Source organism: Alnus glutinosa, chromosome 1 (genome assembly GCF_958979055.1).
Source record: "Alnus glutinosa chromosome 1, dhAlnGlut1.1, whole genome shotgun sequence".
Taxonomy (NCBI): domain Eukaryota; kingdom Viridiplantae; phylum Streptophyta; class Magnoliopsida; order Fagales; family Betulaceae; genus Alnus; species Alnus glutinosa.
In genome coordinates, this window is record NC_084886.1 from 4,799,537 (window position 1) to 4,939,585 (window position 140,049).

Here is a 140,049-nt window from a genome sequence, read left to right on the forward strand (position 1 = left end):
TTCCCACAAAAAAAAAAAAAAAAAAAATCAACAGGAGATAGGCAATAACTGAAATTAATTAAAGATTGCGACTGCTTCATTAATTATTACCTCTAACAAAGCAACCTCGGTGTAAAAATAAGAACAAAATATAGTCTCCGGATCCAAATACTTTCAATTAGACCCGAGAATAGCCCCGAGCTCATAACCCTATACAAGCTTCTAGAAATGACTTCAAGCCTTCAAGGAAAGGACGACAAAACGACCGTGACTCGGATCACCTAAGGTATAGCTTTTTATTCGTGGCCTTTGTGCTGTGTAGTAACAACAAACATGGTATTTGGTGTTAACGCTGTTTAAGTTTTAAGTAAACAACGGGACATTCTTTTTGAACACGTGCAATAAAAACGAATTCTATAAATCTCATTTTTAATTTTTAAATTTATGGGACCTATATTAACTCTTATAAATTTAATAATAAAATTAAAACTTAATTATACGGAAATGTATAAAAAATTGTAAGTAAACCAATACATGCCAAAACATGATAAGGATGCCAAATTTATTCTTCACCAAGTTTTTGAGTCACAACAAACAAGAAGGCCACTCCTAGCAAAAGGAACGACGCAAAGGGCATCAACTACTTCTGTGATCAACACGCAACTAAGTTGTTCACATAAACAAACATATTACTTAGGAGGAGCTCCTCTCATTTTGGCCATGAGAACCTTAGCAAACTCCATAAGCTTCTCGGTCTCCGGCATAACACCTTTAACAGCACCATCAGCACAAAACCTGTCAGCCCATTTCACCAGCCCAGGAGTCTTCGCTTCGTCGAGCAGCTTCACCCCATTCATCTTCTCTGTCGCCCTCAGCCACCCCAAGAAGCACCCGAAAGCAATATCCAGGAACCCAATTCGATCTCCACCAAAGAAAGCCTTCCCTTTGCTACACTTGTCAAAGGCTTCCTCCAACAGCGCAAGCCCTTCACCCACTTGCTCCACCAACGCCTTCCTGGCCTCCTCTCCTTGGGCAGCCGCAATGCCTCTCATTGTCGGAAAGAACTGCATCCATTTGGATTCCAATTTCATTGCCAGTGAAAATTTATATGCTCTACCAAACCCAACTCTGTTAATAATTACACCTTATATTTTAACATATAGATCTAATTTATAAATACATCACTTTTGGCAAGTGACTGATCAGAACAAAATAGTGGAGAAAGAATTTTTGATTTGTGATATAAAATAAAGATGATTTAAATAGAAAAGTGAAAAAATTTCGTATTGTAGTGAATTTTTTTATTTAAATAGTAATAAAAAATTCTTGAGTTGATATAAAAAGTGAAAAAATTAAAATATTTTGATATTTAATTGATTTTAGAAAATGTGAAAATAAAGTTTAAATTTTTTGTGTTGCTGGCCAATCAACGCCTAATTGTGAGTACTTGTGAGGAATAATGGTCATACCGACATAAAAAGTTCAAGCTAAACGGCAAAATTTAACTACTTTTCACCTACCCGAACCAGATCTTTAAGTAGCTAATAACAGAGATTTTTTTTTTTTTTTTTTTTTGGGCACAACAAATTAGGGAGGGGAAGTACTTTCTAATCAAAGAACTGAGTACCTTTTCGTCGACGTAGGCAGCCCAAAATCGGTGAATCGCACGATCATAAGGATCAGAAGGGAGGATGGAGGGACCGGAGGTCCAGACGTCGTCAATGTACTGAACAATGACGAGGGACTCGCAGATGGGCTTGTCAGCATGGATGAGAACCGGGATTTTCTTGTAGACAGGATTGGATTGGAGAAGAAGCTGGCTCTTAGACCCAAACGTCTCTTCAAGAAACTCATACTCAACAGCTTTGAGGTTAAGAGCAATCTGAGCCCTCATCACATATGGGCTTGGCCATGCACCCAGAAGCTTAACTTCACTTTTCGCCATGATCAATCACTTCTCTCTTCCAAAGTTGCCTTTCGCAAAACCTATTTAAGATGATCTGCTTCTGAGCGCGTGCGCGTGCGTGTGTGTGAATGTTAAATAGACAATGAAAAAAGTGCGCTGAGGACGAATGTGGGTGAAGAATGAAGATGGTACGTACAGGGATTAGGTGAGAATGAAAATCGGATGATGAATGAAAAGCTGACCAAATGTGTGTGACCATTGAAGGGTAGACGAGACGCGCAGTTTCTTGGTTGTTGACCGTTGGATTAAAGGAGAGCGTTGGGAGCTGGTGTGGCTGAAACCGCAACACGTTTAAACGCATTCACAGAATCCCAGGCCTCGAAGTTGGAAAGTCTTCACGATGCTGAGTTTTGGCCTTTCTCGGTAATAAGTGAGCCTTAATATTGGAGAGACGCCGGCCCTACTTATACTTGTTGTAAAATTCCTGACGCAATTTTTGTATAATTTTAACAATTTTTTTTTTTTTTTTTTTTTTTGTCAAATTAATACTTAGATCTGTCTTTTTATATGGATTTTAAATATTTAATGGTTAATTTTTAAAAAAATTGTTAGATTTGTACAAAAGATGTACAAAAATTGTAATTGTATTATATCTCTTTATATTATATAGGCAAAATTATCTAAAAGGGAAACAATAAAAACTAAATAGGGTGGGCACCCCAACAACAAAATCTAAACGGAAAAATGCAATACAAAAAAGAACATGAACAGTAGGCAATAAATCTAAAAAGGATTTGGGTTTGTCTCTCTAAGGGCTTCATAAGGCGGTATACAAAGGCAAATGACTCAGTTAGAAGCTCCGAGCAGTAAAAGCAACAACTACCATTAAGTGATTGTTGCAAGGACAGTATCGCCAAGAACCGAATATGATTCATCAAACAAGGAACCCAAAAAAAGCAGCAAAATGCAAACAAAGTTGTGAAAAAACAGTTCAATAAACTCGTAATAGGACACTGGCAAAAGGCGAGGCAGAGGTAGGCAATAATTGCTAGTGTGTGTAAGCCACTCGCCGACGATAGACGCCAGGATGAAACAGACCACCACGAAAGACCGGCGGAAGTGGGGAGTAATTTTTTAGTAATGCTCAATGTTATTTTTTGTATTCTTAAAAAAAAAAAATGATTGGCTTTTAAAATTATTATTGAATTTTAAAATTACAATTGAATCAAAATTTAATAGTGATTTATCACAAATTTAATGATAATTTTAAAAACCACATCATTTTTTAGGAACATAAGAAAGACATGTAGCATTATTCGTGTTAAGTATAAAAGAGAAATAGGAAAAACACTCAAGAATTCTAGAGAGAGAACATCCCGAGAGTTCTAGAGAGAGGAAAAGTGTGAGTTTTCGTTTCGCCGGGGGGTAGGCCTCACGCCTTCCCCTCATGGCGCTGTTTTCTTTTGTTTTTGGTCCCCTTGGCCATGTGAGCTAAGGTTTTGTTCCCCCTGGCAAGGTTCCAGTGGTGGTTGTCTTCTCTAAGCCTTTAGGGCTGTTGGAGTTTTGGTCCTCCCAGTGTTTTGTACCGGTGTTAGCTTTGTTTGTTCTGTTTTTTTCTTGGGCAAGCAGAGGATTTTAGTTTCTGGCTTGTGGTGAAAGGCGGGTGTTGGAGGATTTTCTAGTGGAGATGTTGTTCAAAGCTAGATCTTGTAAACTTGACTAGTTTTCCTTTAACAAGAACCCTCATGTTGCGGTCATCGGCTTTCTCCGGTCTCGATGGATGCTTGATGAGTTCGTGTGGTGCATTCCTGTTTGGTACGTGACTTGCACGCGCCGAGGGCTTTTCTTTCTTCTCTCGCGCATGTGAGCCACAGCTAGCTTTTCCGACTTCGGAAGGTGTTGATCTGGGATCTGGAAGGTCGATTGTTGTTGTGGGGGCTCTTGGAGAATGCACGTGCTTTACAAGCGCTGGTTCTGGCGGCTTTTTTCCGGAGCCTGTTTTATGAGTTTCTGCTTGTTTGTGTTGTTTGTATATTCTTCTCTTGATTCACAGTCTACCGTAATGGTAGCTGCTTTAAGCTAGTTTCCTAGCTTTGTGGGTAGAGAATCTTTTTCTCTAATCACTACGATGGCCTTCGGGCTTTGTTGTTCTTCGCCAACGGGCGTTTGCAGCTTCTGTATTGGTGCCTTGTTCTTTGTATTTGGCTTACTGTTTGTATTCCCCTTTTGGGGTGTTTTCTCAGTAATGAAGATGGCACAATGGTTCAAAAAAGTATAAAAGAGAAATGTTTGATTTCCATCTTTTACTTAACTCCATCCATATTTTTTGAAAAATGCTATTTTTTTTTTATTTTTTTATTTCTCACCTCTCTCCTATAAATCTCTTTTTTAAATTCGTGCGCCATTAAATTTGTAGGATCACATTATAGTTTTGTGTTTCTAATGTGTAATCTTTGAATTTTCAAAAGTGATAAGATGAATCATTCAAACCCCAAAGGGTTGGCTCAAGTAGTAAGGGTATTGGTCTTTGTGGTAGTCCTATGACGTCTAAAGTTCAAATCCATTTGAGTGCAAACAATTCCTTGGAGCCAGTCCACCGGTAAAACCGAAGTATTACCTGATTCATGTGGAGGGGGACGCTTTACACGGATCCAAGATTCACCTAACATGGAAAAGTACACGAAGTGATCCTGCCTTGGATTGGTTTCTTCTTCATATATATATATATATTTTTTTTTAAAAAAAACCCTTCATTTTATTCTTCACCAAAACATAATAAGGAGTTTTAGGGAATTCCTCGATTCGCACTTCATTTTATTCTTCAAGTTTTTCGGTCACCACATAAACAAAAAGGCCATTCCTAGCAAAAGGAAAAACACAGGCGCCATCAACTACTTGTGTGATCAACACGAAACTAAGTTGTTCACAGAAGTAAACTTACTACTTTTTATTTTTTGCTAGTGTATAAACTTATTACATAGGAGGAGCTCCTCTCATCTTGGCCATGAGAGCCATAGAAAACTCCACAAGCTTCTCGGGCTCCAGCATAACACCTTTAACAGAACCATCGGCACAAAACCTGTCAGCCCATTTCACCAGCCCAGGAGTCTTCGCTTTGTCGAGCAGCTTCAACCCACTCATCTTCTCTGTCGCCCTCAGCCACCCCAAGAAGCACCCGAAAGCAATATCCAGGAACCCAATTCCATCTCCACCAAAGAAGGCCTTCCCTTTGCTACACTTGCCAAAGGCTTCCTCCAACAGCACAAGCTCTTCATCCAATTGCTCCTGCAACGCCTTCCTGGCTTCCTCTCCTTGGGCAGCCGCAATGCCTCTCATAGTTGGGAAGAACTGCATCCATTTGAATTCCATTACGAGTAAAAAATGATATGCTCTACCAAACCCAAAAATATAATAATAAAGCTTAAATAGCTGAACTATGTCCCTTATCAAACCAATTAAAAAAGCTTCAAAACCAATTTTTCGGTTTTACGGTTACCCGGAGCCAGTTTTTTGGCCGGTTATAACCGGTCATGAATTATACCCCTATTCGTTATTCACAATTTTGAATACAATACAAAATAGTTGAATATAATACAAAAAATTACACACCCAAACGAGCCCGAAATTATCAAGGTGATGTCGGTTAGCTCACACAATTCAAATAATTATACCTTATATATATTAGAGTAATATTATAAAAAAAAAATTACTATTAAATTTTAATCTAATGATAATTTTAAAAGGACCATAGAAAATATACCATGTCAATCACAATTATTTACTAAAGGTCATTTGTATTATTTTTTACAATTCAATTGATTGTGATTTCAAGATCACACTCTCAAAATAAGTCGCGGCTCTCTCAAAAATAGCCAAAGGTCACAACTCCCTTAACGTAGCCAAAGGTTCACATCACACGGATAAATGTCAAGATTTAATTACTATTCACCTACCCCATTCTTTAAGTAGTTCATTTGGGTGTGAGATTTTTTATTATTATTATATTATGTTATTATTTATTATATTCAAAATTATGAATACTAAAAAAATTTATTTTTTGAAATCATATTTGGATAATTTTGACAATTTGAGACAAAATTAAAAATAATTAAATAGAATTTAAATAGAATTTGAATAGAATTTGAATTTAAAAAATCTACCCAAATATATTTTTAAAAAGGGTGGCATTTCTCATAAAAGAAACCAGTACCTTTTCGTCGATGTAGGCAGCCCAAAATCGGTGAGTAGCACGATCATAAGGATCAGAAGGGAGGATGGAAGGACCGGAGGTCCAGACGTCGTCAATGTATTGAACAATGACGAGGGACTCGCAGATGGGCTTGTCGGCATGGATGAGAGCCGGGATTTTCTTGTAGACGGGATTGGATCGGAGAAGAAGCTTGCTCTTAGGATCCAACGTCTCTTCAAGAAACTCATACTCAACAGCTTTGATGTTAAAGGCAATCCGAGCCCTCATCACAAATGGGCTTGTCCATGAACCCAGAAGCTTCACTTCACTTTTCGTCATGATCAATCACTTCTCTCTTCTTCCAAAGTTGCTAATCACAAAACCTATTTAAGGGAGAGCGTTGGGGACTTGTATGGCTGAAACTTCAACACAGGCACTTTTTTCTACTTGCAGTTAGAAAGCGCAGCTGACTGCTGACCACTTCCTTTGGTAGAAGTGAATAATATGAAATGGAAAAGAAATTAAGAGAAAATTAAGACAAATGTTTACGTGGTTTGATAGTGTACATGTTTACATCTATAAGAGTGCGATTATTTCAATAATAATTTAAGGTTATAATGTAACACATTTATAGCAAAATTCTATTATACGGACATATATGAAAAACTCCAAAATACTCTGTATTGTACCTTGTCGGCTATCATGATGTTCTGCCAATTGGCCACTATATATACTGGTACTCTCGTATTACTTCTATACCCAAGAGAATATAAGCCACTTGTTCAAACAAAAATGATCAATGAAATGGAGAAAAATCATTTCTTTATTCAATATATTCTTATAATTTTGTGACGTTACAGTTCAGTGCTCATAATTTAGGGTAAGCAATTGTAATTGAGTAATTTTTCTTGCACAACTTTTGTACAATTTTTGCACAACTCTAACTATTTTTTTTAATGATCAACCATTTGATTTGTTTTCCTACATGTGAGCCCTAAATATTAAGTGATTGATCTTAAAAAAAAAGTTATTATACTTGTATAAAAGTTGTGCATGAAACATTACTCATTGTAATTAACTCTTTAAAAAGTGTCCATTCCAATTAATACATTGTGTTAACGAATAAGTTCAATGTTTAAAGGAAGATCATGATCTAGAAAGTTCCACTCTAAATGCGTTTGAAAACAGCATTCGAAGTTTCTAACAAAAGCTATATAGTGTTATAATATTCTTAATTAAATGATTAAATTTATCATTTCCTGTCAAAATAAAATTTTGGGAGTGATAATAATATGGTATTAGAGTGGAGATTTTGAATTCAAAAATTGACCATAAAGTTTAATACATTTCTCGTTTCAGTTAAATATTCCACGTATTAGTTTTGAGAGTTTGGTTCGAAGCGGATTCTAATTAAAAGCGACACATAAAACTTTAACAGTGTTTGCTCGTGTAACGTTGTGTGTCTCTAATTCTTAAGATCTTCCATATATGTATGCATACATGTGGTTGAGTTGTTTAGTGTCATCACCACCGAAGATAGAAAAATTAGGTTTCCGAGGGGTCAAAATTAAAGGAAGAACATTGGCCACCATGCATGCACTGCTACTATTGGTGGCCTTTGTTAGTTTTGTTTGTTCTTCTTCTTTCGTTTTATCAACTTCCTGTTCTTAATGTTTGCTTTCTTTGAAGTTTGAAATATATACAGTGTCTTTTAACCCACTTGGAAGCCGTTTTCTAGCTTTTATTATTTTCTTAACCAGTTGGGTCCATTTGCTATATTTTGCGACTGTATTTGAGCAATCAAAAGTCTTATGGGCAATAGTAGTTATTCTGGATTAAAGCAGGCTAGGTAATAAATTGGTTTATTTTCATTTTATTAATCGTTCCTGTAATGTGCGCCACCCACTTTACACTAGGGAGTCAACTGAACTTTTGAATTGTTGCATAGTTTGGGTATCAGTTTCCATCTCACAGTGATAACTAATAAAGTTTGCATATCTTGTCCTCTTTAGGAGCTTTGAAAAGAAGGGCTGTTGTCTGTTCTCTGCTTCTTGTTTCTTGTTTCTTGTTCTTTGTATTTTTTTTTTTTTTTGGTCTTTGGAGGATGAAAGATTGTGTTGCTCTCCTCCTTTTGATTTATCACTTCCTTCTACTTCATTACCCTTCATCTTCACTTCCTTTATGCACCGATTTAAGTATACTCTCTCTCTCTCTCACACACACACACACACACAGTAGTTTGTACATATGATATCTGTTTTTGTGTTACCTCTGTGTTTGCTGAGCTCCCTTTCTTTGGTTTAAACTTGTGTAGGGGCACCTCTCATTCGAAAGACACCTCTGGTCTTTTGTCCTTACAATGGAAGTGTGTGCTGCGACTCATCCAAAGACCTGCAGCTGCAGAAGCAATTTCATGCAATGGATATATCTCATCCTGGCTGTGCTGCTCTTATGAAATCAATACTCTGTGCAGTACGTCCCCTTTTTTTTTTTTTGGATAATTGAGTAACTTTTATAGAACACAAACAAACACATTACAAGCAAACTTTAGCTACAGAGAAAGACAGACTCTAGAAACCCAACCTAACAAGCAGCAGGAAAAAACACTAAAACAACAGGGGAATTCCAACAACACTAGATAGCCAAACAAAACAAGCTAAACCAAAGTCTCCTTATCAATACCCCAAGAGCAACAAAGCTCAGCATTCCAAGGGGTAAACCAAAACTTGCCTTTTATCCAAAGCTTTGATTTGCTGCAAAATTCTCTTTTGTACGAGGATGACCAGCATGTCTGATTTCGTTTCTGTTTCTCCACAAGTTGTAAATTGTAGACCGAAAACCAAGTCTACAAATATATTAGCTTGTAAAGTTTTCTTCTTCCAATGATCCAAACCCCGCAGATATAACATCTTCCCATCTAATAGCAGGATTCAAATCACCACATTTTTGGATGACCGAAGTCCAAATTCTCTTACTCACTCCAAAAACAGGTGCTCTCTATCTTCGATCACACTTCTACAAAAAAGCACACTTCACCATGTTATAGTGACAGTTTCGTTTAAATTGTTCAAATTCACCATGGATTAATTGGTTATTGGTAGGGCAGTTTTCAGTACGGTACTGTGAGATGTTCTTCACGCTCCCACGATTATTGCAAAATAACTAGAACTTTGAGACCCTCTCAGGAGTCTCACTCCGATGTCTAAATTAGCTTCTGAGAGAAAAACATGTTCAATGCATAAAATAATTCGTTTGTCGTTTATACCTGAGTATAGGCCTATTTATAGGTAAAGAGGTGGAGTCAAACCTGAATTGGGTTTACTTCTCCTACTTAAACTAGGAGTGATTGGTATTTGATTTGGTATGAGAGTCTTATTCTCATTCAACTGTGAATTAAACTGTTAATCATATTCTTCAAAGAGTCCTTATTGGATCCGGATTGGGACTACTACCCCAATTCGACTTGGAATAGGATTATTCCCAAGAGTTATAAACTTCAAAAAACAGTAGCTTGATGTCATGAAATATTTTGTCTCCATGCTACTGCCATGGATGTAAATTATGCTCCAGTATGTATTTTACTATTTAATATATATATACACTATCGTTCCACATGCTTGCCTTTGTTTGGAATCTGAGTAGATAAACATGAATGTGCGCGCACAAACACTATAAGGCATAAGCACTGATTCGTTTGCAAAATCACTTGAACAATGACGCATGCACAATCATTTTCTTAGTATTCTAGTTGTCCTTGTCCGTGTCTAGAAGCTTTTGGACTTGTCCAGAATTATGCCTTTAAGAGATAGTGGAAATCAAGATATTGTAATAATCATGAGAAAGTTACGACGTTTTGGAGTTTTTATTATATGCAGACGTGTGATCAGTTCTCAGCTCAGCTATTTAAGGTTGAGTCGGGACCTCGAGCAGTTCCTGTTCTTTGCAACTCCCCTCTATTGGCGAACTCATCACTGTCAAACAAGGCAGCAAGTGGCTATTGCTCAACTGTCTGGGATGCATGCCAAAATGTATCTATATTGAAATCCCCTTTTGCCCCTTCACTACAAGGTGTGTTACAATATATGATCAGATTGTAATTTATTTAAGATTTGATTGTAATCTCCTACCTTTTGGATGTTAAACCATCATTAATCTCAAAAAGCTTAAGTTAATAGGAAGAGATGAATTTAATTATTTAATCAATACTTTAACATGAGACAAACTCTCTTTTAATAGATGATGCTCAAGACGTAGAATATTTAATTGAAATAAGGGGGTAAATAACAGAATCAAGGTTCAAACTCAGAACTTTTGACGATAATATTATGTTAAATTATTATTTATCTCAAAAACTTAAGCTAATAGAAAGAGACGAATTTAATCATTTAATCAATACTTTAACATTAGGGGTAATCAAATTTGATTGTACTCAAATCTGATTTAATATTATCTCTACCTACCATTTTGTATTCTCTTCACCTATCACAGTTTTCCTTTATTTGTATTGTGAATAATCAATAAATAAGAGCGTGATATAGCCCTTTTGGGCTCTTTCCTAGTGCGAGATTTTAATATCTTACACTGAACTACTCGTAAATCATTCTCTAATTTTTCTCTTTATTCCGCTTTTCTATTTAATTTTCCATTGTATTTTGAGTTTCTTCAAGGTGGAGGTGGGGTACCTGCAGTCGATTCTAGTTCTTCCAAGCTAAACGAACTCTGGCAGTCAAAAAGTGTTTTCTGTGATACATTTGGTGGTTCTGATCGTTATGGATCAATATGTTTCGATGGTGAACCAGTTTCACTTCAAAAGACTGAAACTGAACTGCTTCCGCCAAAGGGCATGTGCCTCGAGAAAATTGGCAATGGGTCTTATCTCAACATGGTTGCACATCCTGATGGGTCTAACCGGGCTTTCTTCTCTGAAAAATCAGGCAAAATTTGGTTGGCCACCATTCCAGATCAGCAAAGTTCAGGAGGTTCTTTGGAACTTGATGGGTCCAGTCCATTTTTAGATTTGACCGATAGAGTCTTCTCTGACAGTAGCTTTGGGATGATGGGCATGGCTTTTCATCCCAACTTCGCCAATAATGGTCGTTTTTTTGCTTCCTTCAACTGTGATAAGGTCAAGACCCCAGGATGTTCTGGAAGGTGTGCTTGTAATACAGATGTAAACTGTGATCCTTCAAAGGTAGGTCCTTTTAATGCTGCTCAGGCGCCGTGCCGGTATCATAAAGTTATTGCAGAGTTCACTGCTAATGGGAGCTCCTCAGAACCTTCCTCGGTAGACATCTATACATTTTCAGTTGTTGCATCTCAAACATGACAGTAGCTAACCTTGACAATTCCTCACAGGGACACAGTGCCAGCCCATTGGAGGTGAGAAGGATTTTTACACTAGGCCTTCCATTCGCCTTCAATCACGCCGGCCAGATTCTATTTGGACCTGCAGATGGATATTTATATGTTATGATGGGAGATGGAGGAAGAGGAGGTGACCCTTTTAATTTTTCCCAGAACAAGCAATCCTTGCTTGGAAAGATTCTAAGGCTTGACATTGATAACTTACCAAGTGAGTATCCGAGTTCTCATGCAGTTATCCTTTATCTATGGAGATTTGATAAGCTACCTTAACATGTTGCCATCTAATTGCAGGGGCAGATGAAATAGGTGGCCTCAATCTGTGGGGAAACTATTCTGTTCCTCGAGACAATCCTTCTTCTGAAGAGAAGGACTTGCAGCCTGAAATCTGGGCTCTAGGGTTAAGAAATCCTTGGCGCTGTAGCTTTGACTCACAAAGACCTCTGTACTTCATCTGTTCAGATACTGGACAGGTTCATAGGCTAGATTACTTTTAATTATCGCTTACTTTTTCCTTTGCGATTTTAATAACAGCAACAAAATACACTTAGTCATATATGTTTGATGCTTATTTCATCATAATCATAAAGGATCATTATGAAGAGGTAGATATAATCACCAAGGGTGGGAACTACGGGTGGAGTGTTTATGAAGGCCCCTTTCTCTACAACCCTGAGCAGTCTTCTGGAGGAAGTGCTCCTGCTAATTCTGTCCAACCAATCTTTCCTGTGTTGGGTTACAACCACTCAGATATAAACAAGAAGGAAGGGTCTGCAGCAATATCTGGCGGGTATTTTTATCGTTCCTCGATTGATCCATGCATGTTTGGAAGGTGAGAAAGCAGTACCCTTTCTGATTCCTACATCAAATTTTGCAAAAACAATTGCTAGCAATCTAAACTGTCATTGTATGTTCAGTTACCTGTATGCAGATTTGTACGGCAGTGCTCTTTGGGCAGCTGCTGAAATCCCTGAAGAGAGTGGAAATTTCACTACCACTAGGATTCCTTTCAGTTGTGCTCCTGACTCTCCAATCCATTGCAACTCCATAGCAGGAACTTCTCTACCAGATTTGGGTTACGTATACTCGTTTGGGGAGGATAACAGGAAAGATATTTTCATTTTAGCCAGCAGTGGTGTGTACAGGGTAGTTCGTCCAAGTCGCTGCAACTACACTTGCTCGAAGGAAAATGTCACTGCTGTTATCTTACCGAGTCCTCCTGCTCCTTCGGGTGGAAACCAGTTGACTAACTCGCAATGGGTGCTCTTTCTTTCTCTCTCTTTTCTAGGCATTATGTTGTAATCTGAAAATTATTTGAGAGTGCATGGATGGAGATATGGAGAACTTGTCCAGCAACCGAAGGGTGTCTCTGACAATAGGATCAATCTTCCATTCGCACAAGTGCCATTGGTTTAAGAGAGCCGAGATTACAAACAATGAATCTTCTTCCACTATTATGTGTTTTAGATCCAATTCTGAGGCTTTCTTTCGAGTTACAAGGGCAGCCTTTACTTCACCTACTAAAGGGTTGCCTGAGGAGATTTTCTCTGTCCTAGCAAAACAAAAGTTCCCACTAAAGGATCAACCAATGGCAACACAAATATGAAAAGAATCAAAATTTAATTTAATAAAATCCAAGGGAGAAAGTTTCTAGGGTTCTTGTTTTATGTTTCATTAGTCATGAATTGCCAAGCATTCAGGTGATCTCTTGTCACAGGTCTATTATGTGAAGTAACGTAACAATTTCGAGCAAGCAAAGTGGAGTGTAGTCCAGTTGAATTCTTCTAGAAGGGATTAAACGGTGTGTTTTGTGAGCCAACTAGAGCTTTGTCATTTTATTCATTTACTATGTCGTTTTAAGCTTTTCTTAGGGAGTGTCGTTTTAGTCTATGGGGCATGGGCCTGCATTTTGTAAGAGGATATATAAGTCTCAGTGGGAGATTAGGAGAGTATGGATTGAATTGTTAGCTTGTTCATTTGTGAACGATGGAGGCCCTTGGCTCCTTGAATTGCCAAGAACTTGGAGATTAGCCAATCTCGAATTGGCCCTATCGAATACAATTCTCTATTTCTATTCTCTCCTTTCTTGATTTCTTCCTTTTTTTCATTTTTCTTCACTGAATTACAGTAACAATTCAAGGCAACTGTTACATCTCTGTGGAGGTTTTTTTTTTTTTTTTTACACTTGGCCAGACAACTAGATAGAATCAATGGGAGGATGCCCTTGGACAACCTTATTTCGTAAAACCAGATTAGATCCATAGCTATAGCTACAAAAAGCTAAAAGGAGTGAGATTCAGAAGAATGCATGTTAAAGAAAGAATAGTCAAGAATTGCCCTTATCCAACTAGATATATTCTTCTTCTTCTTTTTAACTTTTTATTTTATTTTTATGTCGAGAAACCCCTTCAAGACAGGGCCACTTCGTATACCCACCCTTGTCAGGTAAACCTCGGATCCGTGTAAAGCGCCTTTTGCACACGGATCGAGTAATAATCCGGCTTCGCCTGCGGACTGGCCCCAAGCAATTGTTTGCACCCAAAGAGATTCGAACCTTAAACCTCATGAGATTATCACAAAGACCAATGCCCTTACCATTTGAGCCAACCCCTTGGGGTTAAGTAGATATATTCTTGTCGGTGAAATTCAAGGAGTCCATAGGCAAAGGGGATTCCCTCTTTAAGACTGCAAAAGTGAGAGAAATAAATGCTCATGAATTTTAGGCTTCAATAAGCAGACACAGAGAGGAATAAACTATTGATGAAACTCTCCAGAGGACCAAACTAGCCCAAAGTCCATTTACCGGAAGATTTCTCCAAGCAACTTTCCAGATCAACATATTGATGAAACTCTCATGCTAGGTCAGGCAGAGGCCCTCTATGCTTCCCCAATCCTACAGGAGTCCACTCTTTTTAACTGTAGTCTGGCTATCCTAGATCTATTTTCCAATCCAAAGTTTGTATATAATGATCCAAGGAAAAAAAATTCAAAGGCCATGCCCAGTACTTGATCACTGCATATGATAAGAAAAACATAATCCATGCTTTGAAACAAATAAAAAATACATAACCACTGGTCCACTGTGACAGAGGACCCCACATTAACTACTATCCTCTCGGTATAAATTCAGTAAAGGATCAAATACTCACAACTTTTAGACTGCTACTCCATTGCAGGTTGCCTCAACTTGCCAATTCTGGAGGTATGTCAAGTCTACAAACGGGGCCATGGTGAGATATCGTCGGAAAAGGATCATAATATACTCGAAAAGTAAAATCAAAATCAGTAAGAAGACAGGTTTACACACAAACGGTTAGACCTTGCAAAAACCGTGTCAACATAAAAACATATTTAGGACTTGCGTCACATAGAATAATAAAAACTTGAACACCCCACCTAGAAAAAAATTTGGATGAGGTACACAAAATGGAGTAGAAGGTTTCTACAAGACAAGATGCTTTGCAATGAAGTGCCAGATTTTGTACAGAGGTATTGGATATTCAAACAAAGGCATGGCTCATTGTGAGACCAAGTTAATGGTCATACTGTAATAAAGTGGTGTATCTTCAGTTGAGAAGAAGCTCCAGTCGATGAAACCTCTTTTGCAACTACCATAAAATTTTAAGGCACTCTTCCATAATTGGATATGTACAAGTCAGACGATCAGAAAATGAGGATCACATAAGTGATGCAAAAGACACTGATTTATGGTCAAATTGGCATTTCTAGTCCAACTCATCTGCTTTTGCTCTATAATTTGCCTTTGAATTGTCCATATTTTTTGTTTAAACGGGTAATGCCTAAAACCAGCTTCAACTTCTGTTCTTCGCTAAATGCCTTCGCAGCGGCTTTATCTAGTAACACCAGCTCCTACAACTTCACCAAGATTCCTGCATCCATTCAAGTGTGCTAAGATCAGGGGAAAGAATGACACTAAACAACAGTTTAAAAATGAAAAAGAAAGCCACATTCGAACATGAGATTAAGTGGGAGTGGGGCTGTATTTTGGCTACCTTTATTATTCTTTAGTGTGGTGAAAATCCATTAAAGGAAACCATCATTGGGAACAGCACATTGAGATAGTTTATCAGTTTTTATAATAAGTATATTCCACAATTGCTCAGCCAATCTACTCCCAAACCAAACTTATAGCTTGGGTGTCATAAATGTGTTGATCACCAGGGTAGTAGTAGGGATGGTAACCCTGTAAACAACCACATATCGAAAGATCATGTGATTAAGTGAAACACAATGCTTTGGTGGTGCAGATTATTCAAGTTGGATGAAAAATACGACAAATGAAAATATTAAGATTGACATCAATGTCAAGTCCGGTACAAAACTATTGGTAATATTGAAAGCACTCCATGTAATAATTGAATCAATGTTTAGAAAGCATTTAGACTAGAGATCCCATCTCTCACCTGTACTATCCCGGATTGTGAAGGCATTGTTTTAAATCCTTTATTGAGTGGAATGGCTTGTAAGGATGCTGTATGAGCATATGTTAAGTCCCCAATTGTGTACCGGATGGAACTGGACATTATAAATTAAGGAACTCTAATGGTAACTATGACTCTTTCTTGGTATAGTGCAATTATGGCTAATGCTTTCTTTGAGCCATTACAAATAATATCAAAGCCTACTTAGAAACGTCATACGACACTGGGGTACTACAATGCAACCCATGCCCAAATGAGGATGTCACATATTTGAGTTGAAGAAATCGTAATCTCTTGGATTATGAAAGACGTTTCGAATCCTACATTAGATTGGTGAATTGTAATAGTAGTGCATGTGCATGTGTTAAATCTCACATTAGTTGTATACTAGATGAAACAAGGCTTTTTAAATGATTTTAGTGAGCTACAATAATAACTATGACTAGTCCTTTTGGATACAACATAGATGCAACCACCAAAAAAATTGTCCTTTCACTTTTTTCTCATAATTCATATAGCATGGAGTTTTTTTTTTCCGCTTCATAAAGCATGATTTCCAACCGATTGAGCTACCCTTTGGGGTTATTTTTTTTTTTTTTAATTTTTTAATAAAACTCACCAACATGACACTTTTTGGGAGGTCAAAAGTGGTATGGAACTGATGGTGTTAGAGGATTTAGGACCTATTTTTGAGATAGGTTAGGATAAGCAATGTTGAAAATTAACTTATTTCGGCGTCTGTGAGTGGTGTTGTCCGATATTCTTCTCCGGTAAGGGACTTTCTCCGGCGAGTTTTCCTTAAGTCGAGTTCTTTTAGTGTGGACCAGAGCCTTTCGGTTGCTCTGCCTTCATTTGGTGGTGATGGGGCTGCTCCGTCTGGTGTGGATGGTTTTGCTCTGGAGGCCATGCGGGTCTCAACTCAGTTGGATGTTGGCTTGGGGGTGAGAATATGCTGGGCTTTTGTGTCCCGCCTGGTTGTTTGCCTGTGGTTGACCCTCTGTTGCTGACGGCACTATTCCAGTAAGCTCGTTGTTGCCAGGTATGTCTTTAGAGGTGGGTGAATCTTTGAAGGGGGGTGTTCTGGACGGGGCTAGTGTTGTAGAGAAGGGTGAGGTGGGGGTTGTAGGTTACCCCAAGGTTGTGCAAGATGCGAAGGTGTGTTATCACACTATGGGGATCTCTTGTGAGGGTGATTAGGTAAGGTTATTGGAGTTCTTGACTTTACTTGAAGAGGGATAGTGTCAAGAGGTTTCAATTTCTGCTTCCAAACCGAAAGGGAGAAGGGAGCTAAAAAATTTAGAGTTCTTGTTAAACTTTGATGCTAGGGGAGATTGTTCTAGCCGGGGTAAAGGCAAGAGTGCTCTTGTGATGTAATAGGGGCGTTTTTGCGGGTTTAGGGCTTCCGTTGTGGGTTTCTTGGTGTTTGTTATTTTTTTGGATTTCTGCAGGTGTTTTCTTTGTTCTTTTTGCTCATTCTGTATTGGTAGTTTTTGTATATACATCATGTATGCTCAGGGGCGCCTTAAGCTTTTTTAATGATTTTTTTTGCTTACCTATAAAAAAAATAAAAATAAAAATAAAAAGGCAATGTTGAAAATGGCAGCTGCTTCAAGGGAGCCATGATCTCCTAATTTTCATACAAGATGAAAATATGTTTTTCGAATGAAATATTGCCTGATGATACTATTCAAGAAACCTAGGGCTTTATAGAGAGATCCTTACAAGATGGTAAACGTTTACATAGAAAGCATCCTTGCAAATTACCTTGCCAAAAAGGAAATAATGGAAATACTATTCCCTAAATATCTGGTAAGAGATATTATTTTATTTGCGCCTAATATAGGTTAATAACAATCCTACCCCCTTATTAAAGACTCTTGTCCTCAAGAGTCATATTTGGAAATTGTTTCTGCAAGGCTTCTTCTTCCATAACATCTCCATCCTCATCCTCTTCGGTAGCCTCAATCTTAAACAAACGCTTGCACTTATGGCCAGAGCCATACTTCTCATTGCATTTAAAACATAAGCCTTTCATCTCTCTCCCACAATTCATTGGGTGCGAGTCGCTTGATCTGTAATTTGGAACTTGGAGTATCCCCCTTTTGATTGAAAAACTGTGCCCACTGTTTGATGAATTACTGAACTTGTGGGTGTTGCGGAAGTTTTGGTTTGCACCAAAATCTGGTGGTTGCCAAACGTCGATATGAGTGGATTTACGCAAGCCAGCGTTTCTGGCCTTGTACACACAAGCCGATTTGATTGTCTAAGATAGAGAATTAGGCCGGGCAGCAAGTACATCCGCCTTGATCAAATCCCATAGGCCGCGAACAAAACAGTTGCCTTGTTTCTCCTATGGCAGAGATCCCCCCTTGGCGAGTTGTTGCACCCTATCCTCCATGCCTAGGCTCTGATACCACTTTGGTATGGTTAGAGGATTTAAGACCTATTTTTGAGATAGGTTAGGGTAAGCAATGTTGAAAACGGTTGCTGCTTCGAGGCAATTGTGACCTCCTAATTTTCATACAAGATGAAAATATGTTTCTAGAATGAAACATTGTCTGATGATATTATTCAAGAAACCTAGGGTTTTATAGAGAAAGCCTTACAAGATGGTAAATGTTTACATGGAAAGTATCCTTGAAAATCACCTTGCCAAAAAGGAAATATTTGAAGTACTATTCCATAAATATCTCGTAAGAGATATTATCTTATGTGCACTCATATAGGTTGGTATCCTAATATCACATAAGATATATTATTTATTTGCACCTAACATAGGTTGATATCCTAATATCTCATAAGAGATATTATTTTATTTGTGCCTAATACAGGTAGATAACAAAGAGCTCTATTGCCATGCAATGGTATACACTATATACACATCAATCATAATTGAAATGGCATTTATATCAACTGCGTGATGTTGCCCAAGCCCTTTGTGCATTTAGAAATGCCTCAATTGAAAAAAAGATGGATGTATGAATAAGATGAACTTTAAAATGAAACGATTATTGTTTCGGCATTTGTACTTATATCATCTATGAAAGCAAACAAATAGCAATAGTTTAAAAGGCTGGGGAATCCTGTAGAAAAAATAACATTATGAACTCAAAAAACCTAGAATTTGTCTCTTCTTCTGTCACGTGGGGATCCAATTTTAAACTACCAACATGTGCATGATTGTTGTTTACTAAGTTTTTGTGTGTGAGCGCCGCCATTTGGAACTAGTCAGGTTGCCTAATATAGGATCTTTCCACCAAAGCCCAACTTGAAATAACAAATTCCAATACCAAAATTGCTTTGATAAAATTATAGGGATGACATCAATGTCATGATGTTCATGAATACATGACACCACAGCATTTAACAGTTACTAAGGATTGACTACTTGTGCATTATATGTGCTATATCTAAAAGTATTGAAGAAGCACAAATATAAAAATTACCATGATTCTGGGTAGATCAGGTTAGCATGTCATAGGATCCCACCTCGCAAGTTGATGCAAACCAAAATTGACAGCTTTTGTCCACAAGAATCAAATCAAAGTACCACCGACAAAATCCAGCTATGTTTTTTCATTCTCACCGTTATCCACTAGACATTTCTCGATAGCTTCATCACAAAGCCCAAGAGTGATTTCCATGTTCCCTTCTTCAAAGTTCATATCAATAAAAATGTTGTATATTTCTCTCTCTGCAGTCAACCCATGTTTTCTCATCTCTTCAAATAGTTCCCCAGCCTCCATAAATTTCTTCCTCTTATGAAAACCTCTGATAAGGGCATTGTAGGAACTAGCTGTGATATCAAATCCCTTCTCTACCATCTCTCTGTGCAAAAACCATGCCTCTTTCATATTCCTTGCTTTGCAATGCCCTTTTATTAAAATGTTATAGGTGTTGCTGTCAGCCATTACTCCTTGAGCACCCATCCTCTTATAAATCTCTGTTGTGGCACGCATATTATTTCTAATACAGTGCTGCTTCAAAATAAAATTATAGGTGGTGGCATTTGGCATTATACCCTTCTCCAACATCCATTTTAGTAGCCTCTCACCATCTTCCAGCATTCCTGACATACAAAATCCATTCATGAGCACATTGAATGTCACAACTGTAGGTTGGAGACCTCTATCCAGCATGTCCCGCAAGAGCTCATGTGCCTTAGCCATCTCCCCCATCTTACAATAAGCATCCATGAGAGTGGTAAAAGTAATTGTATCAGGATGGAACCCAGCCACCTCCATTTCTTTCATCAGATTTACAGCTTGCATTAGATTTCCAGCTTTACAAAGACCATTAATAATTGAGTTGTAAGTGCATACATTCAGTTGAAGGCCCTTTCCACACATCTCATGAAGAAGCTCATTTGCAGTGTCTACCTCGCCTCTTTTACAAAGGCCATCAGCAAGTGCAGTATAAGTGACAACATTTGGGGTAAGCCCTCTCTGAACCATCTGATTGTGAAGAGCAAAGGCCTCTTTCATCTCACCTGACTTGCAATAACCATCAATAAGTGCTGTGTAAGTAACTTCATCTGGTTCCAACCCTCTACTAGCCATTTCAAGAAAGAGCTTAACTGCTTCCATCATTTTTTCACTCTGACAAAACCCATGAATAATAGCAGTATACATTATATTATCAGGAACAATTTTCCTAGCCCGCATTTCATCAAACAGCCTATATGCAGCTGGAACATTCCCCAACTTACAGAAACCACTGACAAGAGTTGTATAGACCACATTATCTGGAAAAATCCCCTGGTTCATCATCTCCCTGAATACCTTCTCTGCTTCAACTACTCTACCAGTCTTACACAAAAGAAGTATTATGCTGTTGTAGGTATAAGGGTTTGGCTTCAATCCCTTTGTTTGCATTTCTTCTATCAGTTTCAACATCTTTTGTAGCTCCCCCACCTGACAATAACCGCTTATTACAGTACTATAACTAACTACATCAGGCATACAGCCCCTCAACTCCATTTGCATGAGTAAATTGTGGGCTTCTTTTATTTTCCCTAATTGAGAAAGAGAATGAATTATGATATTATATGATACAGTATTCCAGCAAACACCCACTTCAGGATATTCATTAAAAACCTTTATTGCTATCTCAGTCCCATCAGAATTTGATAGACGAGTAAGAAATAAATTACAAGAATCAACAGACATAACTACCCCATAATTCAACAATTTGTCAAAGAGTTTCCCCGCTTCATTGAACATCCCAGCTTCAACAAGGACTTGAAAGAAAATATCAAATACATATGGATTTGAACCCCAGTCCTTATAAGTGTATATCAACCTTTCAACAAAGTGAGAGTATGAAAGACCAATATCCAAATTGGGTTTTGCCCAAAAATCATAAATAAGAGCATGAGCCATTTTTAGATCCTTTGATGCCACAGCAATCTGAACAACAGCACAACGGACTTCTAGTGTTGGGTCTCTCCGTAGGCATGCCCATTCAAAAAAATCCAAAACCATTTTATAGTTGTTTTTAATGTTCATGAGAACCCAAATTAGGTGGTCAGGCCTGAACTTGGATTCATAAGGCTTTAGAATGCGGCGGAGAGGCTCAGAGCGGCGTAATTTTATTGCATTCGAGATCTGATGGACAAATTCTGAGTCTCTGATGGTAGGTTTTTTGGGGGAATAATCAGGAAAAGGTCTAGTATCAGTTGAGCCTAAGATGGAGTGTCCTTGGCTCAAACTTCTAAAACAGAAGAGAGGCAAATAATTTGAAGCAAAACCCAAGCGGGACTGATGAGAGATGAATCCAAAACAATGGGTTGACAAGGAGATGGAGCACCTTTTCATGTCTGTCTAAGAAACCCATCAATACAAGTTTTGAGGATCTCTTGTCGATATTGCAGTGGCTCTCCTCTGTGTAGAAGAACCACACCAAAGAGGCCTCCTCATCAGTACATCACCTGCATGAGTAGCAATCACTTGATACTATAATCTGGACAAATACATGTTATAACAGATACAGTGCATATAAGATACAGCAGAGATACGGCATGTTAGTCACCCTACCCCCAAATCTATTTTATTTTCCCGTTCATCATAATTATAACATGTTTAGATATAACTAGCAACTTTATTGACTGCAAAATTAATGAGCTTTTCAAATATTAATTCAATTAAATACAGATGGTAGTGTGCTTATTACTTAGGCAAAAATAAATGGCAAGAAATATTGAAATTTGCAATGATGGAACAAAGGTGACATCAACACACAACAAAATGGTCGTGCATATGGTTGTTTCTGTCCAAAAGAAGGAAAAATAATAAAAAGTCTGAAGTGTTCATTGCACTCTGTCTGCACGAAGGTAACAGAGTAAACTATCGCAAGGTGTTTTTTTAACAATATAGAACTATCTGTTCTGAAAGCTAGCAAGGCTTCGGAGAATCAACTTTTAGACATTTGACGCTATGTCAAAACTTAAAAGGTGATCAGTGATGCGTGAAAAATCTTAGTAAAACCTCAGAGGTAGTACTGTAATTCCTAACGTATACAAAACTAAGGGTATAGACTATCGAACTGACAACCGAGTCTTGAAATGCATTTCAGCGGGGAAAAAACATAGAACAACACATTATTAGTCCCAAACTACTAGGATTAGGCCCGAAGCTTAAAATTTCGCATAATAAGAAAATTCCAACTTTAAAGTTTATTTTTTCAGGCATATTATCTTAATCAGCTTTTGTAATGAGGTTAAAAGATTCCAAAAGCAAAATAATACTTCATTGAGTGTCCGATACGTATTGAAACTATTACTACCAATACTCACAAAAACAAATTGTGCCCATATGTAACCTGTTACTGAGCTCCATGAAAGTATGGTTCTCAGGCATTCTATCAAACACGGCTTAGGCAATCTCAAACAACTATACTATAAGAACCCGAGTTCCACAGTCTACTAGACGAGGAACCCCAAGGTTATGTTGCCCATTGAACTTGTTTCTTAACGTAGAAACTAATGCAAATAATCTAGAGAAAGCGAAACCCAGTGTAGAATGAAGAAGACAAGGGAAACCCATTGACTAGAAAGGCACACCAAAGCGATCGTACCTTGAAACCGAGAAGTGGCGGAGAGCTCAAGCTCAAGAGCTTCGAGATATACAGTATTTGCTTCTGCTTCAGGAGGATGACATGGAAATGGGCATGGGATACGCATTTGCCTTAGCAGGGGCTGTTCGGCTGCTTAGAATACTATGATTGTGAATTAGATGGGCGAGGGAAAATCTTGCCCCAGTGTAGGATATCCTAAAACGGGATAAGCAGATCTCTTTTATTTTAGGGAAAACTTCAATTGTGTTTGGTATTGCGATTTCGGCATTTCGCAGACAAAAAATATAATTTAAAACTAAATCACATAAAATGAATCGTTGAAAATTGTGTTTTTTAAAAATTGTGATTTAAAAACATAGAAAATCTGTATTTTCAAATCGCAAGCAATGAAATACTTTTTTGAAAACACACATGATGCAAAATGGGAAAAGAATAAATTGGTCATTTAGTTTTATTAAAATTATTAGTTTTATTTTAATTTAATTATGGGCTTGACCCAAAGTTTAAGTTATTTGTAATTTAATAATGGGTTTGGCTCAAAGTCAGTCATATTAGTTTAAGTTATTTGTAATTCAATAATGGGCTTGGCCCTCAATCACATTAGGGTTAGAGTTTTAGTCTATGAGCCTATTTAAACATAATATTCTATTGTAATAAACAGATTATGATTTATGAAAAAATACATTTGTTTCTTGGAGGCATGGTTCCTCTTCTTTTTTGGTGGTGAGACGCTGCCAAGGCCAGTGAGACGTTGGTCTATTCTTCCCTATTGTTAGTGATAAGTCTTAAATTATTCGATTCAAGACCCCTTAATTTGCATTTGTTAGACCTAGTTTGTGTTGTATATATAACGTTTTGTTGTAGTTTTATGTTATGTCTTATTTTCATGTCTTAGTTGAAATCTAGTTCAAAACACTTGAATTATACCTGAAAATATATCAAGGGCAATTTGGTCATTTTTAGATTTCAAGGTTGATCCTGAAAATATTAAAATCGTCCAAGACATTTTCGATCGATCGACTTTCAGTCGACCCAACTTCGATCGATCGATTCTCATAACGAAATATATTTGATCAATCGACTTCGCATTTTTCAGAAGGTCCAGATATTTCCAAATCTTTGTGTGATCCAAGTCAAAAGTTGAATTCTATGGACAGAAATGGACAACGACCAGCTCTGAATACTTGGCTAAAATTAACTCTTGTATTTTTTTGTAAATCCAATTTCCTATATATATGGAATTAGGATTAGGGGTGTGCAAAACCCACCCACACCTGCGAACCCGCCCCGCCCCGCACCAACCCGCTCCGTCAATAACGGATATAAGACATTTCTAAAAAAGTGCGGACCCTAAATATGCCAACCCGTGATTTATGGGGCGGGTTGCGGTATTAAATTTTTTCTCACCCGCACACCCGCCCCGCCCCGCAATCCCTTTATACTCGTACCATCAAATTTTTCCCAAAAAAATTATAAGAATCATGACTAGGGGTGTGCCTTTGATTTCATCAAATTTTCTCCAAAAAAATTATAAGAATCATGACTAGGGGTGTGTCTTTGATTTCATCAAATTTTCTCCAAAAAAATTATAAGAGTCACGAATTGCCCAAATTGTGTACCTTTGATTTCATTCAATTCTGCATTATTCATTTCATCTCTATTCTTATTTCATTCTTATATACACTTTCATCTCTACATTCTCACATACCCATTCAATCTACAATCACATAAAAGAATAAAAAAGTTTTTTACAGTTAAGTTTGTTGGTAATTCTGGTTCTTTCTTCTTGTTATTGTTTGCTGGTGAGGTTGATTCAATTGGGATTTTCAAATTTTAAATTGGGTTAACAAGATTGTGAATTATTTTTCTAGTTTTGGGCCCAGGAAAAAAAAATTTAAAAAAATATCCGAACCCGCATGAACCTGTCCCGATCCGCACTACCCAAGGCCCAGCCGGCTAACCATTCACTATGCGGATTGCGGATCTTGAGTTTCAAACCCGTTCACTGCGGGGCGGGTTGTGGAAAACATGCAAATCCAGCCCAATACGGCCCGCGCTCACCCCTAATTAGGATTTAGGTTTAATTATGCATCTTTTGGGGGTTTCAGATTTTCTCAGGCGTATCACTTAATTTCTTGTGTTTTTAGTTTCCTTTGATGCACGTTTTTTGGGCTTAATTCCAGAGAGCTTGTTTCATTTGCATTTCTTCTTTAAATTTCAAGTTATAGCTTAGGTTTTGTATTTCCTTTTCTTTCCTTTTGTAATCCGAATTTTACATAGTTTAATATAGTTGTTGTTCTTTGTTTTAAGCTTATTCTTTTATTGTTTTCCTTTGATTTCATGCTTAATTTAGTTTATTTAATGTCTAGCTAAACTCTACCTTAGGGTTTGATCAAAATCTCTTCCAAAATCATGGGATGCTCTTGATGTTCTTAGGGTTTTCTAAATGTGTTTGATGATTGTGAAGGGCTATAGGATTGAAAAACCCATGCTAAAAGGTTTTGTCTTCAAGATTCCAATCCATTTATTCATGAAAAATAGTTAAACTTGTCTATGAATTTGCTTAAATTTCTTGAGTAAAATCAACGTTCTTGAAAGAGAACGATGTATTTTGCAATGATACTATTTGACATAATGTGTGTTTACTTTTTAGAATCACCTTATAGGGTATGCTATGGAGCACCGGTCGTTTAACACATTTGGTAGTCTAAAATATTTTTCAATTATAGTGTAACTTTTACGTGAAATAGATCGGTGTGAAACTAGATATTTTATTATTGTGATATAATTAGGGTTTTCACGTATTATGTATGCTTATTAGGATGTTTTATAGAGTAGTAAGTTAGGGAGCATTAATCACTTCACACCTTTGGTAGTGTAAACATTTTTCAATTACAGATTAATCTTTACGTGGAGTTGTTTAATGTAAAACTAGGTGCTTTACATTACGTCTTAACTAAAGTATTTTCATGTCGAGGTCGTCGTAATGGTTGACACCCATTACGCGCTCATATCATGCATGTTAGGAAAATTCATATAAACTTTAAGCACATTGGTTGAGGATTAGATAAGATCATTACCCTAAGTTTACTTTAAATTTGTTTTCAGTTTCTTGTTTTTCTTCACTTTACTCGTTGTAGCTTCAAGTCTACAACTTCAAGTCTACAACTTTACTTTTGTTTCTATTTTTAAGTTAAATTAAATACATTCATTTGAGTATTCCGTTATGCAAAATAACCCCCCAATCTATGTGGTTCAATAACCCTTACTATAGTACAATTGACATGTACTATTGCGAAGTGGTTCAATATATAAATTTAAAATCCACGTACGGAGTTGTCTAGACTTGAGCGTACCAGTTAGTCTAGTGAGACTCCAGGTTAGAAAAAAAAAAAATTTCTTATAATTTATTAGCAGAATTTAAAACAGATAATAAATTATAAGAAAAACCTTTTGCTAACTTGGAATCTCACCAGACTAACAATGGGGAATAACAGACCAACGTCTCACTGGCCTTGGCAGAGTCTCACCACAAAAAAAGAAGAGGAACCATGCCTCCAAAAAACAAATGTCTTTTTTCATAAATCATAATCTCTTTATTACAATAGAGCATTATGCTTAAATAAGCTCATAGACTAAAACCCTAACCCTAACCCTAACCCTAATGTGATTGAGGGCCAAGCCTATTATTGAATTACAAATAACTTAAACTTTGGATCAAGCCCCATAATTAAATTTAAATAAAACTAAATGACCAATTTATTATTGTCCCATTCTGCATCAACACATTTTGAACCAAAGTGTGATTTTGCCAAAAGCTCAACTGCGTTTTTAAAAATCACATTTCAAATTGCACATTTTAAAAGTTATTATTTTTAGATCGCACTTTTTGAAATCGCAAATTCAAAGGGATTCTTAACCTCCTTGAACTTTCATCACTTTTGCAATCCCCCTAAATTTAAAAACTCTCAATTTACTATATCAAACTTTAAAAAATTTGCAATCTTACCCATCCGTTAAAATTTTCCGTTAAAGCCTAATGAATGGGTGATAAATTATCAAAATACAATCATTTTCTATATATATATATAGTTGGAACGCTATTATTGGTGCAGTTTTCGGTTTGGTGACATGTTACTTTTTGATACACTCTTCGATACGTACAAAACAATAAAAGACTTGTCGGCTCTGACTCTGATGTCTAAGTCAGATTTAATAGACAAATATTTGGGAGTATGAGAGCACTTGAATATCAGAGATCAGAGAGTTTTGATACTTGGGGTAGTGGCCTATTTATAAGCATGTAATTCTCGTACCTTTAGGAGTACTCTGATTATAGTTCAATTAAGATCCTAATCCCAAAGTGCTTGGGATTAGGTCTTTTCTCTTTAGAGAGTCCAATTTGGGTAGGACTACACTTTAGCTAAATCTGAATAGGTATCTTATCTCATATCTTGTGGGATAAGATCATCCTGGAAAATCCGGGATAGAGTCCATCTAGCATCTTCTCAAGAAGTTATGGATCAGGTGTATCCTATAAGTCCCAGCTGTAATATCGAGATAATAATCTCAGCATACTCTATCCATATCACTTCATGGTAGTCGGGAGAAATCCGTTCCCGGGACCACTGAATATAGACATTTCGTATGTTCTGCTTTGTCTGTAGGACAGTGATGTTCCGAGACCATGATGACCGATCGGGTTTTCATGGGCCTTGCTTAATTCGGGCCGGTTAAACCGACTAGGCCCACTAATTCAATCATTGGCTTGCTCGGGCTTTGAGGAATGATAATTTTCCCAACAACTATCAATTATTTGGGTTTGATCCTTTGTCCAACAAGCACAAGGTTCTCCTTGTCCAAGAGGTCATCGGCGGTAACATATTAAAGAGGCTTTTCTGGAACACCCTGTTTCACCTCAACAAAAATTTGATTTTCTGATTCTTTTTGGGGAGGCTTCTTTTGCTAATGGCGCAATTCATCGGCTTTATGATGCTCGCGAGATGAGACTAATTATGATGCTGAAAAAGATTATTGGACCTTTGATCCTTATGAATTTAGTCCTGGAGGAACTTGTCCGTCCGAGAAATGGATATTGTCTTTTGATATGGTGGAGGAGAAATGTAGAAGGATCCATCATCCTGATGATTCGTTCCCTGGATAATCTTGACGCACTAAAAGAAGGTAAACACAACATGCATATATATATATATATATATATATATATATATATATATATATATATATATATACTACCAGGTATATAACGTTTACTGCAATTGTTATTTGTGTGTTTGAATTTGCAAGAGATGGCTCTCAAGATTTTCGTCATGACCTCCTATCCACCTGTGTAAAAAAGATACCAAAAACTGGGGATAAACAAATAGTCGTACGTCTACACATTCGTATAAAAAGTTTTAGCGTCAAAACTTCCTGAGAGACAGAAAAATAAAGCTTAGTAATTAAAGCTATATAGGTTCCAACACATTATTATAAAAGGGCTCGGGGGATTGTTGCAACCACTCCCGATGGCTTCAAGGGTGGTTGGACCCCGCCAATGGCTTGGAAGTGTTCACAACCTCCCTTGATGGTTCATAGTGGTGTGGTTGTGAGAGCTAAAGGGGGCGGTTAATTGTGCCAAGGGGTGGTCCGGTCATCCCTTTAGTTAGTTTTTATTATATTTTTTGTTTTTTTGAAGCTTACGTGGCAAAATTCAGACCATTTATTTTGAAACAAATGTTTGAACTTTTAGAATTGCAGCCCAACAAACAATTCCTCAAAATTACAGGAAAGCTCCATCCTGAATCGACAACCTCACTACAGACAAGCTGTAAAGAAAGGCTGCTAAAACCAACAAATCGAAGCTAATCTGCCTCGCTCATTAAATCATGGATCAGATCATGTATCATTCACAAGCTTCGAACATGTAGAAATATAAAAGATTTCCTTGGTTCTGTGGAAGCATTTTCCCCAGTTAGCGAGCTTGAGTATCCCAATCAAACCGGCATTAATGCATGCATAAAATATTCAAGGCAGATCTGAGCTCCAGGTTCAGCTAATTGACCTGCTGACCTGCACTTCCAAATCTCTATTTATTTATTTTACTTATAAATTATCTGGGTAAGCGAGAGGTTCTGAATCTCGGAAACAAGAATTTGTACTTTCACCTTCTTTATATATTGACTTCAATTAAGACCCTTCTTGTTTCTTACGCCTACTACTTTACAAACTGTGATTTGATTATGCAATTCGTACCTTTTTATTTTCTTCTCTATGATATAATGCGGACAAAATGAATGATTATGACTTTAGATATTAACCATTATTGCGTTATTCAACCCTTATCTTTCTATTTCTGTTTCCCTTTTGCCTTCTTTAGAAAGGCTCAAGTGAGTGGTCACCATTCTATAAAAGCTTTCAAATGGTCCTTCCATGCCTGCGGTTAAAGTTGGTATATCTACTAATGTATATGAATTCAAGTGTTTTAAAAAATTTAAATAATATAAAATTATGTTCACCGTTAGATGTATTAATTTTAAATTCTGATGATGAAATTGATGGAGAGAATCCTTGTCCACATGTGACCTACTTGCTTGAATAGGTGGTCGGGCAATCTAAAATTTATTTGAGCAATTAGATCTTACATGATCTCTCTAACAATTTAAAGAGCAAATTGCTAAACATCTCAATCACATTACCCAAGAGATCTTGAATTTACATAGTTAAAAAGTATAAAGAGATGAAGGGATTGTAATTCTCTTAAATAATTTGCTCGAATTTTAGAGAATTCGTTCAAGTGAATGTGAGAGACTACTTATGAGACTCACTTGACCAAATAAGTGGTTTAACAGTCTAAATTTTATTTAATTAGATAAATCTTATTAAGTTCTTGTCTCTTATAATCCCGTGGGCGGATTCTCACAAATTCCTGATAGGAGAGGAAATCATATGAGAGAGATGGCTGAAAGCAAGGCATCTACTAATAGGGCAAAGCATAGCCATCCAACACCGAAAGTCAGATAGCCAATTGAATCCCCGTAAAGGAAAACCACAATCCACGCACCTTCCTCTCTGTTTCACTCCCCAGTAATCAACTTATTAGCTATATCTAGCTGCTCTCAGTTCTCATATCCTCTTCCTCTCTCTCTCTCTCTCTCTCTCTCTCTCTCTCTCCATAGTCCTAAGAATATGAACCTGAGCCATCCTTCCATGACATTTCTCTCCTTGGTTCCTCTCTTCTTGCTCCCCTCCTTAATCTCAGCCCAGACCTGCCAAAGAACATGCGGCAAACAAATCCTCAAATATCCATTTGGCAGTGATCCCGGTTGCGGCGACCCACGCTTCCAACAATACGTCGCTTGCAACCAACAAAGGCTCACTTTAACCACTCACACCGGCTCCTACCCTGTCAGCACCATAGACTACACACACCAAGTCATCTACATATCAGATCCTTCCATGTCAACCTGTTCCTGCACACAACCAAGCAAAGGCTTCGGCCTCGACTGGGATGCGCCCTTCACTTTTCACGACGACACCATCTTTGCCTTATTAGACTGTTCGACCACTTCCTCCCCTATATACACTTCGAATGGCCTAAATACTGAAGGAAACGGCTCCAAACCCCTTCTTTGCGCTAACGAGGGGACACCCATTTGCAGTTATTTATACTCTTGCCGGCCTATTAGCACCATCAACCTCCCAATCTCAACCTGCTGTATTTACGCTCCGATGGATCTTGGGCCGTCGTTTGAAATGGATTTAAAGAAGCTTCAGTGTACTTCATATTCTGGATTTTACAGCTTCAATGGCCAGGAAGCTAACCCCGAAAACTGGAACTATGGGATAGCACTCAAATATAAGTTCAACGTGAATAATGAATATCCAATCTCGTGTTCTCAATGCGAGAGAAGTTATGGAGTTTGTGGCTACACTGGAGCATACAATTCGTTTATCTGTAACTGTCCTAATGGGCTCAACATGTCAACGGATTGTTTCTTCACGGCACCCTATAACAATGGCTTGAGGCTTCTTCCATGGAAGAATGGTATGATCCCATTGTTTTTTTTTTCTTTTCTTTTCTCTTCCTTTTTGGTTCTTTTCACCTATTGTCTTTGAAGTTTGATGCTTAAAGTTCCAGTTATTAATTTTGACCTTGTTGCAGGGGCTGGGTTGATCTTTTTTTTGGCATGGTCATTAGTTTGGGTTTTGATGTAGCTTATGCATGGGATCCTCCGGCCAAATCAAGAATAAAAATTGTAATGCTGGGTTGTGGTCGACTTATTCGCTTAGAAAAATAGCCAATGAAATCCGGCATCTTCGGGTGGCAGACAAGTGTGCACATTCCACTAGTGGACAGTATTTTCATCTGATGTGTGTATATATACTGCGAAATTTAATGTTTAAATGTGCATGTTTATCCCTTGATGAAGTATGCAACACCTTTACCGCATTTGTTTACGCCAAATTTTTAAACACGAAAAGGATTAGAATAGGATAAATTAATCAATGCCATCTTATCATTAAATCATCACTGTTTAAGGCTTGCAGAAAGTTTAATTGTGGGGCATCAGCTGAAATGCATTTACAGTACAACTTGTAAAGTAGAGCTTTAAGCCCGGAGGGATTTCTAAAGAAATAAGATTAAGGAATGAGGTTCCTTCTTAGCACCATGTCCACTAAGAGAGAATCGCTTTCTTGATAATGGTTTTTTCTTTGTCACGAAAGCGACAGAGAACTTTATACCTACAGCACTTCCCTTGCATCTTTTTACCTTTACACAGAGAGAGAGAGAGAGAGAGAGAGAGAGAGAGAGAGAGAGTTCAAAGCAGAAACATTCATTTTATTCTGCTCCTCTAGTTTTACTAGATTACAAACGACAAACTGTTTATACATGTTTCTGAGTATAAGTAGCAACCTCGCTCCTCTAGAATTGGCCAGTCTTCAAAAGGATGAAAATGGGGAACAAAGATGAAATAATGAATCAATTTAGAATGAATATCCCCATTATATCTAACTTAACCCTGACTTGAGTATTTACAGAGGTATACTATAACTGCAAAATTTGTATGGCGAAAAATATCTTTCAAATTGTTTTCATTGATGTCATCTCATGTTGCAGCACTGGGGTTTTCCTTGATATTGCAATTTGCCCCACATGCATATCATTTGTCTTGGAGATTGGTAATGTGCAGTGTAATAATCTTCGATGCACCCAAACTGGCAGAACTTCAAGCTGTGCCGATACTCTACTGTTCTTGAGCTGTTGAACTGCTCCACCCACATTCCCATACTCACGTCTTCCATCTTGAACAACTGCACCATGTGGACATCCATCTAATCAATCACGTGTACATGCATACACACATTCGCATGCATATATACATTGAAAGAGAAAGAGAGAGAGAGAGAGAGAGAGAAGAGATTGGAGAGCAGAACAAAGCAACATACTCTTAATTTCTGCCTTTCAAACTCATATATGATAAACTGTGCTATGTCTGATGATACGATGTAACCCGGACCATTTGCATAGGGCGGATAATCTTCCTCTGGCCATTCCTGGCCCCAAAAGAAAAAGACATAACGGTGTAAGGTATGCAGTACTTTTGGGTGACAGAATATCATTTAAAACCCATATGTAGATAAGCGCAAGTCAGCTATTACCTAGAAATTCCAATGCAATGCCTATCAGGTAAATAACACATGCCAGGAAGATAACCATACAAACAGGGGAGGAACCAGCAATTGAAGTGGGGCGCCAAAACTATAAAAAGACTTTTTTTGGGGGGGAAACAATAAATTTTTGGAGGTCTACCTTTTAAAAAATATAATTTTTAAGAGAATTTTTAAAATTTTGGGGGTCTTCAAGTAATAACATGGGTCCGACCCTGCATACAAAGGAATGTTTGGGTGTCTAATACCTATAAACCAGAAGTAGGACCCCATTTCTAAAGCAGATATGATCTACACCCTATGGTTGCAACAAAATAAATCATCTTTAAATATATGGAAGAGAACTATATCATTCCAGTACAGAATATTGTCATCCAGCTGTGTGTGGTAAAGCAAATGAAAATAGAAATCAAACATAATTAGAAGTGGCATACACCACCTTCATTATATTAATTGATCACAAATCCTAACTACTGTATTCAATAAGACTAAATTTACTTATAAAAAAAAAATCCTAACTACTATGTGGTTAAAAAGGAAAATACGAATAAAAACCAATAAGCAGTGCTTATTTAAAGTCAGACAAAGACTTCAAAGTGGTAGATCAAGCAACCAAAAGAAAAAAAGCCAACGATCCCTCTAAGGATTAGAGAAGCCAGGTGGGGGAATTCATACCTCATATGTCACTGCCCATTTTCCATGACGAAGGGGCTTGTGGTGATAGTTCATATTTCCAATATAAAGGCTTCTGTCTTCATCAACTTTTCTTGCTTCCTTGATCACAGCATCCACCCTAATAAATGTGTCATCATCACACTTCATGATATACTTGGCAGCAACCGTGCGAACCTGTGGAGAGCCACATACATCGACAATATATAATGCCTAGCAAGAAATTAAAAAAGAAAAAGAACGGCCAACTTTGGGTCTTTTGCCAAGACTCACCCCATATTCGCAGATTGCTACAGTCTTCACCACAACAAGATCATAATTATCCAAGTAAGGAACTATAACTATATCACCAAAATACTCGGCTTCTTTCTTTAGCTCCAGATTTACTTCCTTTCTTCCATGCTGTCAAAATACAAATCTAAAAGCTGTAATAAATATCAAACATGAAGTTATGCATAAATGGCTTCTCACTAAAGAACACATCTCTGGCATCTTCACCTACCAGGGCTACAAAAAACCGAGCCACAGCATGAGAGGATTTAATTAACTTGTGCTGCATCCAAGACTTTCTAACAGCCATTCGCTCAGCAAAATGGTTGCCAGCAGAGAGGATGCCAATGAAAAGCTCCACGTGCCCATCTCGAAGAGGCGGGGCTTTCCATTTAGTAACCATCTCAAGATACATCTGAGGTCTGAAACTTGGGTGTGATGTGGGTAAGGAAGCAGCAAATACAGAATCCACATCAATATCCCCATTGACAGAAAGTCCAGTGGCATCCTCAAGAACAAATCCCTGTGAACATTACAAAATTTTTTAAGATGTCCTGCACTCATTACAATATGAGGGAGCACATATCACAAGGGTACTCACAGTGCGATAAGGAAAAGAGTTGACATGCCTCCCATCTGCATTGATATGGTAACCTTCCAAGCCAGCACTCACAGTTAGAACAAATAATTTGCCCTCTGCAAAAGGGTATGGCCAGTCTATAGACACTGTCTTTGTCCGCCCTATCAGCCTTTTCAACCACCATGTCGCTTTCCATTCTTCTGAGTGATTGTCATCATCTCGAATCCACTTCTCACATTTCACCTGCCCATCAACTTCATAAAATCCAGTGAATCAGCAAAGGTAAACAATGATGCCCCTTTCAACAGACAGGATTAATTAAATGAAAGTTAACTAAGAACTATATAAAGATGCAGAATTCTTCATTCAAGCTGTTTGAAAACCACCCAAAGCTTGTGACCAAGAGAAGAAACCAGGTGTTACTAAACAAAATCACATCATAGGGTGGGGCGGCAACTTCAGAAGAATCAAGTTTCTACATTCAGGTATAACGACCTAAATTTAAATCGCACTTTGCATCCCAAAAACATGGACATCATTGGCTACAAGCCTACAACAAAATAGAATCACATTAACAACAACTTGATACCATAATGCTAAACGTTATGCATCTACCAACCTAACCTGCATTTATATCCATGCACTCATTCTAGTAGCAATAAAACACAAACACAGAACAAAAAAAAAGGCCCCGCGCATTCTCTCAAGTTAAAAATCGGCACAAAAGCCGTTGAAATCAAATCTCTACCTACCAGTTTCTTCATCGGCCCTAGACTTCCACCCCTCGCACCTCAGCGCTGAGCCCCACTGCATCCTATAACACGTGTTCTGCTCGATAACGGGCTTCCCACTCCAATCCCCTTTCAACCTGGGGTTGAAATGCAGAATCTTAGGTGGGTCCTCCCCATCCACCGTCTTCAGCCCCTGCAACTCAATCATGAACTGCGACACCATCACCGACTCGTCTCCTTCCTTCAACAACGATATCTTCGGATCGTGCTCCGAGTGGGCCCACCGGGGCCTCCCCACCACCGTAATATGGGACCCCAGCGTCAGCCCGCACGGGATCACCAGCACCCGGTTCCTCCGGTCCCGGAATTCCGACCCGGATAGCGAAATCGAATGCGGGCACCGCTCGGACACGTTCTCCGGCTTGGTTTTCGGATTCAGCTCGATCTTCCCGGACTCTAGCTCTTCCCAGAGCTTCTTTCCCACCACCCAGGCGTGCTTTGCCGCCTTGTGAAGCTGCGAGAACTCGTCCTTACCGGCATTTCCATCGAACAGACTCTCGTTGAAGACCAAGCCCGAAACTTTACTGAGCTCGCGCATTCGCCGTTCAGGTGTCCGGTACGCCGGCACGTCTTCATCGGCCGGTTCCTCTCCTCTCTCCAGCGCCACGAGCCTCGGCAACGAGTCGCCAAGAAACCCGAACGCCCCGTCGTCCGGACCCGGCCCGGACCCAGCCCGGAACACCAGGGGGATCTCGAAGCTCATGAAGAGCATGTAAAGAAACACAACGCCTATCAGAAGTTGAACCAATCTGAGCCGACTCGGCGACGCGAAAGTTTCAAGCTTTGCCCGCTTCATTGTCCCCCAAGAACCCCAAAATGTCCCACTTGTTTTCAGGACAATGTGAATGGGTTTGAGAAGCACAGCAATGGCAATGGGTAATGGTCCTTTTCAAATCATGCCACCTTTTCTGTATCAAACCCTAACCCTAGATTGAAGGGATTAGTCACGAGAGTTCAGCCTGAAGGAGCTCAAATTCACATTATATAAACACACAAAAAATTAGTAAGAAAGTTGCCAAATAAAGGAAGGTAAAGCGAGCTTCTTTAGGGAAATTCAACAAATTTTGAAAATTCTCTTCCATAAAAGGAAACAAAAACAGAGACAATTGGACCATCGCTATTACGCTTAAATATTAGTTTAGTAAACGCCACATAACGCAACGACAGCGTTTCAAGCATTTTTACAAGTTAAGTCGCTGTCACGCTATGTTGCTGCTTGCTAGAGTATCTTATTATTATTGTCGTTAATTAATTATTTTATGGTTGTCGGGAAAAAAAAATTGAATCTTATTAAAAGAATAAAAGCAGAGGGGGACAAGTGGTCGTGGAGATCACTCTCCGATTTTATCCTTTCCTACAGGATATGTTGGATTTGTTTATGTTAAGGAATTAAGTTGGTGTGTTAAATTAATATTAAATGGGGAATGCTTTACAACTCGAATTCGCTGGTTGAGAGTTTGAATTTATATTTAAGGAGGAGTGAGACCGTTGGGGCCCTTGGGCTTGGGTGGGGGGCGTGATTTGAAGGGGACGGGGTTGGTGGTGGTGTATATTTAAAGTCGTGGCAGATGTCTTTTTCTTTAGATTTTTTCAAATTTAAATATTTGAACATTTCCTTGCTTAACTGGTAAGGCCATCTCCAGCAGTTGAAGTTAAAATAGCTACTCAAAAAGTGTCAATCTCTACTTTAACCACTGACTATCTTAAAAACACTCCAACAATAATCTCTATCCCACTCTTCATTTTCTTAAAATATTATTTTTTAATATTTTTCTTTATTTCTTTATTTCTTTTCGCTTCTCCCTCTCACTCTCCGGTCTCCCCCAACCCCAACCCATCTCCCCCAACCGGTCGATCTCTTCCATCCCCATCCCCAACAACCGGCCAACCCCATCAAACCACCCTTGCCCACCCACACCCAAGACCCATAACCGATCGATCTCTTCCGTCCCCATCCCAAACAATCGGCCAACCCCATCAAACCCACAACCAAACCACCCTTGCCCACCCACACCCAAGACCCATAACCGATCGATCTCTTCCGTCCCCATTCCAAACAATCGGCCAACCCCATCAAACCCACAATCAAACCCACAACCAAACCACCCTTGCCCACCCACACCCAAGACCCATAACCGATCGATCTCTTCCGTCCCCATCCCAAACAATCGGCCAACCCCATCAAACCCACAATCAAACCCACAACCAAACCACCCTTGCCCACCCACACCCAAGACCCATAACCGGTCGATGGTGGCTAGTGCAGTCAAAGGTCCCTTGTCGGTGGTGCGGTTACGAGCCAGAAAGCGAGCTGGTGAGTCCCCTCCACGGTCCCATTCGCGCCGATCGACTCGTCGACAGTGCCGAGTAAGCTGGAGAACGATTAGAACGCCTCGCCGGTGGAGAGGGCGAGGCTGAGAGAGGTCGGAGGTGCGTCCGGGGCGACGAAGCTATTGGCCTTTTCCTTGTCCACTGCTCGTTGGGGATGACGGAGAGACCGATGGAGAGGGACAGAGAGACAAAGAGGGATAGGGGGGAGAGAGAAAATATCAATAAAATAGTTTGACTTGTGTGAACAGTGAATAGGCAACTCTGCCTATTCACTGTTCAATGTTAGATGAAAATGGTTACTCTGGCTATTCTGCTGGAGAGCAAAAAAGAGCCAAAATAGTTAGATTTAACCATTTTGGTTAGAATAGCATGTCTGTTGGAGATGCCCTTAAGATATGGCAATTCAAATTCATGGATACGATTTGTGTTGGTCGAGTCATGGGTATATGAAGATAGTTAATTTTGATATGATTCGTTTAATTAAATTGATGCAATGATACAAGTGGCGTAACTCATTTAATAAACATAATTTTCAACAGCATCGTAGTTTCGTTCAATCAATCTTTGTCACTATCTACATTAATATTTGAGAAAGAATTATAAAATATCCAACGCTATAGTAAGTATGCCGATTAGCCCCCAAGTAAATTGTGCAGTACTGTCAATATTTTTATTAAAAAAAAAAACTTAATATTTACTTTTAGTATAGTCATTAAAATGTCAGTATTGATATCTTAATAAGAGTACATCAAATTCTAGACCTCAACAGAAGTATAAAAGCAATATTTAACTAAGATTTTCTAATATTAAAAGAACATTGCATTATGTAAGACTTATTGCATAGAAATATGGATAAACCACTGTAAATTCTCTGTTACAGGAATAGCAAGATTCTGATGTGGACTTAACAAGGCATCAATCCACTTAGAGATATGAAGTTTCCTAAGCACTTCAAACCTGATAGGCCAATAAGAACTTCTCCACAAAATTATGGCGTACAAACAATTAAGGAAATGTGAGAAATAGATTCTTGAGTTCCCTTATAGAAAGGGCACATCCAATAGTTTCATACTTTGATGCATTAAAGTTAATTACTTGTGCAAAAATTTAACTAACAATGGTTAATAAAAGTAGCAGGTTGAAAAAGAACCAAAAAGTATTATATATATAGCTTGACGAAGAAGATTCCCAAGAAGGAAATAATTCCCTTACGAAATCTGACTTTATAGTTGATTCACCTGGTAACCCCCAGTTAAGCACCTTAAGAAAACTCTTCAAGATAGATTGTAAAATACTTAACCAAGATATTAAGTCTAAAGCTAATCTTGAAAGAATAAAGATTTACCGAGAAAGCCTCAACTTCGAACAAAAGAAAGAAATCTTATCCTGTTGAAAATATGATAAAAATTATAACTAAATAAAAATTGGTAAAAGAAGATAACATTGGTGTCTCTTCAAGCCACCCTCCTCTTGAGTCCATAGTTATTAATCACCATACGTCAACAATTAAAGCCTTCCCTTTTAGGATTGCTTATGAGAATACTGATTTAAAAGAGGTTATTGAGCAAAATAATTACACCAACCAATACTTAAACTCTATAGGTAAACAATTGGATAAAATTGAAAAAAAAAAAATTATAATAAGTATATTAAGCAACAGAAGCCTTTAATTAAACTTCCATAGGTAAAACTTGGAAATAATCTAAAAGTTAACAAAAATGAGTCTGGTGAGAATATTGAATAAATGCTTAAAGAATTAGTCATAGCAAAACAAGAACAACACAGTACATCTAACATTGGCCGTTGCTACTATCCTTGATTCTTCTAATGATTCATCTGAAACAAAGACCATTTCAGAATCTAAATTTGATAACAACATTAAGCAAATTGAGAAAGCATTCACGGGTTTAGAGCCAAAAAGAATGCGTGAGTCCAAATTTCCTCCTACAAGCCTTACAAAAAATTGGTATCCTAAGCCAACCCTTCCGGATATTCAATTTGAGGAAATAAATTTTCAATGCCAGCTTTCAGTGTCTACAGATAAACTATATGAATTGAATATCGATGGTTTATCAGAACAACAGATTATGGATAAGTTGACACATATGACCATGGTCGCAAATAGCTACGCTACCAACCATGGTTTAAGCCAACCAAAAGTTGTTAACCTTTTGGTTTAAGGTTTCACAAGTACCTTACAAGCTTAGTGGGAAAAAATCCCACTGAAGAGTCAAAAGACAGCATAAAGTATGCTGTTAAAACCGACCCCGAAGGAAATCATATATTCAATGAAGCAATTGGATTAGGATTTTGATAACAGCTTAAAAGTGTTTATTTTCTATATTAAAATAAGTATTATCATATTTATTATAATTTAATTATTGCATTTTATATTTAATTGTGGAATATTGTTCAAATATTAATATTAAAATTAAATGATATATTAATGCAATAAATTGTGTTATGTAGGAATTACAAAAGAAATCAAAGAGTAAAAGCTAAGAGATGGGTCAAAAGAAGAAGTATATCCTATGCTCAAGATAGAGTCCAATATGTAATATAAGTAGAGGTGAAAGCAAACTGTTGGACCCACGAATTGGAAAAACATTATAATACTAATACATGACAAAATCAATAAGAAAAAAGTGTATTTGGCTTATAAAAAGAAGAAGCATAGTTTTATTTCAAGTGTAAAAAAGAGACATGGAACAAAGAGAAGACTGAAATTCTTAGAGTTGTACGAATCCCAAAAGAAGAATGACTCTTATCTTTATAAGAGAAGCAACACGGCAACAAACAAGGGATTCAAAAATTGCAGAAAAAGAGAATAAGACATTCAGCTCCAGATCGAAGAAGACAGCGACGACGGTTCAAGATTTGTTTTTATTTTCTTCTTAGTTATTTTATTTTGCTAGCATAATGTTTAGGATTTTAATGAGGAAATTTATTTACGTAATCATGTCTAACTAAATCTCAAGCTGAGGCCAGGGGTGAAACATTTAATAAGATTGTAGTATTTATTTTCCAAATCTTTTATAGATTTTAATGTATGATCTTTTTAATTGATTACATGATTTATTCATAGAAAAATGTTTTTATTCTGCAAAATTCCTTGATTCATTGTTAACTACGGGTACAATGAATGCTTTGAATTTCATGCGAATCAAGAGAAAATATTTTCTCTTGATATTCACTGATCTATTTTTCGATTGTCACATGAATTGTGAAATAAATATTATAATTTTGTTAAAAGTAAAACCCCAATGCCTTAGCAATTTCTTTTAATTGTTATTTCCGTTATATATTTTATTTGCATCATTCAACTAAATCATATGTCATGACTTTTTTCTTAATTTTTTTTTTTAGTGTTATTTGTTTCCCAAATCCCAGTGGTTCAACACTTGGACTTCTGAGAATTACTACGGGCTTGTTTGGTAAGTAATTGTGTTATGGAATATTTGTGTGTTGTAGAATAAGAAGTGATTGATGTGATATAAAATTTGAGAATGTTTTATAGAAAAGTGAAAAAGTTTTGTTTTGTAGTGGGTTTTTTTAATTTGAATAATAATAAAATATAATTGATGTGATATAAAAAGTGTAAAAAAGTTAGAATATTTTTGATTTGATATTTTTGAAAGAAGTGAAAAGAAATAGAGGGAGAATGACAATGGGTTGCCAAACTAGCCAATACTTTGCTATAACCTGTACTTGGGTTCTTACACTTAAGTTGTCAACAGATTTCCTTTAGGGTCAGTTTTAACAGCATACTTTATGTTGTATTTTGACTATTCAGTGATATGCTTTTCCCACCAAGCTTGCATTTCTTGAAAAGGTTTTGATAGAAATCAGCAATATAGTTTAGAGATCAAAGAAACCGTTAAAGCTGGATTTTTTCAAGGATTTCATTAGGAAACTTATAAGCGAATTTGATAACTCGGCTGATTGGACTTATTTTCGATTGGTGGATATTATATCCAAGAAATCGAATGTTTGTTTGAAACAACTTGATTTTAGTAGCGGAGACTACTAGACCATTAATCCTGATAACTTCTAAAAACGAATTCAAATATTTCCAGTGTTCTTCAATGGACTTAGAAAAGATAAGGACATCATCTATGTAAACTATGGAGTACTTACTTATGGGCCTGAGAATATCATCGTGATATTTTATAACTCATTATGAGCATTTTTTAAACCAAAGGTTATTACATTCGACTCATATTGCCCAAAAGGAGTAAAAAACGTTGTTTTATACTTGTCTTTTTCATGAATTTGGATTTGCCAAAATTCACTCTTCATGTCAAATTTAGAAAAAATAACAAATCCACTTAATCTATTGATTAGATATTTCTTGTTTGGGATTTGACACCGTATCCATTCAAAGACTTTGTTGATGAGCTTATAATTTGTTAGTTTTTAATTGGCTGTATTCTGTTGACAAAATCATTATTATGTAAGTCTGCTGCTTTAACAGGGATGTCGTATTTTTCATATTCCCCCAAACAATCAATTGGGTCAATCTCCCCCCTAAACTACGAAAAATGTTAATATTGTCCCCCCTAATGATAAAAATACCATTTATAGAATTAATAAAATTAAACAAAAAAATATATATATTTTTAAAAAATCTAAAATAACAAAAAGTTATACAAAAAAAAAACTAAAAAATAATAAATAAATAAAAAGGGTTTTTTTTTTTTAATTTTTAATTTTTAATTTTCCGAATTTATAAGGATATTTTTGTCTTTCTGAACAAAAATTTATGGTCATTTTTGTCTTTTTGTTGGTCTTATGGGGGATATTGACATGTTTTAATAGTTTGATGAGGGACATTGACACAATTGATAATTTGAGGTAGGGTGTACAAGCGGGGCGGTTATCAACCGGTAACCGGTAACCGGAAAACCGGATTTAACCACAACCGAATAACCGAGTACCCGATTGTGATTACCGGTTATAGCATGTTAAAAAATCGGTTAATAACCAAGTAACCGGTTTTTTTATTTATTATATATATATATATATATATATATATATTACAAAAAAAAAATATTAATAATATTAAACTTAATTCTAATTCTGACCTAGTCAACATTGCATGTTACTGTTACGACCAAAGAGAAGATTTCTCAATCCAGAAGGACACAGCTCCTGAAACCGAAGGGAGGGCCTATGCTCGAGAGTCGAGACGAAGGTCCTAGTTTACTGAAACTAGACTTTGCTCCAACCGGTGCCTCAATGAGGCAGACTTTAAAAAGTAGCCATAAAAGATGGAGGCCACGTACATATACTACTCGGCCAAGCATGCATGGGTCGTGTGATCTTAGTTGTTGCCCAATTGTCTGTGACACTAGAATCTGCTCTCAAGCCAGTGATATGTTCCTTGATCATCTTCAAAATCTCCAAGCTGTGAATGGACTCCAGCTCCTAGTCCTTTGAAGGCCATATCTCTAGTCTGCCATTATAAATGCATCCAGAGAGGCTAGAGAGCCTTGGAACCAAAGGGACTTTGATCTCAGAAAATTTATAAAAGATTAACATGAACATCACATCTTCTATTAGATAAAACCGATTATCCAGTTAATAACCGATTTTTAATAATCGGATAACCGACAATTGGTAAAAACCGCAACCAGTCTATCAGTTGCAGTTGCAATTATTAAAATGAAAATAACCGAGTGCCTCAATTGCGGTTACGGTTATGACCAAAAAATTGCAATCGATTGTACACCATTAGCTTGAAAAAATATTGGCAATTAAGTGATAGTTTGAAGAAAATATATATAATTTTCCCTTTATTTTATTTTCAAATCAACTCACTACTTCCGTTGAAAACTGATTGCGTGGCATTAATATCAGTTAAACGGTATGTCAAGTACTATACTTTCTTTCTTTTTTTTCTAATTTTATTCAAGAAAAAAGTACAAAGACATTAAAAAAAAAAAAAATGGTCCAAAATTGTATTGGAATCGTCGGACAACCATTTAGACAGATTTGGACCACCCCTAGGTGAGGGCCTGAAGGGGGTGGACAAGCCACCCAAGGTGGACTTTTGGGTGGGTTTAACTAATTCTTAGATTAGGGTAGTTCAATCATCCCTTAGGGGACCGGATTTTGTGGGCTCAACCAATATCCCTCCAACAACTACGTACAAGAGGGATTTAAGGCCTACTTTATTAAATTTTGATTCTTTGAATATAATAATAATAAAAAAAAAAAAGTGGGGCACATGTGACATGACAAACTGCTTTAACCTATCGTAATCAATTTTATCATTTTATGAAGAGATAAATCATAAACAGTATATCAAGTACTAAACATTAATTATATTCAAGAAAAAAGCACAAAGACATTGAAAAAAAGGTCCTAAATTTAATCGGAATCCTCTTACAACGACCATTTAAACATATTTGAACTTTGAACCACCCCTGAGTTTGGAGAATTTAATCGAAATCCTCTGACAACCATTTAGACATATTTGAACCTTGAACCACCCCTGAGTTTGGGGGGGAGGGGCGGGGGGGTGTGGACAAGCCACCTAAGGGGGACTTTGGAGTGGGTTTAACTAATTCTTACATTAAGGTAGTTCAATCATTCCTTAGTGGGATTTTGGGGGCTCAACCATCCCTAGCTCCAACAACTACAAGAGGGATTTAAGGACTCTTTTTAAAAATTTCTTGCATTTTTTAATTTGTTTCCTTAAATATAATAATTAATATGGAGCACATGTGAAATGACAAACTGCTTTAATATAAGGTCCTTCTCTCATTTTTCAACTTTTTAAAATTATGATTAAATATGTGCATGTGTATTTAAAAAAATAAGAGGATGGAAGAAAGACCCTTAAAAAAAAAAAAAAAGAATCATTTCTCTAAAAACAATTGGGGCATATATATATTTTAGTCACGCCAAACTCTGGAGAATAATTTCCCTAATAAAGGCCATGGGCTCACGGCTCCAAAACTTTTATTTAATTATTTAATTATTTTATTCCTCTTCCCTTCTCTTCGATCTTGATCGGGACTCCAAAACAAGAGTCCAAAGTTGTAAAGCTTTGGAATTTACTCCTAACATATATATTATGATGCCCGCCGATGATAGCAAGGTAAAAAAAAATGGATCGAAACCGATCGACTTTTGTCAAGCCAGACACAGGTGTACGTGCTTACAGCTTGCTTAATTGGGAAGGGACTCCACGAGCCCATTCTATTTTTTTTTTTAATTTTTTTTTGTTAACATATCCACAAGAAGAGAAAATGGGAATTTGAACTAACTAGCTAGCTAGTGACCTTCGATTTATGAGACGTAGTCTCCACCTAATTAAACTACCCCTTAGAAACACTGCACGAGCTCCTTACCCATGGCCGGGAGTGATTGACACATTAAAAATCTCATAATAATTAAGCTGTGCCCCACAGTTTAATTAGACACAAAATTATTTGTAATTTTCATTACATGATCATTATAATAAGATGAATAGCTAGTAAAGAAAAAGTCTTAATTAAGAGTCTCTTACTTAACTTATAAATAAAAGTACTGGACATAATTATAAATCATTTTTAGCTGCATGTATAGGCCGGTGCGTACAATTAAGAAAATGTTAAAGCATCTCCAGATGTTTTTTCGGTGTTCTCTTAGAATGACATAGATGTAATTAAAATATTATATCTATATCTTTTTGGATAAAAAAAAATATTTTTATACCATTTCTAGAACACCAGAATACCCTCTGACATTCCTCTGCAATTAATTGTACAAAACAAGATTCGGCGGAGTAAACAAAATGACGCTGTTCACTGATCAATTACGTACGCACCCTAAGCCTTGGATATTAATCCACATGCAATTAAGCCCTTTTAGAATTATCGATCGTCGGTTCCATGATTAGCATTGTATTCATAAACCAAACCTTTTTGTCCCTTTACCACCCTCCCTCATTGTTGATGCACGTCCACAATTTTTGTCTCTCATTCTTATAGCTAGTTCTTCTATATATATATATATATATATATATATATATATATATATATATACCCAAAAGCATAGGCAAGAAACTTCAAAAGAATCGATCTTTCAAGACTTCAAGTTACAGGCTCTTCGATCTTTAGCTTTAAACCCAGTCATGGCCAAAGCTAGCTTCCAAACCGTGGACAAATGCGAGTCAATAGGCCGAGAACAGCACACGGTGGTCGCTGACATGGATGGAACCTTGCTTAGAGGCCGCAGCTCTTTCCCTTACTTTGCACTTGTGGCCTTTGAGGTTGGCGGGGTTCTGAGGCTCCTGTTCTTGCTCTTAGCTTCTCCACTTGCCGCATTTTTCTATTACGTTGTCTCCGAATCAGCGGGGATCCAAATCCTCATCTTTGCGACCTTCGTCGGCATGAGAGTATCGGATATTGAGTCTGTGGCGCGTGCCGTGCTGCCAAAATTTTACTCTAGCGATCTCCACCAAGTGACATGGCGCGTCTTCTCTGCGTGTGGGCAACGGTGCGTCCTAACGGCAAACCCAAGAATAATGGTGGAGGCGTTTCTGAAAGATTTCTTGGGAGCTGATTCGGTTTTGGGCACTGAGATAGCAACTTACAAGGGTAGAGCCACCGGGTTTGTTCGCAAGCCTGGGGTGCTTGTAGGGAAGAACAAGGCAGATGCCCTTAAGAAAGCTTTTGGAGAAACTCAGCCCGATATTGGTCTTGGTGATAGGGAAACTGATGCTCCCTTTATGTCATTGTGCAAGGTTTGTGATTTTACATCCAAATTAAAATCAAACACTCTGCTCTGACAATTTTTTGCAATCATTAGTTAAAAATTAAACACTTTTTGCCCACAGGAGAAATTTTAAAGAACACCTTTTTCCCATAGTTTTCTTACAATTGGACTGAAACACGCAGGAAGGATACATAGTGCCGCCAAAGCCAGAGGTGCAGTCCGTGACTATTGACAAGCTCCCCAAGCCCATCATCTTCCACGACGGCCGCCTCGTCCAAAAGCCCACTCCCCTCATGGCACTGCTCATCATTCTCTGGATCCCCATAGGCTTCATCCTAGCCTGTTTGCGGATCGCGGCTGGAGCCCTCCTCCCCATGCCACTAGTCTACTACGCTTTCCGGGCACTCGGCGTCCGTGTCACCGTTAAAGGCACCCCTCCTCCCCCAGCCGAAAAGTCCACCGGCCAATCCGGCGTCCTCTTCGTTTGCTCCCACCGAACACTCCTTGACCCAATTTTCCTCTCCACCGCCCTCGGCCGCCCCATCCCTGCAGTCACCTACTCAGTCTCCCGGCTCTCTGAGGTCATCTCACCAATCAAGACAGTCCGACTCAGCCGCGACCGCCCCTCAGACGCGGCCATGATAAAGAAACTCTTGGTAGAAGGCGACCTGGCCATATGCCCAGAGGGAACAACTTGCCGCGAACCATTCCTGTTAAGGTTTTCGGCCTTGTTTGGCGAACTAACGGACCAACTTGTGCCGGTGGCCATGGTGAACCGGATGAGCATGTTTCACGGAACCACGGCTCGAGGGTGGAAAGGGATGGACCCGTTTTACTTCTTCATGAATCCTAGCCCGGCATATGAAGTAACGTTTTTGAACAAGTTGCCACTGGAGCTGACGTGTACTTCTGGGAAGGCTAGCCATGAAGTAGCAAATTATATACAAAGGGTGATTGCCGCCACTCTTTCGTATGAGTGCACCAGCTTTACCAGGAGAGATAAGTACCGGGCGCTCGCCGGAAACGATGGAACTGTGGCTGAGAAACCTTTGCTTAAGCCCAACAAAGTAATGGGGTGCTAAAATGTCGCTCCTGTACGTACGTGTGGATGCATACCTCTCATTTTTGTGCTGTTAATTTTGAATTAAAATTAACTGGTACGTAGATGAAAGGTCTGCATATAAGTTATATATATACGTAGAAGCTAAGCTAGGCATGCGAATTAATAACACTGCGTTAAAGTCTTTGTATTTGTTTGGTAAGTAATCCTTTGCTTTTGTATCTTCACGTCAAAAAATGGTTGAGCATGAGTAAGTATATTTTCACTAATTGTCTGGTTACGTACTTTCGCTATAAGGGAAAAATGATCGTCATTTCTTGTATTTTGCTCAAGTATATGAAAATAAATGGAAAAGGATCTAGAATAAATTTTTCAAAATTAAGAGAAAATCACGTGTTATGTTATTGGCCATTGGATCATGAAGGGTGTTTACTATATCCCACGTTGGATGCGTATTAGATTGATATATAATACTTGATAAATGATAGAGCTTATTCTAATGTTCTTATGAGGTCATTCTATGCTGATATGACACCTTATTTTTAATAAAAAAAAAAAAAACTACAACTTGATTTTTCTCTTATGTTTTTATTTAAAAAAACTAGGTGCTATGTTAGCGTAAAAGAACACTAGGAGGAGTTATAACATTCCTCATAATACTTTTTTGAGTTAAATACTCTATTAGTACCTAAGTTTTACGTGTTTTTAAATTTAGTACTTCAATTTTGTTTTGCATCTTATGTGGTACCTGAATTAGGGGTAAAAACTCATTTGGTATCTTTGTTAGATTTTTCGTCTAAATTTTAATGCCTCGTCATGTGTCAACCGCCGAGGTTGACATGTGGCACTGTATAAAAACTTTAAAAAATAATTAAAAAAAAAAAGAAAAAGAAAAAAAGAAAAAAAGAAAAATGAAAGAAGAAAGAAAGGGGGGTGGCCGGCCACCCCATTTTGGCCAAGGGGTGGCCGGTGACCCCTTGGCCGGTCTAGGATGGCCGAACCACCCCCATGACAGGAAAAAAAAAAAAAAAAATATTGATGGGTTTTGACCCATAGAGGTGGTTCTGCCACCCCCAAAGGCAAACCTTCATTTTTTTTTTTTGATGGGTTTTGGCACTTGGGGGTGGCAAAACCACCCCTTGTGGCCACAAGGGCGGTTCGGCCACCCCAAGGGCCAAAACCCATATTTTTTTTTTATTTTTTATTTTTTTCTGGTTCGGCCACCTCAGACAGGCCAAAGGGGTACGGTGGCTCAGCCACCTCTCTTCTTTTTTCTTTTTCTTTTTTTAATTATTTTTTAAAGATTTTCTTTTTTAATTTTTTTTATATAGTGCCACATGTCAACTTCAGCGGTTGACATGTGGAAGGGGGTGGCTCAGCCACCTTTCTTCTTTCTTCTTTTTCTTTTTTTAATTTTTTTAATTATTTTTTAAAGATTTTCTTTTTTAATTATTTTTTATATAGTGCCACATGTCAACTTCAGCGGTTGACACGTAGCGATACATTAAAATTTAGAAGAAAAATCTAATAGAGGTACCAAATGGGTTTTTAACCCTAATTCAGGTACCACTTATGATACAAAACAAAACTGATGTACTAAATTTAAAAACACATAAAACTCAAGTACCAATAGGGTATTTAACCCTACTTTTTTAAGTGTTATATAAATGTAAGGCTATGTGTTGAGTCCTACATTGGATGATATATATATATACACGGTCAATTCAAAGCGTGAAACAATGCCAAGCTAGTTAAGCCCAACCAGAGGCTAGTGAGCAAAAATTTGCATCCCTAGCAATTTTCATGTGCCAAACAAATGATTTTCATTTTTTCTTCTACTTCTTCTCAATTCTAGCATGAATAGCGTCTCTATCTTCTTCTTCTCTATATAACCTAACCACTCAATCAATGTTAGGAAACAAAATAGATTGATTTTGAAAGCTATATAACAATTCTTTTTCATAGCTATTGAGTACATTTGAGAAATTTTGGAACCACCATAGGGGCTTTGGCTACTCAAAACGTCACTAAAAGCTAGCCCAAAAGTCACTACTAAAAGCCTAATGGCATGCAGTTTAGTTAGACATGAAAATTCGTGGTTGCGTGTTGAATTATGAGTATAAGATTATATAGGTCAATTTTTAACCCAACATATTTAATTAAATAGGTCAACTCCTTCAACCTTAACCTACAAATTTCGTTGGGTTTGTGGGTCATATTTTTTACAGCCTTAAGTTTAGTAATGGCAGTGTAGGCACAATTGGTAAAGGTATGCCATTAACAACTTATGATCGTGGCTGAACTGAGTAGACAAGGATTGAAATGAAAAGTAGTCATTTTATGGTCAAGATTTTATTTTGTTTATATATAACTTTGTATATGATCTTGATTTTATTTTATTATATTTAACTTTATATATGATATCATGTTATTTAAATTTTTTAAATAACATGGTAACATATTGGCCTCATGTCAATATATATATATATATATATATATATATATATATACCACAAAAAGAAAAAACAATTAATTGCAAGTAAAAGCTAGCAGTGGTTAATCGATCGCCATTTGGACATAGTACAACTGTAATGAAATTGCCACTAATTCGTGCTCATTGTGGCCCTTAATTATAAGACCACAATTATAGAACTTCATTGTCTAGTTAATTGATAGTTTTATGTGATCGACTTCAACGGGTATATATTTCAATCGATTAAAAACTACGTCTTATGAAATAGAGGATGAAATAGAGGTCACTGACTTAATTTTCCCTTTCCCATTTCCCTCTCCTCCTCGTCTTGGTTGGTCATATAAAATAAAAATGAACATGATAGTGTACGTTATGTGCATATTTTATTTTTACACCTTTCATGTACATTATATTATATATTAATTATATATTTTCATATCGGTTAAATTACATAAGAGGGTTTGCAAATAAAGTTTTCCTATATATAATTAATAATTAATATACGTACCTGTAAAACGACCAAGCGAGTTCTACGTGTTTGTAGTGGCTGCTCATCATGTTTACCGCTTCTGTCTCCGATATCAAGGTACCTCTCATCTCCTCGATGCAATTTGTATTATCTCAAAAATGAAATCAGATATTTGTTTTGTTTGTTTTCTTGGGTTTACTTTCTTTTTCTCTGGTTTTTCGCTTTGATGAAAGCTCTCATATTCTGGGCTTAATCGTAGAGAAAGAATTCGAATGGACTCCTCCACACTTTCATCCCTTTCGAAAGGGTCATTTTCATCAAGCAGTGTAGGAGACTCGGCAGACCTCGAGGCAAATTTAACACTCAGCGATAGGCTTAAGGTCTTCAAGACCACTCACTTCGATCCCAATGCCTACGTCACCTCCAAATGCCAGACCATGAATGAAAAGGTTCCTCTCTCTCTCTCTCTCTCTCTCTCTCTCTCTCTCTCCCTATCTCTCTGCGTACGTAGCGACGGTTGTGTTAAACACTGATGAATGATAGGCCATATATATGCTTGAATTTGCAAGAATACTGATGAACTTTCATATACAATATATGAAACTTGGTGTTTGATATTTTGTATTCATTAAAAAGAAGAAAAGAAGAACGATTATCAATGAATATATATATAGAGAGAGAGTAATGTGGAAAATTATTATGTGAAAGCACACAAGGGTTAACAGTTTCGTCCATGGTTGACAGGAGATAAGGCACTTGTGCTCTTACCTTGTTGATCTGAAGAAGGCATCCGCCGAGGAAATGCGTAGAAGTGTTTATGCTAATTATGCAGCCTTCATCCGGTAAGCATCATTCTTCTAAGTATGTTAAACGAGTTTCAAAGTGATCGCGACATGTTTATGTTAATTCACCCCATCTTAAAAGCTTAAATGGATAGAAAAAGATGAATCTAATCGTTTAATTTATATTCTATACATATTGTTCTCTATAGGGATTTACTGGAAATCTCTTTGAACTTTGAGCTAGTGCCCAAGCCGCAAATATTAGACATGGAATTAAGAACATCAGGTTTTGTAATTGTTCAAGACATGGGTATCAATATCATTGCCATGCGCAACTTAATGGAACCTGGAATTGGTGCATATGAACACTCGATCTGTCTCCCATGCCACACTAGTAAGATTGAAAGGGTCTCGAATTAAATTCTTCATCTGAGAAAAAAGAAAACTAAGCAATAGAAGTATAAGAGAAACTAAGCAATAAGTGCCTCCCAAAATTAAACTTCTAAACAAATTAAATAGGAGTTTCCTAGCAATGTTATGAAATATTTAGCTATCTTGGCTTTTCAGTTCTTAGAAAGATGTCTCTATGTATAATAATCAGGATTTCTTTCTCAAAGTATCCACTATCCACATTCATTATTTGTGAACTATCTGTGTTGATTTCATTTGCAGCACATCAAGGGAGATTTCAAATCTTGAGGGTCAGCTCCTCTCGATGAGGAATCTTCTATCCACTCAGGCTGCTCTAGTTCATCGTTTAGTTGAAGGAGTTCGCATTGATTCCTTGCCCACTGGTCCTGAAGATTCAGCTGAAGAGGACATATTGTTCGAAAATAAGGAACTTTCCACAATAGAAAATTGGTTAGTAGAATTTTTGGACACCTTTGAAGTTCTATTGGCTGAGAGAAGAGTGGATGAAGCTTTGGCCGCCTTGGATGAAGGAGAAAGTATGGTAGAAGAAGCTAATGAGAGGCAAACATTGAGCCAGACCGCTCTCTTATCGCTCCAGACTGCCATCTCCGAACAGAGACAAAAACTAGCTGATCAGCTTGCAGAGATTACCCGCCAACCTTCTACTCGTGGTGTTGAGATTCGTTCGGCAGTTGTAGCTCTGAAAAAGCTAGGGGATGGTCCGCGTGCCCATGCGTTGCTACTTAATTCTCACCACCAGAAATTGCAGTGTAATATGCATAGTCTTCGCCCATTGAATGCTTCATCTGGAGCAGCATATACGGCTACACTCTCCCAGCTTGTCTTTTCCACCATTGCCCAAGCAGCAAGCGACTCGTTGGCAATTTTTGTTGAGGAGCCTGCCTATGCTTCTGAGCTTGTTACTTGGGCTGTCAGACAAACAGAAACTTTTGCTATTCTCCTTAAGAGGCATGTTCTAGCCTCCTCGGCAGCTGCCGGGGGCTTAAGAGTTGCTGCCGAGTGTGTTCATATATGCTTGGCTCACTGTTCCTTGTTGGAAGCTCGTGGATTGGCGCTTTCTCCTGTCCTATTGAGACTCCTTAGGCCCTGCGTTGAACAGGCGTTAAATGCCAACTTAAAAAGAATTGAACAGAGCAGTGCTGCTCTTGCCGCCGCAGATGATTGGTTGCTTACTTATCCGGTAGCTGGTTCACGAATGGGTTCAACTACATCTCTTAGTAGTATATCCCAGCCCAAGGTTTCAACCAGTGCCCACAGATTCAATTCGATGGTTCAGGTGATTATTATTATTATTTTTTTCTTTAGAATTTCTTTCCTTGTGATACTGAAATGTGGGTTAATGTCGAAAACAAATTTCAAACTCGTGACCTTGCTTTAATACCATGTTAATCACCGCTTATCCTTATCCCAAAAGTTTAACTTGATAAAAAATGATACATTTAATCATTTAAATTATATTCTACCACAAAGGTTTCTGCTTTCTTGTCTTACTAAACCTGGTTGCAACTACTAAATTGGATTAGAAAGTGAAGAATATTGAGTTTTGATTATAATGTGGGATGAATCATCTGCCATTTAGCTCCAATATTTTATTTTTTTCATTTGATATTGCTGATTAATTAAGCTTCACCATATATATGCACCAAACCGGAATCATGCAGGAATTTCTTGAGAATGTGGGACCCATTGAGAGCCTGCAGTTGGATGGTTCCACATTGGAAGGTGTTTTACAAGTGTTCAACTCCTATGTCAACTTGTTGATAAATGCATTACCAAGTTCAATGGACAATGAGGAGAACCTGGAAAGTTATGGGAACAAAATTGTCAGGATGGCAGAGACTGAAGCTCAACAGATAGCTTTGCTAGCTAATGCATCATTGTTAGCAGATGAGCTGCTCCCACGTGCTGCCATGAAGCTTTTGCCCGTGCAGCAGACTAGCAGAGTTGATGAGTTCCCTAGAAGAGCTTCAGACAGGCAAAGCCGTCTGTCGGAGCAAAGGGAATGGAAGAGACGGCTTCAACGCTTGGTTGACTGCCTGCGAGATAGCTTCTGCCGACATCATGCACTGGAGCTAATCTTCACAGAAGATGGCGACACTAGTCTCAATCCACAAATGTACATAAATATGGACGGTAATGCAGATGATCCTGAATGGTTTCCTTCTCCAATTTTTCAGGTAGTTTTCAGTCTAAAATAGATGTCTTCTATTTGTCAAGATCCTAGTGATTACCATTAACTATATATATATATATATATATATATATATATATATCTCCTTTCAGGTGCTTTTTACAAAACTCACGCAAATAGCAGGCATTGCAACAGATATGTTTGTGGGCAGGGAAAGATTTGCAACCGTTCTATTAATGAGACTCACAGAGGCTGTGATCCTGTGGCTTTCTGGAGACCAAACCTTTTGGGAAGAGATAGAGGAAGGGCCAAAGCCTTTAGGTCCTCTTGGCCTTCAGCAGGTATATATATTTTCACAATTAACTAGCTCCCTCTCCCCCACCAAAGAGAAACAATCCCTACTTATTATCTCTCACGTGTTAATTGGTTTGTCGCAAGCAATTGATCATATCTTATATATATATATATATATTTATTTTTGGTTTTTGCGCAGTTCTATTTGGATATGGAGTTTGTGATACTCTTTTCATCCCAAGGCCGTTACTTGTCTCGGAATCTGCATCAGGTTATCAAGAACATCATAGCTAGAGCTATAGATGCAGTTTCTGCTACTGGATTGGATCCTTACAGGTACATATAAACCAAGAAGGGAAATGCTAAAAATACTACTATAGTAGTGCATGAATCATTTCCCAACTAAGAATATATACATAAATGTTTCAAATACTTAATCAACAGTCTTGTAACCTAATTGTGACGTTCCACGGGACCTGAGTATGGAAACAAGGATGCATGTGTTTATATGTATATTAGCGCTCTTTTTAACATAACGTATTTTAAAGTCGTACTGGCCATGAACTTATTAGAACTTTACAGTTAAATATACTTATGCGAGAATAGTATCAAAATAGGTGACATCCTGAGAAGTTTGATTCGAGAGAGCAAAATATGAACAATATTGTATTTTTAAGAGTGTCTTTACACTAATATACAGTTAACCTCGTTTTCGCATGCATGCAGCACATTGCCAGAGGATGACTGGTTTGCTGAGGTTGCTCAAATAGCAATAAAAGTGTTGACAGGGCCGAAAGCCAACTTTGGCGGTGTGGATCGAGATGCGACCAGCCCCACAGCATCTATATCAGCAAAGTCTATATCGTCAGTCTTATCTCATGGAAGTAACTAGCTAGAGATCAGCCGTTCTTAAGGATGTGTATTGTGAATAAAAGAAGCTGCCTTTCTGCCTTGCAATTGATTAATCAGCTGCATGCCTATGATATATCTTTCAAACTTTCCTATAAACTTTACTGGCAACGCATGCATTTGATAGGCCTAAATAGAACCAAAATGATCATTTTTCTTACTGTCTGTGGGGTACTGTGGGGTTCACATTTCATAATTAAAGTGAAGTACTGGAAAAAGAATCCTAATTATTGCATATGCTGATCATGTTGTCTGTTGTTCTCCAAGATTGGCGTATTCGATCAGTAGAGAACAACTTGGCTAGGAACCCATAAAATTATTTGCTTAAGGCATGCTTGAATAAATTTTTGGATTTCTCCCGGTAGCATCCAATGCTAAATAACGTACATACAATAATTTTGATCCTTTTCTTGATTTAAAATAGCTGGTTAGGTTAAAATTTGACTCCGAAATCTTACCAAGAAAAAAAAAAAAATTCTCAAATATATTTAAAAAGTTACAATTGATTTGACCCTCAAACTACCTACCTAACCCTTTCATTTAGCTATTTCATTAAATCGGACGAAAAATGGGCCATGCATGTGGTTTGATGTAAAATATTATTCCTTAATACTCCTGTCATTTCTATGGAAAAACAACTATATGTTTAGATTAAAAGTCTGGCCACTGCCAAGGGTCTTATCCTAATGTGCATGGAAAGTGTGTGCATTAACAGCTTAAAAAACGCTGGTAACTGTAAGATCCTTCTTGAAATTCAAAACATAAACAGACCAGCTGGGCTGTCGTTGGTGCATCAACGACACACAGGAAGCCTCGGGTGTCTGAGGATGGAAGTCGTCAAACTGGCTTTTGATCAGGGAGAATTATCTAACGTGCAACGCTACTAGACTGCAATCCTATAAATTAGTATCAGATCACCACGTGATTTTGTTATTGCATTTTGTATTTCATTAGCTGGCATGCTGTGAGCGGACTGATTCGTAAGAAATAGAACCTTATATTGCACGTGCTGCATCACCCTCTACAAGCTTCTTGGAAAAGGCGCTTTGGATCCTCTCCAACGTTTACAGTAAATCCAAGAATTAGTTTAATCATTTTGAAACTACTGGGGGCAGAGATTTCTGCCATTTCTCTAGCCATAAACCAAGGACAACATGATTTAGACACAAATATGCTTTTCAGCGATACAAACTGTAAAGGAAAAAGAAGACGAAAAAGCAATAGAGAGATCTTGGACTAACTGGCCGGATCTTCTCTTTCTTTGCTTTAGTCCCTAAACTGATCGTCAAGTTTCCAAATTCAACTCATTTTTCTTAACTCTGTTGGAATCAGATGATTACCCTCGAGAAAATTTTGAAAAAAATGTATTCTAAGCTGCTATGGGTTGTGGTGGTTGTGTTCGTTATCACAACAGTTGTAGAGGGAAACAGAGGTATTGGTAATGGTGAAGGATGCCGCCCCAGTGACCTGAAAGGTCTAACCAGTTTCAAGGATGGTATTCAAATTGACACATCCGGCCGGCTAGCAAAGTGGGTCGGCCATAGCTGCTGCAAGTGGGAAGGCATTATCTGTGACAATACAACCGGTAGGGTGACGGAAATCCGCCTTCCAGGATTCATTTCCACACAAGACTTCTTACTCCAGTCCCAGATGAAAGGCCGGTTATCTCCTTCGATTACACTTCTCGCCTCACTTGAAGTCATTGATCTTGGTGGACTAACTGGTCTTGCCGGAAATATCCCACCGTCGATTGGTTACCGCCTCCCAAAGCTCCGAAAGCTTTACCTCTATGGCAACAATCTGACTGGTGCTGTACCAGAAAGCATTGGTAAGCTGTCAAAACTTGAAGAACTTGTCCTGAATGAAAATAGGTTATCTGGGTCGCTCCCTCCAAGCCTTGGAAGGCTCAGAAATCTGAGAGTACTGCTTCTATATTCAAACCAACTCTCTGGTATTATACCTGATTCGTTTACAAATTTGACAAATTTGATACATTTAGATCTTCACAGCAATTCACTGACTGGTCAAATCCCAGATAGAATTGGTCAGTTGCAGGTTTTGGAAGAGCTCGATCTTTCAAACAATTCCTTGAGTGGGAAAATTCCCAAGTCGCTAACTAATTTAACCGCCATTAGAGTTATGTACTTAGACACCAACCATCTTGAGGGAGCAATCCAATTTCCATCAAGTTCAGGTCAGATGCTTTCTCTTGGCTTTCTAAGGCTGCAAAACAACCGTCTAACTGGAAGGATACCGCTCAGCTTTGGATATCTGGTGTCCCTCCAAAGAGTTTCTCTAGCAAATAACAACCTTCGCGGACCAGTTCCCTCTACTTTGGGGAACTCAATAGCTTTGTCGGAGCTATATCTTGATGGCAATCGGTTATCTGGCCGGATACCAAAATCAATCGGTCAGCTTTCTCGGCTTATTGTCTTGAGTATTTCTCATAATTTGATCCTAGGACCATTGCCTCAAGAGATCTCATCCCTCCAAAATCTTCAAATACTTGATCTTTCATTCAACCGTTTGAACCTCTCCACTATCCCGCCGTGGCTGGCAGAACTGCCATCTCTTTCTCGGCTCTTCTTGGCAGGATGTGGAATCCAAGGAAAAATTCCGGAGTTCCTGCGAACGACTCCAATACAGGAGCTGGACTTATCGGCTAACCATCTCACCGGAAGCATTCCAGCATGGATTGGAAGCCTCACTCAGCTCTACTCATTAAATCTCTCTAAGAACTCACTTGTGTCAAATATCCCCGACTCAGTTACAAGCTTACATGATTTGGGTGTGCTTGATCTCCATTCAAACAAGTTGACAGGCACCATAAATCAGGTTTTCCAGATAGGACAGAGGTTTTCTGATGGATCACTGACATACATCGATCTTTCTGATAACAGCTTCTCAGGTGGAATTGAGCAAATCGGTGGTAATGGAGCACAACTTGGGATTCAGTTTCTTAACATATCCCATAACTTTTTGGAAGGCGGATTACCAACTAGTATAGGGGGATTGAAATCAATGAGAAGTTTGGATTTGAGCTACAATAAGTTAGGCTTCAACTTGCCAGAGGCTCTAGGAGATCTAAGCTTGTTAGAAACGCTGAAGCTGCAGAAAAACCACTTCTCTGGTAATATACCAAATGGGTTTTTGAAGTTGAGAAAGCTTAAGGAACTGGACTTGTCACATAATCTACTGGTGGGGGAAATTCCTCTGGGTAAGCCTCTAAGTGACTTTCCGGAGAGCTCCTACTCTGGAAACAATGGATTATGTGGGAAGCCTCTTACTCCTTGTAAGCTCTGAGGTTTGATTATGATTCTTAAATATGTTTTCAGTTAGGGCCATGCATCAATTATAATGCCAGTAAATTTAAAGATATGAGAGGGCATACTTTCACCATTTGCAAAAATTGTATGGAGTGCGTGCATAGGCTTCTGATTCATGTTGTTGTTGCCTTTAAATATTATTGGAGACGACGAGATATTATACAAGTGCCCAAGAAACGCAACAGGAATTTCTTTGAAATTAGCTTTCATTAATTATTAACTATAAGCCTTACATTGTTTAAGCACTCGGTAGTAATTTTAAAGGGGTTCTTGACGAAGCCCCAGTTGATGGTATTTCTTGTAGTCAATTCCGTTTAGCCGTATACAACATAAGATCTGCTCTGGCAACTCTTCAGCTTTGTTCGCCTGTTTTAGAATCAATAGATAAAGCTTAGATGAGAATAACGCATTATAAAAATAAAAATCTTTTTCCAGGGGAGAAAAAAATCCATGATAGAGAGAAAACAAAAAACAAAAAAAGAAACAAAACTTGCCTGAATTGTGAGGCCAACATCCAAGATGCAGAACTTTAGTCTCTCTAGGAATGCTTCAAACCCTTTCCTTGAGATATAGCTGAATCTGTGCATATCCAAATCAATCTCCCAGTAATTTACTCCCTATAACCAAAGTAGGAAAACAGTGTCAGTATTCTTAGTCTTTCGTCATCCAATGTCGTTCGAATCTTCTCAAATAGATTTGCAAAGAAAACTTTGCCACAGAAAACAAATAGAATAGTTTAAGTTCTTGTGTGGAAGAACAAAGACTGACATAACTTGCACATTTGACTCATTTTAATTACTACGTAAAACATGACGGATGCAACCTTACCAAGTAGAACTCGTGTTGAGGACGTGAAAGAACAGGTTTCTCATTGTAAGCCTGCATAAGCTTCCGCTCTGCCGCACTCAAATGAAGATCTTCCACATTTACAACACGGCCCAATATCTTCAGCCTTTCCCGAAAGGGTGCAATTGTATCTACAGGAAAACCTTTGACCTTTTCAACTTCGTCGTCCATTAACCTCTGTTCCAAAAAGCATGGATGTGAAACAATGAGATCATAGATAATCAGAAAGAATCGAAAATTACGTCCGATTTTCATTATAAGCTCTTAAAATCTTATCAAACACAAAAACAGAGAAGATATGCTGTCTGACAGAAAAGCACCACAACAAAATTGCAGCGTGCCTTAAATTAACAGCGTACAATATGAAAATTGAGAACATCATTCTATAAGAAGATTGCATGGGTGTGAAAATGATAGAGCTTATCTTATCATCATAAGAAGCAATAAGCCTAGAGTGCAGAGTTACAAATGCTCCAATTTTTTATTTTTTACATAATATTTGCTCCATCTTACTCTGATACTTTCTTGAAAATTGGATGGAAGCTCCTTAGAGTAACTTTCAGAAAGCTTAAAGTACAAAACAAAACTCATTCCTTCACCATCAGCTTCACCTTGAAAAAGTGCGGTAGGGTACAATGGAATCTGTAAAATCCACAAGGGCCAGTATCAGAGTACATGAAAAGACCAAATAAGAAACTTGAAAAAGGAAAAAGGAAAATCTTCTCCTCATGTAAATATTCAGTTACAAACTTCAACTGGTATTTAAAAGGTTTCAAAGACTCTTGCCTGGGTGAGGCTCAAGGAAATGCAACTTTAGAAACTAAAATATAAACATTAAGCTTTCAAGAGAGGAAAAAAATTTAATAAAACAAGCAAGATGTATTTTCCGTAGGCCACTATGGGCCTCGCATTGGATGGGTCTAAGGCTGGAATACTGCTTAGCAGAAAGAGGGGAAGAGTTTAAAATTTTGCTCTACAATAGTGAAATTGTTTTTTAGAAATTCAAAATTCTTAATTTTTTTTCAACAATTTAGTCAACAAAGATTGAAAACAAATAATCCGGTCGCCTGATTCTTGAAAATGCAAGCTAGATTGCCTGAAAAGTGCCAAAACTGGGGAAGGTTATATCCAAAACAGGGGTCAAGATTCCAAGGAGCTTTAACAACATTTTCACCCTCTAACTGCTAAAAAGAATAGAAAGAGACATGCCGGCTTGCTCACACAAAACAGAGAGCCATCAAAAGCAGAAAGAATGCATACCTGGACATTTACAACAAGGATAGGTGGGAGGTTTCCAGTAGGATTAGGATTAATAACAGGGAGTTCCACTAAACGAGCTATATGATCTATTTTCCTCTGAGATAAGAATACATCAACACCAAAGGGAGAATATGCAGTATAATTGGGAGCAAAATCCTTCTTCTTGTCCCTGTCACGCAAAAGACCAAATTCTAAGTGAACAGTTTTAACATGAAGAGAGCTCCATTAGTAAGAGATCCAACTAATATAAGTTCCATTGCAAGGCTTTATGAACTTTACATGTAAGTGCATGCTTGAGTTAGTACAATCAGTATTTTCATATTTAGACATATGTATGCAATTTATTTGTCCACATACTTAAATATATGAAGCAGTTAATCAGAGTCTTACCTAAAATAATTCACCCCCCGAACTTTGAAAGTATTTGGCTCAATATGTGACCAACAATCGAGCATTTTCTTTTCTATTGGACAAAACGGTACCTGGGAACCTGCTATTGGTCTTTGCAGAAGCTTTTTTGAGGAAACTGAAATCATACACAGAAATAACAAGATGAAGTGATTAGTTACAATGTTTGTACTTCTTTATAAAGGGCTCAAAATGCTACAATGTTTGTGTGTGTGTGTGTGTGCGCGCGCGCGCGCACGCGTGCATGTATTTATGTATGTATAAATAAGCACTACCGATATCAATATGATTTATTTAGAGAAAGAAGGATTTGGAATAACAAATCTATTTAATAAAACAAAATTGTTAAAGCAACTATGATAAACTCTCTATATATGATCTCCCAATGTAAAGATGGATTTTCTGTGGCCTATATGTTTGCATCCAAATGAAATTAATATGTCAAAAGTTGAAACTCTCGATACTCACATAGAGTGCCATTAGCATTCTCTTCTCTCCATTTGAAGGAAAGTTTTGAGGTAACCTTTCTTCTTGAACTTGGGGGACTAGGGCTAGATGATCTTCTCTTTTCAACGGAGGGAACAGCGGATTGAAGACAAGGTAAACAGTTGCTTGGAAGAATCCCACAGTTATCTAACATTCCTTCCTCCTTGCCAAGACTTCCATCAACAGACGAGGAGATTTCGTCAAGGAACACAGGTTGGTTTGCTTCATTTATAGGTCCATCACATCTGGGCTGTGAATCAAAATCATCTGAATTTATCAAGGCCTGAAAATTTTGTGTTTTAGAAACCTCACAACCAGAGTTGCCTTCAGAACTCCCAGATGACAAACCCCCTGGTTTCTGGATATGACTTGTGGAAGAAGTATGATGGTTATTGACATTAAAGTCTCCATGATTGACATCTCTCAGAGATGAAATACTTGATTTGGATGTACCTTCAAAGCCATTCAGAGATAACAAGTCTGCAGATATCATAAGAAAAAGATAAGCATATCTCATCTCTCAGAAAGAGAAGAAGGAAAAGAAACTTCATATGTAAAACTGACTCTAAATATCTACAAAATCGTACCATCTGGAACACTTTGGTAATCTTCATCACAGTCAGACTCAAATTTCGCTACTGGATCAAACCATGCATCTTCAATACTTCCTGCCGTTGCCACTACATTGAAAAGAATCAGGGGAACGATATAAGAAAATTTGCAGCTACATGTAAATAGACAATGAGATACATAATAACATAACATAGCAAAGCTTATGCTGGAAAAAATGGCAAAAGTTTCCGAACAGAGAAAACAGAAGAATAAGAAAGCAAATAAACTACAACAAAAATTCCAAAGTTACACCATGCATTGAAAGAAAGAAACCAAATGTTATTTTCTTCCTGGGCAATAAAAAAAAAAGGATTGTCCACCAATCTCTCCCAAGTGGCTGATGAAGTAGATTTGTTGCCGCAGTCAATGACCATTATATATAGTCTATCAGCTGCAGTTAAACAATCTAATAAACAAGCACATGATCAATTGTCCATCAAAAGAATAAAAAGTAAATCAAGTGCCATATCACGGGTGTTCATGTAACCATTTTTCAGTAGCCAATGGAATGTTAGCTAAAAGTAAGGAAAACTCATAAGATAGATTTCTAAAAGACTACAAGTAAAGAATGATCATGATATAGATTTCTAAGGGACAATAACCTATCTAAAGAAGTGTCAAAAGAAAAAAGAAAAATATTTGATGGAAAAGAGAAGTGATTTGAGGCTCAGATCCTGAACTGTCATTGTGTGTAATTTGCTTTAAGCTTCTTCAGTGGCAAAACTTGTGTCATTAATTGCAAATGTTTTTCTTGATGGCTCATTCTTTACCTTTGAAAACCTAATCACAGCAAGCAACGCCAACGTGTTAAGTCAATGAGAAGGTCCAATTTTCTAAATCATAATTCTCATGTTACATCCTCACTGCAAAACATTTACATCCTTAGTTGCTTAGTTTAGCAGGCCCCCAACATTGACAGCTTTATTTCGATAAGTAGGAATCAGTTTAGGTATTTAGTTAATAGGGCATTCACTCCTATGACTGTCCTGTCTAAATATACAAAATATCAAAAGTTCCTTGGCTACTTCCCCAAAACTATTGTAACATTTCAAAAATTCAATGCCACAGCCTCTTAGACAGGCTAACCATATCGCTTTTTGATCCGAGCATGTTCAAATTCAAGCCCAAAAAGGCAGTTGCAGAAACCATCTCTCAAAACAAAGATCAAATTGCAGGGTTTTTTACTTTTAACCTCTAAAAAGACCATTTCTGGTTCTTCCTTTTGATCCATGGACCCTTAAACCGTATTGCTTTTGATTCAACCACAGTGAACTTCAGATCTAAAAAGCCAGTTGGCAAAGCCCGAAGCCATATGATATCAAATTATAGGCACTTCATACTTAATACCCTATGAAAACGACAATTTTCAGGTGCTTTGAACATCCACTAGTCCTCAGATGAACCCTCAAAAGCCCCCATTGAATTCACTAGTTATCAAGGTACATTTGCTAGAAATCAGACTTCACGCAAGAATCTAGGGCAAAGTGATCTACCTTCCAGCTATCAAGAACAATCAAAATCATAATATTGCCATCTGGATCAAAGTTCAATTTAAAATTTAGTCTAACCTTCTCCTAATCAACCACATTCTCTTTAATTATCAAATTAAACAGAAAGCAACTAGAATTATCCGCAACTTCTGAGCTTACCGACAATTTGTATGTAAAGAAAATGCAGATAGCCAGGATCATGGCAAGATATATATATATATATCAAACCCCCAGACAAAGAATATCTTAGTTTGCATAAAGCTGAAGCTAGCAAAAGATACTAATTAATAATTTACGTGTACTTTACCCCATTATCCTATCCTCACACAACGCAATAATTGACCTACTTTTGCAAAGAAATGCCACTTTTGAAACCAGAATCTCCCCGTAACTCAAGCGTCCAGTTGATGCTAACCGATAAACTGCCTCACAAAATTTCCAAAACCCGTCTTCCGGCAATCCAAAACCTGCCTTCTAATCCAAACCATAAAAGCAATCAACAGAAACACTCCAACACCAAAACCCATCTAACAAATCCATCCAAAACACAAACCCAGAATTAAATTCAACAAAAATAATAATAATAATAATTACTCTACATCTTTTTCACAATCTCCATTGAAGATCATGCTAAGGGGAGAGAGAGAGAGAGAGAGAGAGAGAGAGAAACCAACCGTGGAAATTGAGGTTGGCGGAGGACCGATCAGATGGTGCAGACCTATCAAACTTGTCCTGTGATCCCTCAGGCAACCGAGAAGGCACTCTCCGTTTGAGTTCGGCTCTCCTCCTCTTACGGGTCTTGTTCTTGGACGACCGGCTCAATCTCCCTCCCACGCACCCCTCAGGCGTGGACACGCACGCCCCCATATCTCCCTCTCAGATCAACCACCCCCCTGCAACCACCACCATTCTCTTGAAGACGAATTCTAGATAGAGAAAGGGACCGAGCGGTGAATTGAATTCTAGTGCGAGAGAGAGTCGAGCTTAAGCTACCGCGAACCCTTTTTTGTTGTAACATGCTTTTAAAGTCAATCAAATCAAATTGGGGGTGGGGACACGCTCTGTGACTGCACAGTTGGCTGTTGTTGAGGATTGGTGGGACCGGGGGAGGACTTGTCCAAGGGGGACCCGACCCCCGTGTGGGAATTGATTTGCCACGTGGCTAAAAACTGGTTCAGCCGACGTGTGGGACTCTGGCACCCAGTTCCGTGGCCTGGGCTTGGCTTGTCTGCTGCCTGATGCGTTTTTTGACGTTTCACACTCTTAACGTAAGAAGAAGAAAAGAAAAAAAAAAAAAAAAAAGTACAAAACAAAACTATCATGGGATCTCTCTCTCTCTCTCTCTCTCTCTCTCTCTCCTCTCTTTGTGTTCGTGTAACCTGTCCAAATGTACGTGTCAGAGGAAAAAGCTGTGGCACAAATACAATTGCGTCGACTACAAGGAGGTCGGCCAAAACTGTGATTACGAGGTTGAATCCCCACATACAAAAAAAGGAAAAGGAAAAAAATAATAATATAATAATTGAAGATTGTAATTGGTAGGTGAGAGGAGGTATGAATAATGAATGAATGAATGAGACGTAGCTAGCTTACGTGAAATGGGTAATGCTGGGGTAATTCCGGAAATTTTGCTTCACCATGCCATATTTGTAATTATAGCTTATCTAAAGGTTTGTTTGATAATAATTTTTAGCTTACCCAAAAAAAAAAAAAAAAAAAAAAGATAACAATTTTTAGCACATTTTTTTTTTCTTTTTAAAGTAAAAACATTAATAAATAAGTTACAATATAAAACACTTAGTAATGCTAAATAATAACCATCATTTCACCTTTATTTCATTGAGTTAATATAGCAGTGATCATCAGTCATTAATTTTTTTTTTAACAATGATTAATGTATGAGCTAATGGAGTGATGGTTACTGTCACACCAGTCCAGAGAATTGAAAGTGTAGTATGTATGATTACTACTCACAAACTACTTTTACCTTAATGTTATATCATAACCAAAAAGCAACAAGCACGCTTTAAAATATTTTAAGCATAGTTGGTTGGTTGACATGTTAATCCCAGCCGACCCTCGGGGGTTTTTTTTTTTTTTTTTTTTAACAATGATTAATTTAAGAGTTGGTTAGGATTATCACCTCAGTATTGTGAAATATTTGTGAAATAAAAATATAATTTCTAACAATTACTTATCATTTTCACTTCACTTTAAATTGAGATGTATAAGGAAAAATATATGATTGATTTAGTTTTTTTTCTTGAAAAAAAGAAAAAAAAGAAGTAAGCTGTGGTACCTATTACTAATTTTATTTTATTTTTTATTATTATTATTAAATGTTGGATGCATGCCAACTAATATCGTGGACTAAATAAAGTAGAAAAATATGTAACGTGCTAGAGTTAGCAAATGCCCTTTAATTCAATTGGTATGTGGGGTAAAGAAAGTGTGGAAATGACAGAAAACGTACAGAGACTAAAATAACACAAATTGGTCCAGAGGCGGGGAGGAAAGACAGGAACTGAAATTAAACACTCAATGCACGGGAGAGGTACTAGCAAGACACTCAATTGTGAGGGGACTACTCATGGTCGTCTATGGTGGCCTCAATTAACCGACTACTTATAGTCGTGTTGTGGCCTAATGCTCCGTATTCAGAAATTTAGCTTAAATTAACCCGTATTCTTTGGTGGTATCAGTTCGTCTGATAGGTCGAGCCATTTATTCGATCAATTGCTCTTAGAAATGCTTTGTCTCATTTGTTTTTACTTTGATAAAAAAAAAAATGGCACTCAAATGGACCCTTAAAGCCTAATGCCCCGGCACCTGCCTATGCAGCTTGAGAGATTAGAAGGAATATTTTCAAATATGCCAAAGATGGGGACGAAAATTGGTCAGAATAATCCAATTCACGCAACTTGCGAGAGTACAAATCATTGAAATCAAGGAATATTGTGAAACAAATCAATCCCGGTGTTTCAAATACGGGATAGATGAAGTTAAAATAGTCATCCATATTGCCCGCCCATTTGAATTGCCTACCAGTCAATTCGAACAAAAAAGTGACTTTTACGTAACATAACACTACTTTTTTTTCTTTTTTTTTTTTTTTTGAAAAATGCATGTTGTGATGGTGAAATAATTTTGAATATTTATGTTTTAAATTGTTTGTTAATTTTTTTTTTTTTTTTAAAAAAAAAAAGAAAACAAAAGTAAGAAGGAGATGGTTTCATGATTTGCTTGGTTTAATAGAGATGCAATTGCATAAACAAGTAGACCCACAGAAAATATTTTCCCGTGTGTGTACCACTGTACCTCACGAAAAACACTTACTAATTTTATATCGCATTAAACCCTTTTTCAAATCAAGATGGCAAAAAAAAAAAAAAAAAAGACTTTTTAAACGACTAACAAACACACCCTTACGAAGAAATATTTCGTTGAAACATTGAATATCAAAATGAGAAATAATCGTTGTACAACTCTTGCATGACACAACTCTCAGACTTTTAAACCTAATGGGAGAAGGAAAAAACTTAGAAATCTCCATTTGTTTTTGTCCTTCACAAACCTGTGTATATTTATTCAACATGTACACACTTGCCAAACTTTTTAGATTGATAATAAGCATACCTTCTTTTTTTTTCTTTTCTTTTTTAATTACATTAAAAAACAAAAGAGTGGGAAAAGGCTAGGGGAGGAAAGGGCACTTCCCACTACAGATAAGGAAGGAAGGCATAAGAGGAGAGATGGAAATGAAGCTATAAAATTTTCTGGTTACGGCCAATTTGCTGCATTGTGAACATATAATTTGCCGCAATATGGCCTAATGCTCTATCAAGCTTTTGTCTACGTACGAGCTATTGATTTGATATATATATATATATATATATATGAATTTAATCTAGGCTAGATCTAAATAAATGGTGACAGAACAATAACAATTCTTGAGCTAAACATGTAGTGGTAGGATTTGGATACTACTCTCCATATTAAATTTTATATATATATATATATATATATATATATATATATATATATATGTTGTCACCTTATTTAAATATTTTAAATGATAAAGTATCATATAGACAGTTAGATGCAACAAAATAAAATATGAACTAATAGGAATTTATTTAAAATGAATAGGATCTTATTCTGGAAATGTGGATCCAAATTAACTACCCTATACTTTGAGAGGCACCAATAAATATTGAAAACTTAATGAACAACAATAATAGATAATTTTTCCAACAAACTTTTAAATAATTCTAGATTTTAATACATTTTACATTTATGATGACTAAGTTTGTTGTTGTTGTGTGCTGATCAACTTAATTATTGTTTTTAGTTCAAAATGTGTAATTTACTTTCTGTTTAAAAAAAAAATTATGTCAACGCAGAGACATCATTTTGTTTGGCTATATCTAATATTGATAGTATTTCTGTCTGTAATGATCTAACTCTTTTGACACATGTAGGGTATACACCTTATGTTGATTTGTTATGTACCATTTTTAGATTTACGAAAGATTTTTTTCTTAAAAAGAAAAAGAAAAAAGAAAAAAGAAAAAGAAAAAGTCAAAAAAGTACAACTACAATGTAGAGTCAGAAAATCATCAATTCAGATCCAAAACGAAAAATGTATGCTGTGAATGGATGGTAACAGGCTAACAGCTATAACGAAATAATGCAAAGGCCTCTGAGATGGGACCCTCCCCCTGGGCCCCGTGGGCGGCACGCCCTTGAATGCCGCCACATCCACCACAAATGAGTCTTTTAAAGCAAGGGCTATGATTAAGGTGGGGTCCCTTTTCTTATTTTTTTTCTTTTTTTTTTAACAAAAAGCTTAAGCTTGAATCTTATAGTTAATGTCATAGGTAACATTAGTAGTTATAGAGTAGATGATTAATCACGGGACATCTCCGGCGCTAATCATAAACATTAGACAAGGGAAATATGCTTAGAAGAAAGTACCACCACCCACTTAAAAATAAATAAATAAAAAATCTTGAAAGTAACACCACCCACTTTGTACGAGAACATTAAATTTACTTCATTAATGCTCTGCAGCTCTGCAGTGAGCTATGAACAGAATTCTCTCGATTTCAAAAAAATATACTGTCATTTGGTTGCTTCATTATTCAAAAAAATTTAAAAAATATAATATTATTAAATGTAATAAAAATAAAATCTTGACCATCGGTTATGTTTGCATTTGGTTTATTTTATTTTATTTTTTGGTGCGTTTGAGATTGTAATTACGTAGACAATAAGTGCGATTTTAAACCAAATTATAGAATATAAATAGTTTGAAAACTACGTTTTTAAAATTTGAAATTTAAAAACGTAAAAAAATCTGTTTTTTCAAATCGCAGGTAATAATGTGTTTTTTTAAAAACGCAAAATTTTAAAGGTTAATTTGCGATTTTAAAGGTTAAACTGTGATTTTGCCAAACGCTTAACTGAATTTTTTAAAAATCACTTTTTAAAATTGCACTTTTTAAAATCACAAATTTAAACAGACCCTTAATGTTGTTATGCCTAGCTTTGACAAGCTAATGTTATTCTCTTTTATGGTTAAGATTTAATTTTTTATTTCATAAATAATATATAATATTATCTAAATTTTTTAAAAAACATACGAACGTATTAATACGGTGTCATTATCTATACGGTAGGCCTTAATCATAAAATATATATATTTTTTTTTTTGGATTATTCTAATCATAGTTGCGCTATTAAATGGACTCCTTCACTGCACTTAAAGAAGCCCTAAATATAATTAAGAGTAGGCAGAGCATTAAATGAATTAAGTACTGGAATATGAAAGTATGAAATTTATTGGAACAGCCACAAGTCAGAAAGTCAAAAGCTTTAGGTGATCTACATTCTACCCCACTGTGTGGATCTGGTATTTATTGATTTTTATTTTTATTTTTTTTGAAAAATGTAAAATCGGTGCGAGTAGTTTATTTGATTTATAATCAGTTTTTTGAGTTATTAAAATGATCTCAGAAGTTTTTTAGGTACGTCAAAAAAAAAAAAAAAAAAAAAAAAAACAAGTCACTTGTGCCAAGGGCTGGCTGATGAGCCATTTTTTTTTTTACTATAAAAAAACTCTTTAATTTTTTAATTTTATATATATAATTATTATTTTTTATTATGAATGACACGTTTCACCATTTTATTAACACTACATGGCACACGAGTTACCCCTTTTCTTGATTTTTGTTTTCTATTAATTTTTTTAAAAAAATATATCTAAATTTTTATATGTATATATATAATTATATTTTTTTTTATTATGAGTGACATGTATCGTCATTTTATTTGATTCTGACGTGGCACACTAACAGAATTTGTTAAGTGTTTTAATGAAATTTGACTGTAGATAGTGATTTTTTTTTTTTTTTTGGCATACTCCAAAAATCTCTAAATTTTTTATGACTCCATATGAAACTAATTGTAAATCAAATAAACTTTATTTTTTGGGTTTTTTGAGTTTTTTATTAGATGTAGACTCGATCAATCTTCTTACCTGCAATGTAATCACGATTAATATTCAAAGTAGTAGTAATGCTACACTTACTACTACTTTACAATTTGTTCATATGTTTCCATGCATGATCGAAGAATATTGATTTTTTTTAAGTGACTAATTTAGTTTTCAATTCATCACTGTTGGTACAGTTTCCGGTATGGTGTGAATCTGCACGTTCCTTTGATGTTCTTCACGCTTCTTAATAACTCTGCAAAATAACAAAACCTAGGGACCCTTCCGGGGGTCCCGCTCCGATGCCTAAGTTAGCTTCTGTGAGAGAAATAATGCTCTATGCATAAAAATTGAGACCTTGTTTATACCTGGGGTATGGGCCTATTTATAGGCATAGAGGTGGAGTCAAACCTGGATTAGGACTCCTGCTCCTTGTTGATCTAGAACTACTGTCCGAGTTCTAATTGGACTTCAATCCTTTACTAGACTTCTAATTGGATATCTTCTTAGACTTCCAATCTGATATCTTCTTAGACTTCTGATCTGATATCTGTTTGGACTTTATTAGACTTTTGAATCTCCTCTTTGGATCGGGTTGAGTGGGATTTATCCCCAACAGTTACCCCCCAATTCCCTTATCCAAAGCTTGCTTGAATAATGGGAATTCCATGTCTAAAGAAACCCGATCTTTGTCTCCTTCTGAAAACCTGCTAACCTGCAAAACCCGAGGGTTAAATCTTACCCCCCAATTACCTTCTTGTTTTTCCTTAGGGTTTTCTCCCTGTATCTTGAAAAACCTGCAAAACCCGAGGGTTAAATCCAACCCCCCGAGAAGTTTCTTCTTGCTCTCGGCTAGGACTAATCCGAGAGGCTCCTTCTCGGCTAGGACTGATCCGAGAAGTTTTTCTTGCTCTCGGCTAGGACTGATCCGAGAGGCTCCTTCTCGGCTAAGACTGATCCGAGAAGTTTTTTCTTGCTCTCGGCTAGGACTGATCCGAGACTCTCCTTCTCGGCTAGGACTGATCCGAGAAGTTTTTTCTTGCTCTCGGCTAGGACTGATCCGAGAGGCTCCTTCTCGGCTAGGACTGATCCGAGAAGTTTTTCTTGCTCTCGGCTAGAACTGATCCGAGAGGCTCCTTCTCGGCTAGGACTGATCCGAGAAGTTGTTCTTGCTCTCGGCTAGGACTGATCCGAGAGGCTCCTTCTCGGCTAGGACTGATCCGAGAAGTTTTTTCTTGCTCTCGGCTAGGACTGATCCGAGAGGCTCCTTCTCGGCTAGGACTGATCCGAGAAGTTTTTTCTTGCTCTCGGCTAGGACTAATCCGAGAGGCTCCTTCTCGGCTAGGACTGATCCGAGAAGTTGTTCTTGCTCTCGGCTAGGACTGATCCGAGAGGCTCCTTCTCGGCTAGGACTGATCCGAGAAGTTTTGGTCTCAGCTAGGACTGATCCGAGACGACCCCCCTTTCTTCTTGATCTCGGCTAGGACTGATCCGAGACGACCCCCCTTTCTTCTTGATCTCGGCTAGGACTGATCCGAGACTCTCGGCTAGGACTGATCCGAGAGTTTTTGCCTGCAAAAGAAACAACATCAACGGGTTCCTGGTCCCTAGACCGGGAACACTCCGATGCTTAAGTCAGCTTTATTCATTTATTCTGAAAATACTTATTCCCAAAATCTGGGGAATTTTCTGTCTAGTCTGAATTAAAAATAAAAGTCTAGTTCTTTGCAAATATAAATACTAAAAAATAAAAGCAAGCCTGAAATTCCTGAGAGTCCTTTTTATGGGATCACGGGCAGATACTGTTGTTGCCTCGGCTCTCTATGCCTAGGGCTTCTGCTTCCTCACGCTCATCCCTGTTCATCTCGGGATTGGGCTGTCTCTGCCTTATGCGTAACAATTCTGCATTTAAGTCTTCAATCTGGGCTTCCAACGCTGCTATGTGATCTTGATCTCCACCCCCCGGGGGAGGGTTCGGTGGAGGCTGCAAATTATTCTGAATAGCCGGTTCCTGTGGGGCCACGGGCTGTCGGTTGGTCTGGCTTCCGGAACGTGTGTTCATCACCATGCTGGATCTTCTTTTTCTTTTATGAGGAACGAATAATCGTTTCCCACAGACGGCGCCAAACTGTTGGTACAGTTTCCGGTATGGTGTGAATCTGCACGTTCCTTTGATGTTCTTCACGCTTCTTAATAACTCTGCAAAATAACAAAACCTAGGGACCCTTCCGGGGGTCCCGCTCCGATGCCTAAGTTAGCTTCTGTGAGAGAAATAATGCTCTATGCATAAAAATTGAGACCTTGTTTATACCTGGGGTATGGGCCTATTTATAGGCATAGAGGTGGAGTCAAACCTGGATTAGGACTCCTGCTCCTTGTTGATCTAGAACTGCTGTCCGAGTTCTAATTGGACTTCAATCCTTTACTAGACTTCTAATTGGATATCTTCTTAGACTTCCAATCTGATATCTTCTTAGACTTCTGATCTGATATCTTCTTAGACTTCTGATCTGATATCTGTTTGGACTTTATTAGACTTTTGAATCTCCTCTTTGGATCGGGTTGAGTGGGATTTATCCCCAACAATCACGTCAGTAAATTATTAAAGATCTGTTCGCGTCTATTATAAATAAAGATTTTTAATAATTTACTGTCTAAATTATTAAAGTAAATATAAAAAAAAAATATATATATATATATTTTATAGAATTCACCTATTTGGACATAATTATTTAAATGCATGAAAATGACGTATTTTCTCGACTTCCAACCACTGCATTGGACATTCCGCCATCATCTTGAGTGGTGAATGGTGTATTACTGTGCGGCCAAAAAGATAAGAAAGAAAAATGAAAAGAAAATAGATATTGTATTCACGTTGCGTATGAGCGTTAAATTGTCGGTTGGGAAATTGGGGGCTCCTGTGCCGTCCAGGTAAAGCTGCACAGCTACCCACCTCAAGCAGGCCCAGGACGGAACGGCAAACCAAAAATGGACACCCTTGCATCTTGGAGACGACACAAGGAGACAACAAAATCGCAGTTTTCTATGCCATCTGTGTCGGAAAGGCTCCACTCTGGGACACAATTTCACAGAGCACCGAAAGCGATGATGGCGATTAATTTTAGTGGAATTATTTATGCAATTTTTCAATATTTAATTGTAATTTCTAAATAAAATGAAAAACATCGAAGAAGAAGAAGAAGAAGAAGAAGAAGAGAAAAGAAATGAAAAGATTATGATCGAGGAATATCATCGATCTATATCAATAGGTCCCTGTCGAGATTGAATAATGCCTACAATTACAGATGCCGCAAAGAATGGTTCTCTCTCTCTCTCTCGGGCACCAAACACCAGGCCCACAAAAGAGTTGAGCATTTGTCTTCGTACGATGTGATCGTGGTAAGACGATTGATATTTTTTTTGCATCTTAAATCAACCTGTGACCGGTTTGATAATGATTCCCTTGGCTGGTCGCCAAGCAGACTTTGTGCTCATTGGTTGACTTTCTGACCGAATCTCTTCAAATGCATCCAAGCCGCTAATGTATTCAACCAAAGAAATTTTCAAGGAAAAAACTATAATATTCTCCAAACTTTAACGTGGTGGAATTGACACCAAATTACCGAACCCTTTTACTTAATCCCATTTGTTAGGAAACCCACCGTCAAAGACCCACTGCCTGGCCGTGGGGCCAGAATTTTTCTTAAATTTAAGGGCATAACTGTATTTTTTGAGAAATAATAAGAATATAATGGATATTTTACTCACTTTCTGTCAAATTTAACAGAAAATCTTAATGATTGGGCCGAGTGAAAGGGTTTGGTAGTTTAGATAGTTAATTGTAACTTTTTAACGTTTATAGGGGACATTGCGATTTTGATTTTTTTTTTTTATTTATTTTTTTTTTTGTGTAAATTTGAAGGGTACGTATAATTTTCCCAAATTCTAGTCTTATTAAGACGAAATTACAAAGTCCAGTCTAGCTGAACCCATCTGAGGTCCTCAGGCTGCGCATAAATTACGAACAACATATGGCTTGGCAGCCCATAAATAAAAATGGGCTTAATTCGTCATTACCCTAACTACAGAAACAGGATCCAATTTCCATCTATAATATGGATTTGGCACTTGAATCTAAAGAAAAATAATAAATTAATTAAAAATAATAATAAAAAAAAAATCTGGGTTAGGGCATGCCCCTCTATTTTATACTAATTTTTTTTTTACTGTACCAGTATTACAAGTCTACAAATCTAACATATTCATTTTATTGTTTTGTCTATCCACCTGGTTAAGCCAAATATGATTATATGAACGAAATAAAATATTGGTGAAATAGGTTTTGACCAAAAGGAATACTCAATCAACTCTATTGTTCTACGAGAAACATAAGAACACATTAAGAATTAAAATTGAGCAAGACTTATTTATAGTACCTTTTTATTCTATCAAGTTATAGTTACCAAAACAAACGGAGTACAAAGAATGTTAAGAATCACCAAATGATTAATTGTTGGAAGGACTAGAGAAAAATAAATGATCAGATATTGAAAAATAAGAATAGATTTTTTCTAAACTTTATTATAAGGAAAATTCAGAAGATAATCCAACGAATCACCCTCTTCAAATGGACTTTTGTAATTTGTCTATTTCCAACACACATTTCCTAACAACTTGAACAAACTTTAAAGGAAAATTCTATGAAAATAGACTATTTATATGTATTTTATTGATTGAAGTTATGCAAGTGATTAAAAGGGCAAAATTTACTACAAGCCTCCTAAGATAAAGCTCCTGGTTCCACTCCAGGCTATAATATTCCTGGAGTAGAACATATACAACTCTAGCAATTAGATGTATTCATCAGAATCTCTCATTGGGCTGAAGATTTAGTAAACAGAAGGCTCCTATTCACAATCCCAACGAATTTGATAGAAAAAGAAAAAGAAAAAGAAAAAAGAACCCAGCACGGACTTTTGGAGATCATTGTGCCAAGTGAAATTATCCATACACCACCGTACTCTTAAGGCCATTACCCAAGTACATTATCACACTCCTGCATTTTCAGAATATCTTCTTGTTACTTAACAGATATCCCAGACATAATTAAAAATGAAACTATGTTATAATAAGAAAACCTAACCTGGATCTTCTGAGGCTCTGCTTGCGTTGTTGAGCATTCAGAGTCCAAGTGGTGTACTGATCTTGTGCAATTATCCTACACATAAAACAAGATGTACAATTAGGCATCAGTTGCCATAGAACAGTTTTTCAAGTGTCAAATATTTCATCAAGTTAAAGTTTTCTTCAAGCAATTTGTTAAAGCAATTAAAATAACCGTGCATCAGTGCAACTTGACTATAAGATCAGTCATCTCCATACCTGACCATCATTGACGGAGATGCTTGGAACATTAGCTGCTGATTGAGACTCTGAACAACCTGACTGCGGAAGATAACAGGCAAAGTGCCTTTGAACCATTACAAAAAAGAGCCAGATTTGTGTTTTAACACAACCAAACAATTAAAATCTGAATTTGCAGCCTAGTAAAAAACTACCCACTTACCTCTGAGACACAGGAGTCATTGTTATTGTGCTCCGCTAAGGTGCCAGCAACTTTTTTGTGCTCCTCACATAGAAGTGAAGCTGCATCAAAGTATTTGGAAATACTAGGAATTCTACACAGATACATAAAAAGGAGAGGGAATGCATGTGTGCATGAATTTTCAATTGCACTTTCTTAAGTAATCTCAATTACTATTATGTATATAGCCACGTCCTATCCCATGGAAAGGTATATAATTTTTTTCCTTTGCATTGCGCTTGAATAAGAGTTCTTCATTTAAATTGACTAATCAATATTTCACTTATAGGACCAATTTCTAAGGGTCTTGAAGTGGCTTTTGATGTAGGTACTATTGCATATGAGTGCTGCCCCATTTGCAAAACGAGTTTCATAATCCACCAAATTGCATAACAGATTAATGTAGAAAGGGATACGAGATAGAGAGAATCACCCTGACCAACGCCTAGTTCTCCTAGATCGCCATGGGTCAGCAGTGAATTATTTCCTACTACAGTATCACAAGCGTAGGCTATCTTTCTAATATGATGATTCTCTTTAAGTTGCACATATGCCATATGTTTCAAAATCTATGACTAAACAACTGATATGAATATAATACAGAAGCCCTACAGAAATAAGAACAACAAGGAGAAGGCAGAATAAACCTGTATTTTCTGTACAGCCAGTCTCAGATGCCTTATTTGGATATTTTTCTATATTACTTTGAGGCACGTCTTCAGTCCTGATAAGCCAAAGATGACAAAATATTAAGAATAAGAACTAAGCATCAAAGAAAGACAAAAATCAAATGTGCATTGACCCAATTGTTTGGGTAAGAGGTGCAAGCTCACCTGTTGTGGACAACTAGAGGAATATTTCTATTTTACTCCGGTAGAGCATAATCAGTATCTTTGGAGAAAGCCTTAGAATTAAAATGTATGTACAGGCACCCACGCCCACACAAGGAATGAGAGAATCATACACACGATGTTAAAAAGGTTATCTTGGTGGTATATCATGTGTCATTTGTATCCTTGACATCCAATGTTGTGGTTCATAGAACAACTAGACCAGAATTACCTGATCCAAATGACCCAACATATACACTTACGTGTCTAGCTCCCTGACAGGAAGAAATATTATTGCTCTACAATGATTACTTAAGATTTCAAAATGAGACATGCTAATAAGTTTTAGTGCTCCATAACTTAAACATGAATGATGGCAATGAACATATGTATCCTACCCATTAACTTCCTTTCCCATAACAATATCACATCCTTCTTGGCAATCCAGTATCGATGAAAATACCCTTTTATCCTGTCATGAGAATCAAAGGTATTTCAAACAGAAGCAAATGATTGTGAAAGAAATAAGGTACTGTAACAACAAAGTAGAAGGAAAGTTAGAAGAGAGAAAAATAAAAATTATAAGGTACTCACAAGGAAACCAATGAGGAAGAGAATGACATAAGATTGCCAGAGGCATAACAAAGCACAGTACAAAAAATTTAACAGGTTAAACCATATTTCAGATTCCCATAGATCCACATGATTAGCACCAATAACAGTCACATTCAATTAGGTGGCTAGAATAATTTTAATACTACAGCCAAACAACTTAATATATCGCATGGACAAAGTGTTTAGGTAAAATTTGAATTCTACATACTATGTGGAACCATCATATTATTAAGTACTCCCCACATTACATGGCATATAATCTCTGTAAGGTAGTATAAGAGTCATCATGGCAATGGAATGTTTCTTAAAGAGTGAAAAAAACATAAAAGCTTCAAATCAAAAGCCTAGCATATTCCACGTTGAGATCAGACTCTTTTCTAACCTCTTCATTCATATTTGTAACAGTATCCTGAATCTTCTGTAAGATAATGCTTAAACACCCCACTTCACTATGCAATTCCTGATTATGGAGAAATTTAAAAGAAGTTTAGAAAACCAACAAGCACAGATGGGCAGAAATCAAATAAACAACAATCTACTATTCAAACCTCTTTCTCAGAAATAAAATTCTGTATGACCGCATCCTTTGCTGATAAGATTTTCTGGAGGTTTGACCAGTTAAAGATAAAACGCTCATAAAAGTATACCTTCAGCTGAAAGTGCATGTTAATTCTTTGGAGTCCAAAACACACATGATCTTCAATTTTTATATGGATATCTCTTCTATTTGATTTTGGTAATTGTTGCTACTTCTTGCTGCCTCCAGATGTGCTTCTAGCTCTAAAATGATTCTATCCTTTCTTCGCAACTCGTCCTCATCATTTTTCAGTTTTTGTTCAAGGTTAGAGATCTTTTCTGCATGAAATAGAGTAAATTCTAGTTCTAATAAATCATAAATGTACATACCGCTTTTGTTAAAAAAAATCAAGTGTTAGGCAAAACTATAATAAAGATAAGTAACAGGCTGCATCCAAATAATTGATGTGATATGCTCCAGAGTGGTATGATATTATTGTTTGTTTATTATAATAGAACAGCGTGAATTTACATAGGGCAGTACCACTTTCATACCAATATTACCTATTTCTGCACCATCCTTTCTCACATGGTGGGAACCGTTGGGGGAATGGATCCAGTATGGGAGCCAACTTGTGAGAAAGGGTGGTGCTGAATAGCATATTTTGGTTTGGAAATAGTAATTCCCTTTAATATAACACACATAGTTACATATATGCAGGAAAAAATAAATAAATAAACATAGTTAACTTATATATACACAAATATGTATATTTTGTAGTACAAATCGAAGAGCTAATTAAAGCAGGTGAATGAGAATTTGGCATTACCAACAAAAACTTTTTCAAATACAGAGACCTTATCCATTTTGCTCTTTAAGCCAGCAACTGAAAAGAAAAGACGAAGTTAAAAAGTAATCTGATAATGCAACTTTCATGAAAATATGAATCGGTCAATGTCGAAAATCTAAAAATGAGCTTACACATGGAATAAGTAATAGTTCAGAAAGCTACTTGCCTACTTCCTCTTTTTCACTCACAAGGCACTGCACATCATTGACAACTTGCTTGATAGAAAATGCCTCCTTTACTATTGAATCAAATAATAATAAATGAGATTTTATCTTCTCGGATAGGACAGTGAGCTTTCTATCTCTGGTTTCAATTGAACGTTTCATTTCACAAGTAGATTCCTGCACACAATTAAGACATCATAAAAAACATATACTACTCAAATACATTTCTTGATATGAAGAAATCTGAGGTTTGGATTCAACAACACAATTTACTATTGCATGATGATTTATTCATACATTAAGTATTAGTCTTTCAGTAGTATTTGTAGAACATTCTAGCTCTCGAATTTCGCAGAACAGGACCTTCATCCTTTCTTGATAAATGGGTAGTCACTAATACAATGAGATTCATGGAATTCTAGAATTATGTAAATCAAAGCATAAGGCTTAACAGATTACTTATCAATTTTCCAGGGAACTTGGAAATAAGATTAAATTCATGATTGCAAAGGTAAAATATGCAAAGGATGAAACACAAATAGCAGAGATGGTTTATTTGAAGATCAAAATTTAAAGACACGACAGGAATTATGCACTGCAGAGAAGAACTAGGTAATCAAAGTAAACCATCTCATGAAAGGGCATTCACCTAATACTTTTAGTGCCCAAATTCACATGTGCTTCATATATTCAGCAATGCCATTCACACCAGGGCCGGCTCGATATAATTTGGGGCCTAAGGCGATAATTTTAGACGAGGCCTTTTTACATGGGCCCTCTCAATGATGGTTATTTTTGTAGAGTTATGATTTTATTTCAACAAGCCTCTTTTAGTGGGCCCACTCTCTTTATTGGCTTCCTTGTAGTCCACATGTTTTTAGTTGAGTCTTCTAAATAGGAGAGAAAAAGCACTTTTTTTTTTGTTGGTATTAATTATTGTGTTCTTGAGCCTCTAACTATTTATTTTTCTATTGAAGTTAAAGAGTCTCTAAATAAGAGATCATGCTTCTTTTATTTTTTTCAAAACCATTCAGATTATGATTGGGCTTTTTTTTTTTCAAACAAACTTATCTTTGGGGCCTATTCCACTAGAAAAAAATCGTTTCAGATTAAGATTAAGCTTTTCTTTTTGTATTTTTCTTTTCTCAAACAAACCTATTTTTGGGGGCCTTAGACGACTGCCTAACTCGCCTTATGGACAAGCCGGCCCTGATTCACACGCTTGAGCTGTTTTACACCGAATTCATCATAAAGTCCATTGTTTATACACCAGTTAGCTGAAAAGGCAACGCCATGTTTAATCATAGCATCTTCAGATTTATTGCCACCTTCCTTTCTCTGGAATTCAGTATGTACCATGCCCACTATTTTACTAGCTTAGCCACCTTCACCCTCTCCTCCACAAAGTGATAATTAACAAAAGTAACAATCATTTGCGTTATAGAGATGATCGGAGAGTAAGAAACCTCATAAGCATTCACAAAACTTTCCCGCGATTGAAGTAGGCTTTGTATTGTTCCCTTCAGTTCTTTTTGCTTGTTCTCGAGTAAAGCATTGTCGTCTTGTAGGCAGTTCACCTGCGGCAACGCAGTTGAATTGATATCAAGTAACAAAAAGCAAACAACAACTTTCTATTTCTAACGAGCATTTCAACAAGCACATGGGCCGCAAATTCTATCCAGAAATTCACGAACGTTCCTCTCGAGTTTCTGCCGCAGTTCCTTGGACAAAGCTAACTCCGTTTGCAATTCCTGGAACTTTCTGCTGTGTTCTTCCTCGGTTTGCTTTTGCTTCTGCATCCAAACACCAAAAATCCTGGATTGAAAGGAAAACCTCCAACAGTTTTGAATTGAAAGCGAACTAATTCGAAGAAAGAAACCAGAATTAGAAGATGAAGTTGTTCGGTGGCCGAGCGTTCCTTTTCCTGAAAATTTAGACAATATATATTTTAATATAAATAATAAAACACACACACACACACACACTCAGAGATGTAGTGGATTAGTGGTGGAAAATCGTACTCTGAGCTCGTGAACTTCGGTGATTAGCGTTCGGAGCTGGAGCTTGAATTTAGACAATTCAAGCAAACCCATTTTTCCCTTCAAATATGGTTCAGATGCTCGTATTTCTTCTTCTTCTTGAAAATTGCTTCAGTTTCAACCTTTTAATTTTCTACTCAACCTCTTGGGACTTGGGAGGGGATTGCCAATACAAAGTTTTCAATGGGATGCACATTGTTATTTTTTATTTTTAAAAAGTAAAAAAGCAAAAACTGTTATCTCCCGCCATCTAAAGTGTTTGAACCCAATTGGCTACTATTTACCGAAAATACTATTCTTGCTTTTAGAAAAATATAAAGGGTAAACTACTAATTAATTGGTAATCTTCACTAAAAATTTTAATTTGGACAATGTCTCCCAAATTAAAAAAATTGTCAATGTTCCTATTTCCTTAATAAAATAAAATACTAAAAATCCAAAAAAAAAAAAAAAACTAAAACTAAAATAAATAAATACATAAAAACCAGGGGGGCAAATTTAAAAATTAAAATAAAAGTTAAAAAGTTTTCTCTCTTTTCTTTTTTTGTAAATTAATTTTTGTTTTTTGTTTTTTGTTTTCAAAGAAATTAAAAAATTTTCGTTTTTGTAAATTAATTTTTTTTCTTCTATTTTTGAATTTATAGAGGTATTTTTGTTTTATTGAACAAATTTTAAAGTAACTTTTGTCTTTTTACTGGCGTCGAGGGAGGGGGGACATTGACAACTTTTTAGTAGTTTGAATAAGACATTGTCTTAATTGAAAATTTGGGAAGAACATTGTTAATTATATGGTAATTTGAACTTTTCTTAAAAATAAAATATTTTTAAAACAAATATAAAAATATTATTTCAAAATCCTTTGGCCAGAATTGAAAGTGATTCAGTCATTCATGAAATTTTACATAATTGGTAATGACAAGTATCATCTTAAGCAAAGCCACCGTTACCATTACTTTTTGAATTGTACTTTATTATTGGAATATGAGCAGTAATTTGGTAAAATATTAATAAGCTAAATCATCACTTATTTTAAAAGTTTAATTTTTATAAAAAATAGTTTATTTAATTATTTAATTAATATTCAAACATTCTCCATCACGTAAGCCCAAATTCCCTTCTAATAAGCGCGTCAATATGTACAATATTTAATTGAAATGAAATATGAATAACAGACACAAAGTCCAAACAAATTTTTCTATTATTATGTTAAATTACCACTTATCTTAAAAGTTAATTTAAGCCGGTAAGAAATTATTGATTTAATTACTTGATTAATATTCTAAGATATACACAATGTATGTACAAGAACAACGATCCTTTAAGATAAAAATTGAATTATCAAAATATCATTAATGACTTTCTATGAAGGCCACTGTATATAGTCTGTAGCAATTGATGATGAAGATGAAGATTATTATTATTTAGCAAACTCTTAGATAGAAATCTATGATCATTTATAACACATATCATGTCACTTTAATATAACCCAGCCTCTGTCTGTCTGCCTGTCTGTCTCTCGTGCACAAATTAATAAGCAATGGGTTCAGCTCAAGCAAATTAATTAAGGAGCAAAGAAGAGCTAGAAATGAAGTCGAGCCCTTAGCCAAGAATTAAGATTGTATATATACTCCACACCCGTCATTGTCTTCAGGTCTCTACCTCTCTCCAAAAGCATGCACAGTTCAATTCAACTTGACATGCATGATATATCCAAAAATCATGATCAAATTATTAAGGAAAAAGTACACATAACCCCCTCAAATTACCACTCAATTGTCAATGTACCCCATAAACTATCAATTTTGTCAATGTCCCCCCCTAAACTACCAAAAAATGTCAATGTCCCCCTAAGACCAACAAAAAGACAAAAATGACCCTAATTTTTTTAAAATAAGACAAAACTGTCCTCCTAAATTCAAAAAAATTAAAACTAAAACCAAAAAACTTAAAAAATAATAATAATAAAAAATTAAATAAAAAACGAAAAAAAAAATTAAAAAAAGAACTAATTTTTTAATTTTTTTTTTTATAAAAAAAGTAAACAAAAAATAACTGAATTTTTTTAAAAAAAAAAATGAAAAAAAGAAAAACCAGTTTTTATTAAATTAAAAAACGAAAAAGAACAATTTTTTTTAAAGAAAAAAAACGAAATAACAAAAAATAACTGAAATTTATTTTATTTTTTAAAAAAATAAAACAAATGAAAAAAAACCAGTTTTTATTAAATTAAAAAACGAAAAAGAACATTTTTTTAAAAGAAAAAAAAAAGAAAAAACAAAAAATAACTGAAATTTATTTATTTATTTTTTAAAAAATAAAACAAATGAAAAAAAAAACCAGTTTTTATTAAATTAAAAAAAAACAGTTTTAATTTTTAATTTTTTTTTGGAATAATTTTTTGTTATTTTATATTTTATTAATAATTTTTTTTAGTTTTTATTTTATTTTAATAATTTTATGAAGGACATTTTTGTCATTAGGGGGACATTGACATTTTCTGGTAGTTTAAGGGGGGAGATTGACACAATTGGTAGTTTAGGGGGTACATTGACAATGATGTGGTAGTTTGAAGGAGTTATGTGTACTTTTCTCAATTATTAATTACAGTACCGAATAAATTCATGACTGCTTTCTCTTTTCATCTTGATATCTAAAGTACTATTCCTTAACTTTTTTAATCAAGTTTGACATGAAAAAAAACATGCAATAATATCATTGAATTAAGTTGATCAATAAGTGAAAGAATGAAAGTGAAGTAGCCTATTCAAAGTTGAAATTATTTATCAAACTATACATGTGTAACATTCATGTCTCACATTGGAAATATGATGAGTAGCCTACATAGAATGGATGGTTTATAAATATGCTAAGTCCAACGTTACTTAGTTATTAGGTGAAACTGAGCTTTATAAAGGATTCTCGAAAAGTTTCAAATTGATTAGTTCTTTTAGGGTGATTGTACAGTTGTGACTAGAATTTTTCCTTAGATCGTTACAACATAAGTCACGATCAAGCTGTCTATAACTTCTTATCTTAATATGTTCCTCAAAGCTGGTTGCATGCTGGCAAGAGTCTACCTACCTTATCTTGCAAACAGGATTCACAACTTTTTTTCAAAAAAGCCATAATTGAAGAATCTAGCTACAATTCTGATTGGTAAACCACACAATAGCTCCCACTGCTGTTCAAATTATTGGTTTTTGAGGGTCCATTTAGTGCAATCTGTTCCAATAGTCAAGAGTGGGCCATTTATCTCTGACCCTCAACCTAAAACTTAATTCCCCTCCACCTTGCCTTGCAGCTGTCAGCCTGTCTCAATTCATATCTATCTATACATATTGCATACCAGCAAGCAAGTGATCATTAAGAGCCATTCTAGATTTCTAGATAATCAAAGTTTATATTGATCCAAAATCTTCCAATTTCTCTGCTCATTCCACCAACTATATATAATATACGTATGAAGCGCATCTAACCATATACTGAATTTCTTGACGAAATTCATAGCTTAAGATCCTTGACGAGGGGATTGTTAGGAAATAAATACTACTTTCCAGACTCAGTGAGAAGCGAAAAATAATAAAGAAGAACAAGCAATCACATACACGTAGATTTGTGTAATTCACCAATACCAATTACGTCTAAAAGTTGCACCGAGATTTCATTATTTATTGAGAAACAATACAAGGAATCGCCAATGCAACACAAAATCCTAAAAAACATATGTGATTATAAATACGATCCTTAACCGAATCAAAACATCGAAATGAGTTAAAAAATAAAAAAATAAAATAAAAAATTCCAAGCCCAATTAAGCCCCCACTCCATGGACAAAGCCTAAGGAAAAACACCATTTACTCAAACAGCTAGGGACCCCAACACATTACACATGAACAGATGGGACTAGTAGTGAGGAGCCTAAGGATGCGCATATACAGCATAAACCCTCGCTTAGCAGATATGATGGAGCCGACATCTATAACCGTCATCCACTGTGCAATACGAACCAGAGATGCATGCCGTGTGCATCCTTTTCTTCTTTTCTTTGCTTGGCGCGTTAATTGATGGTGATGGTTGGAATTGTAGGGAGCAATTTATTATAAGTGAAGTTTGTTGCAACTGCAGTTACTCCACTGATTAGGTATTTTGTTAATTAAGAATGCTTGCTTGCTTTTGCCTTAAAACCTCGAATGAAGGCCAACAAAATCGATCCGGCCGACAGCATCCATCCCCCTCCGGCCAAAACAGATGAAATTCCGTGACTGAAGCAAATGGCATATGAATGTACAGGATGGCCGGTAGTCTAGTAGGCGTGTCGTTACATCTTAAAAGTAATTAATTTGGCACATGACACGTACGCATGATAGTACAGTTTTGTGAATTTGTGGATAGTTAATATCTTGATGCAACAGTGAAATTAATGCACAAAGTCGTGTATTTTGCACATGCATGTAGTTTTTTGAACAGAGATCTAGTCATGATGAACGGCGATGATCGATGTCAACGCAATCTTACCACATGCTGAATATATATCAAGCTAATTAGCTTCGATTCCTTTGGGTACGTACGTTGGACACATCGAATGTGACGAGATTTTTGGATGCCATTTTGAGAATGGAGTAGGCTACTCTTTCTAGCAATTAATCATATATGCCTAACTATATTTCTTAATTGAAATGGGCGGGCAGGCAATCTCTGATTCTCTATGCTAGCTTATTGCGTGTTTTTTTTTCTCACCCATCACTCTTTTTGCCAAATTTGCTACCACCAGCAATATCTAACTAAAGGAGTATCGTATCCATCGGTCAAAAAGTATTTGAAAAGTGGCTCACTTAATCAAATAATCAGATCGATACGCAATGAGCGATAGATTCTTTACGAGGTTTAGATAAAGAAGAATAAATCATTTATATATATATATATATATATCTAAGTCGATAGAAAAATATAAATTTAATCATTTAATTAATGCTTTAATATTCCCCATCATGTGTGTGTGGGCTTAAAGTACTCTCTTTTAATAGGCGGGGCTTAACACGTTGAATATTTAATTGAACTCAGGGCCTCTACTCTGATACCATGCATATTAAATCATCATTTTTTTTTTAAAAAAGTTTAAACTGGTAGGAAGAGGTAAATTTAATCATTTAATCAATATTTTAACAATTACCCCCATAGCATGTGGTCCTATGAATTCAATGGTGAATTTGTACATCTCTTATATAGATAGATACGGACAAATTAAAGATGCATGTGCAATAAAATTAAACCAAACATTTATCTTTGTGCATGGAATTATTATTTTGGAATTGTTGGGATCGCGTCACATGGGTTGGGGGATGTGGGGGTGACGAACATATAATTACTCTTTGAGAAATTTTATGAAGCTCCAATTGTGACAAAAGCCCTTTTGAAAATAGTAACACTGACGTGGATAAGGCTTTACCTAGTACGTTACGCACCTACACATCAAATGAATTATTCATTGAGACAAGTTACCTTTTTCTTTTTCTTTTTCTTTTTTAATTTAAGTCGTAGATCTGGAGATCATTGACAGGTTCAAGTTCGGTAATCTTAAGGACAATGATGAGATATGAAAAAGGGACTTCCACCAAACAAACAACTTCTGAGAATTTCAGAAGATGTACGCAACCCTTGTCTGATCACAATTCTCTCTTGCGACGTTGGTTGGGTTATATGCAGGCCAATGAATGAGCCGATCGAGATGAACAAAGGCAGTATTGTCGATCATATATATGCTATTCCTTACGACTTTAAATTTTCTGGCACGAGAGAATTCCATGCGTCTTTAACCATAGGTAAAGAAAATCTTTCCCTAGCGGGCCTACGTACAGTTTCCTCTTGTGGATCAGCAGACAAGCTAAGCACTATTCCTTGAAGCGTGCATGAAATGGGGACGCCTACCCGGTGCATTAATTCCTCCATTTGCATGTGGGGTTATCAATTCCGAGCCAGCGAGCCTTGTGTGGGCAATATTGAAATCGCTGTCAGTGGTTACTTTCTTGAAATTGTATACGCCAAACGGGTGATGACTTCCTGTGAAGATAGATTATCTTGGCGATCCGTCGGATATTGTGTTGGAATGCAAATTAAAGTGGGACAATTTTCAGTTGAGTTTTTAAACCTCTTTCTCAACCAGTTTAAATGATATCTATCTAAGCCTTCTTTAATTGGGAGCAGCTAATTAAGTTTAATAGTTTAATAGTTTAATTTAATGGATGTTAATTAGCTAGCCCGGCCTGTACCAAAAATGAGCAAAAATTAAAGGAGTCACATTCGGCTATAGTTCTATGCAAATTTGTATTAGCGGATCAAGATCCTCTTTGATCCCGTTTGGCTTTACAGTTTTACAAGTCAAAAAAAAATATGTTTTTAAACAAAATCACAAAAAAGTTTTCCGTTTTAAAATGTGTTTTTAAAAACAATTGTTTGAAAATGTGATTTTCTTTTTTTCCCATGTTTTTAAAGTGCTAGCAATGAGTGTGTTTTAAAAAATACACGATTTTAAAACCCAAACCGCATTTTTAAAGGCCAAGACCACAATTTTACCTGACATGACGCTTGAATATGTTTTTTAAAAATTACGTTTTCATTAATCATATTTTAAAATCATTATTTTTCAAGTGAAATTGAGAATATTCATTTAATGGCCATATTGAATTTAATAAATTTAATGGTATATATGTTGTCATATTGTAAATATGTTGATACGTTATTTAAAATTTTTAAAGGATGTGGCACCATCAAGGACGGAGGGAGGGTGGGGGGCTGGCAGGGGCCATGCCTCTCCCCCCAAATTTCCTAAAAAAAAAAATAATTAAAGGTGGGAAAAAAAATAATCTAAAAAATAAAAAAATATAAGGTAAAAATAAAAATTTAGCTTACTTAGCCCCTACCAATTTTTTTTTTTTTTTGCCATTGGCCCCTGTCCATAAGAACTTCTGGCTCCGTCCCTGGGCACCATATACATCATTAAATGTAACAAAACAAAATATAGACATTAAATGGGCAAAAGCATCATGGGTGTATATGAAGCTAACCAAGGTTACATTCAATGCCCTAAAAGATGCTAAATAAGAATTAAAAACATATCATTGCAATAAATATTTACTTTTTTTGAAAATTTAAGATATTGCCATATTTGGCATAAAATTGAGACCTCGATGTTAGGTAATTGTGAGATGGGTCCTCAAAGGGTAGCTCAATTCGCTGGAGATCACGCTTCATGAAGCGGAGGTCACTAGTTCGAATCCTCACTCTTCCCTCTTGCATAGACATGTCAAAAAAAAAAAAAAAAAAAAGGTAATTGTGAGATGGCTATTACGAAGCCCACGTGTTCGGATAAGTGTTCAAATAACCCAAAACTTGTTTTGACAAATGTGCTTTATAAATATCTCTTACAATTACTATCAATTCGATCAGATAATTATACATCAAGGGACTTTAACCATTTTGGATAAGGCTCATGTAAAGAAGTTCTTTGTTTTGCTTGAGTGGTAAAATGATGGGGAAAAGCTAGGTTTGTGGACAAGTATCAAGTTCAGATTGTTAAGCAGAACAAAACAAAAGAGGAGAGGGCACTTTGCATAAAGGAAGCACAAAAGTAGTTTTGAGGTGATATGATTCTTAGCACCATATACTACTTGCAACGTGGTTTGGAAGAATTTCATCACCCATAATTTGTTCATTATGTTGATTTTATTGATATTTACGCTTTAGAGTCTGACTCTGACAGTAAGGCTGGCATTCATAGATTACACGTACATATATATTGTCATTGACTTGCATCACCTAAGTTTTCGTGCATTCCAAGGACTCCTCTATTTAGTTATTTTTTAATCCAAAGGAACGATCAACGGACGACGATCATTGGAGCCATCAAGAGTAACACTCCCATAGCCCCATGTCATGAATTATGATGCCACAATCTGATTTTAAGCTTATGAGATGACGTCAAACCACTTGATCACCAAGTGGAACTAGCATTTTTGAGGAATTCTTGAATTCCAGACAATGGAGCTTACCACAAAATAAATCAATAACTAAAATCAAAGGATGTTTGGAGTGGAAATTAAGAGCATTTAACATTTTAAGGTTTTTTTTTTTTTTTTTTTTTTTTTTTTTTTTTTTTATCATTCTTATATGTACTTAAAATGCATGTAATTTTCACATGTATTTAAATTGATTTAACCAGGAAAAAATAGACATAAATTTTCTATAAACTGGTATCTCGAACTTAAAAGTATGTTGCTGGCTTTGCTCAATTCACCACTGTTGGACCAAAGAAGGGTTTGGTGGATTTCAACCGTTGAACTAATTGCCGCAGTTCCTCTGCCTATGCTATTGGTGAAAATGCTACTGTTAGAGATATAATCTTATATGTGTCGTATAAAATTTCTTATAAATTAATTTATAGAAATTTTTTTTGTCTATTTTTCCGCCGGTTAAATCAAAATAATTTGGAATCTTGTTAATCTAAGCACGTCAACAAGCCAAATAAACGGTGGGCCTGGCCTCCCCGCTTTTATGCAATGCGAGATTTGATTCTCAGGTGAGCCTATTATCCCTAATCAAATCCAAAAACCATGCGTCACTCAAAAACTTTACGATAAATAGACCGCTTACACATATATCTATCACAATCATAACAATCATTAATAACCTTTAACTAAATCAATCTTTTGTTAATCAACCACGCACCCTTTTATCCATTATTTTACATATATATATATATATATATATATTCAAAATATCGTGAAGCGAGAAAATAAAACCCCACCGGCTAAGTTTGTACATTGAATTTTGTACTTCACGCTAGCTAAGGTACGTGACCCCAGCTCTGAAGCCCAAATATCTCCCTGCCCTGCTAACGAGTACGCCTCCCGTGCCATCCCCACCGTTGAACCATCCCCACCGTTGAAAACGCAGAAGATGGAGTAGACGGGAGTTTAGATTGATCGGACGGTGGATAAGGGAGGCGCAGGTGCGCGTGAGGGAGAGAGAAGAAGAGCCTGGATTGAAAGGGCTGGACCTGGACTGGCGTCTGGACCCTCCGAGAAAACCTCACTGGAAGTGACTTTTGTTTGCTACTCCCGAGGTCTCTGTCTCTGAATAGCGAGTGGTGGTGGACATAGAAAGAGAAACACTGTGCGCACCAACCTCCACTGTCCAAGGAGATCACACACAGCTTCAAACCTCACCTTCGCTTTTCGTTCTAAATAAAACGCGCTCTCTTTCTCTAGGCTTCTTTTTCGAAGCTACTACTACTGCTTGAGAGGAAAAAAAAAGAAAAAAAACTTGTGTCTTTCTCTCTCGCTCGTAACTTGACTTATCAAAGCTTATAAATGTGTGAGAGACTCGAATCCGAATAGGGTTGTGCTGTGTTGTGCGTGAGAAATGGATCCGCCGGCTATGATGGACGAGGGATCGTTTACGAACGCGAATGTGCCGCCGTACAACCTGGCGGAGATCTGGCAGTTCCCGATGAATGGCGGCGAGGGCGTGGGGGAGTTTGGACGGGGATTGGGGCTGGGGAGCGCGCAGTTCGGGGACGTTAGCGGTGCGAATCAGGACGTTTCGGGGAGTGATCCAATGAGTTTGGACCTGAGAGCGAATCACGGCGGTGGTGGTAGAGGCGGTGCTAATGGCGGTGGTGCGAAGAAGCGGCGTGATTTGGATGACGAGTCCGCCAAGGGCGTCTCCACCAGCAATATTGGCAATGGCAATGGCGCGGTATGTGTTCGAAATTCATCAACTTTTCTTTATTAGCTTTCTTGGCTTTGCTAAATCTATGGACAAATCTAGAATTGATTGAATGAATTGAGAAATGGGTATCCGAGTGAAATAACTTGTAAATCATGTTTTAGTTCCTAATTTGATGGTCTGTATGTATAATACCACATGGAGTTCAGAGAATGAAAAAACCGAGTGTTTGTGGATGTTTAGCTTATATGATCGAGTTGGGATGGTTGTGATGATGGGTTTCTTTGTGCCAAAATTTGCATGCGCAGAGTGATTGCGACGGAAAGCGGCTCAAAACATCAGGATGTGGGGATGAGAATGTCGATTCAAAAGCTGAAGCAGAAGCCAATTCAGGCAAGCGTGTGGAAGAGAATCCTCAACCACCGCCGGAGCCGCCCAAGCAAGACTACATCCACGTACGAGCGAGAAGGGGTCAAGCTACTGACAGCCACAGTCTAGCGGAAAGAGTAATTTCTCACTTCAATCCCACTTGATACTGTTGCTTAATTTGGATTACTCGGGCTTTTAGATCCGGCCAGATACCTATGACGCAATCTACTCTTTATAATAGTATTTCTGTTACAATTGGAAATTGATGTAAGCATGTAACAGTGACTTGCATGAAAGCTACTGAATGAGTTTTACTGATTGGAGTCATTTGGTGGACAGGCTAGAAGAGAAAAGATAAGCGAGAGGATGAAAATTCTCCAGGATCTGGTCCCTGGCTGTAACAAGGTATGGCGTTTCTATTTCTGGAATTTATTCTTCTTCGATCTATTTATTTGTACGTGAAAAAATAAAATAACCGAATATAATTTTGAGTTTCGTTTTAAGTTTTTTAACATAGGATTAATTACTGTTTACCGAGTATGCTTTTGAATTCAGGTTATTGGCAAAGCGCTGGTTCTTGATGAAATAATTAATTACATCCAATCGCTACAGCATCAGGTTGAGGTATGATGAATCCGTTAACTAGTTTAATTAGCTTCTTGTTCTATTCTGTTTTTTTTTAATTGCTAACTAATGGTCGGTTTGGTTTAATAATTTTAAAACGTGCGGTTTGAAAAAATAACGATTTAAAATATAGTTAATGAAAACACGATTTTTAAGAACAGAGTTAGCATTTGGTAAAATTTTTGTTTGGTTTTTAAAAAATCACAATTTTTTCAAACGAGACATTTTTCATGTTTTTATTTAAAAAAGCACCTTTGACTTTTGAAATTAAATTATTGGGTGAAACAGACTCTAAATCTGAAGTTGAGCCTTATAAAGTCTACTGGATTTTTTCAGTTCTTGTCAATGAAGCTCGAAGCAGTTAATACAAGAGTGAGCCCTGGTATTGAAGTGTTTCCTTCTAAAGATGAAACTCATGTAAGTCCTCTGCTTAATACATTTATCTTTGAATGCTATTTTCTCTTTTATTGCTTTTGATTATTGAATTAAGCATTATGGCTCCTTTTTCTTTTACCCCTTGATTTCTACTACTATCTTTGCACAAAAAGAGTACAAATGTATACTGTAGATGAACAATACACCAAATACATCTACTTTAAATGGACATGTCGCTTTTTTCCCAAGTTTCTTATTTTTTTTGAAGGGATTTTTCCCAAATTCCTGACGGATTGTTTGCTTGCTGTTTCAAGGAAATGAATTTTTTTTCTAGATTTAATCTAGCAATTAGTTGACTGGAAACTACTGTATATGTCTGATAGCAATTAAAGAATTCTGGAATTTAATTAAGATTAGGGCATGCCTTTTAGGCTAGGAAAAATAAACTACAAAATACTTTTTTTTTTTCAAGAACTGTGACGATTTTAGCAAATTGATTTATTGTGTCGGTTTGGTTTACAGACATTTGATACTGCTGGCATGGTGTTTGGCTCACAAGCTACAAGGGAGTACACCCGTGGGTCATCACCAGAGTGGTTGCACATGCAGGTTGGTGGTGGTTTTGAGAGAACGTAGTCTATGAAGCCTTCGTTCATGCCCCAAAAGGGAAAAGAAAAAAAAAAAAATGAAGTCCTTAATTTGTAATAAAAGCATTAAGAGGCAATGCTTACTCCCCCTTCAGTGGTTGTCACTGAATATACCCCCAATATACTTCAACATGTTAAACTAAAAACAGACACATCAGGCATGGAGCTGTGGAATTGCTGTCTATAAGAGACTGCTTTTAAGTTACTATATGAACAACTCCATTTGTTTGTGTGTTGGAATATGAATTCTTTTGCTTCATATAGTTTGTAGCAGCCTTCAACGTTGTCTCTGTGCTAGCTAATATCCAATTGTAACCTCCTAGAGCGAGTGTTGTTCTTTGTGAATTAAAGAATGTCGCTTGTTGAGAAGCTGAAGCCTTTAATAAATTAAGCCAGTCTAGTGCTATTCATTTTGGAGGTCCTGACTGAGTTGACAACGGGCCTTTCTTTCTTTCTTGGTAAAAAAAGTCTTTCTGAATTTCTGCTGCACATTTTTTCTTTTTGATTTTGTCAGAGATATAGTATCAACTGATGCACTGTAAGCACTCCGGATGATAGGCATATAATTGATGTCTGGAAGTTGCACTATGAAACCTATATTCTTTATAAGTAAAATGACCTTTTAAGTATTGTGAAGAAATGGTTGTTGGGGATGGAGAATGAGTTTGGTGAAGCAAGCATGGCACTGTTTACAAATATAGAACAAAAGTAATGCTACCTTTCGCGTTTATTTATCATAAAAACCACTTAAAACACGTCATATCAGCTCATGTAAAATGAGTGTGAAGAATAACATTACTCGTGCAACAAACATGAGAAAGTCTCCCAAGGATTTAAACTAACAAAGGCCAAGGAAGAATTAAAAGTGGTGATGGATGCCTAAAAGCACGATTTGAATGTGTTACAAATATCTATCTCGTGCTGAAATGAAACAGCAAATTTATTTTCAGTTTGATTTTTAAATACTCGATTCTTAGTTGCATCTGTCTACGGATTGGGTAGACATTTCCACCCTTTTTTGGTCTCCCTTTCTCTATTTCCCTCAGTTGAATTGTTGAACACAATGGGATAAAGCAAAGCTTGACACCAACGGTAGGTTCTGCAATTGCCTAGTGCATCCTTGTTTAATTCATTAATTGGTACCGTCAGAACTGCAGCAATCAAACCAGTTAATCGCTCAGAAAAAAGAAAATCAAAATCAGTTAATAGGGCGAAGGGACGCAAACACAGATCAAAGAAAAAACCCTCCCGGAGATTCACAACGTCATATGTATTCAGTAGACAAGCCATGAACCATTTAATAACAAAGCAGTTTGACTCACTTCCTACTCAAATTTACATTTTCCTAGTTACATCTGCCCAACAACTCAAAGAGGCCAATAAAGTTAAATGTATTCTAGTAGTCATGTAGCATTTCGTGAAGAGAGGATCAAAAGGAGAGAAATAGAGAGGGAGAGAGGGAAAGCAAAGTGGCATTCTGTGAGGAAATTCTGGAAGAGAGCGCTCCGGGGCCAAGTTGTGAAGATTATGCAACAGGTTGTGTTGTTCCAAAGGAACTTCCCCCCCGGTTAAAACTGCTCCCACTTGATTGGAAATACGAAACGGCTGCCCATATCACGCGTAGGAGCAGGATCACCACAAACACAGAGCCTCCAAGAGTGCAGATCACCTGCAATCAATAATCAACATTATTTGTTGGCTCATTTTGCCTATTGTGATATGTCCATTAATCAGTCATTTCAGAATGCTAAAGACAGTAAGTCATTCGGGATGCTTTTGAATTGTGGATAATATGTTTTTTTTTTTTTGATAAGTTGTGGATAATATGTTTTAAAGTAAAACAAAAAAAAATCCAAAAAAGAAGAAGAAGAGAATGGTATTTGGTAAGTAAATGGGCCTATTAAATAGCTTGTTTGGTTTATAAAAAATGATATCTATATATCCAACAACTATGGCAATATTCAAAGATGGCTTTCAAATCCATGTTCACATGTGGTTTGCTCAAAATTGAACGTCAAACAGTTAACTATTAAAATTTAGTGAAGGCAGAGCGATACCTCAAGAAGTGCTTTAAGAATAGAAAGTGAACCCAGTAGTAGAATCCCATCAACTGCAAAAGACACCTGAATTCCCAATGAAAGATTATAAAATAAATTTAGCATTATTTGAAAGATCAGCAGCCAACTAGAACTTACAATTGACTTTTGCCAAGAGTTGCAACAATTTGCCCATATTAGCATGCAGAGATACAGATAATAATAAAGCACGTGCAGTTCATAACGTCTGAGCTTCCATAACAATAGGTTCTCTGCTTTTGCAAAGCATGGTATCCTGGCCTTTATGGTGTATGCTGCTCTTTGGAAATGCATATTCATATGAAGGGGTCTTTACAAATGGTGCATGATGAATGCTGGCCTCTATGGTGTATGCTGTTCATAAGCAGTTGCCACTTATAATGCCACTTACAAATGAGAGGAAACACCACTTTCAATGCAAATAACAACCAATCTTCTCCTGAATTTAGCACCAACCCTAGAACATTGGAATAGGAGTCTCCCCATTTCATTTGAAATGGAGAGTATATATCCATAGGATACTTCATAGTCAGATTTAAAATGGGTGCATCTAACGGTGTACATGATATTACATTATTTAAACTTTTAAAAAGACGTGGCAACATTGACACTATTTACACCGTTAAATGCATTAACTTTAAACCTTAACCATGAAATGGAGATGATTCTTGTCAAGGGGTTAGCATTTGTTTTCTTTTTATTAGTTAGGTACACACATCTAGCGGGTCTTCGGTCTACGACCTCACCCTTCACATCATTTTTATAGTGGGAGAAAGAGTCATTTGAGTTAGAGCTCATTGACATTTGGGATCAACATTCATGTCATGCCCTCTATGATATTATAGATTCACAGGCTTCTGATCTCTAAAATCTTGCTTGAACAGACCGACCCAAATTGCCTATGCCAATAAACATTGATATGGCAACCCGAGCCATATGCATCCATCACAGCTCGGTGCTTAATAGCACTACTGATTAGTGACTTCACCAAATAACCCAGAGACACACATCATGTACAATGAATTTAACATTCCCTCATGTCGACTCAACATTCCTCTTTTTCATGCATCAATTTGCGCAAAAATTCCTACATTGCAAACAGTGCGTGAAAAACTATTATTAGACATGACAAAAACGCCAGTAAAATTTTAGAAATCACTTCATCTGACAGGGTGTTAGACCGATCCAACATAACCGGCCGCGCCAATTCTACCAAGAGAATTCAAACGTGAGAAGTTTGTAACTCTAAAATGTTACACATGTAACACAAAACCCAGCACTCAATTGATTCTCAAACAACTATATCGTGCCCATTCGAGTGATTTTCTAAAAAACTGAGCACTTCCTACCCAGCAAAATTCATTGCTTTTATGCAGTCATTAAGGAATAGATGATAATTACCAGCTGGGGCGGTATTGCGGAAGGCAAAACAGAGCGCGAGGCCCTCTTGGCACGCTTGGAGACTTTCTTGAGCATGCTTTGCAGGAACCTGATCAACAAATCAACGCTGCTTTCTGTGTCTTCCTCGTCGCTCTCGTCCTCGACCACATCATCACCTTCAAAGAAATCCCCATCAATCTCCTCTGCTTCTTCGCCCGTTGAAGTGTTAAGCTGAGACCATACACCATCCTAACAGTCAACTCCAATTTCTAACTGCTGAGTGTCCGTGCGTGTGTCAGCGCGTGCTTGTTGGAGAGAGAGAGAGAGAGAGAGAGAGAGAGAAAGAGACCTGGCTTTGGCAAATGCTGATTATGGGCTTTATACGATGGGTGTGGTGGTGGTGAGGGAAGGAGAAAATTGCCGACGGTGAGAGCGAGGAGTGGAGGTGCGTGATGTTGATCAACGGGGATAACGTTGCTGCTCCTGCCATTATCGTTCGACTCGGATTACAAGCGGTACTACGAAGCTTTAGCATATTTCTTGGGCCGGGTTTTCGTCAGAACAAGCCCAAGTCCATTGAGTGGATCGATCAACCATTGTCTTTCCCTTCTTGAAAGTTGAAACCCATGGCCACATTTATGTTGAAGAAAAGAAAAAGAATATGCCAATTGATTATATAATTTTCTGAGATAAAATTAAATACTGCAATATTTTGTTAAGATTAGTAGGGATTAGCTTGTTTTAACATAATTTGGTAGGATTATCAATTGATCCGATCTATTCAAATAGATCTATATCCATGAAAATACCAAAAAGTTAAAAACCGTTTTCATGTTTTCGTAAATTGATGAGGCCAAATTATAAATATCTTTAGTTACGATATTGAATTACCATAAATAAAATTGATTTTATAGGTTACAAATAATGAAAATTTTATATTGTCAATATAAACAGTAAATTTCATATATTTTCATTGCTATCTCTTATATTATACCTCTTTAGTATTGAATATTTCAATTATTAAGAATTATTATGTATAAAAATAAGTTATTTTCTAGTTATCAATTAATATATTTTCGTCTTATCATAGTTTTCTTATTTATTTATTTATATTGAAATAATCGTCTTATCATAGTTTATCCTTCGTTCTTTTTTGGTATAATGTTCATAGTTAACCACAACTATAGGGCCAGTGTCTATAAAACTACTTTTTGAATTTTTTTTTTTGAAAAAGTACACATAACTTCCTCGAATTACCACTTTATTGTCAATGTACCCCATAAATTACCAATTGTGTCAATGTCCATCTCAAACTATCAAAAAATGTCAATGTCCCCTTAAGACCAATAAAAAGATAAAAATGATCCTAATTTTTTTTGAATAAGACAAAAATGTCCTTATAATTTTTTTTAAAAAAAAAACTAAAACTAAAACTAAAAAATTAAAAAAAAATTATTTTTTTAAAAAACAAATTCAAAAATTAAATAAAAAACAAATTTTTTTAAAAGAACGAAAAATAAGTTTTTTTTTTAATTTAAAAAAAGCAAACGAAAAAACAACTTAAGATTATAAAAACAGTTTTTAAAAGAAAAAGAACATTTTTTTTTTAAAAAAAAAGAAAAAATAAATGAAAATGACCTTTTTTTTAGAAAAAAAGAAAAACAAACCAAAAAAGAAAAAGAAAAAACAGTTTTTAATTTTTTTTATTTTTTTGGTATAAATTTTTGTCATTTATATTTTTTTAATAATTTTTTTAGTTTTTATTTTATTTTAATAATTTTATGAAGGGTATTTTTGCGATTTGGGGGACATTGACATTTTTTTGTAGTTTAAGGGAAGACGTTGACACAATTGGTAGTTTAAGGGGTACATTGACAATGAAGTGATAGTTTGAGAGGGTTACGTATACTTTTTCCATTTTTTTTTTTTTTCCGCAAATTTTGAATCTTAAAATCACCCCTTTAAGGGACCCAAAAAGTGTCACTGTACCCATTAACCCTTATATTGTTGTTAGAAAACAATTAATTTAAACTTTAAGAAAATTCTAGAAGAGAACAATTTAGGGCCGACATCATTTCAAATGTTTTAATTTTATCTACATTCCGTACAATAAAATTGTCTAATATAGACTCAGCTTTACTGTACTAAAAAATTTCAATATTCTGCCTACAAAAAGTATCCTAACTACTAATTAACTGCATAAGCATTATTATTGGTTGAGACGGTCCATCCAATAAACAGAAGGAAGGTACTATTCTCATATTCTGCAACTGTAACTAAAACAACTAAATGAAATGTTAGTTGTTATAACAACAGTACCTAACTAAATGAAATGTTAGTTGCTATAATGTTTGTTTGGCTGCCTGTATTAATTGCAAGGTATTTGAAATTTGAACGGCGTAGGACACAACTCCTCTCCCCGAAAGATCGGAGACTAATACCTAACGTGCGTGTGTACGTCGGCAACGGCCTCCAGTGGGCCTCCACACCGCCACGACCCGCTTCTCTCTGCACTATAATTTATACTTTATAGTGGTTGGTTAGCAACAAAAACGGAAGAGTCTCCATCAAAACGACGCCGTGGAAACGAAAAGTCCTACCTGGCGCCTCGGCGCCTCGTCCAACTCCACGCTCAACGCGGGCGTCTCTCTCACGCCAACACTTGTAAGCGCCGACACGTCATATTCGACAGGGTAAATTAAGGGCGAAGAAAGCAGTCACGCGTTTACTTTTGTTTGTCTAGAAGTAAAAAAAAAAAAAGCAAAAGAAGAAAAAGGCAGAGAAGGGGCAAAACTGAAAATAGAAGGGAAAAAAATGGAAATGGAGTGCGCATAATGCTCTGAGTTTCAACGGCCAATCGAGGGGAGGACAAGCAGCACACATATCGATCCGGATCGGAGGAAGATGAGTGGATGGGATAGGTTTAGGGCGTCGGGAGCGAGATTTGGTCTCAGTTCAACGATGAACGAGCGCACACACTCGTCCCGGACGGTCCGGCTCGGCCGGGTCACGCCCCAGGCGCCTACTCACCGCACCATATACTGCAACGATCGGGAGGCCAATCAGCCCGTCAGATTCAGGGTTTGTCAAGTGTTTTTTTTTTTTTGTTGCGTATACAATATATACACTCATGTGTTGTAATTTGTATGTGTGTTTGCGTGTCCATATTTCCGAATTCTGTTTTTTTTTTTTTTTTTTTTTTTTTTTTTTTCTGGTTTTCCCTTTGTTTGGTTGAAGAGAAACGGTGGGAAATGAAGGAAGATAGAAATTTTAGATTGTTGATTCTTCACAAGTATTTCCATCTTCAAACTGGATTTTGACAAAGAGGACTTGAATAGAAGTTCTTTTGAAGATATAGGAAAAACAGGTTTTACTAGATTATTTGAGTAAGGCAAAAGCACTAAATCCAATTCCTGTGATTGAAACTCTCTGTAGTCTCTCATTTTTGGCTTGAGAAATAACATACTATGTTCCGTAGGATTTAGCCTCTAATATTCTAAACTCAATCAATCCATACATAAACTACCTTGTGTGTCGAGGCTTCACTAGTGTTGCTAAACGGCCTGCCAACAGTGTCTCCTGATTAGAGGAGTACCGACAATGAATCAGGAAGTAATTTTGCGACTCAATTCCTGCCAACTGAAGCACACAGCCCTCTATGGCTTGTCCTCATTTTGAAATTCAGATGATATACATCAGGATCTTATTTGAAGCAGTTGCATATGCAAACAATGTCACTTTGGATGGGATAGCTTCTTTGTCAGAGTATTTTCAGCTATAACTGTTTCAATTCTGCAATTTACGAAGGCCAGTTGTGTGAGTCATGAGGCTCTGTCTATATTAAGCCATTGTACATGAGTTAAGCAAAAGAAAAAAGGAAAAAAAAAAAAAAAAAAACTCTGCTGTCTAATGCACTCGCAGACATATATTTGAATCTTGACATCAATTAATTCTTTACACAGATGAGGGTGTTTGCATATCTTGCAATAGGCAATTTCTAAACTTCTGTTGATGTTATATTATATGTGGCTTGTTTTTCCAATAAATATGAACTGATTTTGATTAGTATGGTTTTGTTTGTGTCAGGGGAATTCTATATCGACTACAAAGTACAATTTTTTTACTTTTATACCGAAAGGACTGTTTGAACAGGTAACTTACTTTCAAGCATCCTTGAAATAAAATGGGTAAATCTGGTCATATGGCTATGTTCATTTCTTACCTGGATGTTAGGTTTTGATTGAAGGTGGCTGTTAGGGGGTTGTAGTTTTTGAACGAATCCATGCATACAACTTGGGATTCAACCTAAGGTTGTTTTCCGAGAGCCCATCTATCAATGGGTTAGTTTGGTGTTCACAAGTGGAGTTGGATTCTGTTTCTTTGTTGTCTTGGAAATGGGGAATCACAATTATTTTTGAATTAATTTGATTTTCTGTTTCAGCTCAGATCTTCATCTTTTTTCTTTTGTAATTATATTCTGAAAATACTTATAAAAAAGTAATTATTTTCTGAAAGTAATAGAGATTATGCCTTTTACATACAAGACATTTAGACGTTCCCTTTCCTTTGTGGGATTGTATTATAATGTATTTTGGTGGGAAAATAATTCTAAAAGACCTACTACCCCTATATATATCAGCATCATATGTCGTTCAATGTGCATTTTAAATGTTTTTTTTATGCTGTTTCAATACTTTATATATGTCTGAGGAAATATTTATATTGTTTTGTTATTTGTTGGTGCATATTTCTCTTAGGGTTAGGCTCTTATCGCCTAGTGCAGGAATAACTAGTGTGTTAATCATGGTCCATTTTTTTGGGTGTTACTAATCATCAGTCCCAAAATCCCAAACTGTTAGGAAGTAGGCCCACAATGTAGGCCTGCCTGGCAATGCTGAACCAACTCTGGGCCTTCCATGTGCAAAACATAAGAAAAAAAACCGAATGGGGGTTACCAAGACTTGAACCAAAGACCTAATGTACCATATTAGTAATCATTACTCCCATAGGTGTAAGCTGTCTGGAAGTGAGACAACAATGTACTCAGATGGAAATGGAAATGGAAATGGAGTCAGATGAATTCTACAGTAATCTGGATTAGGCTAAATTAAACTTTGCTAGCTTACCTTTGTAATGATACAATGGTTCTCATGTTGAATGTTTGGAATTGGGTATAGGAATTTTAAAAAAATTATTGATATATGCTGATTGTGCAATGATTTATGCATATCACATTAATGGGTTAGGGTTAGTTCATTGCCATCTCCCATGATTTTTGTTTTGGTTATATTCCTGAGATTTTATTTTTTTCCCTGACACTGGACAGTTCAGACGAGTAGCTAACCTCTACTTTCTTACGATCTCAATTTTATCAGCGACAAAAATCAGGTATGTTAATTTAAACTTGTTTTGAACTTCTGCTCTGTTGGGCTTTGGTCCAAATATACCTACATTCAACTATTTCTAAAATAATCTTATATATTACGGGTTTTGATGTTTTTCATTTACTAGTTTTGATGTATTTGATGTCTATCCTTTTTTTTTATATCTCAGATAACATGTTTTATTGGAAAAGATATTCATAAAAAAAAAACATGTTTTATTGGCCTGTGACAGTTATCCATCTAGATTTTAACCTGCTCAACATAACTAAGATTTTTCCAATTATCCCAACTAATTGGGATTGATTCTATGAATCCTTAAATGAGCTGACCAATTAGATCCTGATATTAAAATTTAGTTTTACATTGTTTCTAGCTTACAATGTAACAGAATCGATAGATGGGCAAAAGTTTCTTTTCAGACTTGGGCTGCAGATGTTTTTGAAGCATGTAGCTCATCATTTCTGTAGTGGAAGATTTCACCTAATTTCAATATTTTGAAATTGCACTTCTGCAACATTTTTTAAATATTGCTTCTGGTGTCACTGAAAGCTGTTCTTCCTTACTGGCATGCATTACATTAAGTTTTGTGTAATGTTGATATATATAATGGTTAAAAGATACTCTTGGGCTATTGTAAATCTTGCTATAAAGTGTTTTCTAATATGTTTATGCACCTTTTATGTTTATTATCATACTACATGCATTATTTATTGCACCATCAATTACGGCAACGCGAAAGATCCCTCTAGGCATAGGAAAGGCAAGGCAAGGCAAGGCACACATGTTGTAGGCTTCTTGTGCCTTGGCGGGTAGTGGGTAGTCTTGTTCTTAGTTGGGTCCTTTTGTAGTTGTTTTTGGTTTTTTCGTTTTTTGGGGCCTTGGTGTTATGGGTTTTTGCGGGTTAGCTTTAGTTGTTCCTGTATATACTTTCTATATACTTAGGGGCACTTTACGCTTTCTTTAATAAAAGTTTTCTTCCTTATCAAAATTTTTTATTTTTATTTTTATTTATTTATTTTCATTGAGATTCATTCCCTCTCCATTTTCTTCTACAAGCCTTGCTTTTGGCTTTGCAATCCTCCTTTTGCATGGAAGTAATGATCAAATTAACCCTATATAACTGTGTTAGTGGTCATATTAGAGCTATCATATCAATGTCTGTTTTTTTTTTTTTTTTTTTTTTTTTTTTTTTTTTTTTTGTGTGTGAACCTGGATAACTGTATTATTTTGATCATGCAGTCCTGTGTCTCCGATAACAAATGTGGTCCCCTTAAGTCTGGTGCTCCTTGTCTCTCTTGTAAAAGAAGCTTTTGAGGATTGGGTAAGTAGTGCAGTTCTTTCTCATTGTGGCAGGCACTCTTATTCATTAATTAATTAATTAATTATTTTTTGGCTTTGGGTTTCTTCTATGACAAACTTTGTTATGTTTAATGCGTTAGCGTGGGGCTTATTATTCCATGAATTAGTTGGTATTTGTATTGGATTATAAATGAATAACAAATGCTTAATTTCTTTTTATTTTATTTTATTACAACAGAAGCGTTTTCAGAATGATATGGCAATAAATAACTATCTTATAGACGTCTTGCAAGATCAAAAGTGGGAGCCAATACCCTGGAAAAAATTGCAGGTTGGAGACATTGTCAGGGTGAGTATTCTGCACTTCAATGTTTTTGCAATGGGATGAATTTTGATGTTTTATATGTTTAGTATTGAGTTTTGATGCTTCCAGAAAACCCAGTATCTAAATATAGTATCTTTGAGATAAATTGTGCCAATTATGTTGTTTGTCATCCTTGCCAATTAATATTTTTTTAGTCAAATTTGTGGTAAGTCAAATGTAAACCTAGTGAGCTGCGCATCATTTCATGCTTGTTTTAATATTAAGTTGTACGGTGCTAATTTGGCAGACTCTTCACCCTTCTTTTTTTTTGGCTCAAGCAGACTCTTCACCTGTGGACATTTTGTCTCTTATTTTCTGCAACTATTTTGACTTTGGTTTTGGCATACAAAAAAACCATTTGCTATGTTTGTATATCTCATCTATTATCATGGGCATCGTATGTGTGTGCCCACTAGAATTTGTGGCACTTAAATCTGATTTGGGTTTTTGGCATATACGGTCAGAATGAATTTCCTTTTGCTTGGTAAGAGTTTACTGTTGTTATTATGTTACAGAATCTGTGGTTGGATGTAAGGGTGTTGTATGTTGATCAATGAAAGATGACTTTGTTTCAGCTTTAGGAGCTGGCCACTTGAGGGAAAGAGAGCTTCACTTAGTGGTTGCTTCCTAAGTAATCCAGTTCAGCTGAAGGCGCCTTTTTTTTTTTTTTTTTCTTAGCTTTAGGAGCTGGGCACTTGAGGGAAAGAGAGCTCCACTTAGTGGTTGCTTGGACTCCAGTTCTCACAAATTTACTTTTTGGACCATAAGAAATATTTCATGTCATGTTGATGTGTGTACATATTCTCTTGCTATGTAAATAGGAAGGAAAAATTCTTATAAAAAAAAAGTAGGAAGGAAAAATTGGTTAATTGTTACTCCCTTTTTGCTCTGGTTTCTGGTTTTCTTTAAGTTTATGTGGCTATTTAAAGTTAATGAAGACTTGAGTTAGGGAATAAAACAGTTTTCAATGTTTTATTCAAAAAGTTCTCTAGTAACTTATACATAGTATATGTTATCTTTAAGCTGCCTCTTTATGATGCCGAATTTTGCATCTTTCAGGTCAAGCAGGACGGATTCTTTCCTGCGGATGTGCTTTTTCTTGCTAGTACAAACCCAGATGGTGTCTGCTATATTGAGGTTTTCCAAATATTCTTTACTCTTATTATTGTTGTTATTGTTGTTGTTTTGTCTTTGTTGTTATTATTGTTATTCATGTTATTGTCATTATGATGATGGTGATGATTCTCTAGAAGAGTGAAGAGTGTTTGGTAATTGTGATTTAATATAAATAACTTTATCTTTTCTTTTTTTCCTCTATTTGTTTTTGTTTTTGGTTTCAGACTGCAAATTTGGATGGGGAAACAAATTTGAAAATTAGAAAGGCGTTGGAAAGGACCTGGGATTACTTGACTCCGGAGAAGGCATCTGAATTCAAAGGTTTAGCATTTTTGTTGCGCCACTTGTCTGTCTTAAGTGTTGTTGACCATGATCCTAGTGCTGTTGCAGTGTGCCATTTATCTACCATGCATTTAACAGAATGACTGTAACTTCTTAGCTGTGCTGAGAAATGTTTTTACAAGGGATGCAAATAAATCAATACATTTATTTAGGGGTGTAATTGAGCCGAGCCAAGCTTGGCCTGTTTAAGCTCCAGCTTGTTTTGAACTTGACCCCTCAAGCTTGAGAATTTTTTTTTGAGGTCAAGCTCAACTCGATCTCAGCAAAAAATTGCAAATGAGTCGAGCTTGAGCTTGACTAATTTTTTTGAGTAACGAAGAAGCTAGAAAGGGTTCCTTCTCCTCGCCGACCTTGAGGTTAGGGTCCTCACCGGCAGGTCCAGGTCGTCGTTCATCATCTCCTCCGCTGGCAGCATGTCAAAATCCTCCTAGGCGTAGAGCAGTAGATCTACAGCTTAATAGACGTAGATCTGCCATCCTCGGCAGCTCGTGCGGCTCACACGCAAGGAAGCAGTGAAGGGGTAGACAAGGAAGAGGTCGGCCGGGGTGAAGGAGGGGCGCGTGGGCCGAGGCTGTTTAATATATATAAACAAGTTTAATGAGCTGAATTGAGCTTATACGAGTTATGTTCATGAGCCTAATTTGAGTCGAGCCGAGCTTTTGCAAGTTCGGCTCATTTATAATTGAGCCTATTTTAGTTTTCAAACTCGACTCATTTATTTAATGATTTGAGCTTATTTGAGCCAAACCCGAGCTTGTTCGCGAGCGGCTCGGTTCGTTTATAGCCCTACATTTATTACTTAATTAAAAAAAAAAATGAATGACGACCAATTCTTTGCTTTTTGCAGGTGAAGTGCAGTGTGAGCAACCAAACAATTCATTATACACTTTCACTGGCAATCTTATAATTCAAAAGCAAACATTGGCTCTCAGTCCAAACCAAATTTTGTTGCGAGTATGATATGATTTTTCTTCCTCACAACATTTGCAGTTAATATTTGTTTGTTTTCAGCTTTATGTTTTAGTAGTGCAGTCTTTGCCATTAGATGTTTCCTTGTGTATACTTCCAGTGTACTTAAAGGGGCGCCTTACGCTTTTTATAAAATTTCATTTACTTATAAAAAAAAAACTATTTTCTAGGAATCTGATAAAATAACTTTTATATAAGAATGCTGTATGTTGCCCTCCAATATTCTGTTGATCTTCATGGTGTGAATGAAATGTTTTTGTTCCTAGTTTATGCTACATTCAGAATAATTTTACCAGTTTAAATATCATCACAGTGACTTGGTTTTATGTGTTAGTGAAGCGGCAAGAGTTTTGATCATTTGTTGCTGTATGGTCTTTCATATTTATTGTCTTTGGGATTTCACGTGTGATGCCAAGGGTTGTTGATGTGTACTTTTCCTGGAAAGGTTTAGCAGGAAGACAGGAATAGTTTCATTTGGAATGCAGCTCTTCTATGTCCTGTGTGCATTATTTGGGGAGAGAGAGAGAGGAACAATCATACATTTATGGTGTAGAGTTGCCTAATTTTGAGATTAAGTCGTTATTCATTCACCTTGTAGGCACCTTGTACAAGTGTTCGAACACTTGTGGCAACACTCACATTTCCTCTTTGGTTGGGTTTGTTGATTTTTTTTAAAATTAAAATTTGCAATTTTTGGAGATTTAGGCTTTGTATCTACATGAGTTGTTTCTTTCATAATAAAATTTTCATTCTTATAAAATGTAGAAGGCTCCCTTTTCTGATAGTCCTTGTAATCTTCTATTATTTGGTCAATGTTGATTTATCGCCATTGGTGAAACTTTTAGCTGGCTTTACTCATCAGCATTGGCAATCTGTTCTCAGGGGTGCAGTCTCAGGAATACGGAATACATTGTTGGAGCTGTTATTTTTACAGGACATGAAACAAAGGTTTGATATCATGAACTACACTGCTATATGCAACAACTATTTTCCTCTTTTACCACCACCTCTATGCTAAAAAGCATGGTCAGACATTAGAATTTGGGAAATCTTAAAGTAGGACATGGCCATGGCAAAGACACAATTATGTTTGCATGTGTATCTTCTCTTCGAGTGCGTGTTTGTCTGTTCTTCTTTTTAAGCAATTTGAATATTATAAAGTGTAGAATTCCTAATGTGTTCAATAAAAAAAAAGGGTTGTGGAAAAGGCGAAGCTTGTAATTAAGGTTCTCTCTTTGTCTGTCTTTATAGATTTACGCATACATACATGTATAGTCTAACAATGTTCTTGCGGTGGGATTTATAGAAGGATTTCTCTTTTCTACTCTTTGAATTTCATATTTTTAAGAGCCCTAGTTTGAAATATTTGACTAAAATAGGTAGTTTAAAAAATTAAAATTTTGCAAAACGATCTTTACTTGTCTTGTATGTATATTGAATTTGAAAAAAAAAATCTTACTTTTAGCATATTCAACATGTCAGACGTTTTGGAGCCATGTCCAATGCATGCCAATTTCTGACGTGTCTTAGACATGTTGAAGGCATGTCTAACCATGCCAACCTCTGACATCTATCATACATAGTGACCCCTCACCTTGAAGGGGTGTCTGCTTTTCATGTTCCATGTTGAGATCCGTAATTAATCTGCTGTCATGCTGATGCATCAACTTCCATTTTGTTGGCAAATGTTATTTTATGCATTGCAAGCCCTTACAATTTTTTTTAACTATCAGAAGATGGAAAAGAAAAATTCCTGGAAAGTCTTGTGATCCACTAACTTTATAAGTTTTTTTTTTTTTTTTTTTGGTATCTGCCCCATTGCTTCATTTATCTCTACTGTCTGTATTTTTTAGTTCATTTTAATGGACATTTGGATTTAATTGCAGGTTATGATGAATGCCATGAATGTTCCTTCCAAAAGAAGTACATTAGAGAGAAAACTTGACAAACTTATCCTAATGCTTTTTGGTGCGCTATTTACTATGTGCCTGATTGGAGCTATAGGCAGGTTTGACAATTAGGAAATTTGGTAGTCTGTTCCATATATGCCGAATGTTTGTAAATTTTTTTTAACTACTAAAAAAGATTTTCACATTACTTGGGAAGTTTTCCCATGTCATGATATTTCTGGCTTCTGGAAATTCTGCAGTGGTGTATTCATAGATCGCAAGTACTATTACTTAGCACTCTCAAAAAGTGTGGATGATCAGTTCAACCCGGACAACCGATTCTTGGTATTGTATGCTTGCTTCTGTGAGCGGAATGCTAGGGAATGAGCTAATGTTGTTTCGTTTTCCCTAATTTTTCTAAAGTTAATTCTACTTATCGGTTTTTCAGGTTGCTGTTCTTACAATGTTTACCCTGATTACTTTGTACTCAACAATTATCCCCATTTCTCTTTATGTGTCCATTGAGGTGGTTCCTTAGCCTATTGTAATCCTGTGTGTTAGCAATGCACATAAAGTGTTGTTGAAGGGTAACACTTTTTGTAATTTTGAAATTACTGCATCAGATGATCAAATTTATTCAGTGCACTCAATTTATCAACAAGGACTTACGCATGTACCATAGTGAAACCAACACCCCAGCACTGGCTCGGACTTCCAACTTGAATGAGGAACTTGGACAGGTAAATTGCTGCCATATTGACATTCTTGAGTAAGTTGCAACAGGTGTTATTTATTCTTGAGTAACTTGGACTTACGCATGTATCATCGTTGTTGTCCTGCTTATAAAAAAAATCATCGCTGTTGTCCTCATCATCGTCTGGAAGAGTTGCATTGCTGAAACCTCTGGTTGTGTGCTACTTTTGTTAATATACTTGATCAATCATGATTGTTGAAGGTGTGAGTTCTATTGTTATACTTAAAGAGTTCTATTGTTCTGAATTGCTGCTATAATCAGGTGGAATACATCTTTTCTGACAAAACTGGAACTTTAACAAGAAATTTGATGGAGTTCTTTAAGTGTTCAATTGGAGGAGAGGTGTATGGAACTGGTATCACTGAAATAGAGAAGGGAATAGCACTGCAAAACGGCTTAAAAGTAGAGGTATGCATAGCTGTCATTTTATGGAGACTCACATGATTACTGTTTGAACTGAAGACTGTCATTAAATTCATTATAGGAGCATAACTCAGCCAATCCAGTGCATGAGAAGGGTTTTAATTTTGATGATGCTAGGCTTATGCGAGGAGGTTGGAGAAATGAGCCTAACCCTGATATTTGCAAGGTAGGAATTTTATTTTAAGTGTGAACTGAATGCATTATTGTTTCCATATATACCTGAGTTAAAAATGACAATCAGATCTAGTTTATTGGCATGCTTATTATGAAGAGTATTTTTTTTTCCTGACTTAACTGTTTGTGGTTGTAGTAAGGTGGTGAGCTTATTTATCTTGATTGCCTCTCATAATGGCATATGTAAATTCTTATATATGTGCTCTATGTGTCTTTAAGAGTTTCTGGCAGTTGCTATGTGCAGGGGCGAAAGCCACAACCTTACATGCCTTAGTTGAAAAGAAAAAAATGGAATACATTCAGACTTTCCTAATACAGTACAGGATAATATTTTTTTTTACTTGTTTTGCTATTTAGGGCTCATTTGGAAATCGACTGAAGACAGTTTTCGAGAGGAGAAAACTTCGTTCTATTCAAAATAAATGGTCCTATTGGAAAGACTAAGGGTAGAATTGTCTTTATTTGGCTGTACCCTGAAAATAGAAATTCTTCTCATTCTTTTCCCCATCATTTTTCCCTCTGTGATGCTGCCTTCTCCTCCCTTTTCTTCTACTTCAACCATTACTTCATGACCGCCGGACCCCTATCACAACACTTCCAGCCACCCCTTGCCTGATCCTTTTTTTTTTTTTTTTAAACCAATGCCACAAAGAAGGGGAGAGGTGGTTGGCCGTTCAACACTGGACCTTGCCACCAAGCTTATGGAGAGAGAGAGAGCTTACAGTACCTGATTTGGTCGGTAGGCGATGGTTGCTTGCCATAGTTGGTAGATTCAGTTTAGGCTGAGCATTGACCCAGTCGGGTCAGTATTCAGCCCTTACCAATGGCTGAACTGATGGCCGTTAGTCATTATGGTGTGGCAAACTCAGGCTCCTACAAGGGCGGTTTTTTTTTGCATGGTCGGCGGCCCTAATCAAGATCCTTACTTTGGATAATTTCAGGAAGAGGCATGTTATTTTGGTGGATAGATGCTACATGTGCAAGTGAAATGGGGAATCAGTAGATCACATTCTTCTTCAATTGGATGTGGCTTATTCTCTATGGAGTGCTTTCTTTACTCTCTTTGGTATGTCTTGGGTTATGCTTAGGAGAGTCATTGACTTGTTTGCCTGTTGGTTGACATTTGGAAGTCCGAGGAGTGTTGTGATTTGGAAGATGACCTACCTTTTTTGGTGTGTTTGGAATGAAAGAAATAATAGGTGTTTTGAGGACTTGGAGAGGTCCTTGGAGGATATTTTAGCTTCGTTTTTTCATACTTTATATTTTTGGACCGTGGCTTTTGTGTCCCATTTCTCGCTTAGTTTTGGCGATTTTCTTGTTCATTTTTCGCTTTCTAGTTAGGTGCTTCCTCTTGTATACTTCCGGTGTACTTAGGGGCGCCTTACATTTTTAATAAGACTAGTTTATTACTTATAAAAAAAATATATAGTTTTGGCAATCGACTGACCAACCAAGGGGGTTTATCAACTGACTAATCCAAACAAGTGGCTTGGGTGGAGGAAGCATTGGACTGGTGGCTATAGCAATCGCTGGTCCATGGCTGCACACACGCGCGCACACACACATGGGAGGGAGGGAGGGGGGCAGTGGGTTTAGGGTAAAGGTTGTTTAAAAAAAATTATATTTAAAATGTAAAAGTAATATATAGTTAGATAGATGGTTGATAGATGGTTGACGGGAGTGGGTTTAGTGTAAAGGTTTTTTAAAAACATTATATTAAAAATGTAAAAGTAATATATAGTTAGATAGATGGTTGGCTCGTGTTGTCGGGAGGGAGGGAGGGAGTGGCTGTGGAATTAGGTCAGGTTTAGGGTAAAGGTTTTTAAAAAAATTTATATTAAAAATGTAAAAGTAATATATAGTTAGATAGACGGTTGGTTCGTGTTGTCAGGTTTACTGACACACCAAACCTGACCCCCTGCCCATTAGGATCGGAATTAAACATTTCTTACCTGATGAACCTGTGGGGGGGGAGGCGACCGAACCCATTGGTTCATGTGCGGAAGATGTATTAAGGCTTTAGGCTTTGGCTGCTAGTTTTTGTGTTAGGTTCTTTTTATTTGCTGGTTTGTATAGGTGCCATTTGCACTTGGTGGTTAGGTTTTGGGGCAGGTGTTTCTAGCTCCTGCCTTTGTGCTTGTGTTGTTTTTTTATTAATTCATTCTTATTCATTTAAAAAAAAAATAAAAAAAAATAGATTAGGTTTTATAGAAAAAAAAAGAAGGATTCAAGCTAGTTCCCCCATTAGCTCTCCCAAGAAAGAGGGCAATGGTTGTGATTTAATATGAAAAAAGGCCAGCACTCTTTATAAAATACTTGATCTGCTGTCAAGACCACAGTGTAATAACCAAGGTTTTTATTCCAGTCAGATTGGGGAGACATCTCCTTCACAGAGAATCATTAGAATCAGAATGACTGCAAGGGAAGTTAGAACAAAGAAAGCTACAGAGATCAATGAAATTTGGATTGCATGCAGAAAGAAAAGTATCCGCCTTTAAGGAAGCATTGGGTCGGTTGGCTTGAGCCGACCTGATGCTTAGCCCTAGATCTGGTGGGTGGGTGTGTGCAAAAGAAGGTGTTGGCCAGTTGGAGAAGCATAGAAGGGAGGAGGAAGAGGTTTTGGACACCAGTAAGAAGAAGGTTCAGGCCAATCCTATGGCATTAGGAAAAAATAACATAAGCCATTTGCGACAGTTAAGGATTGGATGGCAAACCTCTGATTGTGTGGATACTTGGTTAAAATTATCCTCCATCTGCGGTGGTCCTTTTGACATAGTTCTCTGCATGTTTCTATGTTTTTCCTACTCTGCTTGTTCTCTGTTTGCATAAACATCAAATTTAAGTTTTTTTCTTTTGCCACTATGCTTGTTTTTTTTTTCACAAAATTGTTCTTAGAACCTGCAAAACTAAACATGTTGTCTGGCTGAAAAAAACACATTTTCTTTTCTTGAGAACAGAATCTTAACGGGGTCTTTGGAGATGCGGTTATCATTAACTTTAATTTAGAGTTGTGACTTTACTTTTCAGAATATTTGATGGAATCATATAATTTTTGGCTATTGATGGAACTATCCCTAAATTTGTCTTAAAAAATGAGTAACTGAAACTACTTTTCGATAAATTTTGGTCTTTATCATATTATATCTACATGGATAGGAAAGTCTGTACATAAGTATGTAAGTATAAAGTTCTCTCAATGAATTACTAATATGATGAAATACCTTTGTCCAAAATTTGTGCTAAATTGGCATAACGGTTTACTTCGCATTTTCTGAGGGTTCACAGACTTTCGGGTTTTCTTTTTCTTTCTTTTTCTTTTTGGCATAAAAATTTATGGCAGTGAAAGTTTATTGTTGTTTTGTTTTGGGTGGCTATTAAAATGCTGCTTATTATATAACTTGTAATATTTGTGATTTTCCTTTTATCTTTTTGTTTTTGGATGGGTTAATGTTTATTGTTACTCTATTATAATAGTAAAGAAGGAATATGGAAAATGCTGTTGACCCTTTATCAAGAACAGTGTTATCTTTTTTGTTAGGAGATCTGAAGGTCTGTTAATCAAGTCGTTACAACATATAATTTTATTCTATATATTATATTTGGTGGTCAGCATATTCACATGCCATGAAGCAGGCATAATCTTGTGACATAATTTATTAGCTACAATTTGTTTTGAGTATAGGAGTTCTTCAGATGCCTTGCTATTTGTCATACCGTACTCCCTGAGGGTGACGAAAACCCAGAAAAAATTACATATCAAGCTGCATCTCCAGATGAGTCTGCATTGGTTACTGCTGCAAAAAACTTTGGATTTTTCTTTTACAGGTTTGTACTTCCCATTCTCTCCCATAGCTTCTTGAAGAATGGATTATTTTTTGTTTCTTAAGTTTTCGGCCCTGGATACCTGTGTTGAATACCATAAAAGTGACAGCTGATTGATCTGACACCAGTGGTTTGTTAATCCTCTGCATATCCATTGGGGTAGTTGCACCTACTGCAAGATGGTCTTACTGAACTTTGAAATCTTTTCATTGAGTGATGAGGTTAAGTTGAGTGTCGGTCATAAGAAATAGTCTTAAACCTTAACGGATTATATTTTTACATATAAACTCAACTTGGAATGTTAGAATAAGGCTTGCTGGTTCTTGTTCTAGTATGACTTCTCTAAGAGAGCTGCTATCATTCAAAAGTATACAGCTTGTTTTGAGGCTAATGTTTTTATCCATGTTTGAGGCTAATGGTATCTCATTCTCAGGCGTACACCTACAATGATATTTGTTCGTGAGTCTCATGTTGAGAAGATGGGTAACATCCAAGATATGTCTTATGAGATTCTAAATGTCCTTGAGTTCAATAGGTGGATATACATCATTCTTTATTTTTTTTGTTATTTTTTTATTGTCATTTATAAGTTTAGGATTGACCCTTTCTAATATCAATTGTAATCCATGTTTTGTAACTAGTACGAGGAAGCGTCAGTCTGTTGTATGTCGCTATCCAGATGGCCGGCTTGTATTGTACTGTAAGGTAATTGTTTTCTTGGGGCTAAATAGGATGGAATTTACTTGGCTGTTGGACAGTAGAATAACACATGGCAAGAAACCTACCTTTTACAGGGTGCTGATACTGTAATCTTTGAGAGATTGGCTGATGTAAATGCTGACTTAAAGAAAGTAACAAGGGAACACTTGGAGCAATTTGGATCCTCTGGATTACGTACACTTTGCCTGGCCTATAGGGATTTACATCCTGATATGTATGAAAGCTGGAATGTGAAATTCATCCAGGCTAAATCTTCTCTACGAGATCGTGAGAAGAAGTTGGATGAGGTATATACTTTCAGATACATGTTGGTCAGGCGACCTGAAATGACGGCATTCTTTTGCTAAAGCAAGCATTTCTTATCTTTAATGTTGATGCATTTGAGATATTCAATTATTGCTTTAATGAAGGATGCTATGTTAATGTTCTGTTTTTGAATGATGCTGTTTTAGTGATTTTTGAGTTTTATACTGGATTAGAAATTATCAATTTCTGCAAAATGTGAATGGGGAAGAATGATGGAAAAGTATTTCTGTGGATATTGATGCATGTGATATTCTCTGGAGTACAATTTCTTACTTATTTCAAGTCATTGACACGCATAACGCAAAATCTGAACCAAGGGAAAATGTCACAAGAGTGATGTTTCCAACTCTTTATTTGTGGATATTGATGTGCTGGAATTCATGAAATTTTGTTTGTATTGCTTTCGTCAAAGTGTTGTCTCCCCCCCCCCCCACAAACCCATTGGCACTTGTTTGGTATTTTTACACACTAATGCATGTGAAAGGCTGTGGACTCTTGATTTGGATAAGATATAGAATAATAGATCTCAAGAAGCTAACTAGCAAACACTGGATATATGATTCAGGTATTGTATCACATATTTTTTAGCACCTTTGCTATAAATGGAAGCATGATTTTACAGTTCTTTTTCTTGTATAAAATTTTTTGTGAACATTGATATTTTTTGGTTACTGTGTCACATTGATAAGTCTTTAATTTTGTGAATGAAGAGCTCTTACATGAACATGATATTAGTCCTTTTGCTTGTTCAGTTATTATCTTGTTTCTTAATTTGGTTTATCTTTTATTGTGATATAAATTAAGTAATTTGTGCAAAAAAAAAAATGTAAAATTTATGCAGGTGGCAGAACTCATAGAAAAGGATCTTATTTTAATTGGGTGCACTGCTATAGAAGACAAACTTCAAGAAGGAGTGCCAACTTGTATAGAGACTCTTTCTAGAGCTGGTATTAAGATTTGGGTACTGACTGGGGACAAGATGGAAACAGCAATAAACATAGCTTATGGTGGGTTGGTATAAAATGAGAGCTAGTACTCTCTCTCTCACTCTCTCTTAAAATTCTAATTATTTGTTATTTCGACATTTGTGACCACAACAACTTATCTGCTCCGCAATAACTCATCTGCTGTAGCCTGCAACTTAATTAACAATGACATGAAGCAATTTATCATCAGTTCAGAAACTGATGCAATTAGAGAAGTTGAAGAGAGGGTAAGCGGCAATATTTTGCTAACGTGTTTTTACTTGTATGTAAATTGGAAAGGGATTATATTCAAATCATTTATTAGATAACATTAATTGAAATCCTTAGGGCGACCAAGTGGAAATTGCACGCTTTATCAAAGAAGAAGTCAAAGTACAGTTGAAGAAGTGCCTCGAGAAAGCACAGGACTATCTTCAGACATTGTCTGGACCAAAATTAGCACTTGTAATAGATGGAAAGTGTCTGATGTATGCATTAGACCCAAGTTTACGAGTGATGCTGCTAAACTTGAGCTTGAATTGCAGTTCAGTTGTTTGCTGCCGAGTTTCTCCTTTGCAGAAAGCACAGGTAGGTTCCGGATGTAACTTAAGTGAATTATTTGTTATTTGAGCACCAAATAGTGCATGAAATAGAGTTGTTAAGAAGCTTTCTGAATTTATGTTGACATAGATGTTTAAGTTTTGAGGGAGCTAATGATGCATTGCAGAATACTTGACATTGCTGTGCTTTGTTTCAGTGTCTATGAATATCTTCTTTGCTTGTGCTTGGCTTTGGTTTCTGTATGAAAATTTTGTGATTAGCAGTCCCCGGTATCTCATGTGATAAATGCAGTTATATCATGCAACTCTATCATAAGAAAATGAAAAGAAAAGTTCCATTCTTGGATATGTGGGTTTAAATTTTGATGTTCTTTTACTGTGTTATAAACTAAATTTGATTTGATTTACTCGATGTCCACATATTTGCTTTTAACATGGAGCCCAAACCATGAGGGTTTGGGATCTTGGCCGTTGAACTCTCAGTATAACTTGAATTTGCACTACATCGCTCAAACAGTAGAATGCATTTTAATTGAAGGCCAACCCTGTTTTGTCCATGACCAATGTTGTGCAGTTCTGGGCTTCAAATATTGGTTCAACAGTGAGATTGGCTAAATTTTAGACAGTGTAGTCACTTAAAAATTAAGAGGATATGGATTGGTTAATTAAGTTTTGAGCTTTAAACTTCAAGTCTCCATTTGTTTGGAGCATTTACTTCTAATATTGAGCATCTGATGTGAAGTAAAAATAATGAGAAGAGAAGTATGTTTGGTTATGCAACAATGCTGATACTCTCAAGGACCATCACTAGAATGTTGAAGATTTACAACCAAAACTGACCCCAAGAAAGGCAAGACTGAAAACCTAGCAGGTTTCAGTTGGGTTTAAGTGTATTAAATTCTGCATTTCTAAAGAAAAATAACTTGCTTTTGCTTAGGATATCTATATATATATATATATAAGAATATAGTAGTTGTTATGATACTAACCAAACAGTGCTTAGCAGGTGACAAGTCTGGTCAAAAAAGGTGCACAGAAAATTACCCTTAGTATTGGTGATGGTGCCAATGACGTTAGCATGATTCAAGCTGCTCATATTGGCATTGGAATAAGCGGGATGGAAGGGATGCAAGCAGTGATGGCTAGTGATTTTGCAATTGCCCAGTTTCGCTTCCTTACAGATTTGCTTCTTGTGCATGGACGGTGGTCTTATCTTAGGTTATGCAAGGTCTGAATTTTTTCGTTAATTTCAAAACTTTATTAACATCTTTTTGTGTGGTTACAAAAAAAATACATGATAATTATTTATAAGATTGGTTTATTATTTATAAAAAAAAAACATACGTGATAATTTTTATAGTGCAGGTGGTGACATACTTCTTTTACAAGAATCTTACATTCACATTGACTCAATTTTGGTTCACCTTTCAAACTGGATATTCTGGTCAGAGATTCTACGACGACTGGTTTCAGTCATTGTACAATGTCATTTTTACAGCGCTGCCTGTGATCATTGTGGGGCTTTTTGATAAGGTAGTGCCTTTTTTCAGACTGCTTATGACTACAACTTTTTACTGAACTTTTATTGAAGCAAATGCCATTGGTTTGCTTCATCAATTTAGTTGGGAAAATATTTATCAGAAGGTGGCCCTAGTTGCACTGTCTGTTTTTATTAATTTTTAGGGAAATCTTTATTGAGTATTTCCTTATGTTCTTTGCCAGGATGTCAGTGCATCCGTTTCTAAGAAGTACCCTCAACTGTATAGGGAAGGAATAAGAGATGTCTTTTTTAAATGGAGAGTTGTGGCGATATGGGCATTCTTTTCTGTCTACCAATCTCTTATCTTCTTTCACTTTGTTACCACTTCCAGTCAAAGTGGTAAAAATCCATCAGGAAAGATGTTTGGTCTCTGGGATGTCAGCACGATGGCCTTCACTTGTGTTGTAGTGACAGTCAACTTGCGACTTCTTATGATGTGTAATTCGATTACAAGATGGCATTACATAAGTGTTGGAGGAAGTATTTTAGCATGGTTTGTTTTCATTTTTATTTATTCAGGAATTATGACCCCAATGGATCGACAGGTGGGTCCTTTTTTTTTTTTTGGTATATTTTTTAGAACCCCCTTCAAATCGTTCTAAATGCTAATTTTTTTTTTCCACATTCATTGCAGGAGAATATTTATTTCACCATATATGTCTTGATGAGTACATTCTATTTTTACCTCACACTTCTTCTTGTTCCCATTGTTGCTCTTTTTGGTGACTTCATCTACCAAGGGTGAGAAATTAGTTTTCGAACTATTCCTTGGCTTTTATGTATGAAACAAGTTGCAAATCTTTTATGCATTATCAAGCTGCCCTATGCATGTTTTCATTGATCATATCAACAAGTTGGGGTTATTGGTTTTAGGCAGGGTCAGGTTCAACTGACCAAGCTTGTAGTAAGGCCATTTTTTATATGGCTCATATAGTGTGTTCTTTTGGAGCTTGGTAGCACACTACCCTTCTCCTATTCTTCTTGCTTTCGGAGCAACACATTCTTGCTTTTGGAGCAAGGCAACACCCATGTCAGTATTCTGTTATGCTACCCAATAGAAGGACCCCGACATCATTTGCCTCAACTAATTTGCTGTCCTGCGGGGATTAGCCTTTCTCAGGCACCAAATATGGTTTAAGGGAGGATTGTATTTGTCCAAAATGAGCCAATGATGAAAGAGACAGGAATGTGTCTCCATGAATCAACTTAAGGTATTGGCGACTCTTAGTTTGGTTCATTTCCGTTCATCAATTGTGGTGAATGCTTATTCAACCTGCGCACTAGGTGTGGTCCTTTTGGTGAATTGCAAAGCTGGATCTCCTAATTAGATCGCCTGGTTTAAAATAACCAGAGTATTGTCGTTTGATCCACTAGATAGATATGTGATTACAGACGTTACATGCATATAGCATGGTGAAAGCTTCCACCCCATTTTGCACAGTGTTTGCGTTTCACATTGAATCCCTACTATAAATTAATAAATTTTTTATAAATACTTGAACATCTTTCTTTTGATAGTAGACTCTGTGTTAAGTTTGATTTGTGTGTGTGTTGTCCCCATTAACATTGGGTTTATTTATTTGGATGTAGGGTTCAAAGATGGTTCTTCCCCTATGATTATCAGATTATTCAGGAAATTCACAAGCATGAGCTTGATAATTCCAGCCGGTTGGATTTGGATGAGGTTGGGAACCAGCTTACGCCAGCTGAGGCAAGGAGACATGCCATATCTCAACTCCCACAAGAGAGATCAAAACACACTGGCTTTGCTTTTGACTCACCAGGGTATGAGTCATTTTTCGCTGCACAGCTTGGTGTCTTTGCCCCACAGAAGGCATGGGACGTTGCTCGGCGAGCCAGTATGAAATCACGGCCGAAGATACCCCTTAAGAAATAGCTCAAATTGATGTTATTGTACAAAATTTTTCATTTTGACGTTCGGCTTTAGAAATATTTGTTCATTTAGCTTGTGCCATATCTAGGTTAGGTAAGTTTTCCCATCCATTTTTTGTTCGACCCGGAAATCTGTTATTCTGCCGTCAAACTATACCGGGGTTTGCGACAGATGTACACATTTACATAATCTGACAAATACAAATGAGCATTTTTAGCTGTGCAGGATGATCGGCTTTCCAGCCTAATGTCTATTGGTTGCAGTACTTTTTTTCTCATTTTGTTTTAGGCGGGCATGCTGTCATCTGTTGGCCAGTCCTTTTGGGCAGTTTCTCAGTTTCTCTCAACGAGATTTTGAAGAAACTTAGCATTTCCAAAACAACAATAACGCTTATTAACCAGTACGTTGCTTGAGGCTCGATAGAGTATATGCCTAAAGACTCATAAAATTTGTTTATAAATTATACATCTACTCTAGTGCTGTGATTGCATTGTTATTGAGTGAATTCGTGATCACCAAGATATAATGATACATGCCACAGTCATCAATATTTTTTTTTTTTTTTTTTTTTTTGTTCTATTCAATGCGGGAAGGGAGTCCCAGTCATCAATTTGTTTATGACGAATTGGAGAAATGCTCCATTTATATACGAACGATGTTTCGTAGACAAATTCCAGTATTCCCAATTAGGGGACTAAAATTAATTCCAGAACTGATTGATGCGATATTGATCATACCAATATTTCTGCATCTCACGGCTTGTATAACTTTTTTTTTTTTTTTTTTTTTTTGTTTTGAAACGGTAATACTTAAGTCATCTGATTAACAAAGTCAAAACATACAAAAAACTTGATCCCAAAAACTGGAATATAGGGACACAATCGTTCCCTAACAATGATACTAGAAATACATTCCGGGCTTTCCTGTAACCAAATCTCCGCCAACTTGAAGTTTGCTACCTCCTTTGCCAGTACATGCGCTGCACTATTGCATTCTCGGTGAACATGGGCAAAATTGGCCATCCGGAATCCTTTGATTTCCTGGTTTATGCTTTCTATAAATTGGCCATTTTTCGATAAGTATGGAGGAGAGGAGGAGATTTCTGCAACAACCTGTGTTGAGTCCCCTTCAAAGATAGCATCTAGGAAACCCTCTGCTTTGCTAAATAGAACCGCCCAAAGGGCTGCCATTGCTTCAGCAGTCTTAGCATCCACAACTACGGATTTGAAACCACACTGTGCTCCAAGAATCTCACCCCTGCAGTCTCTAGCTACAACTCCCATGCCAATACAGCCCTCCTTAACATTGATTGCTGCATCCCAATTTATCTTAATAGTACCAGATGGAGGGGGTTGCCAGTTTTACCGTCTTTCTCTAGTGGGCAGATTATTACTTTCCACTGCCGTCAACTCCATACGATTACAACGCTTAAACTCCTCCAAAGTTGACTCAGCCCCTTTAAACACTTCCGCAGGATGCCGAAAAACCCCTTCAAAAATCAAAGCGTTTCTTCTTAGCCAAATTCTTCTAGCAGTAACAATGAGGAGCTCCACCTCTTCCTTGGAAAATCGGTACATGAATTCATCTGGTAACACAGCAAAAGAAAGATATGCAGAGCTACATTTCTGGAACCTTGACCCCACATTCCCCTACACATCCTGGGCTGCCGGGCATTACCAAAGAGCATGGATGACCGTTTCAGCCTCTCTCTTATAGCAAGGACATAAATTGTCCTCCAACACTTTCCTCTTTTGAAGGTTCACTCTAGTAGGTAATATTCCATGACATGCTCGCCAGGTGAAATTTTTTACCTGATTGGGAACATTCAATGACCACAAGAACTTCCACAGACCTGTATCCTTGGCCTCAGATGAACTTTTCCCTCCATATACTTCACGCATTTGTATTCCCAGGTGGTAAGCGCTTCGAACGGAAAATTGGCCATCTTTGGTCTCCTTCCAGATCAATCTATCCGGGGGAAAGCATGGACTCAAAGGAATATTCTCAATGACCTTAGCTTCTTCGGGCATAAAAATCTCAGCTATGATTTCCTTCTTCCAAACTCCCTGACTATAATCTATTAATTCCCCCACCAAAGAGTTTTTGTATAACAACCGTGTGGGAGACTGAACAGAATGCATAATGGGAGTTGGCAACCAGCGAGTGTTCTAGATTGTAATTGATAGGCCATCTGCAACTCTCCAGATTAGTCCCTGATTTAGCAATTCTCTGGCATTGCAGAGGCTTCTCCAAACAAAAGATGCTCAAGAACCCACCTGTGCTTCTAGAAAAGAAGAGTTTGGATAATATTTTGCTTGAATGATTCTGGCTGTTAACGAATTAGGATGCTGGATAAGACGCCACCCTTGTTTTGCCAAAAGAGCTTGATTAAAAATGACCAGGTCTCTAAAACCTAGCCCTCCAGTTGATTTCGACTGTCCCATCCTTTCCCAACTCATCCAATGAATCTTGGACGTCTTAGACATGTGACTCCACCAAAATCCTTGCATCATAGCATTGATCTCTTTGCATAGCGCAACGGGTAGTTGGAAGACACCCATACAATATGTAGGGATAGCTTGTACTACCGCCTTCAATAAGACTTCTTTACCTACCTGAGAAAGGAAGTTTACCTTCCAATTTGTCAAACGCTTCTGCACCTAATCCTTAATAAAACAGAATGATTGGTTCCGTGATTTTCCAACAAAAGTAGGCAATCCCAAATATGCATCAATACAATGAGTTTCTGTTAAGCCCGACATTTGGATGATTTCCTGCCTTCGATCTTGGCTTGTATTTCGACTAAAGAAAATCGAAGTTTTCTGAATATTTATTTTCTGCACCGATGCATTTTCATATTTTCCGAGCAACCGCATTAATCTTCTCCATTCCACTGAGTTTGCCTTACAGAAAAGGATGTTGTCGTCCACAAAGAGAAGATGACTTATCTTTGGCCCTTTTGGGGAGGTTGGCACTCCCGAAATAACACCTTTCTCCTCAGCTTGACCAAGCAAAGCACTAAGGCCTTCTGCACACAGTAAGAAGAGATACGGTGATATCGGGTCCCCTTGTCTTATTCCTCTTGACGGTGTAATATTCCCCACTGGGTTGCCATTTACTATCACGGAATACCGCACAGATGTAACACACTTCATCACCAAATGAACCCATTGTGCGTCAAAGCCCAATTTGATCATTGCAGCCTCCAAGAATTGCCATTCAATACTGTCGTAGGCTTTGCTCATATCAAGCTTAACGCCCATATATCCCACTTTGCTTCACATTCTGGTCTGCATTGTATGCATTGTTTCAAAAGCAACAATGATGTTATCCGTTATAAGCCTGCCCGGAATGAAAGCACTCTGTGCACATGAAATAATATTTGGCAGAACTAACTTGAGCCTGTTTGCTAGCACTTTTGAGATCAGTTTATAAATCACATTACACAAGCTTATTGGCCTAAACTCCATCACACTAACCGGGTTTAGAACCTTAGGAATCAGTACAATGTGGGTAGAGTTGATCATGGTATCCATCACTCCAGTATTTAAAAATTTAAGTACCGCCGAGCATACCTCAACATGGATCGTGGCCCAGTTGGACTGGTAGAAGCATGCTGAAAATCCGTCTGGTCCCGGGGCTTTCAAAGGAGGCATCTGGTTCATGGCTGAGGAAATTTCTTCAACTGTGAATTTTGCCATTAGAGTCTTGTTCATCTCCAGCGTCACCTTCCTATCAATTGCAGCCAAGCAATCCTCCATATCCATGTCCTTCCCTGCCATGAAAAGCTCTGAAAAGTATCCTATAAAAGCAGCCTCAATGTCCTCCTGGGAGTAACACCACCTCCCATCCTTATTTTTTATTTTCATTATTTGAGCCCTTTGATTTCTCTAGGTGGCACAGGAGTGAAAGTATTTTGTGTTCCAGTCGCCCAACTGCAACCATGATTCTTTTGCCCTTTGCCTCCACTTCATATCTTCTTGTTCAAGGAGAGCATGTAACTCCTCCTTAATTGGACGTTCTGCTTCCAAGGACTCGTTATTCTCAGCCATTTGTAAGTGTTGGAGCTTCTGCAACTTATCCTGAATCAACAAATCCCCTGAATTCGCTTGTTTGCGCACCCACTGTTTTAGAGCTCTCCTACAACCGTTAAGGTTGCCTTTAACAGCATGCCATGGACATTCTGTAGTTTTCTTTGCGCACCCAAACTTGTTTGATGACTCCTCCCTGCTCCTTATTTTTAGCCCAACTAGCTTCAAAGCGGAACACCTTATTTTTCTTCCATATGCGATCATTGGCATGAGACATAGTAACCATAATTGGATTATGGTCTGAGATAGGTTGCACCAGCACTTCCACCTGTTCCATGTTAAACAATGTACACCACTCCACATTTGCCACCACCCTATCTAGCCGTACTTTAGAGAAATCATTGCCCTGCCTCCCGTTCTTCCAAGTATATTTTGGCCCCACAAACCCCAAATCAGCCAATCTACTATTTGTCAAGGCACTTTGGAAAGCTCTCATCTGGGTTAGGGGTCTGATTGCCTGGCTAGTTTTTTCTGCAGCTAAGGTGATTTCATTGAAATCCCCTAAGCACAACCAAGGAACAGGATCAAAATTGGCCAAAAATCGAAGCAACGCCCACGACTCCCCCCGCTTAGCAGTCTCTGGGTGATCGTAGAAACCCGTTAATTTCCACTGGGAGGAATCAGATGTTCCTCGTATCACAACATTTATGTGTCTACGGCTGAAATTTTGAATTTCCACCAACGAAGAATTCTTCCATAAAAGCATTAAGCCCCCGCTCTTACCATGACAATCTGCCACAAAATAGTGATCCAAACCAAGCTTTATTCGAATAGCATCAGCCTTTCCTTGCATTATCTTGGTTTCTGATGTGTGTTTTAATGAGTACTCGCAAGCGCACGAATCATATGCAATATAGTGTGTGCAAGTGCGAGGTTGAATCTACAGGGAAATGGTCAAATGTTGGTGTCTTGTTTAATCAACTTCATTTTAACCTAGTTCCAAAGGTTTGAGGATTGATTCAAGAACAAAAGACTAAATAAAAGAGATGAAATGAAATGTGCAAATTAAAAGGAACTAAGGCTAAGGAATCTACCAAACCAAATCCAACAACTCACACTCTTGGTTTCTACTTGAACACCCAAAGAACATTAAGCTTAGGAGGTCATTCAAGTTTCTCAACCACATAGTCTAGAACCATTAAATGAATCCAACTCAAAGATAAATCACAAAGAGTACCCATTTGAAATCAAATCATTCAATGTATCCATTCAATGAACAAATCACAATGGATATCATCATTCAAACCGATAAAACAATGTATCCATCGGTTGAAACACATTAAATGTCCTATATCTACCAACAACCACATTCATTGCAAAAGATAAAGCATTTAAATGAATGGAACTTAATAACAAATATGATATATCATCAAATGTGCAAGTATCATAACAAGAGTGTGAGTGTCATCAATGGAAATGTTTCATCCTCAACCTTAGTTGAGGTTACTAGCCTTCCATGACTAAGAACACCACAAGAAAATGAAGAACAACCATGAAAATAAAAGGAAAGCTTTACAAAAAGAAAGTGTCTAAGAACAAAAGCTATTGGAATACACTACAAAATGCACGAAATTAAACCTAGCTACTGTCTTCTGAACTCTTTCAACAAGGAAGTATGGCTATGGCTTTTATAGAGGGAAATTAGGGCTAGAAACCCATGTAAAATGACTCTTCTAACCCCCTCTAGGGTTCCTCTCTTGCTAGAGACAACCAAGGTCATGCAATCAGCGTGTTCTGCTGCGAAAATCAGAGGGAGAACTGCTTTTTGTCATGGAGAAGCTCCTGATTGGGTGTTCTGGCGCGCTTCTGCAAAAGTAAGTTCCGGAAAATTTCGATCGATCGACTTCGGGCAAAATTCGATCGATCGACTTTTAGGTTCGATCGATCGAATTCTTCAGAATTTCTGAATTTTCCAAGCAATTCCACATGAATTTTGCCATTCCTCACTCATTAACCTACAAAACACAAAAACACAAAAACACAAAAACTAACCAAAGCATCATAAAATAACAAGGCTAAAGGTCTAACTTATGTAAATCAAGGGGTCCAAATAGACAATATTTGGCACTCATCAGTTTCCATAAGAAAAACCAAGTTTGAGCACTTTGTCTTCACCAAATGGCGAAGGGACCGAACTGTCCGGAGGTTCCCAAGCCCCCGGCAGTTCCAGCTCAGGACTATCATTGCGGACGGCGGGGCTGACACCCACCCTCCGCCTGGACCATCTGGTCATCTTGGTTATGGAAAATAGCTTTCCTACCCTTCTTTGTCTGCTCCTCAATAACTTCTTCATCTTCATCCACCAACTTTCACTTTCCGAAAACCCCGCTATAAGATTTAGTAGCTTTCCCCAGTCCTGGTGAAACCCGAGTACGTTTAGTTACCTACTTCTTAGTTTCAGATATCTGACTTTGAGACTTCTTTGCCCTCTGTCGTGAAGGTTTGGTCACTGTTCCCTTCTGTAGATAATAAGCTTCCACATTCCCGCTCCGCATCTCATCTTTTTCGACACGTGGGAAGTATGTGTTCGTAATCGGGTCATTTTCAAGTTGGATAGCTTCACCCTCCTGCAAACTAGTCAATACCATCTTGTTTAGGCCTGAATCCCACTGGCCCATGTACTTTTGTGGTAACTTTCCCGAAGCAGGCCTTTTCAATTCACCCTGGCCCTCAGGAGCCGACTTTCCAAAGTAGAAAATTTCCTTTCCCAACCCACCCCCCGAAATCTGGTCCTTATCAGCGACATTTCCATTTTTAGCCAAATTTCCATTATCACCTGATAACGGGCCATTCAAAGATTGGAATTCCAACGGATCCGCCTTCTCCCGATCTTCCACAAGTAACGGTTCCCTTAACTCATACCGCACCATATGGGATTCGTTAGCTGGCTTTAATAGCTCAGGATGGGAATTATCTCTATCATTAACTCCATTCCGTGATTTTTGCTCTGAATTAATGAGCGGCTCCTCCCCCAGTATGCTAGGGTTTTCGCCCATACTACCGGTTGCACCGCCGCCCGTAGGGGTGTGCAAAACCCGCCCGTACCTGCGAACCCGCCCCGTCCTGCACCAACCCGCCCCGTCAATAACGGATATAAGACATTTCTAAAAAAGTGCGGATCCTAAATATGCCAACTCGTGATTTATGGAGCGAGTTGCTGTATTAAATTTTTTCCCACCCGCACACCCGCCCCGCCCCGCAATCCCTTTATACTCGTACTATCAAATTTTCTCCAAAAAAATTATAAGAGTCATGACAAGGGGTGTGCCTTTAATTTCATTAAATTTTCCCCAAAAAAATTATAAGAGTCACGAATAGGGGTGTGCCTTTGATTTCATCAAATTTTCTCTAAAAAAATTATAAAAGTCACTACTAGAGTCTCGAATTGCCCAGGTTGTGTACCTTTGATGTTATTCAATACAGTTTTGCACTATCCATTTCATCTCTATTCTTATTCCATTCTCATATACACTTCAATCTCTATATTTTCACATACGCATACCCATTCAATCTACAATCACAAAAAAGAATAAAAAAAACAGTTGGGTTTGTTGGTAATTTTGGTTCTTTCTTCTTGTTCTTGTTTGCTAGTGAGGTTGATTCAATTGGGATTTTCAAATTTTGAACTGGATTAGCAAGATTGGACATTATTTTTTTGGTTTTGGGCAAAAAAAAAAAGAAGAGGAGGAATATCCGAACCCGCATGAACCCGTCCCAATCCGCACTACCCAAGGCCTATCGGGTTGACCATTCACTATGCGGGTTGCGGATCTCGATTTTCAAACCCGTTCACTGCGGGGCGGGTTGTGAAAAACATGCAAATCCGGCCCAATCCGGCCCGCGCCCACCCCTAGCCGCCCGTCGACTCTTCCTCCACCAAGTTCTCCAGTTCAATGTTTCTAGCAGCCCAGACTGTCCTTACTTGCTGACTATCACCGACTTCACCATCCCACCTGTTTCTGTCAATCCATGTATCCCTCCGGTTTCCTCGTCTAATAGGGAAAGAAACTCGTAACCAAGGGCCATAAGGATCTCCCTCTAGACCAGGGCTGCGACGGTTTCCTTCATTAGCACATCATCTCCTTCCATGCAAAATAACCCCGCACTTGAAGCAAAATTTGGGTAACTTTCATATTTGAAAGCTATCCATATTGACCTCCCAGCTACATGCAACATTCTTCCACGGGCTAATGGAGTGGTAAGATCCACTCGGATTTTGACTTTGAGATATTCACCTCATCCCAGCTCAGTATCATGGACGTCAACTTCCTCCACTACTCCCACCGAGGCCCCAATTTTCTCCCCGGCTTCCTTTCCCATGCATGCCAATGGAAGATTATACATACGCACCCAAAAAGACGCATGCTCAAACTGCATCTTCGCCGGGGAAGTGAAACCATCAAACTCTGCCAAAGCAACCAAATTTTCTTCAAAGATCCATGGTCTACCCTCCAGAATTCGTATTTTATCACCCTCTTCCTCAAATTCAGCAATGAACATATTGCCACCAATAATCTGAAATGTTACAGCGCCTACTAGGCTCCATATCCTTATCAACGGAGCCCGAAAATAATCTTTAGGAACTATATGATTCGCCAACAGTTTACCTACCAGACACACCTTTCCTCTTTGCACCATAGGTGTAGTTTCCGAGATCTGCATTGATACCCCTTCATTCTCTATCTTAGTAAGAGAGAACTTTCCCCACCTTTCTAATAACTCCTCTGCCATCTATCGTTAGACAACTGTATTCCTTACCCAATATGACATCAAGAAAACCAAAAAACACTAAATCCAGTTAAGAAACTAGATCAGAGGTCAACAGCTTCACCACTAGGTTTTCAGAGAGAAAACACGTAGAGGGTCACGACTTGTATAACTTAAGACCTCTTATATGGTCAAAACACATAATTGGTCGGTTTTAGCCTTTAATGATTAATTTTATTGCAATTGTCAATAAAAGACAATAGTAAAAACGTTATATATATATATTCATGAACAAAATTACACCAGGAAAGAAAAAACATAACAACAAGGGCTGGGCAACCCAAAATTTAAACTAAGAATAAAAGTATGCGGGGGCAATGCATCCGAAGATGCGGGTCCTTTGGTTCGTGGCACAAATGCCAAGAACCGAGGCCACCAGCAAAGGTGTATATGATGTATAAAGAGTTCAAAGGACCTAAACATCGAAAACAAAGAGAAATAGCAACAAAAAAGTCCAAAATAAACAACAAAAACAACAACAGAGGTCCGGCTGAGGGGAGGGGACTAGGAGCCACCACCGGTGGCGCGTGAGGGCCACGCGCTGCCGATGAAAGGCCTCTCACCGGCAGGAAGCGCAAGAGCCACTGAAATCTGCCGCAAGCCATGGTGGGGGGCGGGTGGCCACCACGCGTTAGAGAGGTCCTTGGCGCGTGCATGCCACGCTCCGATGCATGGGCGGCAGTTGGGAACACGACAACCAGAGGTAGACTCAAAAGAGGCCGGCGAACCCACTGGTGACACGCGTATCGTGTAATAATAGACAGAAGAGCGTAGATCTAAATCCAAAGATTTCGACCCTACAACCTATCCAAAAATCGCACAAAACACAGTGGGTGGAGATTGGGAAAACCAGTGGTCTCTATGTTGAAGAGAAAGAAAGCATAAAAAACATATACATTGCTGGAAATAAAACCAACAAGATAGTAACCTCATAAGAGGCAGAAGCTTTGGAAACCAGGGGAAGGGGGTGGGGGAAGAACGGGGTTGGGTAGAGAGATGACCTCATAAGAGGCGAAAGTTACAGGAAAGGGGGGAGGGGGGGAGTGAAGCCTCCCTCCCAAGTTGGTTTGCACAGAGAGGTTTTTAGGGGTTTAGGAGAGAGAATAGAGCAATCCTTTGTTTTTTCCGATAAAAACTTTTTAGGTATATAATATTTAGTACAGAAGATTTACAAAGTACCAACTTAGTTTATTAATTTTTTATCCTGACGGTGTCCATATTAAACCTTGCGGGATTAGATTCAACTTTCATAATCAGTTGAGCGACATCCATAAACATTACTGAAAATTCATCCCAAACATATAAAACTTTGGGTACTTGTTTTATGATTAATTTTATAAATATGCTTAACAATTTAGCCACTCTTGTTTTAGCAACGTAATGTCTTTGGTTGAGTGTTTCGTTCCACATCATGATCGTGTTGTTTGTCAAATTTGTGCTTGTTCATGAGTTAGGATAACCAACGGTAGAGTGGTAAGGCTTATTTGTTAACATCCAATTATTCTATAAAAATAATTGTCAAATAAATTTATAAAGATTCACATGCAATAACAAAATTGATCTTTGTACGTTTCTTTAAAATAAAGGCTTTAGTAAATAGAAACACGCTTGCTACTAAGGGTGTACATGCGGCGGATATTCACCACTATCCAGACATGTAGATTCAAATATCAAAAACTAATATTCGCATATGCGAATGCAGATAACAATTTTAAGGTATGCGGCGGCGGTTATTAATCGCATCGGTACATGTTATGTTTATATTGTTTGGTTGGCTATATTGCTTTTTTGTTTAACACAATAATGTAAAATCAATATATTTTCAAAAGATTAAGGCTTTAAAAAAAATAAAAAATAAAAAAATATTGAAACAAGCCCAAAATATTAAAAATGGGCCTAACTTATTTTCAAAACCGTTTAAAGTAAGCCCTAATAAAGACCAAAGAAGGCCCAAAAAACTAAAATATGATCATTACCTAATATACCGATAACGGATAATAACTACATTTAATAAATGGGCAGATACGATTAATAAAACCATGATGCATATATTTAAAAGTAATATCTGCATTTTGCAAATGTGACTATGCAGATATTTAAAAGTAATATCTGCATTTTGCAAATGTGACTTTGTATCATTTAGTATTAGAGACAACCACCATGTTAAGTATGAGATCGGACGCAGCTCGACTTTGTGGTCGAATTATGGAAGGGGTGACCTATAGGTTGGATTAAAATATTTTCACACTATGTATGGACATATATAGTGTCAAGTCATTGAATACATATACTCAATGGTTGTATTATAGTTAGAACGAGATAGATGCTTAGCGAAGAAAAAGTTTGAAGGAGCTAGATAATAATGACGTTATTTTATCAGATATTTGATTATAGTGAGGAAATCCTCAAATTTTTCTGTTTCAAGTTTACATTTATTTATGTTTGATTATCTTCGTGTGGATAACTTTTACTTAATACATTCTAACTAAGTAGTCTCCTTTTACTACAAGAATTTTTGTCTTTAAGTTGTCGCTAATAACATTTAGCAACAACCGGTAATCGTTAATAGGTCATCACATGCAGTTGCTCCGTTGAAAAAGTTTATCAACGACGGCTTCAATGACATCGCTAATATATCATTATCAATGACGACTCTTGTACATGTCGTTGTTGATAATGTTAGAGGTCATCACAAATAGCGTAAGAACTTAAACCGACATGTCGTCAATGATGATACGTTGTTATTAGTAGTGACAACATAATGGTCGTACATTGCTGATAACTTGAGCATATATTATCATCGCCACGAGAAAGGTTCTTGTAATGTTTAATGCATTATCATAGTGGTTGTACGTACGTTGTTCATATGATCGAGTCCATCTCTCTTAACTCTAGACTTCAAGCATTCTCATCGATATCCATAAATTAAAATTTTCTCTTTGATTTCAATAGACGTCGGGTTTAATGAAAGGAGTTACAAGAACAAAGAAACAGAGTGCTTTTGAGCCAAAATAGTCTCATACAGAAACAAAAAAAGTCGCGGTCATGAGTGTCACGATGCTCATGCCCACCACTGAAGGTCATTATATATATATATATATATATATATATATATATATATAAAAGAAATATTCTACAAATCTACATGTTAAACTTTACTCCACTCTATAATATAGTGTGCTCTTGCGGGAAATACTACTGGTTTTAAACTAGGTACGAAAGGAGAAGCTAGGGGACAGGATTGCAGCTCTTCAGAAATTAATATTGATGGCACCTTTTGGCAAGGTACGATATATCTCTCTATTCTGTGTCTCAATTATAATCTTCATCAGAACCCACTAGTTAATGTGTTTCTAAGAAAGGGGATTATAATACATCTTCGGCCATGCTTCTGTTAACTTCTTTTTAATATTTGAATGGATATTGGAGGTTGCAGACAGAGACAGACAAAGCCTCCGTATTAATAGAAGCTATTGGGTACATCCAATTCCTTCATGATCAAGTCCAGGTGATTTCTTTTTCACTTTCCAACATTCGCGATCATCACGATTTGGTAGCTTCATACAAATTAATGGTAATATCACAGAGACTAGTGCAACCCAGAAAGAAAAGTGGAATCTACTACATAAATTAAAGCTGTAGAGGCATTAATTAAGCATATAAGATATGCCTAAAATAACCCACACAGTACTTCTCATCGGAACTCAAACGGGTTTTGATTCCTGCAGACATTGAGCACGCCTTATACGAAGTCCTCGTACAGCAAGCCCATTAGAGCCATCAGCCATGCAACCGGTAAGACATTGTATCCTATTCTCTTCTCTTCCTCTCTTAGCCTGACCAGCATGTTTTGGATTTAAAGGTCCTCATTTCCATATCTTGAGACAGATTGAGAACAATAGCAACATGAAGTACTATAAATATTAAGTACCCATTTAACATCGTTGCTAAACATTATCTAAGACAATTTATTATGGAGAGAGTTTTCCTACAAAGTGAGTTGGAGGAAATTCTTCTATTTTGCCGGAATGGTACAAAGAGTAGAAATCATCTATTTTTTGGTTGTGAGTTCTGTTCTTGCTTATGGCGAACTTGTATGGAACGGTGTAATATACCGAATCCTCCTACTGATTGGGAGGATATTCTTGAGGAAGGGTGTCAAAGCTGGAAGACGAAGGCCATGAGAGGGGTTCTTTGTCGGTTGGTGCTGAGTGCCACCGTTTATGAAATTTGGAAGGCTCGTAATGCTGTTCGGCATGGAGGACAGATCAAATCTGAAGAACAGATATTTAAATCTATCATCTGGTAAGTCCGGCCGGTATAGAGTTTCAGGGAAGAGAAATTTTAAGAAGAATCTGGAGAATATTAGTTTGTGTTTAAACTGGAATATTGATGTTAATGTTTTGGTTTAATCAGGATGTTAGTTGGTAGATGAGCTTACAGAATTTTCCTCTGTTTTGTTTGTGGTTTAGTTGTTTTGTCGATGTTTGTACAATACTTTTTTTTTTTTTGTTAATATCAATTTCTACTTATTCATCAAAAAAAAAAAAAAAAAAAAAATCTTCTAACTCAGTCTATACGAAGAATACATACATACTACTTAAAGAACGCATGTCCCTTAGCATGCAAAGAATACATACTACTTAAAGATCGAACACATAAAATGACTGTTTTATAAACTGGGTTGAAGCCTGAACGAACTTTCTCCGACCCAGTTTTAAAGAAATCTTTGTCCATTAATTATATTCATAAAAAATTGTTTGATATGATTTGTATTAATTTGTTGATAATGACAAGGTTTGAGGAAGGAGGATGGAGCAAAACCGAAGCGAGACCATAGAAGTAGAGGGTTGTGCCTTCTGCCTCTACCATGTGCGTCATATATACGTGGTTATGACTGAGGGCTTTACTCACCATGGTCACCAATAAAGGAGAAATTTTGAAGGCAGTAATTTATGTAAAAATAGTACTGAAATTATGAAAAGCAAACACGCTACTACTCTCACATATGCTTACCACGCTACTACTCTCATGGACTTGATGCTCGCCCGCGTTTTTATTGTTCTAGGCTACTCGGTGCAAATGGGTCGACATCTATACATGAGAAATGTTCATGTTTACTGGAGCAAAATTTGTCTCTCTTTTTTTTCTTTTTTCTTTTTTTTTAAGTATTGTAAGGGGTAATACACTTTTATTATAAGTTTTTTACAAACAGATATGATAACTTACGTTGTACTTACCACATCAGTCGCTAAATAACACTTGTAAACTGACATGACAGTTCATGCTTAGTGAAGATAAAATTGGTCCTTTTTTATTTTCTTTTTACGAGTGCTGTTAGGGATACTACAGCTTTTATTATAATTTCCTTACAAACTAATATGATAGTCCATATCACACTTGTCATATCAGTCACTAAAATTCGGTCTGTCACGTAATAGTCTATGTGACACTTGTCATGCTTACAAACTGACGTGATAGTTTCCGTATCACTTATTATATCAGCATTGCCAAGTAGTAGACCACGTAACACTCGTTTCTATTAAATATAATATGACTTGTGATGTAAATTTGTCATGGATGTGTAGTAAGAAATGTATTACCTCATTTTCCTCTTCCAACAACGTGTTCTTTTTTTTTTTTTGGTTTGCTATCCAAGATCTTAATCACTGGCATTTTGCTCCTTATCACGGAGCACAAGCACAGAGAACATCACTAGTTATAGGGCCACCGGCCACCCACCTGAGTGGCATTCTCTCTTTGGTCATCCTACACACCCAAGGAGGCAAGGACGACAAAAATGGATGCTCAAAGACTTGTTTGGCAATTAGACTGATGGGATGCCAATTATTACTTGAGATATATACGCAAAATTAAATATTCGATAAAAGCTTTTTATTTATATATTATGCAAGGGAACATGGAGTACACTTGGGTGGCTTCGGGGAAGGGGACATCACCGCATTTGGTATCCTGAGAGCATCTCTTGGCGTCCATAATTTCTTTCATCACCAGCTAAACTGCATTAATTACATGCCAAAGTTTGAAAATCATACAATTCCACCTAAAACTTAATGTAGATGAACAAAAATATATATAGCAATATTATGGGTATCATACCAATTTCTTCTTCTTCTTCTTCTTTTTGTCAAGATAAGCTATGAGCTCCTCTTGCTGGGCAAATGAGTCCTCCAAAGCCTAAAACACCAAGAGTAATCAATATAAATGGAATCAAAAACCTCCAACATAATCATGTATCTAATTGGATAGGGACTTTCAGCAATTTTATTATTTAGGTTGACACTTGAGAGAGTCTCTATGAAGCTCATCTGCTCGAGCAAGTCTCGGGCAGTCCACCAATTTGCTCGGACAAGTGGGTCTCATAAGAGCTTTCACACATTTGTTAGGAATCCAGATCCAACCAATTGCCTAGCGTCATCGTGGTTATAAAAGCATATGCAATTATTTGAATAAGAATTTAATATCTTATTAGGACACATTAATTTTTGGCTAAACTACAAATTAGTTCTTTCAAGTTTGGGTTTGTTGTTAATTTGGTTTCTCAAATCCTAATTTGATCAATTTAGACACAATGTGATCCATTAAGAAAAAAGAGTTTTAAATGTCATAGACATTAAATTTCAAATTTCAAATTTCTTTTCCAACTCCAACTATATTTATTTTTCCGAAGTACTTGTTAACCTCCACTTCTCCCCAAATGGATGGCACCCTAATTATTACATAAATTTGAAATAAGGGTTCGGCCATCTTTTCTATGATTTAGTGTGCTTAAATGTAAAGAGTGGCTCTAACGGTGTTCCTGTAATTTTTGAGTATTGTGTAGGCAGCTGTTTCAAGTCAGAGTTATATTCTGACTTGAGTGTAGGGAGTCTTGGTTTCTCTATTCTCTGTATTGCCTTTGGACTTTTTCAGCAATATATGGTAGCTCATGCTATCTATTCAAAAAAAAAAAATAAGGGTTCGTACTTCGTACTCATCCATTTGGGGAGGAGTGCGGGTGGAATCAAAATTTGGAGAAAAAAAAATATAATATCTTTTAGAGGTGGAAGAAATTTGAAATTTAAATTTATGTCGTTTACGTAAAACAATAGTTTTTTTTTTGGGGGGGTCAAAAACAGTGCCATTTGATGACTTAATGGCTGCTTAGTTATATGGATGAAGAGACTAAATTGTTTATCAAAAAAAAAGACTAAATTGAATGCAATTTAATATATGAGGACTAAATTGACCAAATCAAAAACTTGAGAATCAAATTGATATCAACCCCAAACTTCGAGGGACTTGGCCTTCAAAATTTAAGTGTATGATAATTGGTACGCCAAAGAAAGAAGCAAATGAAAATAAACAAATCAATTTAATCGTAGCATCTAGAACTTGCCATGTTCGGACCCTTTACAAGAAGCTTCATTCCTCAAAATGGCAGACATTTCCCAAACAGATAACTCAGTTTCAAAGGGCAATTTTAAACAAATTAATTTATGTCTAATTACTGGCAGCTAGAAGTACTTGTCATGTTGTAACTTGTAAAAGAGAAAGAAAACTGTCTTATTTGTATCCAATCCTGAAAATGTTCAACTAAAAACCGGGAGTAAAAATTTTCAACCACTTTTGGCAACTCTACTGATGCTCAAATGAAAAAGTACAAGCTTATGATCAGAGGGATGATTCAAGATCAGAAGTTAAGTCAAGTCATCTTGAAGGTTTTTTTTTTTTTTTTCCTGGGGCAACTCAGACAAGTCAGAGAAGCACAAAAGTATTTTTTAGTTATGCACTAGAGAAATATTTTTTTGAACCCTGACATCAAATAGGTTGATTTTAAGCAAAATAAGAAATAATTCTTTTGAAAAGAAGAAATTACACTACCTTCAGCTTTTCAGTGATGACCCTCCTGACATCAAATAGGTTGATTTTAAGCAAAATAAGAAATAATTCTTTTGAAAAGAAGAAATTATACTACCTTCAGCTTTTCAGTGATGACCCTTGATCCAGCAACCCACTACTAGTTTCCATACATACTTTCCCTTTTATTTTTATTTTCACTTCATGGGAAAAAAAAAAAAAGAAAAAAAAAAAGATGCTGCTATTGGAAGATCAATAAACCAAAAAACCTAAACAAATAGAACATATAATTATCATGCAGATAATAGCTTTTGTTTTTCCCCCCTTTTGACCGGATTTTACTGCTATCTATAATTATATGCATAACAAGGAATTTCCTGGAAACCAACAATGAAGTACCTTCTTGGTTGCGATAAGCTCTTGCTCCAAGGCATCAACCCGGCTTATAGCAGCATTCATCATTTCTTCCTTCTCAGCTGGCATGGCAGAAGGTTTCATGCTCAAAACACTTACTTTCTCTTCCAATTCAACCATGCGTTTCAAAACAGACATGTACTCAACGCCAGAGATGGCAGGTTCAGGAAACTGGTGTGAAGGTGCCTGGCCTTTGAACATTGTGTCAACACAGTAACAAGGGCTGGAGTAGATGGTGGCATCTGTGAGCTTCTTGGGCATGTTGCGTGTCAATCTGACCATGGTGACAATGCCCATAATAATTGCCATAAGACCAGTAAAAATTTGAGAGCTGAACCCTTCAGGAATTTTGCAAGCATCATGCATGGCAAAACAATCTGCTGCTGAAGTTATAGAAAACTTATAATATGTATGATTTTTTTTTTTTCAAAATAATATAGCATACGCTATTTGGATTAGAAAACAAAAGACAAGAATAAGGTCGCCTAAACATTGTTTTTGCATAAGGAAAGCATAAAGGGTATCTCTATAAGGAAAAACCTCCATATAAAAAATTCTTAAGAAGGAAATAATAGAACTGTTGATAAAGATCGGTCATCATTATATTAGCAACAGCACCCTGTTTTGCTTTGCAATCAACTAAAAGAAAATAGGTTGACAGAATTATGATGCTCTTCCTGACTAAAGCTTATGATTTAATTGGCTGATTAGTGAAATCTAACTTATGCAACACAAGTACAATTTTCTCCTAATCCTCAATTCTTGAACTGTATCTTCTGTGACATGTTGTGACAGGTGCTATAAACCATCACATGTGCAGACACCGGACCAGTTCATTATGACATTGTGAATACTCGAGTTAGATTGAGGAACATGCTGAACAGACCAGGTCCAGCTTCCTTCCCCCGTTTTTCCTGTAAATGATCCCAGATCTAATTCAAATGTCTCAAAGTAGACGTAGGGAAATAATTGCCACTTCTTTCTAATTTCTTCTTGCAATTCCAAAACAAACTATGTCAGGAAAAATAGGCAAGCCTAATAGTCATGCTCAGATCTATGCAGTTACTTCATTACTCTTCATGATATAGATAAGAGCTCGTAAATACTTTAAAAATGGTATGTATGTATAGGCAACAATAACCATAGGCGGTGTACCTTTTGAAAGGGCAAATCTTTCATTATCTACCATCTTTTGCCAAGTTGGATCCACATTTTTATCAACCACTGGGACAAATTCTTCACACTTGCAGGTCTCTTGGAAATTTTGTGTAATGGAAACCTGTGGGGTTTGTTGTTCATCAAAAGTTAGAACCGTCACTTATATTGACAAAATCAACAAAATACAGAGGAAATCGGGAATCCGCCGAGGCAGGGGGTGAAGAAAAATAAGTGAGCAAAAAAGAGTGCATGTGCATCAAACACAAACACAAACACACACAACAACAAAAATATAATTAAAAAAAAAAAAGTGTAACTCCATCCCTTTCAGATCCCCCGACACCTAGTATGAAGACAAACAAAGGATTCCACCGGGAGAGGGGCATCTTGACTTGTGTCATACTAGGAACACATGGCACTCCAGTCTTTTCAGAGTCAAGCGTCCAAATAGAAAAAGTAATGCTCAACTACCCCTAGAACAAGGTTTCTAGGTACTTATGAACCTAATATATTCCACCACCAGGCAATCCAACTTGGATGCCTCACACTATAAACCCCTTTCCTTTGAATTTAGATTCATTGGATTCATCAAAATAAAGATTGCCAACGGTGCAAAACTATTTTCCAGATGCCCTAAGCAACTCTTTTTTCTGCTTTAACTAGTGGCTGACACAGCAACAGTTTTTTTAAAAAAAAAATTATTAATGACAAGATTAAACATGAAGTCTGCCATACTTCACGGATAGGAGCGAGTTGTGGGTGCTTGATACGCTCCCCTGGAAGTCTAGAAGAGAAAGATGGCATGTCATCTACATCTGCAGCTGCCCCCATGCTGGAAGAGTCACGACCCTGAAAAAGGACACATGAAATAAATTAGGCAGTTTATCATTGACAAGGAGCACGGAAAGCCATTGGAAAGCAAAAATAATTCGGAGAATGGAGATAATGTAGCACCAAAAAAACATTAGAATTAGAGGGGACTATCAACAGGGAAATAAGCGGAACAACAGATCCATGTTCAAAGATCAAGCAAGACCTTGGTGTACACCATCTTGTCCTCAGAAATTGTCTTCTCCTCTGTGATTTGAGTCTTGGGTTTCTTTGTACATTTATGATCACCATTTTGAACCATCTGCAGGTCCATATATCAAATAAATAAGGTTGCTAATTCTAGTGTAATCATACAAAGATAATCAATCGACTTGTAAGTAACAGGGGAAAACTGAAAACTGTAAAAAAGAGTTTTCTAAATCACATTTAGTATCTCTGGGTCCTTCCATGGGCCTTTATCAGAACGCATGCAGCCTCCTTGATCGGCACAGGTACAAGTGCCTCCTAGAAATTCTGGCAACTCACTGGTGCACCAAGACAAACAAATAATTTCAAGTACAAAAAGAAAAATGTTAAAATCAAAGAAGAAATCACTCATCTAAAATTGAGTAGATATAATAAAAAAAGTACGATAAAAAACCAAGATGAGATAGAAGTTCAAAATAGCTTAATCATTAGAAACTTACCTAGCATCAATTATTTCAAGCAACTTGCTCTGGTATTTATTGCCAAGAACCTGGTTAATAATACCAGCAACTGATTAATACATTCCCTAGATCAAAACAAGCAGATTCGGCATAAGGTGTGTCCTTACATGGATTTTTGCTGTAGTGTTAGGGTCAAGAAAAGACTTCACGGTGTTCCACAACATTCTAAATCCAGAACCAGCATTGATGATGAACATCCGATTCAAAGTCTGCAGTGAAGACAAAAATCCACATGGCATCAATAGTCCTGTTATCTTCAGTATAAATACAAGCTACATAGACAACAAACCAGAAAGGTGTTACCTCGGGATAATTGTCACCATCAATCTTCTGAAGGGAACTGATAAGTTCCCTGGCAGCTTTGTTGAAATTTTTCAGTCCCTGTGGCATTGATTCAACATCAAGATAGTTATTATCCAAAAAAAAATAAAAAATCAGGATAGCTTTGCAAAACACTCTCCCTCCCTCCCTATAAAAAATCAAGATAGCTTTGCAGCTTTGTTAAAAATTTTCAGTCCCTGTGGCATTGATTCAACATCAAGATAGCTTTGCAAAACACTCTCTCTCTCTCTACAAGATCCTTTTTTCTTTTTCTTTTTTTGTGGGGGGCATACTACTTGAACTTTTTGCACCTTTTGAAGATTGATTTTCATCTTTCTTCCAAGGATCCATGATTATTGATATTTTAGTTACATTTGTATGCAAAATTAGAGCTACCTAACTTGTGATTATTGTTCTCACGTACCACTCCTTGCACATCCAGGATGGTTGTACTTTGATCAATGTGCTTCTTTACTGCAATTGAACAAGCTGGGAACTTTACCGCAAATGTCCTCTCAAACTCCCTTACATGGTATTTCACATATCGGTCCATGCTTGTGACCTGCATCAGCTTGGTTGGATCTACTTTGCCTAATCTCTCGATGTACACAGGTCGTCCATCTTTATCTACTCCATGATGCCCTTGGGGATAGTATTCCAGGACTTCATTGATTTCTTTAAATTCAAAGTCCTTTAGAAAAAGGGATAAGAAAAGGAAAAATTAGTGCAGCTCAGCCAGAGGGGCACACTTGGTAAATTAAACTTCTTGTTTGAAGATCGAAAAGAAAGAACAATTAGAGCAAAACATGAAAGCAAATAAATAATAAAAAACTTTGAAGCATCTATGGCCTCAGCCACCCATTTCTGCAATAAATACCTCAATAATAGTGTCAGCACCAAATTCCTTCCTCCACTGGATCGTGTCAGACCACATTTGCTTTGTTTTCTCAATATCAAATTTCCTGGCCTTCAAGAATCTGTAGAATCAAAGGGCAAAGTTTTCAAATTACTTGTTAAAAAGTTTTCTTTAAAAAAAATGGCATTTTACTCGAAAATAAGTACAGCCCTTATGTTTGTCTCCTCTTTCATAGAATTAATCTTCATGAACTACTCAATGCATGCCACTTACTTCCAATGGCACTGTCAAATATTAACTAAAATGTTTAATCTTCTGGCAACAGTTTCCATTGATTTCAGTGCAGTTATATGCAACTGTGAGCTTAGAAGAATGAGGTATACGATAATTTACTAATCTGACAGAAGTATACATACATGAACATATTGTTTATTATCTAAATAACCAATTTTTTCCTTTAAAAAAAAACCTTTTCCATTACTTTTTTATAAACAGATTTTGTTTATCTATGGCCATGTAGTAGAACCGAAACCATAAACATTAATCCACAAAAATGATGGTGGAACAAAAAAAAAAAACACCTGAGCATCATATGATAATCATCGTGCTTTGCAGGCAGTAGCTCCTCCAATATAAGTGCTTGACGGAAAGCATCCACAGCCTGCAACTCCTCTGCATCATGCACATCCTCGATTTCAACAGACATGACTTTACTACTTTTCCTACCCTTTCTTGTCAGCGAATGCCTGAACTTGGTGGAGGCATTGATTGCTTTCTGCTTCAAAGACCCAATTCTAGTCCTCTTCTCATCATCGAAGTTTTCAACATCAGATCTTTCATGGGCTGTTAAAATACTATCATTATATATAACTACCATATATGAGGTATCAAAATAACAAAAATTAAAGAGTTTCATTCATCTAAAAAAAATTAAAGAGTTTCCTATCATTGCTATTTTCATTCTCAGACATATCAAAGCATATGAATACATAATTGTATTTGTGCAATCAGCAGGCAACAAAATCCTTTGGCTGTTAAACACCCAAAAAGGAAGAAGATAGAAATAAGATAATAATTATCATTACAGCTGAACCCTTAATACTATTCTTCTGCACACACACATATATAGATAGATAGATAGATAGATAATCGCAATTACAATCGACTGGTGGCAATATTGCTAATATTCGTGCAGAAGTGAATAAAATCACAGAAAAAAAATTCCATTTACTGAATATTTGGAATCTTTTTAAGACAATAATATGCATCGCATTCTAAACT

General features: G+C 36.9%; 15 protein-coding genes across 16 annotated transcripts; 7 read left to right on the top strand and 8 right to left on the bottom strand.

The window, feature by feature from the left end:
- Window positions 1-514: 514 nt before the first annotated feature.
- Window positions 515-2,218, bottom strand: LOC133867676 (glutathione S-transferase U17-like). The gene is made up of 2 exons (XM_062304433.1): window positions 1,607-2,218; window positions 515-1,043 (listed from the first exon to the last, which is right to left on the bottom strand). Exons 1-2 carry the CDS (start codon window positions 1,922-1,924, stop codon window positions 669-671), a joined length of 693 nt encoding a protein of 230 aa, XP_062160417.1. The 5' UTR covers window positions 1,925-2,218; the 3' UTR covers window positions 515-668.
- A 2,450-nt stretch (window positions 2,219-4,668) lies between these two features.
- LOC133867689 (glutathione S-transferase U17-like) lies at window positions 4,669-6,589 on the bottom strand. Its single transcript, XM_062304456.1, has 2 exons — window positions 6,096-6,589; window positions 4,669-5,233 (listed from the first exon to the last, which is right to left on the bottom strand). Exons 1-2 carry the CDS (start codon window positions 6,411-6,413, stop codon window positions 4,859-4,861), a joined length of 693 nt encoding a protein of 230 aa, XP_062160440.1. The 5' UTR covers window positions 6,414-6,589; the 3' UTR covers window positions 4,669-4,858.
- Window positions 6,590-8,112: 1,523 nt separating this feature from the next.
- LOC133867664 (HIPL1 protein-like) lies at window positions 8,113-13,516 on the top strand. Its single transcript, XM_062304424.1, has 8 exons — window positions 8,113-8,269; window positions 8,389-8,546; window positions 9,950-10,142; window positions 10,742-11,358; window positions 11,430-11,646; window positions 11,730-11,908; window positions 12,026-12,267; window positions 12,353-13,516. The coding sequence occupies exons 1-8, from the start codon at window positions 8,179-8,181 to the stop codon at window positions 12,735-12,737; spliced, it is 2,082 nt and encodes a 693-aa protein (XP_062160408.1). The 5' UTR covers window positions 8,113-8,178; the 3' UTR covers window positions 12,738-13,516.
- Window positions 13,517-14,431: 915 nt separating this feature from the next.
- On the bottom strand, window positions 14,432-23,118 carry LOC133867654 (pentatricopeptide repeat-containing protein At1g05670, mitochondrial). Of its 2 annotated transcripts, XM_062304414.1 has the most exons (4): window positions 22,952-23,118; window positions 19,324-21,806; window positions 15,449-15,639; window positions 14,432-15,325 (listed from the first exon to the last, which is right to left on the bottom strand). In XM_062304414.1, exon 2 carries the CDS (start codon window positions 21,691-21,693, stop codon window positions 19,444-19,446), a length of 2,250 nt encoding a protein of 749 aa, XP_062160398.1. In that variant the 5' UTR covers window positions 21,694-21,806; window positions 22,952-23,118; the 3' UTR covers window positions 14,432-15,325; window positions 15,449-15,639; window positions 19,324-19,443. The 2 variants fall into 2 exon arrangements, with proteins under 2 accessions (XP_062160398.1, XP_062160389.1); XM_062304405.1 differs by lacking the exon at window positions 15,449-15,639 and having other exon boundaries at window positions 14,437-15,325; window positions 22,952-23,117.
- A 6,791-nt stretch (window positions 23,119-29,909) lies between these two features.
- LOC133867704 (uncharacterized) lies at window positions 29,910-31,375 on the top strand. The gene is made up of 2 exons (XM_062304470.1): window positions 29,910-30,998; window positions 31,116-31,375. Exons 1-2 carry the CDS (start codon window positions 30,140-30,142, stop codon window positions 31,166-31,168), a joined length of 912 nt encoding a protein of 303 aa, XP_062160454.1. The 5' UTR covers window positions 29,910-30,139; the 3' UTR covers window positions 31,169-31,375.
- A 397-nt stretch (window positions 31,376-31,772) lies between these two features.
- Window positions 31,773-36,015, bottom strand: LOC133867698 (hydroxyproline O-galactosyltransferase GALT5-like). Its single transcript, XM_062304466.1, has 7 exons — window positions 34,898-36,015; window positions 34,167-34,399; window positions 33,798-34,088; window positions 33,569-33,697; window positions 33,299-33,472; window positions 32,402-32,509; window positions 31,773-32,266 (listed from the first exon to the last, which is right to left on the bottom strand). Exons 1-7 carry the CDS (start codon window positions 35,730-35,732, stop codon window positions 32,057-32,059), a joined length of 1,980 nt encoding a protein of 659 aa, XP_062160450.1. The 5' UTR covers window positions 35,733-36,015; the 3' UTR covers window positions 31,773-32,056.
- Window positions 36,016-45,320: 9,305 nt separating this feature from the next.
- On the top strand, window positions 45,321-47,264 carry LOC133858720 (glycerol-3-phosphate acyltransferase RAM2-like). Its single transcript, XM_062294188.1, has 2 exons — window positions 45,321-46,001; window positions 46,156-47,264. Exons 1-2 carry the CDS (start codon window positions 45,390-45,392, stop codon window positions 47,053-47,055), a joined length of 1,512 nt encoding a protein of 503 aa, XP_062150172.1. The 5' UTR covers window positions 45,321-45,389; the 3' UTR covers window positions 47,056-47,264.
- Window positions 47,265-50,247: 2,983 nt separating this feature from the next.
- On the top strand, window positions 50,248-54,751 carry LOC133858743 (exocyst complex component EXO84A). The gene is made up of 7 exons (XM_062294209.1): window positions 50,248-50,424; window positions 50,720-50,817; window positions 51,430-52,465; window positions 52,851-53,366; window positions 53,473-53,661; window positions 53,814-53,950; window positions 54,341-54,751. Exons 1-7 carry the CDS (start codon window positions 50,248-50,250, stop codon window positions 54,504-54,506), a joined length of 2,319 nt encoding a protein of 772 aa, XP_062150193.1. The 3' UTR covers window positions 54,507-54,751.
- Window positions 54,752-55,627: 876 nt separating this feature from the next.
- LOC133867714 (LRR receptor-like serine/threonine-protein kinase FLS2) lies at window positions 55,628-57,922 on the top strand. The gene has a single exon (XM_062304482.1). The coding sequence runs from the start codon at window positions 55,856-55,858 to the stop codon at window positions 57,824-57,826; it is 1,971 nt and encodes a 656-aa protein (XP_062160466.1). The 5' UTR covers window positions 55,628-55,855; the 3' UTR covers window positions 57,827-57,922.
- Window positions 57,923-58,037: 115 nt separating this feature from the next.
- LOC133867722 (uncharacterized) lies at window positions 58,038-63,949 on the bottom strand. Its single transcript, XM_062304493.1, has 9 exons — window positions 63,626-63,949; window positions 61,437-61,529; window positions 60,832-61,329; window positions 60,346-60,481; window positions 59,956-60,124; window positions 59,209-59,337; window positions 58,678-58,872; window positions 58,344-58,466; window positions 58,038-58,215 (listed from the first exon to the last, which is right to left on the bottom strand). Exons 1-9 carry the CDS (start codon window positions 63,816-63,818, stop codon window positions 58,108-58,110), a joined length of 1,644 nt encoding a protein of 547 aa, XP_062160477.1. The 5' UTR covers window positions 63,819-63,949; the 3' UTR covers window positions 58,038-58,107.
- Window positions 63,950-74,123: 10,174 nt separating this feature from the next.
- On the bottom strand, window positions 74,124-80,192 carry LOC133858653 (golgin IMH1). Its single transcript, XM_062294125.1, has 15 exons — window positions 80,032-80,192; window positions 79,890-79,934; window positions 79,705-79,803; window positions 79,477-79,587; window positions 78,013-78,187; window positions 77,826-77,882; window positions 77,198-77,334; window positions 77,028-77,087; window positions 76,862-76,939; window positions 76,263-76,336; window positions 75,682-75,758; window positions 75,017-75,096; window positions 74,833-74,895; window positions 74,594-74,668; window positions 74,124-74,506 (listed from the first exon to the last, which is right to left on the bottom strand). The coding sequence occupies exons 1-15, from the start codon at window positions 80,101-80,103 to the stop codon at window positions 74,483-74,485; spliced, it is 1,227 nt and encodes a 408-aa protein (XP_062150109.1). The 5' UTR covers window positions 80,104-80,192; the 3' UTR covers window positions 74,124-74,482.
- An 8,740-nt stretch (window positions 80,193-88,932) lies between these two features.
- On the top strand, window positions 88,933-92,200 carry LOC133858416 (transcription factor BHLH089). Its single transcript, XM_062293884.1, has 6 exons — window positions 88,933-89,802; window positions 90,081-90,278; window positions 90,481-90,546; window positions 90,697-90,765; window positions 91,102-91,182; window positions 91,663-92,200. The coding sequence occupies exons 1-6, from the start codon at window positions 89,467-89,469 to the stop codon at window positions 91,774-91,776; spliced, it is 864 nt and encodes a 287-aa protein (XP_062149868.1). The 5' UTR covers window positions 88,933-89,466; the 3' UTR covers window positions 91,777-92,200.
- Window positions 92,201-93,023: 823 nt separating this feature from the next.
- Window positions 93,024-95,754, bottom strand: LOC133858436 (protein SHORT HYPOCOTYL IN WHITE LIGHT 1). The gene is made up of 4 exons (XM_062293905.1): window positions 95,592-95,754; window positions 95,264-95,473; window positions 93,845-93,910; window positions 93,024-93,456 (listed from the first exon to the last, which is right to left on the bottom strand). The coding sequence occupies exons 1-4, from the start codon at window positions 95,730-95,732 to the stop codon at window positions 93,313-93,315; spliced, it is 561 nt and encodes a 186-aa protein (XP_062149889.1). The 5' UTR covers window positions 95,733-95,754; the 3' UTR covers window positions 93,024-93,312.
- Window positions 95,755-98,002: 2,248 nt separating this feature from the next.
- On the top strand, window positions 98,003-117,990 carry LOC133867739 (phospholipid-transporting ATPase 3). Its single transcript, XM_062304507.1, has 27 exons — window positions 98,003-98,323; window positions 99,329-99,394; window positions 100,569-100,630; window positions 101,866-101,947; window positions 102,164-102,274; window positions 103,349-103,426; window positions 103,630-103,726; window positions 104,595-104,701; window positions 105,599-105,664; window positions 106,603-106,724; window positions 106,866-106,950; window positions 107,054-107,131; window positions 107,229-107,345; window positions 107,621-107,767; window positions 107,844-107,948; window positions 111,639-111,781; window positions 112,212-112,313; window positions 112,420-112,483; window positions 112,573-112,785; window positions 113,646-113,811; window positions 113,938-114,017; window positions 114,118-114,357; window positions 115,336-115,557; window positions 115,695-115,862; window positions 116,052-116,414; window positions 116,504-116,610; window positions 117,460-117,990. Exons 1-27 carry the CDS (start codon window positions 98,147-98,149, stop codon window positions 117,764-117,766), a joined length of 3,675 nt encoding a protein of 1,224 aa, XP_062160491.1. The 5' UTR covers window positions 98,003-98,146; the 3' UTR covers window positions 117,767-117,990.
- Window positions 117,991-132,512: 14,522 nt separating this feature from the next.
- On the bottom strand, window positions 132,513-138,889 carry LOC133858417 (phosphatidylinositol/phosphatidylcholine transfer protein SFH12-like). Its single transcript, XM_062293885.1, has 12 exons — window positions 138,790-138,889; window positions 138,337-138,603; window positions 137,895-137,972; window positions 137,699-137,800; window positions 137,571-137,620; window positions 137,309-137,408; window positions 137,090-137,185; window positions 136,789-136,902; window positions 136,051-136,174; window positions 134,881-135,278; window positions 132,742-132,819; window positions 132,513-132,641 (listed from the first exon to the last, which is right to left on the bottom strand). Exons 1-12 carry the CDS (start codon window positions 138,844-138,846, stop codon window positions 132,630-132,632), a joined length of 1,476 nt encoding a protein of 491 aa, XP_062149869.1. The 5' UTR covers window positions 138,847-138,889; the 3' UTR covers window positions 132,513-132,629.
- Between the last annotated feature and the right edge of the window lie 1,160 nt (window positions 138,890-140,049).

What these genes read in the sequence shown, in the direction of transcription:
- LOC133867676 (XM_062304433.1), bottom strand. Translation starts at nt 1,924, where the DNA reads ATGGCGAAAAGTGAAGTTAAGCTTCTGGGTGCATGGCCAAGCCCATAT. An exon ending in CTGCCTACGTCGACGAAAAG is followed by an intron (nt 1,044 to 1,606) that starts GTACTCAGTTCT and finishes AAATGGATGCAG; the next exon opens with TTCTTTCCGACAATGAGAGG.
- LOC133867689 (XM_062304456.1), bottom strand. Translation starts at nt 6,413, where the DNA reads ATGACGAAAAGTGAAGTGAAGCTTCTGGGTTCATGGACAAGCCCATTT. An exon ending in CTGCCTACATCGACGAAAAG is followed by an intron (nt 5,234 to 6,095) that starts GTACTGGTTTCT and finishes AAATGGATGCAG; the next exon opens with TTCTTCCCAACTATGAGAGG.
- LOC133867664 (XM_062304424.1), top strand. Translation starts at nt 8,179, where the DNA reads ATGAAAGATTGTGTTGCTCTCCTCCTTTTGATTTATCACTTCCTTCTA. An exon ending in TTTTGCCCCTTCACTACAAG is followed by an intron (nt 10,143 to 10,741) that starts GTGTGTTACAAT and finishes AGTTTCTTCAAG; the next exon opens with GTGGAGGTGGGGTACCTGCA. An exon ending in TCTGTTCAGATACTGGACAG is followed by an intron (nt 11,909 to 12,025) that starts GTTCATAGGCTA and finishes ATAATCATAAAG; the next exon opens with GATCATTATGAAGAGGTAGA.
- LOC133867654 (XM_062304414.1), bottom strand. Translation starts at nt 21,693, where the DNA reads ATGAAAAGGTGCTCCATCTCCTTGTCAACCCATTGTTTTGGATTCATC.
- LOC133867704 (XM_062304470.1), top strand. Translation starts at nt 30,140, where the DNA reads ATGAACCTGAGCCATCCTTCCATGACATTTCTCTCCTTGGTTCCTCTC. An exon ending in GCTTCTTCCATGGAAGAATG is followed by an intron (nt 30,999 to 31,115) that starts GTATGATCCCAT and finishes ACCTTGTTGCAG; the next exon opens with GGGCTGGGTTGATCTTTTTT.
- LOC133867698 (XM_062304466.1), bottom strand. Translation starts at nt 35,732, where the DNA reads ATGAAGCGGGCAAAGCTTGAAACTTTCGCGTCGCCGAGTCGGCTCAGA. An exon ending in ACTCTTTTCCTTATCGCACT is followed by an intron (nt 34,089 to 34,166) that starts GTGAGTACCCTT and finishes TAATGTTCACAG; the next exon opens with GGATTTGTTCTTGAGGATGC. An exon ending in CTCGGTTTTTTGTAGCCCTG is followed by an intron (nt 33,698 to 33,797) that starts GTAGGTGAAGAT and finishes GTATTTTGACAG; the next exon opens with CATGGAAGAAAGGAAGTAAA.
- LOC133858720 (XM_062294188.1), top strand. Translation starts at nt 45,390, where the DNA reads ATGGCCAAAGCTAGCTTCCAAACCGTGGACAAATGCGAGTCAATAGGC. An exon ending in CCTTTATGTCATTGTGCAAG is followed by an intron (nt 46,002 to 46,155) that starts GTTTGTGATTTT and finishes TGAAACACGCAG; the next exon opens with GAAGGATACATAGTGCCGCC.
- LOC133858743 (XM_062294209.1), top strand. Translation starts at nt 50,248, where the DNA reads ATGGACTCCTCCACACTTTCATCCCTTTCGAAAGGGTCATTTTCATCA. An exon ending in GTCCTCTTGGCCTTCAGCAG is followed by an intron (nt 53,662 to 53,813) that starts GTATATATATTT and finishes GTTTTTGCGCAG; the next exon opens with TTCTATTTGGATATGGAGTT. An exon ending in ACTGGATTGGATCCTTACAG is followed by an intron (nt 53,951 to 54,340) that starts GTACATATAAAC and finishes GCATGCATGCAG; the next exon opens with CACATTGCCAGAGGATGACT.
- LOC133867714 (XM_062304482.1), top strand. Translation starts at nt 55,856, where the DNA reads ATGATTACCCTCGAGAAAATTTTGAAAAAAATGTATTCTAAGCTGCTA.
- LOC133867722 (XM_062304493.1), bottom strand. Translation starts at nt 63,818, where the DNA reads ATGGGGGCGTGCGTGTCCACGCCTGAGGGGTGCGTGGGAGGGAGATTG. An exon ending in GAATGCTAATGGCACTCTAT is followed by an intron (nt 60,482 to 60,831) that starts GTGAGTATCGAG and finishes GTATGATTTCAG; the next exon opens with TTTCCTCAAAAAAGCTTCTG. An exon ending in TCCTTGTTGTAAATGTCCAG is followed by an intron (nt 59,338 to 59,955) that starts GTATGCATTCTT and finishes TGGATTTTACAG; the next exon opens with ATTCCATTGTACCCTACCGC.
- LOC133858653 (XM_062294125.1), bottom strand. Translation starts at nt 80,103, where the DNA reads ATGGGTTTGCTTGAATTGTCTAAATTCAAGCTCCAGCTCCGAACGCTA. An exon ending in ACCAAAATCAAATAGAAGAG is followed by an intron (nt 77,088 to 77,197) that starts ATATCCATATAA and finishes AACTGGTCAAAC; the next exon opens with CTCCAGAAAATCTTATCAGC. An exon ending in CAGAGCCTCAGAAGATCCAG is followed by an intron (nt 74,507 to 74,593) that starts GTTAGGTTTTCT and finishes CTGAAAATGCAG; the next exon opens with GAGTGTGATAATGTACTTGG.
- LOC133858416 (XM_062293884.1), top strand. Translation starts at nt 89,467, where the DNA reads ATGGATCCGCCGGCTATGATGGACGAGGGATCGTTTACGAACGCGAAT. An exon ending in TGGTCCCTGGCTGTAACAAG is followed by an intron (nt 90,547 to 90,696) that starts GTATGGCGTTTC and finishes TTTTGAATTCAG; the next exon opens with GTTATTGGCAAAGCGCTGGT. An exon ending in CGCTACAGCATCAGGTTGAG is followed by an intron (nt 90,766 to 91,101) that starts GTATGATGAATC and finishes GGATTTTTTCAG; the next exon opens with TTCTTGTCAATGAAGCTCGA.
- LOC133858436 (XM_062293905.1), bottom strand. Translation starts at nt 95,732, where the DNA reads ATGGCAGGAGCAGCAACGTTATCCCCGTTGATCAACATCACGCACCTC. An exon ending in CCGCAATACCGCCCCAGCTG is followed by an intron (nt 93,911 to 95,263) that starts GTAATTATCATC and finishes TTGGGAATTCAG; the next exon opens with GTGTCTTTTGCAGTTGATGG. An exon ending in TTCTTAAAGCACTTCTTGAG is followed by an intron (nt 93,457 to 93,844) that starts GTATCGCTCTGC and finishes TATTGATTGCAG; the next exon opens with GTGATCTGCACTCTTGGAGG.
- LOC133867739 (XM_062304507.1), top strand. Translation starts at nt 98,147, where the DNA reads ATGAGTGGATGGGATAGGTTTAGGGCGTCGGGAGCGAGATTTGGTCTC. An exon ending in ACCCGGACAACCGATTCTTG is followed by an intron (nt 106,951 to 107,053) that starts GTATTGTATGCT and finishes TCGGTTTTTCAG; the next exon opens with GTTGCTGTTCTTACAATGTT. An exon ending in AGCAATAAACATAGCTTATG is followed by an intron (nt 113,812 to 113,937) that starts GTGGGTTGGTAT and finishes CATCTGCTGTAG; the next exon opens with CCTGCAACTTAATTAACAAT.
- LOC133858417 (XM_062293885.1), bottom strand. Translation starts at nt 138,846, where the DNA reads ATGTGGTCTGACACGATCCAGTGGAGGAAGGAATTTGGTGCTGACACT. An exon ending in TCCTGGATGTGCAAGGAGTG is followed by an intron (nt 137,973 to 138,336) that starts GTACGTGAGAAC and finishes TCAATGCCACAG; the next exon opens with GGACTGAAAAATTTCAACAA. An exon ending in AGGACCCAGAGATACTAAAT is followed by an intron (nt 137,186 to 137,308) that starts GTGATTTAGAAA and finishes ATGGACCTGCAG; the next exon opens with ATGGTTCAAAATGGTGATCA.